Source organism: Mus caroli, unplaced genomic scaffold, assembly GCF_978045245.1.
Source record: "Mus caroli unplaced genomic scaffold, Mus_caroli_1 scaffold_11, whole genome shotgun sequence".
NCBI lineage: Eukaryota > Metazoa > Chordata > Mammalia > Rodentia > Muridae > Mus > Mus caroli.
In genome coordinates, this window is record NW_028227266.1 from 113,619,646 (window position 1) to 113,724,933 (window position 105,288).

The 105,288-nt window shown below is 47.0% G+C and overlaps 3 protein-coding genes across 3 annotated transcripts; 2 read left to right on the forward strand and 1 right to left on the reverse strand.

Moving 5' to 3' along the window:
- The first annotated feature begins 3,398 nt into the window (after window positions 1-3,398).
- On the forward strand, window positions 3,399-40,899 carry Dync1li1 (dynein cytoplasmic 1 light intermediate chain 1). The gene is made up of 13 exons (XM_021171631.3): window positions 3,399-3,670; window positions 3,845-3,918; window positions 21,491-21,607; window positions 22,473-22,703; window positions 25,830-25,999; window positions 30,013-30,106; window positions 31,713-31,848; window positions 32,246-32,357; window positions 34,366-34,425; window positions 36,102-36,146; window positions 36,792-36,912; window positions 38,262-38,414; window positions 39,821-40,899. The coding sequence occupies exons 1-13, from the start codon at window positions 3,525-3,527 to the stop codon at window positions 39,931-39,933; spliced, it is 1,572 nt and encodes a 523-aa protein (XP_021027290.1). The 5' UTR covers window positions 3,399-3,524; the 3' UTR covers window positions 39,934-40,899.
- A 6,764-nt stretch (window positions 40,900-47,663) lies between these two features.
- On the forward strand, window positions 47,664-65,440 carry Cmtm6 (CKLF like MARVEL transmembrane domain containing 6). The gene is made up of 4 exons (XM_021172405.2): window positions 47,664-47,865; window positions 53,224-53,400; window positions 56,041-56,139; window positions 62,562-65,440. The coding sequence occupies exons 1-4, from the start codon at window positions 47,728-47,730 to the stop codon at window positions 62,697-62,699; spliced, it is 552 nt and encodes a 183-aa protein (XP_021028064.1). The 5' UTR covers window positions 47,664-47,727; the 3' UTR covers window positions 62,700-65,440.
- Window positions 65,441-73,091: 7,651 nt separating this feature from the next.
- Window positions 73,092-98,328, reverse strand: Cmtm7 (CKLF like MARVEL transmembrane domain containing 7). The gene is made up of 5 exons (XM_021172858.3): window positions 97,999-98,328; window positions 79,689-79,862; window positions 78,336-78,434; window positions 75,143-75,224; window positions 73,092-73,595 (listed from the first exon to the last, which is right to left on the reverse strand). The coding sequence occupies exons 1-5, from the start codon at window positions 98,131-98,133 to the stop codon at window positions 73,582-73,584; spliced, it is 504 nt and encodes a 167-aa protein (XP_021028517.1). The 5' UTR covers window positions 98,134-98,328; the 3' UTR covers window positions 73,092-73,581.
- Window positions 98,329-105,288: the final 6,960 nt, after the last annotated feature.

The following is a 105,288-nucleotide window of genomic DNA, read 5'->3' on the forward strand; positions in this document are numbered from 1 at the left end:
AAATCATTAAATAAGGGTCTGGAGAGATGACACATCAGTTAAGAGTACTGGCTGGTCTTGCTTGTGACTCAAGCATGTTTTCAACACCCACATGCTGGCTTACAACCATGTAACCCCCAGTCCTAGGTGATCCAACGCCTTCTGGCACCAGGCACTCATGTGTTGTAGATACATGCATACTGCAAACATTTATACACATAACATTTAAAAAATAAAATCTGCCGGGCATGGTGGCACATGCCTTTAATCCCAGCACTTGGGAGGCAGAGGCAGGCGGATTTCTGAGTTCGAGGCCAGCCTGGTCTATAGAGTGAGTTCCAGGACAGCCAGGGCTATACAGAGAAACCTGTCTTGAAAAAAAAACAACAATAAACAACAACAACGACGACTCCCCCAAACAAAAACAAGAACCAGATGAAGACAAAAAGTCACACTACATAGAAAGCAACCTGGTGGGGGCTGGAGAGATGATGGCTCAGCGGTTAAAAGCACTGACTGCTCTTCCGAAGGTCCTGAGTTCAAACCCAAGCAACCACATGGTGGTTCACAACCATCTGTAATGAGATCTGATGCCCTCTTCTGGTATGTCTGAAGACAGCTACAGTGTAGTTACATATAAATAAATAAATAAATCTTAAAAAAAAAAAAGTTTAAAAAGTGCATCCTGGTACATGGTAGACATTTATAAGGAATAATTTTAATCAGGTATCTTAATAGAAGAATGCTATATATCAATAGTATAAAAAAGTCACAGGAATTACAACTCCCCCCCCCACTTTTTTTCCCAATTTTTTGTTTGGAAGTGGGGTCACATGTAGCCCAGGCTGCCCTTGAATTGACTGTGTATCTGCAGGTGACCTTGAACTTCCCAACCTCCTGTCTCCACCTCCCAAATGCTGGGCTTATAGGTCTATCCCACCACTCCTGGTGTATTCGGTGCTGGGGATGGAACTCAGGACTTCATGCATTGTGTCCAGACACTCTACCAACTGAGGCAACTCCCCAGCACCATAAGAGTACAACTTTGACCCCAGTTTGAATCTTTAGTTAGCTTATCTGAAGGTCTGACACTATTATAAAAGTAAACACTTTTCAGACATAGCAAATCTGATATGGAAACCACAGCTCCGTGTATAAACGAAACTGAGAAAATGCTCAGAGGAAAGAAGATAAGTGAAGCAATAAACGGAGCAGAAAGTGAACCGTCGCTCAGAGGGGCCGCAGCTCTTGGAGCTTTCCTTCGTAGCTGTAATGTGGGAGGCCATCACGGAAAAGCTAGGGTACATGGGAAATCTCTGGGTCCTTTCCTAATCACAGTGACATTAATCTTAGCTGCAGGAAGTCATTAGGACCACCTTTAGCAGGCGTTGGCCAGATATGGCTGGAAAGGTTAAGACAACCATTCATAAGTAGGTAAGGTGGTGTCCCCTGTAGTGACCCCCTGGAGAGGGCAGTCACTCAAGGGCATCAGCATTCACAGAGTCCGAGCCACCCTTAGCTACTCACATCAGTAAAGTGGGCCGGAGAGGTGGCTCTGTAGGTAAAGGGCTTGCAGTTTGAGGGCCTGAGGGAAGAGGCCTAGAATCCAAGGTAAAAAGCCAGACAAGCAGGGTTTCTACATCAACTGGGAGGTGGATGCTCCAGGGTCAACTTGTGTGGTCCACGCAGTGACAAACTACAAATGGACCAATGCCAAGAGACCCCCACCTCAAACAAGGGGGAAGGTGGGGACTGACACCCAACATTGTTTTCTTGAGAATGAACACACACACAAAAACACTGACACACACACACACAGACACACACATGCATAAATACACACATACACATGCATAAACACAAAGACACATGCATCAACACACAGACACACACAGATTAACAGCACTGCAGATATAGCTCAGCAATTAAGAGCACTTGCTTGGGCTGGAGAGATGGCTCAGCAATTAAGAGAACCAACTGTTCTTCCAGAGGTCCTGAGTTCAATTCCCAGCAACTACATGGTGGCTCACAACCATCTGTAATGGGATCTGATGCTCTCTTCTGGTGTGTCTGAAGACAGTGACAGTGTACTCATATAAATAAGTACGTAAATAAATAAATAAAAGAGCACTTGCTCTTTTCCAGAGGACTTAGATTCAATTCCCAGCACCCACATGGCAGCTCTCAACCCATTCCACGTTCCAGGGAATTGATGCTCCCTTCAGGCCTCTACTGGCACCAGGGCATAGACATTCATGTGGTGCACAGACATACATCCAGGCAAAATATCTGTATACATAAAATAATAAATGTATCTTTAACAGATTTAAAAATAAAAACAGTAATTAACACGCGCTGAACACGTATGATTTTCTGGATTAATGTTCCCTTTATCCCACCTTACTAGGGCCTGAACTCGAGATTAGCTAGTGGACAAACCCTATAAATGCAGTGCCTGTAGCAAATGCAGCGCGGGGTTGTGGATTTTCTCGCTAACATAGTAGCATCATCACTCGGGTCACGTGAACGAGCTATCTTCAAGTAAGGAAAAAAAATGTTCAAAAGTCAGACTATCTTCAGCAATTGTTCTTATGGGGCGCACGACAGCCTTAAAGCCATTGAATCTTTCTGGAAACAGGCCTTAGATTTTCCACTATATTTAGCTAATCAAGTTCTAGTAGAGAATTATCTGGGGTCTGGCTTAGGTTCTCCGTGCTTGTGTATTAACCATGGTGACGGAGAGCCGACTCCTGTAGGGAGTCTTTTCAGATCTCACAGGGATCTGAAACATCAGACATCAGACCTGAGGTGGGCATAGTGATGTGCACCCGATCACCTGCCTCAGCACTTAGGACCCACAGGCAAGATCAGTAAAGAGTCTAGCCTGGGCTACGTGAGATTCCCTTCAGAAAACAAACCAAAACACAAATCCATCAAGACCATTAATTTTCCAAGTGTTGCCAACATGTATGTCTCGCAGTCGCAAAGAATCTGGAAGAACCGGCTCCAGATGTGGGTCCACCTTGAGGTACTCATCGTCCTTTTAGAATGTAAGGAGGAAGGAGCAGAAATCCAGGACCGGGGTAGTTAAGGCTGTTGACCCCCGCTTAGCCCAACTGAAGGGTGGGCAGCGCTGGATATCCACGCCGATCCCAGGTTACCGCCCCACTGAAAGGTGGGAAGCTGCGTCGCGCACTGACATGCCCGGCACGCCCGGCGGGCAACCGGGATGACGGGTGGTGCACTTTGGGCAGCGTTTCAGCTTGGAGACACAGGGAAAACCAGCATTACCACAGTCCAAGCAGAGAATCAGCCCGCGCATGCGCGGCCCGGTCTGCTGCCGCGCATGTGCAGCAGCGCCCTGCTCCTTGGACAACCCCTCCCCAGACCCCGCCCTCAGGCTTGGTCCCCGCCCCCGCAGGCGCGGTCCGCTCCCGAGCCCCGAGCGTCCATATCCGGGTTCCGTCCGCCGCTGCCGCCACCGCCGTCGCCGCCGCCGCCTCGCTCTTCCAGCCCTGTCAGGAGTGGTGTGATTCCCGACCAAGATGGCGGCCGTGGGGCGAGTCGGCTCGTTCGGTTCATCTCCACCCGGGCTAGCCTCGACTTACGCCAGCGGACCCCTAGCCAACGAGCTTGCGTCGGGCAGCGGCGGCCCCGCGGCGGGCGACGATGAGGACGGGCAGAACCTTTGGTAAGGACCGCACCCCTCTCCGGTCCCCCGCGGGTTATCTCGCCAGGGCGGACGCCTCTGGGATCCCCGAGCCCCGCGGGAGCTGGGAGCCGGGCGGGGCCTCCCGGGAGCTGGGCCCGGCGGTTCTCGTCCTCGGTCGGGCCCGGCCTTAGCCTGCGCCTTGCTCCCCGTTAGGTCCTGCATCCTCAGCGAGGTCTCCACGCGCTCGCGCTCCAAGCTCCCGACCGGGAAGAACGTGCTGCTGCTGGGTAAGTGATCTCCGATGTGGCCCGGGTGCACGGTCACATCCGTTCGCCCACTGCCTTTGTGCGGACACTCGGGCCGGGCTGCGCCCCGCCTCCCGGCTTGCTGCTGACAGCTGGGGGGGGACAAGGGGTCCCTGGTCCTTCCAGCCTGGACCCTCCGGTCTTTTCTCCTCCCTGGGATGTGGGGTGGCTCTGTCATCTCCTCTGGGAGAGACAGAATGAACATAACACCCGAGGCACTCCCAGTGGTCTGGGATTCTACCTAGAAAAACGGGGACAGTTTTTGACAGAGATTGGTAGCATGAGAGGGCTCTTGGTGAGAGCCCCAGCGCAAATGCATGCCATCAATATTTAATAGCAGACTCTTTTGTGTAATTGACAGGAGCCAGAGACTGGGTCGTGAGGAGTGTTATTTGAATCAGCGTTCTCCCGTTCTCCCAGTGCTGGGTGCTCGGGTTGCACTTGCCTTTTTAACTGTCACCTAATAACTCTGAAATTTGTAAAGGGCAGTAGAACAACGTTCTCATTTAGTTCCCTCAGCCGAATGGCTGGAATAAGGGAGACATGCCTCCCCTTTCTCTTAGTTTTTTTTTTTTTTTTAAACCTACTGGCTGCAAAGTGGGGATAAAGGACCCAGGGACAATAAACAATCCCACTTCACAGTTTTGCAGGTCCTTCCAGCTCCGGGAGGAATTCCAACCCCCACCTTTTCTTTTTACATGCAGGATATTGGAGTGTATAATAGGGTGACAGTAATAGTTTACAACTTGGAAGTGGGTGTTTCGAGACTTCAGACTCTTTGATTTTAGCCAAAAGGCTGAGAAACTGGGCTTGAAGTGTTTTAGTTACCTGAGATTCTCCACAGGTGACAATGAATGAGTCGGTAGGAAGAAATGACTCATTTTCTATGACCCCACCACCACCAGTTACATACACACACACACACACACACACACACACACCACAACACATGCCTGTGCTTTGGGAAGCTGTGGTCAAGCTCGTTGAAAAGTTAGCATTGTGTCTTTTCCTGTGATTGAAAGCACCACGTGCAGATAGCCAGGACTGAGTACAAACATGTACAAACCACTCGATCTGACGCAAGTCTGCTGGTGTCCACAAACCTCGGTCCATTCATCTTTCAAAGGAGGGTTATGGAGAAACAGTGCCCACCTCCTGGAACTGTGGGAGGGCCAAATGGCTCACTGTAAAGCCAGGCCGCAGAGAATCCTGTGAGGGACCTGAGTGAATGAGAAAGCATTCCTGGGATGTCTTTAACAAGTGAATTGCCCCCCCCCCCCCCCCCCCCCCCCCCGTTGAGTTGTGACTCTGCCTGCTGCTCCCATTGCCCTGTGCCCACTAAGCCTGTCTCCTTCCTTAAAAACAAGAAAGGATTACTGCCCAAATACGTGGTATTGATGGGGCAGAAATAAAACAGAGCCGCAAAGCAACAAAACAAAAACCAGTTCCGGGGACTGTTTGTAATTACTACTGTAGACAGGTTATTAATGTAGACAGATTGTGTACCGATAAAGTGAACTTAAGACTGAATGACCCCCTTGGAGTAGATTATGTTTTCATTACTCTGTTAAATAGATTTCTTTACAAATTTCAGCAGTAAAAATTGGCAGTCTTTTACCTTTCTGGTGTTTTCTAGATCTTCTAATACTGGGTCAGTCTACAAGACTTGGTGTACAGAGGCCCCGTACTCCTAGGCTAGATTTTCTTCCGATGAACTTAATAGTTTAGAAAGCTCCATCTGGTGTCATTATATAAGCTTCAAGTGTCATGTTTTTCCTTCAGTACTATTAAGGTTTCCTTGAGCCCTCTTTAGGTCTGGAAAAGGCTAATCATTGATTTAAAAAAAAATACTGTTTATGCAAATGCAGTTACTTCCCCAAACTTCCTTTAAAGAATGCTTGGAGGTGTTTAATTGTCAGGTGTTGTGGCAGTGTTCAGTCTGTGGAGGTAGAAGGAGGAGGGAACACACAGTGGGCATTACAGCTGTCTTTGTTAGGAGTTTATCAGGCCAGGGAGATGCTTGGCTCTAGTATGTCACTCAGGAATGATAGTAGGGTTTTGGAGTCTATATTCAAGGTTTTATTTATTTGTTTTATGTATATGATGAGTACACTGTAGCTGCCTTCAGACACACACCAGAAGAGGGCATCATATCCCATTACAGGTGGTTGTGAGCTACCAAGTGGTTGCTGGGAATTGAACTCAGGACCTCCAGAAGAGCAGTCAGTGTTCTTAACCACTGAGCCATCTCTCCAACCCTGGAGTCTATATTCAAAGAAAAGAAAACAAGTCTGAGCCCATTAACAAGGCTTTGAATTTCAGACATAGCCTAGTGAGAGAGAGAGAGAGATACAGGCCTTTGTCTGAATCCCTTCCATATCCACCCTGCATATCACATATCAGTCACAATTTAACCCTTAGCTTGCCTCACCTGTCCTCCAAGTAGGATAAAAACACCCAGGCTTGGTGGGGGTGGGGTTATAGACACATGAATGCAGTGCCCACAGAGGCCACGGCTCTCAGATTCCCCTGGAGCTGGGTTTACAGGCAGTTGTAAACTATCTACAAGGGTGACAGTGCCATATACAAAACTCTTACTACTCGATGCTTATTTTTGAATCAAAATATCAGTAATTATTTAAAGGAAAAGAATCTGGTCTTTTTTTTCTTTTTGGAATAAGTCTTTTTATTCTTTTTCTTTCTTTCCTTTCTTTTCTTTTCTTTTCTTTTTTTTCTTTTTTTTTTTTTTTTTCCAGACATGGTTTCTCTTTAGCTGTGGCTATCCTGGAACTCACTTTGTAGACCAGACTGGCCTAGAACTCAGAAATCCGCCTGCCTCTGCCTCCTGAGTGCTGGGATTAAAGGCATGCGCCACCGGCTAAGTCTTTTTATTCTTAAAACTCACAAAGTTATTGAAATTTAATACAAACTAGATCGTCTTTATTTTTTTAAGAAAATGGTTAAGGGTAACTTAAATACTGGAAAATGCATTAATGTCAAGTATTCTGTGAATTTTGCGTGAGTATCAACCCATGTAAGCACACCATGACTGAGACAGATACTCATGGGGCCAGTGGGCTCCTGACCGGCCTTGAAAGCTCCATTCCCTGTCCGAGTTAATCTCTATTTAGTCAGGCTTCTGGGTGAGACTGGAAGGTGAGGAAAAGTCTGAGCAGGCAAGCTCCATAGCTGACAGAATCCTGGCCTAATCCACTGCCCAGGAGGGTAAAGCGTGAGGAGCACACTGAGGCGCTGCATAGGGAGACCTTGGCTTTCCAGAGAAGCTCCTGATCTGGTGATGCATCCCAGCATTTGGGAGATTTAGGCAGGAGGATCAGGAATGCAAAGGCATTCCCAGTTAGGTACGAAGGCAACAACAACAACAACAAACAAGAGGAAGGGCGGATGGTTAAGAGTACTGGCTGCTCTTGCAGAGGGCCCAGGTTCAGTTCCCAGGACCACTTGCTAACTCACAACCATTTGTAACTCCAGTTCTGGGGATCTTCTGGCCTTGTCAGGTGTACAAATGGGGCACATACACACGTGCAAGCTAAACATTCATAAACATAAAGAAAAAAGCTCCTAAAAAAAAAAAACAGGAAAAGAAGAAAATTCAAGTGCTTATCGGGCTTTGGGATAGAACTATCCTTGACACTTGTCCTAAGCGTCATTTAATCTACCCAGGCCTGGCTCAGAGTGAAGTCCAGGAAGACTGTGACAACACTCAGTCATTTTACCTACATCTGTATCTTTCTCCTTTCTTAGTGGGGAGTGGGGATTGAACCTGGAGCCTCATACAGAATAAGTCGGCATGCTTAACACTGAGGTACATCCTGAGGCCCTGAGGAACAGGGATTAAAGATCACCAGGGTCCCACAGTTGTAGGAAACATGTTTTCTGGTGTCACTGATTATGAGACTATGATGCTATCATGTTAGAATGGTACAAAGAAGAGTGGTCTCATGTAGTACTGAGTTGAGGATTAGCATAAAGTTATGGATTTATTATATGTTACTGCTTTTATTTTTATTTTATTTTTTAAAGATTCATTTATTTATTTTATGTATGTGAGTGCACTGTAGTTGTTCTTCAGACACACCAGAAGAAGGCATCTGATTCTATTACAGATGGTTGTGAGCCACCATGTGGTTGCTGGGATTTGAACTCAGGACCTCCGGAAGAACAGTCAGTGCTCTTAACTGCCGAGCCATCTCTCCAGCCCTATATATTACTACTAAAGAGACCAATAATGAAGATCAGATGACATGTTGGTACCTTGAAATAGGGTCAGAAAAGTTTTCTGTAGAGGATCAGATACTAAGTAATGTATGCTTTGTGAGTCATGTAGTATTTTGCAACTCTTTAGTTCTGCTCCTTAGTCTCCAAACAGCCACAGATAATTCATGAATGAATGCAACTTAGCAGTGTTTCTCTCTCTCTCTCTCTCTTTTTTTTCCGAGACAGGGTTTCTCTGTGTAGCCCTGGATGTCCTGGAACTCACTCTGTAGACCAGGCTGGCCTCGAACTCAGAAATCTGCCTGCCTCTGCCTCCCAAGTGCTGGGATTAAAGGCGTGCGCCACCACGCCCAGCTAGCAGTGTTTCAATAAAACTTCATTCACAGAAACAGGCAACAGGCTAGCTTTGGTCTATGACCGGGAATTGCTGGATTTTCCCTTTCTGTGACCCCTTTGCCGTTAGCTTTAACCTTAGGCAAAGATGACAGTTAATGGAGGTTTCATTGGATGGTTTACAGTATTTGACACCGTGGAAGCTCAGTGAATACATGTTACATGAATGATGAATTGACTCTCTATAGTTGGATAGAGATTTAAGAATTAAGGGGAGTAGACCCATTTCCCCCAGTGCCACTGTCAGGAACAGAAAGCAGAGCTCCGAGGGTGACAGATACAGGCTGCTAGAACGGTTCATCAGGTAAAAGCACTGAAAGTTCAGAGTAGCCAGGCACGGTGGGCCGGTGGGCGGGCAGGCAGGTGGGCGGCAGGCACGGACTTCCCTGAAGGAGGTAGAGTAAGAAGCTTAGGAGTTCAGAGTCATCCTCATTCCATAGCGAGTTAGAGTTCAGCCTGGGCTACATGTGACCTGTCTCCAAAAAACCCTTAAAAACAGAAAGAACAGGAAATGCCAAACAGAAGAGTCCTGCATTAGGGAAAAAAAGGTAGATAGATAGCGCATGGGCCTTGTTAGCATTGGGTGAGCTGAGCAAGCCCGTTGTCGCCGTGAGGTCAGGACAGTGCCTCAGCAGGTCACCTCTTCATTTCCTCACTGGGCTTTAGAATTATGCTGTGCAGAGTCATGCACGGAAAACTGGGCTACGCTTCCCTTTTCCTTCTTGCCCTCTGTAAGCTTGTGAGGGCCTCCTGGGAGTCCGCAGAGCCGCAGAGTCAGATGAAGTCAGTGTGAGGCCAGCCTGCCAGCCATGCTGTGCCTGGGAGACTGGGAGAGAACACCTGCTTAGGAAGGTGGAGACACCACAGACAGGACGGAGTCCACCTAGGCCAGGCAGCTGTGAGGAGACTCAGGGTCTGGACACCACCTCCTGACCTATAACTGGAGATAATTTCATACTTCCTGGAATTAAAAGAACTGAAGACATTATGTCTAAAATGCTTTAAAGTCACTTAAAAGCAGTACATGCACGCTAGAGAAAGAAAAATAAAATATTAAAAAAAAAATGAAGCCAGCGCTCAAGTGTGTTGTGTATACCTTTAATCCCAGCACTTGGGGGCAGAGGCAGGCGGATCTCTGTGAGTTTGAGGCCAGCCTGGTCTACACAGTGAGTTCTAGAATAGGCAGAGCAACATAGTGAGACTCTATTTCAAAACAGACAACTGCCATAACTCTATTACCTAAGATTATTGCTATTTCCTGGCCTCTTTAAAACCTTTCCATTTGTATTTGCATAAGACATATGTGGGCTTGGGGTGTTAAGTCAGTTAGGAGAGTCTTGTCTGGTTTCCAGCACTCAGAGGCTCCAAGAGGGAAGTCAGGTGTTCAAGGTCATCTTCAGCTACATAGAGTTGGATTCCAACCTGGGCTCTGTGAGACTTTGTCTCAGAATGAAAGCAAGGGGCTAGAGAGATGGCTCAGTGAGCACTTAGGACTGGCTGCTCTTCCATAGGGTCCTGGTTCAAGTCCAGGCACCCACATTTGTCTTACAACCATTTGCAACTCCAGACCTCTGGGATTCTGCACCCTCTCTGTCATCTGTGGATATTGCACTGACATACATTCAGGCAAAACGGCAATTCATATAAAATAATTAAAGATTTAAAAATAAAAATGAAAATAAGGCTGATCATTTATAGCTTTACATCATAAAAAATAAAACTTTTACATTTTATAGTCAAATTCGTTTACTTCATGTACTGTGCTTTACTTCATTTAACAAGGGTTTATCCATGTCAGTAGTCGTGGGTTTATATATTTTTAATATTTTTATTGCTGAATTCAAAGGCACATGCCTTTAATCCAGCACTCTGGAGAGAGAGGCAGGTGGATCTCTGTGAGTTTGAGGTCAGCCTGGTCTACATAATGAGCTTCAGACCAGCCAGGGCAGCATAGTGAGGTCTTATTACAAAAGAAACGAACAAGCTGGGCATGGTGGTGCACGCCTTTAATCCCAGCACTCGGGAGGCAGAGGAAGGCGGATTTCTGAGTTCGAGGCCAGTCTGGTCTACAAAGTGAGTTCCAGGACAGCCAGGGCTACACAAAGAAACCCTGTTTCGAAAAAAAACCAAAAAAAAAAAAAAAAAGCAAATAAAACACCCCAAATATATATATATGTGTGTGTGTGTGTGGGTGTATGAATGATTATATAAATGTATATTTACTAAATACATAGGTATTTTATATAGTTACTTATTTATATTCATTATTCATATGTAGTACTTAAATATATACCTAAATATATATTATTCTCTGCATGGTATGGAATGAGGATAACTTGGTTGATCTAGTTTTCTCCTTTTTGTTTGAAAATTGACAACTTTCTTATTATTCTCAAAAGACATTACATCATAATGAGATTTTTGTCTTACGTATTTGTGATCTGAGCATTCCGTAGGCTGGGGTGTTTAGTTTGAGAGCAGCCTGTGGTATTAGAGAGTTCTGTGTGTGGTTGGGCTATGTAGCAACAGGTTCTCTCACAACGGCAAAAGCAGTGAATACATAACCTAAGACATAGGGACGCGGTCAGAAGTAGATGATGGCACTTTAGGCCTTTTCTAGCCCGACTAGAAAGAGGTGTTTGTTCCAGCTAATAGTCATTAAATAAAGTCCTCATGTTGATGTATGCTAACTTATTTACACGCCTTTATGACAGCCAAAAGTCTAGCAGAATACTGTGCATGAACGTGTAAAGTCAAAGTTGATCTCCGATAAAGCTGAAACGAATGGAAATTCTACATGAGTACACATGGGAAACCCTTTCACCTTTATGTGGGATCCAGAGATCAAACTCTGATTGTTGGGCTTGCTTGGCAAGCATTTTACATCCTGAGTCTTGCCAGCCCAGCTCTATCTTTTCTAATTGAATAATAACATATTTGGCTGTATCATAATTATAGTTGATTACAGGTCATTATTGTTACATCTTATATTCCATGTATCCAGTATTATCCTTGGGATCAGTTCCTAAGAGTGGAATTCTTAGGTAGAACATACCCTAGTTGCTGATAAAGAGTTCAGTGAGACTTTGCCCTCCAGAACAGAGGAGCGTTGGCAGCCGTTGGGATCAGCATTTACTGGCATTAGTGTTTATTGAATTAAACCAATTTTTAATTCCTTTTTAATCAGCCTGTGAGACTTGGAATTATAACTGAGAGTAAAGTTCTCGTGTAATGGGGATTGCTGAGTAAAGGGAGCTGTCTTGTGTGTGTTGTGTCAGTTCCTTGTGCTGAGCTTCTCCCAGGTGATGAGAAGGCTCTGCTGTTTTGCAGACTGGGGCTTCACAGTTTGATGAGAATTCAAATTAGCTTTGTCTTCTTGCTCTGCAGATACTCCTGGATGTTTCTGAACATTTAGTCTGAACAGGCGTGTAAGAAGGTTTGCTCATGGCACTGAGTTCTGTTCCCATTCTAACCATCCAAGGAGGGAGATGCCCACTGAGAGATGGGCGCAGATCAAAAGGCCCCATCTCTCTGGATTTTCTGCACAACCAGTAGAAGACAAAAGGGAAGATCTGAGGCTCTTGAGCCTGGGTGTGGTGTGGCACACTAGTACTTGGGATGCAGAGGCAGGTGGATCTCTGTGAGTTCAAGGTCAGCCTGGTTACATAGGGAGTTTCAGGACAGTCAGGACTCCATAGAGAGACCCCGTTTCAAAAACAAAACAAAATAAAAACCCCTCGTGGCTTTTGTCACTAGAACATGCTGGTTCATCTTATATCATGCAGGGTCAAGGTGACAGGTTGGGGATTCTTTCTTGACAGTTTATCCTGATGTATACCCTGATTGATGGGGCTGTGGAGATGCCAGCCAAAGCTCTGCAAGAGAAGGTGTGTGGCTCCAGACCTATGCTAAGCAGGAGTACAGTGTCTCAGCAAAAGAGAAGACGGAGAAAAAAGAATGCACAGTGCTGTTTAATTTGACACGTTGTCATGAGGGATGGGGGAGCTGATCCGGCACACGGTCATGGTGTGGCTTTGTGTTCAGGAGCACTGGCGGGGTTTCAGTTGCTTTGAGTTTCAGACAGTACTACCCTCTTTGTATCCTGTTAACTTATGTGAGGCCTGGGAACAGTGCTTTGGTATCCATGGTAGCAGTTATAGCACCCGCTGAGTGTGACTTCTCACTTTCATATGCTTCATGATGCTCTTCTAAAGTACTGCGGGTGGTCTTACAGAGGAGTTTCATTTCTAACATGTCACACATCCAGTGAATGATAATAGTAACAGAATTTTAGTCCACCATTGTGGAGATGGGATCTGATCTCATCTTACCTGATGTGTCATACAGCTGCTGATGGTATGTTACAGCTAGAGATGATCTGAATGTTCGAATTCTTCATCTGTAAATTAACATTACAAAGTATATTGGCAGGGTGGTGATAGTGCACGCCTTTCATCCCAGCAATCAGGAGGCAGAGGCAGGTGGATCTCAGTGAGTTTGAGGCCAGCCTGGTCTGTAGAGTGAATTCCAGGACAACCAGGGCTACACAGAGAAACCCTGTTTAAAAAAACAAAAACAAAAACAACAGAACAAAACAAGACAAAAAAGCCATCAAAGTATCTTAATATGGGCTGGTGAGACAGCTTAGTAACTGAAGTCTCCTGTTGCCAAGGTTGATGTCCCGAGTTAGATCCCTGGCATCCACATGGTGGAAGGAGAGAACTAAGCCCTCAAGTTGTTCTCTGACACCACATATACACCATGGCAAAGGTCTCCCTCACCCTCACCTCATACAATATACACATAGACATATATAGATTATATGTGTTATATCCTGTATATATTATATATACTATATATGCATATATACATGTGTGTGTGAATATATATATATATATATATATATATACACACATTACATCCCTTTGTTGAATTAGAGATTTTTTTTTTTAAAGATTTATTTATTATATATCTAACTACACTGTAGCTGTCTTCAGATGCACCAGAAGAGGGCGTCAGATCTCATTACGGATGGTTGTGAGCCACTATGTGGTTGCGGGGATTTGAACTCAGAACCTTCTGAAAAGCAGTCAGTGCTCTTAACCGCTGAGCCATCTCTCCAGCCCCGAATTAGAGATCTTCTTTCAGGGATCACCAGCATATATTTGTCCTTATACACATCTGATGATTTTGTAGATATTCAGAGATTTTATGATCATTTTGGTTTTTAAATTTGAGCTAAGGAATGAGATTTGATAGCTGTGGTTGCTGTAGAGAAAACGAAAGCTCTGTGAAGCGCTTGGTCTTGTGAGTGGCTTATTTGAGCAGAGAACTGACAGATGACTTAGAATACAGGCATTACTGTTGTCTGCACCAGCGATCAACAAGCCTTGCTCATTCACTGGTCAGACCTGGGCTCTTCCCATGGCCAGGGCTCTTGAAAGAACCTTGGCTGGGCAAAGCAGTTTCCAGCTGACATTCAGGGATTGTCCCATAGTGATTTTGAATGACCAACAAGTTAAGAATGACTTTTGTTATGGAGCTGCAGGGGAGGGGCAGTGAGGTAGCTCAGTGTGGAAAAGTGCTTGCTACAAGTCAGATGGCCTGAAATGGGCTTCAGGACCTGCACAGTGGAAGCAACGGAACAGCAAGGGCCAGTAATCCTCTGACCTCTGCGTATGCTCCATGGCACATTTATGCTGTGCAAACATGCACACATACACAAACACAGAAGCACACAAAATAAATGTCATTTTTTTTTTAAATGTTAGAGGCCATAAAAGACTGTGAGAGACCCATGTGGCCTGTCGCTTAAATGAGGTTTCTAGCTATTAACCATGGAACGCTTTCTAGCATCTGTATGTGGACATGAAAATAACTATTATAATAGTATTCATCCAGGCTATCTCTTTCCTCTCCCTGTGCCTCACGTTTGGAGGGAGTCTCCATATGTAGTCCAGGCTAGTCTCAGACCAATGCTCCTCCTGCTTCTGTCTTCAGAGGGAGCACGTCCAGCCTCAGTCTGCTTTTGGAACACTTTACGCCTCCCCGGACCAAGGACAAGCCCAGTGTAGAGTGCTTGCCTACTCAGGGGCTGTGAGGTCATGTGATCAGTTCCCAGTGCTAGAAGAAAAAAGTGAAAGTATGTTCTCTTTAAGAAAATCTATTGGGCTGGAGAGATGGCCCAGCAGTTAAGAGCACTGACTGCTCTTCCAGAGGTCCTGAGTTCAATTCCCAGCAACCACATGGTGGCTCACAACCATCTGTAATAGGATCTGATGCCCTCTTGTGGAGTGTGAAGGCAGGGACAATGTACTCACGTACATAAAATAAATAAATATTTAAAAAGAAAAAGAAAATCTATTTTCTGCAGAGAAAATTCTTAGATTTTTTTTTTTTTAATTCTTAGGCGTTTGTACAGGGAAAAAAAACGAGTCCTGAAGAGACTGGTTAAGTTTGAGGCCAGTTCCAGGTCAGCCAGGGCTATGCAGAGAAAACCCCGTCTGCAAACAAACAAACAAGCAAAGCAAAAACAAAACAAAAAAGAAAGAAAATCTAGTTTACAAAGATGGAAATTTAGATAAACTTATTTTAATATCACTTACAGGGTTCTTGGCTTGATGGAATTTCACCTCTATTTACTTAATAGGTCCTTTGCTATGTAGATCAGGCTGGCCCCACACTAAGAGATCCTTCTGTCTCTCTTGGGATAAAAGGGGAGTGCTGCCATGCCTGGCGTATTGCCTCAAGTTCTGTAAGCCTGAGTCACTAGCAGTTTTCACAGGTGTGGTAGAGGCCCAGGGCAAGCCATTGCAATGAGGCATATTGTGAAGAGGGTGCGTGGCTGGCGGTGAGCATCTGACGTGAGTGCTGGTGAGGAGGGGTCTTCAGTGCCCGAGGCATGAGGAAGTAGCCAGTTCTGCCAGAGAAGAGTGGGTGATTTCTAGTCTGGAATTTCCTCAAAAGCAAATCCTCCGTGTTCTGCTTCTGGCCAGAGAACCTGCCTACAGGAGCTTTTGTTTTGTTTGTTGTTTGAGACAAGGGATCCTAGGCTAGCTTGGAACTCACTGTTAGTCCCCAAACTTGAGGTCTCCTGCCTCACCAGGTCCTTTCTCGGTACTGGGGTGGTGGTGTGCTCCATGATCCATTGTGCTGTACTCCTTGGGCCATTAGGATTTAACTACAGGGCTTGAGAAATGGCCTAGTGGGTGCAGGAGCTTGACACCCAGTCTGTTAACCTACATTTGAACCCTGGGACCACATGGTAGGAGAGAAGCAAGTCCTACAAGCTGTCCTCTGACCTCCACATGCACACTTTTACATATATGCATGGGGGATGGGAAGGGGAGGGAGAAAGACAGACAGACAGACAGACAGAAAGTAAATTATTGTAAAAGTAATTTTTAAAAAGATTTTAAACTGGGCATGGTGGAACACACCATTAAACCCAGTACTCAGGAGGCAGAGGCAGGTGGATCTCTGAGTTTGAAGCCAGCCTGGTCTACAGAGTTAATTCCAGGACAACCAGGGCTACACAGAGAAACCCTGTTTCAAAAAAACAAAAACAACAAAACAAAACAAATAAGCCATCAAAGTATTTTTTTTTTTTTTTTTTTTTTTTTGGTTTTTCGAGGCAGGGTTTCTCTGTGTAGCCCTGGCTGTCCTGAAACTCACTTTGTAGACCAGGCTGGCCTTGAACTCAGAAATCCGCCTGTCTCTGCCTCCCAAGTGCTGGGATTAAAGACATGCGCCACCACTGCCCGTTCTTTTCTTTTCTTTTCTTTTCTTTTCTTTTCTTTTCTTTTCTTTTCTTTTCTTTTCGTGTCTGGAATTCAAACCCAGTGCCTTGTGCATGCTAGGCAAGTTCTCTGCCACTGAACTATATATCTCCAAACCTGTGCCTCATCGTGAAAAGTTTCTATATTTTATGTGTGTGCATGTGTGATGAATGCCTTTGAAGGTCCCAAGAGGATCCTGGGATGCTGGATCTCTGGAGCTGGAGTTAGAGGTGGAGTTAGTGAGGCACCCAACAGGCATTCTGGGAGCTGAAGTCCAGTCTGCAAGAGCAGGCATTGTTAGCAGCTCTCCAGCCCCATTCCCCAGTTTTATAGAGCCATTTACCTACTTTAAGCATAGTGTTGTAGGAAACGGAGACATGTGTCAACATTCCTGTCAAGTTTTACTTTTTGCTTTAGCTTCTTAGCACTTTGGTTTTCAGACCAGTTAATCATAAATCTGTTTTTTGAGACAGGTCTTACTTTGTGGCCTTGGCTGGCCTTGAACTCATAGTGAGTGAGTTCTCCAGAGTGCTGGGATTAAAGTTGTGCTGACATTGTCACATCTGGGCTAAACTATTCTTTAAAATAGGAAAGGGAATTTATGAAACTCAAAAGAATTCTGGGCTAACACTGAGTTGGTGGCACCATTCAGTGGTCACTCTGTAAAAGCCTAGAGATGAATAGATATTTTTGTCACACTTCTTAGCAGTAGGGCAATGAACAAAACAGACAGATATGTGGCCTCTGCAGTTCCCAGGTAGAGACCCAAGTACAGAAGCTGTGTGCTAGTGAGCTCTGTGGAGAGTCAGCAGGCGGTGAGGAGGCTAGGGGGCACATTTTATTTACAATAGTATCTGGGTTAGGATTTTAGAGGTGGTTCTAGGGCAGAACATGGTGCCTGATGTGTGCTGGGTAAGTGCTTTATCACAGAGCAGCAGCCTCAGCCTCTTTTTTTTTTTTTTTCCCGAGACAGGGTTTCTCTGTATAGACCTGGCTATCCTGGAGCTCACTTTGTTTACCAGGCTGGCCTCGAACTCCGAAAGACGCCTGCCTCTGCCTCCCAAGTGCTGGGATCAAAGGCGTGCACCACCACTGCTCAGCTTCCCAGACTTGAATTTAAGAGTCTGGCTTCTGGCTTCTGCCACACAGTCTTTCTAAAATATCTAAACTGCTGGTGGTTCTCCATTGTCATAAGGACAGTTTAACTTTCTTAACCTGGCATGCTGGCCTCAGGCTTGTCCCCTTGGTCAGTCTACTCTCCATATAGCCCAAGCTAGTCTCAAACTTGGGATCTTACCTCACTTCCCAGAGTGGTGTTGGGACTGTAGGCTGTGCCGCCATGACAAGTGTTTGTTTGTCCTTGTTAGAAGGAAGCTTCTTGTGCCTGGGTTTTGCACTTACTTTCTCTTCCTGAAATGATTAACTCCTGGTGGTTAATTAATCCTGCAAGGTTTGGCTGAAGTGTTGCCTTTGGTGGAAAGCTGTCTGACTTGTGGAATACTAGAATCCTCTCTCCTGAGTTGGACAGTGATTGTGGCAGGTGGGTTTTGTATTTCTAGTGTATGGTTTGTATGCAGGTGCAGCTCTCTTAAGCACTTCTATAGTTCTAACAGGGTGACTAAAATGATTTTTTTTTTTTTTTTGAGACAGGGTTTCTCTGTGTAGACCTGGCTGTCCTAGAACTCACTCTGTAGACCAGGCTGGCCTCAAACTCAGAAATCCACCTGCCTCTGCCTCCCAAATGCTGGGATTAAATGCGTGTGCCTCCACCGCCCAGTGACTAAAATGATTTTTAATGTGAGAATCTGCTCCAGCCTCCTGGGGTGATGGTAGAAATTCTCCTCCTTATAGTTCTTAAGCAATTACAAAGATATAAGTTAATGCTATATTAAGCTACAACAGTTTTGACATATCCGACTTTGCAACGCTTAGCTTTATTTCCAGCTTAAGCATGATGGGTTATCCTGGGAATTACTGTTATTATCATAGATATTATTGTTTTCAACCTAATCTGTTGTTTTGATGGCTAGTTTAATAGTATACATAAAAGTAGTGCAGAATACTTATTTAATTGCCACATTCATTTTCTTAATTAGGTGAAATTATACATGCTTGCTGTGCACAACATACTGTGTGGGGCATATGCACCTTGGGCAATAGCTTGTCATGTCATATGTTTTGGTCTTATAATAAGAAGCCTCGGGCTGGTGAGATGGCTCAGTGGGTAAGAGCACCCGACTGCTCTTCCGAAGGTCCAGAGTTCAAATCCCAGCAACCACATGATGGCTCACAACCATCCATAACGAGATCTGACTCCCTCTTCTGGAGTGTCTGAAGACAGCTACAGTGTACTTATATATAATACATAAATAAATAAATCTAAAAAAAAAAAAAAAAAAGAAGCCTCAGCGTGCTCTGGACAGTGCCCCCCTACCCCCACCCCATGCTGCTGTGTGCTCTAGGCAGCCCCCTCATAGTCCCCTCATGACATGGTGTTTCCTGCAGTGCAGGAGAGCTCTCATACCGCCTTTCCATCTACCTGAGACTGTGACCTTTGTGCCTTTGCCTCAGCAGCTCCCCAGATCCTGGGAACGCGCACCTCACACTCTGTCTGTGAGCTCAGCTTCCAGCTCTGTGTAGAAGGAGGGCATTTGTGGTATTTGTCTTCTGTGCCTGGCTTATCTCACTTAACATTGTGTCCTCTGAGTTCAGCCCTGTTTTCACAAATGCCAGAATTTCTTCCATGACTTTATAGTAATCTTCTGTGTATCTATCCTTTTTATTTTTTTTTTGAGACAGGGTCTCACGTAGCCTAAGCTGGTTTCCAACTCATCATCTTTCTGCCTTCCAAGTCCTGAATGGCTCTGTACTTCCATGCTTAGTCTTACTGAACTTTCTTTATTCATTAATCTGATTCTGATTCTTGGATTGGGTTTCATATCTTGTCATTGTGGATAGATAATGCTGCAGTGAACAACAGAGTGCAAATGCCTTTCATTGTACTGATCCCATTGAATATGTACATATGCATGCATGTATGAATGAATGAATGAATGTCAAACTTCTGACGCATACTGATGGTTATTACTGCTCATAATGGAGTATTGGAAATGATTTGTAGGCTGGAGAGAGGGCTCAGCACTTCAATTCCCAGCAACCACATGGTGGCTCACAACCATTTGTATTAGGAGCCAATGCTCTCTTCTGGTGTGTCTGAAGACAGTACTCACATATATAAAATAAATAAATCTTAAAAAAAAAAAAGATTTAAAAAAAGAAATGATTTGTGAAAATAACTAGCCTCCCACTATGAAATATGGTAGTGAATGCTGTGAGGTACCTTCTATTTTGGGACTTGGAGGTTTGAGGTTTATAGTATATATAGCCTGACGTGAATTAGCTATGTAGCCCAGGTTAGCCTCAAGCTCTCAATCCATTACCTCATTCTACTAAGTGCTGGGATTGCAGGTGTGCACCACTACTTCCGGTACGTGATGGTTAGTTTTCCCCTCAGCTTGGTGAACCTGGAGTCATCTAATGAAGAGGGAGCTTTAACTGAAAAGACACCTTTCATCTCCAGGGCTCTAGGCAGGGCCATTTCCACTGGCACTAAGCCTGCATTTTGTGCACAGACATATGTGCAGGCAAAGTTCTTACACACAAACACATAAAATAAAAATATGATGAAGAAAAATATTGAGACGAGGTCTCCTGTAGTCTATGCTGGTTTCAGACTTAATTTGTAGCTGAGGCTGACTTTGAACTTCTGAACCTTCTGCCCCTACTTACTAAGTACCGGATTGCAGACATGCTTCTCCATACCAAGTTTATGTTGTGCTGGAAAGGAACTCAGGCCTTTGTGCATGTCAGGCAAGACTGCCAACTAAGTTACATCCCAGTTCTTAGACTTTTCTTCTCTGCCAAGTTTAAATCATACACTTCACTAACATTAATATTTTTAAGGCTATTTCTTACTTTTGTCTATTCCATAGTCATTCTCTTCTTTTTTTTTTTAAAAAAGATTTATATATATATATATATATATATATATATATATTTAATGAGTATACTGTAGCTGTCTTCAGACATACAAGAAGAGAGCATCAGATCCCATTACAGATGGTTGTGAGCCACCATGTGGTTGCTGGGAATTGAACTCAGGACCTCTGGAAGAGCAGTCATTGCTCTTAACCGCTGAGCCATCTCTCTAGCCCCCTTCTCTTCTTTTTTCTTGCCCAACTTACTGTCCCTCCTCTGCTCTCCCAGCCCCGTGTCTCATGGTCGGTGATGGTTCTGCTGAGGACCCAGTTCCCTGTCCTGATCAGTCCAGTGAGCCATGTACTCTCTGCAGTGTGGGCGTGACTCAGACCAGGCCACTGGGAGTTGTTCCTAGGTCAGGAGTGGTGGCATTCACGTAGTCCCAGCCGGGGACAGATTTTAAGTTAGAGACCAACCTGAGCTACATAGTGAGACCTTTTCTCAAAAAGACAAGATGGAGAGTACTGGAGAAGCAGATTAGTGGTTTAGAAAACCTCTGTTCTTGCTGAGAATCTGTGTTTGGTTCCCAGTACCCATGTTGGGTGGCTCACAGCAATGTGTAACTCCATGTCCAGAGAAGTCAGATTCTCTGGCCTCCACAGACACCTGAACTCATGAGCACCACCCTCAATTCATTCACCTAATTTTAAAGTAATTATTTTTTAAAAACTCAAAAGGAGGTTGGTGGCTCTGTTATCATCCTTGCCCACTGAAATTGCGGTATACTTTGTAAGCTTGCCTGTACTCTGGTCTTTAAACAAACAAAAGTTTCTCTATATAACTGAAAATCTTCAGACTGAAGGCTTAGAGGGAGCCCTTCACACTTTACAGACTAATCTAGGCTGCTGTAAATGTGGCACTTCCCAAAGCTGTGGCATCTGACTTTGTCACTCTGTCCCATGGAAGACATCATTTAGAGCAGGATGGACAAGCTTTAACCAGGTAGCAGCAGCACTGGGAGAAGGAAGTCTGCTATGGAGTCTGTGTCCCCAGGGTGCAGCTGCCTGGCAGTCTTCTGTGGATTACCTTGCCTTCACATGGTGCTATGATGTGTCCCTGGTCCACACTACAATTAAAACTGCCCTTTTTTAAACAATGTATGTATGTAGGTGAAGACGGAGCTGGGAAGACAAGCCTCATAAGAAGAATTCAGGGCATAGAGGAGTACAAGAAGGGAAGAGGACTGGAGTACCTGTACTTAAATGTGCACGACGAAGACAGGGATGGTGAGTGTGGCCTCCTCAGTCAACTCGGAGGGACTCTGCTGCTCCCCACCACAGTTGGGTTTTGTCCAGTTTGTCATCGCTCAGCAGGAGTTCTAGAATGTCACTTGGGTCAGTGACTAGTTAGGTATAGACAAGCTTCTGTTGGTGTGAAGTGGAGTTTCAGATAGTATAGTTTTAAGCTGTTAGTGTGTTTGTACATGTGGCATGTTAGCCTTCCGGCCAGCCTTAAGAAACAGCCTCAGTTTTGAGTTCCCTTTCCTCAGTGTGGTGATTGTTTTGCCCACCCTTCCTCCACCCTTTCCTCATCTCCTTCTGTAATTGTAATTGTCCCTGTAGTGGCTCTCACTTGCACAGCCCTGTTTTCATCCATAGGACACTGTCCTTTCTGAGTATGTACAGCTCTGTCTGTTTTGTTTTGGTTTGTTTTTGTTTTTTGTTTTTTGTTTTTTTGTGGTTTTTCGAGACAGGGTTTCTCTGTTAGCCCTGGCTGTCCTGGAACTCACTTTGTAGACCAGGCTGGCCTTGAACTCAGAAATCCACCTGCCTCTGCCTCCCGAGTGCTGGGATTAAAGGCGTGTGCCACCACTGCCCAGCTTTTTTTTTGGTACAGCTCTGTCTGTTGATGGTAAAATATAAACATAATATTTACTGTTTTGACCTTGATTAAGGAGTAGGAAAAAGGAAGGAGGCTCTCATCCTGTAGCTGCCTGTTACATCATGTCAACCCTTTCTGAACGGTCACATTTGACCCAAAGAGTAAACCTTCATCAATGCCAACAGACATCTCCTGTGTATAAGTAAATGACTTAATAGTGCTGTTAAAAGAAACTGTGGCTTCTTTTGTTTTGTTTTGTTTTTTTTGTAGATCAAACAAGATGTAATGTATGGATCTTAGATGGAGATCTATACCACAAAGGGCTACTCAAGTTCTCTCTGGATGCCCTTTCTCTGAGGGACACTCTGGTCATGTTGGTTGTTGATATGTCAAAGCCTTGGACTGCTTTGGATTCCTTACAGAAATGGGCAAGTGTGGTGAGAGAACATGTCGACAAGCTGAAAATCCCCCCTGAAGAGATGAAGGAAATGGAGCAGAAGTGTGAGTGGCCAGAAAATGCTAATGTGGGCTCCCATTGAAATATCTTAGCAGGCTATAAAAACCAGACATGCTAATGTGGGCTTCCATTGAGATATCTTAGCTGACTATAAAAGACATTCCAATTGTTTTCTCTACAAACAAGATTCAGTGAAGGAAATACAATATGATTACCATTTGAAATTTAATTTGAATGATTTGTAGAGTTTTATTATTTAATATACATAATGGTAAATTCTTTGGTAGAAGTATGTTTTACTCTTGTCAAATGACTATGGGTCTTCATTTTGAAAGGTCATTTTTACTTGCAAAAATGTGAGCCTGTCTTCAGGTCATCACTTCTAGCATTTTTGTGACTGTTAGCTTATTAACTTTGTTAATATGAAATGTGCATGAAAAGATGTTAACATAATAAAAAGATGTTAAGTTGGTATTTACAGAGTTCATTAGAGTGTGGGTGACTTTGCCTGTGCAGTCATTTCCTCTCTTCCCCTCAGTCCATACTTGTGCTAGAACCATTGCTGTATGCTCTGCTTCACACTCTTATGTGTTTTGCACATGAATTGTTATTTTATGTATATGTCTCTTTGTTTGTTTTTGGAACAATGTCTCCCTCTGTACCTTAGGCCGGGCTGAATTCTTTCCCCCTCCCTCCATGAGATTATAGATGTGCCACCACAGCTGACTGTTAATCTATAGTTTCCTGTCACTGATGATCACTGTCTGTGGAGTGGTTTTTCTCCCCAGTACCCCCAGTCTATGCTTGTATTAGAATCATGTGTGATTCGAGTTCACACTCTTGTGTCTGTTATGTATGAGTTTGTATGGAGGTGCCCATATAGATCCCATTGATTGATTGATTGATTGATTTTGTTTTTTCAAGACAGTTTTTCTGTGTGGCCTTGGTTGTCCTGGAACTCACTCTGTAGACCAGACTGGCCTCGAACTCATAGTGATCCACCTGTCTCTGCCTCCTGAGTGCTGGGATCAAAGGCATATACCCACCACCTGGTGACCTCTTTATTTTAAATGTTGTGTGTATATTGTAAGAAGTGTTCACATGTGAGTGTAGGAGCTTACAGAATCCAGAAGAGAACTTTGGATCCCTGGAGCTAGAATTACACTGTAGAGAGAAAGAATCTCTTATAAGCACCATGTGTCAATAAAAAAACCTATGGGCAATGAGCTGAGTCAGGAAATACGAGGTGGGTCACTAGCAGGAAGAGAAAGAATTCTGGGAAATAGTGAGAGGCGAGAGAAATTTGCCCTTGAATGAGATGAGACGGAAGTAAACCAGCAGGTAACTGAACTCAGGACAGAACAGAGAACACTCAGGAAGATGTGACAAGACAGACACGTGGTACCTGAGCACAGATAACAAGCCACATGGCAGAAAGTAGATTACAATAAATGGGTTATTTTAAATTATGATCTAGTCAGAGAAGAACCTAGCTATATGGCCAAGATACTCATAAATACATTTCACTCTCAGTCGTATTTCTGGGAGCATGTAGCTGTAAGGAAGAAAGACCAAACTTCTACATTATACCATTGTAGCTGCCCATGGTACTGAGAACCAAAATTCTGCCAAGAGCCTAGCCATCTTTCCAGCCTATCTATCCGCCTTGTGTTTTGAGACGGGGTCTCTCACTGAACCTGGAGCTCACATAGTTCAGCTGTAGCTGGCCGGTGAGCTACAGACATCTGGTTTTCTCTGCATTAGCAGTGCTTGGATTACAGTACTTACTACTGGGCCTAGCTTTTATGTGAGTGGTGGAGATAATGAACTCAGGTTCTTGTGCTTGCCAACAAGTGCTTTTCCAAGTTAGCTATCTCCCCAGCTCCTGGCAGAAACTCCTAACCAGCAAGGAGTTGTGGACAGACCTGATTAGGATCTGCATTCACGCAGAGCATGCTAGCTCACCTCTAGTCCCAATACTCAGGAGGCTAAGTGAGGTGAATTCCAGGCCAGCCTGAACTACATAGGGAGACCCTCTCACAAGAGAAAGAAGTCACCAGCAGGGCTGGTGAGATGGCTCAGTGGGTAAGAGCACCTGACTGCTCTTCCGAAGGTCCAGAGTTCAAATCCCAGCAACCACATGGTGGCTCACAACCATCCGCAACGAGATCTGGCGCCCTCTTCTGGAGTGTCTTGAAGACAGCTACAGTATACTTACATATAATAAATAAAAAATCTTAAGAAAAAAAAAATAAAAAAAAAGAAGTCACCAGCAGAGAGTGTGGTGGCTTTTGCCTATAATCTCAGCTCTCTGTAGACTGAAGCAGGAGGATTTAAGGACAGTCTGAATTACTCCTGTCTCAGGTTATGCTAGGAATACAGGTGTAGTCTCCCATGCTTAGTTAGCACTATGTTTTATTTATTTTACTTATGTCTATGGATGTTTTGCATGCATGTCTGTCGTCTATGTACTATGCATATTTAATGCCCAGGGAGACCAGAGAGAGCATCAGGTTCCCTGGAACTAGAGTTACAGATGATTGTTAGACACCATGTGGGTGCGGGGAACTGAACCCAGGTCCTCTGGAAACCCTTAAGTTGTGGATTCTTTTTCTTCCATGTTTAGTTTTATGTAATTCCTTCCTTTAAAGAAGACAGAGGGCCAAAGCTGCGTGTGTGTGTGTGTGTGTATGCAGTACATACATGTGAAGAGTGTATACAGGATACACACTTGATACAATAAATCATAGTTTTTACTTGTGTGTGTGGATTCAGGTGCAACTACATGTGGAGGTTAGAGAATATTTGCAGGAGTTGGTTCTCTCCTTCTGTTTTGTGGGTCTCAGGTATGAAACTCGGTCATCAGGCTTGACAGCAGGGACCTTTACCACTGAGCCATCTCTGGCCGCCAAGGTCCTATATAACTAACTAACCCTATTCAGAACCCCACTGTGTAGAGCCATCTGTGTGGAAACATCTATACAGTCAGTGATGTGTGCCCTGTCATTGTATACTTTTCTTTTGTATATGTAGCATTTCTAAAGTCATTTTTTGTTTCTTTTCCTATGTAAGATGGTTTCTAAGCCCAGAAAAAATAAATTTAAATTGTGGCAGAAATAAAGAAGGCTCACATGGTTCCATTTCTAAACTATGTTTCCTTTGACCCCCAGTGATTAGAGACTTCCAAGAGTACGTGGAGCCAGGAGAAGACTTCCCAGCTTCCCCTCAGAGAAGAACCACTGGTGCGCAGGAGGACAGAGATGACAGTGTTGTCCTGCCCCTGGGTGCAGACACACTCACACACAACCTGGGCCTACCAGTGCTCGTCGTCTGCACGAAGGTTAGTTTGCTTTCTGACCTTGCAACTAACTGTCTTTTATGTTTGGGTGTTAGTTTTCCTAGATGTCTGTTTTCTTTTGAGAGAGGGTCTCGTGTCCATGAGATTCACTTTGTTCATGCCCTGGTCTCTGGATGATAGAACCACAAGCATGCACTACCACCCTGATGAAGTGTTTGGGGTCTGAAACAGTTTCTTTGAAAGAAAACAGTATTTCAAATACATTGTTCATGGTTGAACTTCATCTTCAGAATTTCAGTTAGACCTCACTATACCACTAGTTCCTTAGAAATCATTACAGGCCGGGCGTGGTGGCGCACGCCTTTAATCTCAGCACTCAGGAGGCAGAGGCAGGCGGATTTCTGAGTTCGAGGCCAGCCTGGTCTACAGAGTGAGTTCCAGGACAGCCAGGGCTACACAGAGAAACCCTATCTCGAAAAACCAAAAAAAGAAAAAAAAATCGTTATAGGTAAAATGATAGCATATTTATTATTTTAGTTTGTTAATTTTTTTATGTATATGGTGTTTTGCTTGCCTGTATGTCTGTGCTCCGTGTGCATCAGTGCTCTCAGAGGCCAGAGCGGTGTCAGGTCTCCTGGTACTGGAGTTTTAGATGATTGTGAGCCGCCATGTGCCTTCCCCGGGATCTTCTGGAAGAGCAGCCAGTGCTCTTCCCTGCTGCACCATCACCCAGCCCACAAAGGCTAACCAGGAACTTGCTTCCTCTGTCTCCAGTGCTGCAATTAAATGTGTGTGTCACCACTGTGTGCAACTTAAAATGAAATGCTTTCAGCATTACCTTTTATTATACTAGTTTCTTTTTCTTTTTTAATTGTTTTTGTTTTTGTCTTTTGAGGCAGGGTTTCTCTTGTTTCTCCCTGAATCCCTCTGCCTCCTCAGTGCTGGGACTAAAGGCGGTCACCATCACCGCCACCAGCTTATTATACTTTTTATTTTAAAGCTAGAAATTTTCTTCTTATTTATTTATTTAATGGACCTGTGAGCTGTATCTGCATATATGTCTGCCTGCCAGAAGGGGGCATCAGATCCCAGTAGAGACGGTTGTGAGCCACCATGTGGTTGTTGAGATTGAATTTAGTACTCTGGAACAGTGGCAGGCAGTGCTCGTAACTGTTGAGCTCTCTCTCCTTGTACCAGTTTCTTCAGGTTATAAGAGAGAAGAGTATTTTCAAACTGAGCAGTAGTGGCCTTTAATCCCAGCAATCGGAAGGCAGAAGCAGGTGGATTACTGAGTTCAAGGCCAGCCTGGTCTACAAAGTGAGTTTCAGGTCAGCCAGGGATACACAGAGAAACCCTGTCTCAAAAAAACAACAACAAAAAAAAACCCCCACAAAAACAAAAACCAAAAAAAAAAAAACCCCCAAAAAACAAAAAACGAGCATTTTCGGATGAATGCAGCCATTTCCTACTCCTACAGACCAGGATAGGGCTGAGCCTAGAGCGTTGCATATGCTAGGCAAGCATTTTAGGTAACACTATGTTCATAGTCCACGGCTTACTTTTAAACTCCTTGTATCACCTGTTATGTAATATTGATATCAACTTGTTATTTGTGTATTTATTAAAAGGTGCTGACAGGATCACTTTTTTCAAAATTCTGCTGGCTTACGGACATGGTAGTGCACAGCCGAATCCCAGCTCTCAGGAATCAGGAAGCTCACGAGCTCCAGACCAGCCTGTGTTACATAGCCAGACCTTACCTCATACCTATAAAATACGCAGAAATTTCTCTTAGCTCAGCTCTTTTACTGAATATATTTTATAATGAAAAGATAATTCTTTTAAGGCCTGACTTACCTGCCAAAGCCCATTTTCTTTCCCCTTGGTACTAAGTAATGTGTTTTTAGTCCACCGTGGAATAGCTGAGAAAGTTTCAGGACAGTAACTGTTCTATTCCATTCCCCTGAGACTCAGGGCCTTGGGTATGCTACGTTCTGCCTGGAGCTGCACTCCTAGAACTAATATAACCCTAAAGGCCTAAAATTATTCCTGGTTTTTTTTTTTTTTTTTTTTTGGTTTTCGAGACAGGGTTTCTCTGTATAGCCCTGGCTGTCCTGGAACTCACTTTGTAGACCAGGCTGGCCTCAAACTCAGAAATTCACCTGCCTCTGCCTCCCGAGTACTGGGATTAAAGGTGTGCGCCACCACACCCAGCTTATTCCTGGTTTTTATACTGTGGAAAAGGTGCATACAATGAAATGAAGGGTCAAAAGTTTTTCATCTTTAGGATAAAAATGATAAAATGAAAAATCTAAAGGCATGGCTTAAGTTTTAAATTTTACAAATTATCAGTAACTAAGGAGTGGAGTGGAAGTTTTTAAACAGGTGAAAACTTTATCTTCTTTTCCAGGGGTGGGATGTAACATGAGATCTTTTTTGTAGAATGTTACATACCTAGGGTCTGTGTGCTCTTCCACAGCTGCTTATCAGCAAGCTTGCCAGGGTTTTAAAGCCACAACTTGGTTTATAAAAAACAATTCTGAGCCAGGCGTGATGGCACATGCCTTTAATCCCAGCACTTGGGAGGCAGAGGCAGGCAGATTTCTGATTCGAGGCCAGCCTGGTCTACAGAGTGAGTTTCAGGACAGAGAAACCCCGTCTCGAAAAACCAAAAACAAACAAACAAACAAACCCAAACCCAATTCTGTATTTAAAGAAAAAGCGTTAAGTTTAAGAGGACCCAAGTCTTTAACAAACGAATCATAGATTAATAAAATTTGATGGTATATGCTTTTAAACCCAGTATGCAGAAGACAGAGGCAGGATGTGGGTTCAAGGCCAGCCTGGTCTACACAGTGAGTTCTAAAACAGCCAGGGCCCCTCAGAGAAACCCCGTCCATGGGGTCGGGGGGGGGGGAGAGTTAACTGAAATTACTATCTGGACCTAACATGCCCAAAACAGTCTCCCTAAATCCCATTCAGTCTTCAAAGGTGGTGATGGTGATGGTGACGGTGACGGTGATCACATTTATTTTGCATGTGTGTGAGCTTTTCTATAGTAACTGTGGAAGTCTGAGGACAGTTTGTGGGCAGCGGGCCTCTCCCTCCACTCTTTAGGACCTGGGATAGAATACAAATGTCAGGCTTCTTGGCAGGTGCCAGCCACTGAGCCACTTCACCACTGTCATTCTTTAAACTGATGTCGTTGTCAAACTGCCATCCCTTTGAGGACACACACTCTTGGGGCTCTAATACTTTTTGTTTTGTTTCCTTTTCCTTCACATTCTCTACTTTTTTCTTATACACTAAAGCACACCTGATGGTGTTTTAAGATCTTATGAGATACAGTGCCTACCAAGCCCAGCTCAGTTACCCCTTTCTCTGGAGTGAGAGGACGCTGGGAATTAAACCCAGGAGCTGACACATACTTTACCGCTGAGCTACATCCTCAGCTACGTCCTTTATTGAGGTTAAGACTCTAGTAAACTGCCATACCTTACCAAATAGTCCCAGTCAGTCAGCAGTACAATGAGGTGTCTTTGATCATTTGAGATATTGCTCAGTGCTTTATAAAATGAGCGAGCAGATGCTCGTGCTTATATAGGAAGACTGTTCTATACTGTGTGTGTAACAAATCTGTATATGACGTTTGACCCCAGACTAATGTTGCATAGAATAATTAACAGTGTAAGTGCTCATCTTTATATTCTACATCTTGAGCTTGGAAGGGCTGCAGTGAAGATTACATGGATGTCATCGTGTTGGAACACTGCATTGTCCTCAGTGTGTCTCTGCAGCAGGGCAGGGCTGCTCCTACCCACGTGGGGGAAGGGAGAATCCCACCATGTTCTGTAGAGCTGGCATGGGTTAGAAGGCCAGCACTGTCAAGGATGTCTGTTGATGTTGCAGGTCCTGCTTGTCTTGTCATACTCGGGACTTGTTATGTACTGCTGTCAACAGCTGAAGTGTTTGCTTGTTTACATCGTCCTATTGGACTGCAGTGTTTAAATTCAAGCTGCTGTTAATGCCATCCAATGGCTGCTTTATCTCCACAGTGTGATGCCATTAGTGTATTGGAGAAAGAGCATGACTACAGAGATGAGCACTTCGATTTTATCCAGTCTCACATCCGCAAGTTCTGTTTACAGTGTATCCTTTAACAGAGCGCCCTACCAAGCAAAACAGTTACGATGGATTTACAGGAATTCTGTGATCCTGATTCTACCTCTCCCGTTTGCCAGGTCACTCACGCGTGGCGTTCTAGGTTTGTTCTGTTCTCTCTCTGCTCTTTTGGAAACATGAGAGATGGAGATGGGGGTAAAGGGAGAAGACAGATTTATTCAAGTGCAGTTCTGAAGAGATTTTCTCTCTCAAATCTTCACTTTGGGAGAAGGACTCAGGGGTACACAGGGCTTATGGCACATAGGCGTCCAGGGAGAGAATGAGCAAGAAACTCCCAGACTGAGTGGAGGCTGGCTTGTTTTCTCTGGAGTTTTGGTGTGTGGGTGTTTTCTTTTGAGACAGACTGTGTAGCTTAGTCTAGCCTAGAACCTCCTGTTTCAGCCTCCCCAAGGATTGGGATTCTAGGCTGCACCTCTACACTGAGCTCTGGGTAGGACCTTTTCAGAGTGGACATCTCCCTTTTGAAAACCATCGGGGTTAGCATCTACTTTTTTTTTTTAAAACAGACACATTGCTTCAAGTCAGTTCATATGAGCTGAAGAGAAGAGAGGCATTACAGAAGTCTCTTTTTGTTTATAGTAGCACACTAAGGGATGGGTCACTAAACACTTGGGGAGCAGATTGGGAGGAGGGGTACAAGTAACGGCTCTTGCCTGCTCTGTTACAGTATGAGGGCAAGGATTTAAATATTAATATTAATTTGCCATGTTTAAAGAATCATGCTTAAGAAAAAGGATTATCGGGGCTGGTGAGATGGCTCAGCAGGTAAGAGCACCTGACTGCTCTTCCAAAGGTCCTTAGTTCAAATCCCAGCAACCACATGGTGGCTCACAACCATCCGTAACAAGATCTGACTCCCTCTTCTGGTGTGTCTGAAGACAGCTACAGTGTACTTACATATAATCAATAAATAAATCTTTAAAAAAAAAAAAAAAAGAAAAAGGATTATCAGGTTGTGATGGTGTGAATGAACCTGTCCCACAGGCTCACGTGTTTGAACTCTTGGTTCCCAGTTGGCCGTGCTGCAGCATGAGGGTTAGATGGCATGGCCATGTTGGAGGGCATGTGTCACTCACTGGAGATGGCCTTTTGCAGGGTACAACCTGTAAGCTAAACACTTAGAGATTGACACAGGAGGCCCCTTTTAAATTACTATTTCATTTTTCAAGACAGGGTTTCTCTGTGTATCCCTGGCTGTTCTGAAACTCACTCTGTAGACCAGGCTGGCCTTGAACTCAGAAATCCGCCTGCCTCTGCCTCCCAAGTGCTGGGACTAAAGGCGTGCGCCACCCCTGCCTGGCTGAGAGTCTTTTTTGGAGACAGGATCACATGTACCACAGCCTAGCCTCACACTTTGTCTAGCTGAAGTTGATGTTGAACTTGTGATCCTCCTGCTTCTCCCTGCTGAGTGCTGGGCAATTCAGAACTTCTGGCTAACTGTGTCATCACATCACACACCCTGGACGCTTCCTCCTAAGCACCGTGCATACACACACACACACATGTCACGCTGAAAATGTGGGCTCTGGTGCCTTTATGAGTTTCATACTGTTTTCCTTAATGAGATGGTTAGATGGCGCAGCGCTGATTTACACTTCAGTAAAAGAAAACAAGAACATAGACTTAGTTTATAAATACATCGTCCAGAAGCTGTACGGGTTCCCGTACAAGATCCCTGCGGTGGTGGTGGAGAAGGACGCAGTGTTTATGTGAGTGTGCTCAAAGTGCAGTTCATCCTGCACTATTGCTCAGTGTCTGCCTTCACCCTTGAGATGGCACTGGACACCTGGGTCACGTTACGGTAAATTATGACCCAATATGGAATGTGGGCTTGGTTTTACATTCTTTTGGGAGGGGGGCTGGTAGAGAGCTTCCCCAGCTAACATGCTGCTCTCTGGGGCTGTGGCTCAGTGGTAGGACACCCCACAGCATGCACAGAGCCACAGCATGCACGAAGCCACAGCATGCACAGAGCCACAGCATGCACGAAGCCGTAAGCGCTGTACCTAGTGCTCTGCTCCCTCAGCTCCCAAAACAACGATCTATGGGTTAAATGAAAAAGTGATGCTGGAAATGTCTGATAGTTTTATGTGCATTTCTCTCCAGTCCAGCAGGGTGGGATAATGATAAGAAAATAGGAATATTACATGAAAATTTTCAGACTTTGAAAGTAGAAGATAATTTTGAAGACATCATAACCAAACCTCCTGTCCGAAAGGTAAGTCTTAAAATGGCCTTAATATCTAGACTTAAGGTAAGAGGAGGGCAGTCTGTGATGTTAAGGGCACAGGGACAAGATGTTCTCATTGCTGTCGGAAGAGTTGCTCAGTGGCTCACACACACACCTGTCCCAGCAAACATCAGTCACCAGCCTTGGGCCTTGCACATCCATCTTTGCAGACACTAGCACTGACTCCATTTCTAACACACTTTGGAAACCACAGTGTGGCATGAGTGAGCATGGAGATCCTGAGCAGTTAGAGAGGATGGAAGCTGTGGACTTGAGAGACTCCAGCTTTTCCCCGAGCAAGGAAGCATCACCACGAGAGTTTTCTCCTCTCACATTGAGCCTTATTGTGGATCTTGACCGTAGTCGCTGGTCACCTGTGTTGGCTCGTAGCCATCTAAAGCATTCTCATTTCGCTTTAGTCTTGACTAAGGTTTTATGACTGTTAAATAAGGTTCTTATGTGTGTATCATGACTTTGTATTAAGCTGTATATACATGATGTTCAGTAGATAAATGCAGATACAGCTGTTTCTGAAAGTGACGTGAGTATTTACGTGTAATCCTTCTCAGAGACTTAGGCCAGCATTTTCAGAAAGAATAATCCTGATGTAGTAGATATGGTGAGCCTTGTTGAACTGAAGTGTTTGTACTGTAGGCGTCTGTCTTCTGGGTGTGGGTTGTTGGTGGCGAGGAAAGCTAGCTCAGTGACAACTCAGTCAGCATGCTAGTTTTGTTTAGATAGCTAGTAAAAGAAAAACATACTTCAAAAAGAGGAAACCATACAAAAATGTTGCCCTCCCCTTTTACTTGTGTAGGCTTGTGTGTTGGTGTTGTGTATGTACACAGGAGCACAGTGGCCCACAGAGCTCAGGAGAGGGCACTGGATCCTCTGGAGCTGAGTTACAGGGAGTTGTGAGCTCCACAATGCTGGTGTTGGAAACCATACTCAGGTCCTTTGCAAGATCCATGCACATTCTTAACAGCTGAGCCATCTCCGGTCCCCACTCTTCCCAGCCAGATTAAGCTTTATGGTGCCCTTTTCTTTCATTCATTGCACTTAGTACTTTGTTCAGGTACAAAGTGCCAGCTAGGAAGGAGGAGGCTGTGCGTACAGTAATAAGCTGACCCATAGCTGGGCCTGCTGGTACGCACCTATGACCCCAGCCCTTCCGAAGCACAGCTGGGAGGCTCGCCACATGTTTGAGGTCAGACATAATGAGTTCCAAGCCAGCCTGGACTACAGAGTGAGATCCTATCTTAAAACAATAACACAAGCTCTAATACATAGGTCATCCATCAAGTGGTAGTGAATTTTCAGCTGTGGAAATAAGCAGGATGTGGAGGCGGACTAAGAAGACAGGGCCCTAGGGCAGCAGGGCAGCTTCCCCCCCCCCCCCCCGTAGCTCCAGTGAAGGAGCGTCCATAGAAGACAGACGCTGACAAGAGCTGAGAGGGGGGCTGGCAGGGAGGTGAGGGGCTGAGTTAAGACCCTGGGGGCTTTCTCTAGGCTGCAGTGAGATGGGCACTGTTTGTGGAATTGGAACAGAGGATGGATGTAAAGTGACTTAACCTTTGAGAGGCTCACAGCCCCTCTAGGGGAAGTGAACCGCTCATCTGTGTGGTGCTTGCCGTTTCTTCTTACGAAGCTGGTAGAAGAGCATTTTGTTTTTATTTCAGGGGAACCAGGGACACGTGGCATTCACCCACTGAGATATTCCTAACTCATTTAGAACACTCCATTGCTGGATACCAAATCAAATAGGTGTGGCTGAAAGTCCTGTGGCTCTAGGGTTGAGTGTTCAATAGAGTGATCATGAGTAGCTTTCAAAACGTAAAGCTACTAAAACCACGCAGCCACACTAGGGTATCGCTTACGTCTGTAGCGGTGAAGTTCTAGTTCTTGAACTGTCCTTCGTTAGTGTAAGCCATACCTTCAGGGATTGGGGGTGTTAGAATTGTGTTCAGTGCACTCATGGCATCCATCTCACTCCTTTCAGTTTGTGCATGAGAAGGAGATCATGGCAGAAGATGACCAAGTGTTTCTGATGAAGCTACAGGTAGGACGCTACATTACAGGTAGTCTTAGTGGAATTCAGTGTGCAAAGATGCTTTCATTTGCCTTCAAGCCCTATGATACTTACATAACTATCCTATACTTACATTTTATTACATATGCATCTGTTTGGTGTGTTTGAGGTGAGAGTGAAATGTGCATGTAAGCCATAGCTCCTGTATTGTCCTCAGGCCACCAGGAGAGATGACAAAGGTCTCTACCCCTTTAACCATCATGCCACAGGTGGCTTTTAATTGTTAAACAATTGAATCAGTTATATTTTAGATTTAGTTTATGTGTATGAATGTTTAACCATGTGTGTGCCTGGTGCCCAGAATGGTCAGAAGGGAGCTGTAGGTTCTCCCAGAACTGAGTTTGGATGACTGTGAGCTCTGTGTGGGTGCTGGGGATTGAACACAGGTCCTCTGGAGGAGCAAGCAGTGCTCCTAACTGCTGAGCCTTCTCTCCAGTCCCTAATTTATTTACTTTGTTGACACGAAGTCTCACTGTGTAGCCCCGGCTGGCCTGGAACTCACAGGGATCTACCTGGAGTTGAAAGTGTTCAGAACCATGCTTGGTCCATGGTGACTTTTTTTAAATTATATAGTATTCAAGTGCCCTCTGTTGTTGTGTTTTCCACTTTTTTAAAGATTTACTTATTTATTTTATTTATATGAGTACACTGTAGCTATCAGACACACTAGAACAGGGCAATCAGATACCATTACAGATGGTTGTGAGCCACAGTGTGATTGCTGGGAGTCAGAACCTCTAGAAGAACAGTCAGTGCTCTTACCCACTGAGCCATCTCGTCCCCAGGGAGACTTTTTAAGCTGATACATATGTAAAAGTTAAGCTGTGGTTGGGTACTGGTGGTGTGTGCCTTAAATCTGAATACTTGAGAGGCAGAGGCGGGCGGACGGGTCTCTTCAATTCAAGATCAGCCTGGTCTACAGAGTGAGGTTCAGGACAATCAGGGCTATACAGAGAATAGTATTAATTCAATTTTAAAATTAAGTACTCATTTCAATTTTTTTTAGATTCATTTTATTTTATGTGTATGAATGTTCACCTGTGCCAGGCAGTGGTGGCGCACGCCTTTAATCCCAGCAGTTGGGAGGTAGAGTCAGGTGGATTTCTGAGTTCCAGGTCAGCCTGTTCTACAAAGTGAGTTCCAGGACAGCCAGGGCTACACAGAGAAACCCTGTCTCGAAAAAACAAAAACAAAAAAGTAAAAAAAGAAAAAAAGAATGTTCGCCTGAATACATGTATGCCTGGTACCCAAGGGGGTCAGAAGAGGACTGTAAGATCTCCTAGAACTGGAGTTTGGATGGTTGTGGAGTACCTACCATGTGGGTGCTGGGAATCGAACCCAGGTCCTCTGGAAGAGCAAGCAGTGCTCCTGACTGCTGTCTTGGAAAAAAAAAAAATGTTTTGTTTTGTTTTTGTTTTTTAGAGGCAGGGTTTCTCTGTATAGCTCTGGCTGTCCTGGAACTCACTTTGTAAACCAGGCTGGCTTCGAACTCAAGAAATCCACCTGCCTCTGCCTCCCGAGTGCTGGGATTAAAGGCGTGCGCCACCATGCCTGGCGAAAAAAAAAATGTTAAGCTGTATATATTTTCTTTAAAAAGACAGTAATGCAGACTATGAATGTCTAAACTATAATTTTTTTTCCCCCAGTCTCTTTTAGCAAAGCAACCTCCAACTGCAGCTGGAAGGCCTGTGGTCAGTATTATATAGATGTTGACAAAACTATTAATGTTCAATATATGCTGTTGTAGTTCTTCTCTTAATTACACACATGCACACGCGCGCATACACACACACACACACACACACAGAGGCATGCTTCAGTATAAACTTCCTTCAGTTGATCTTCTGGAATTGTGAGATGTTTGAGAGAATCCGTCCTCCTTTTTAGAACATTGAAATCATGTAAAGCTCTCCTCCTCAGTGTTTATAGCAGTTACTGCATAAGCCGAATGTATGTGTGTGTACTTTCACAAACCCTCAGGACGGTCTTAGAAAGATTGCTGTTGCATAGTAGTGCCATCCTGTCGCTGGGTCATGAGGACTTGGGAGGGCATGACCTCCTGAATTCGGACAGCCGGACCAGCTCTGACTCCCCAGCTTGTGCCCAGAGCTCCCCTCATCACCCAGTGTGCCACTGCTTTCCCACCAGTGCAGTAACTGGTGTCTGAGTGGGCTGGGCCTGTGTGTTCTCTAGTGTGAGGGCAGGAGTATCAGCACTCGTCAGTGAGTTGAGTGGTGGTGGAAAGCCAATTTTGGGGTGGGGGGGTGGTGTCAAAGTATTTGAATGCTATGAAGGTTTTAAGGTGTAGTATGTTTGCTTTTCCCATTTTTACCTAGGATGCATCACCAAGAGTCCCTGGAGGCTCCCCTCGAACACCAAACAGATCTGTGTCATCCAATGTTGCCAGTGTGTCCCCCATCCCTGCTGGATCCAAAAAAATTGATCCAAACATGAAAGGTAGAGCTCTTTCCTTTGGGGAAATTGGGGCTGTGTATTATAATGAACACACTCGTCTGGAATCCATTTAAATGGTTTCCTTTTCTGCTCATACTCTGTAAGCTTTGTTTTATAGATGGGAGCTCACAATCAGGCCGTAAACAGCACAGCATCTTCTCACTACACTGCAGCTCATGCCGAGAGCTCTCAGCATCTCCTGTGGGAACCACTGGGGAAAGTCATTGTGGTAGTCAGTGTAGGTTAGTGAATGGTTTAGCTGGGAAAGGTACTTGCCATCAAGCTGACAACCTGAGGTCAATCCCTAGACCATGGTAGAAGGAGAGAACCATTCCTGTAGGTTGTCCTTTAACCTACACACACACACACACATACACAGAGAGAGAGAGAGAGAGAGAGAGAGAGAGAGAGAGAGAGAGAGAGAGAGAAAGTAAGAGAGAGAATAAATGTAAAAGGAATACTATGAAGCTCTTTGAAAGGGGAGAGGTAGATTAGCATCTGATGTAAAATACTTTTGGTCCATGACTGCTGAGATGGCGTGAGAATAATGGCTACTTTTCCACAGAATCCTAGTCCAGTTCCCAGTGCCCACATGGCAGCTCACAGCTGTCTGTAACTCCGTTGGAGAGGACCTGCCACCCTCACACTGACATGCAAGCAGAGCAAAGTGCACATAAGCATAAAGAAATTTCCAAAAACAAAAAGGCACACTGGCTGCTCAACCATCTCTAACTCCATTTCCAGGGCATCTGAGGCATTTTGATCTCTGCAGGCTCCTACACATATGTGGTGTACACACACACACACACACACACACACACACACACACACACTAGCGTAAATAAGATAAAAAATACTTTTGGCCGGGCGTGGTGGCGCACGCCTTTAATCCCAGCACTCGGGAGGCAGAGGCAGGCGGATTTCTGAGTTCGAGGCCAGCCTGGTCTACAAAGTGAGTGCCAGGACAGCCAGGGCTACACAGAGAAACCCTGTCTCGAAAAACCAAAAAAAAAAAAACAAACTTTTGTCCCTTTAAACTCCCACTGTGGAACTGATGAGATGGCTTTTGGAGTAAAGTGCTTATTGCAGGAGCTCAGCAGCCTGAGTGCAGTCCCAGACACAGGTGGGAAGAGAACCAAGACCACGGAGTGTCTGCTGGCCTCCACACGTGCAGGGTGGTGCCACCGCACTCCCACCGCACACTCACACACGTCATATACATATACGACACTGATAAAGAGAATAGAAAACCGTCTTTGTGAATGCTTTGTGTAGGAGTTGATGAAAGTGTGAGTAGCTTACAATAACTTATGGAAAAATGTTCCAAAAGGCTTTGTTTGTTTGTTTTGTAGCTGGAGCAACCAGCGAAGGGGTCCTGGCGAATTTCTTCAACAGTCTGTTGAGTAAGAAGACTGGCTCTCCTGGAGGCCCCGGGGTCGGCGGCAGTCCTGGAGGAGGGGCTACGGGTGCAAGCCCCAGTTTGCCACCATCCGCCAAAAAGTCAGGTAGAACTGCCTGAGCTGGGCGTGCTGTCTGCATGTAGCCTCACCGAGTGTGGTGGAGTCACACGTGCTTTAGACTCAGAAGTCAGACTTTGCACGCCATCCAATCTCCGGCCCACTAATCTGCCACTGTCTGGGGCTGCCAGGCTGGGCATTCGTGTGTGTGTCTTGTTTTCTGTTTCGGAGGCTCCTTCATGTGCCTTCAGGCTGTACATGGCTCAGTAACACACCAGTGTGTGGATAAGCCACATTTCACTCGGCTTTTCTGTGGGGTGTGTGTGTGTGTGTGTGTGTGTGAGAGAGAGAGAGAGACTTTTTTTTTCTTTTTTGATTTCTCTCTGTGCTGCCCTGACTGTTGTGGACCTAGCTCTGTATTCCAGGCTAGCTTTGAACTCATGGGCATGTACCACTGCCTACCTTATATCTTTTTTTTTTTTTTTAATTAGTTAGGGTAATATTTAAGGTTAGAGTTCCTGGGTCATATTCTATATTAAATTTGTGTGGGGAGGTCAGAAGACAATAGTTTGATTTCAGTTTTTTTCTTCTTCTGTGTGGGTCTCAGGGATCAAATTCAGGTCATCAGACCTGGTGGCGAGTGCCTTTGCCTGCTGAGCTGTCACACTAGCCCCTATATTTAAAGATTGGAGAATGGCCAGAGTTTCAGGGCGTTGGGCCATGTTGCTCCTTGTCAGGTTAGGAGGGCTCTGGGTCTCCTGTCCTTCTCACCTCCCCCTCCAGGTCCCCAAGTCTGCTGTTTGCTGTTGATTGCTCACTGCCATATGCCCTAAAATAGAAACAAAACCCACATATGAGGTTCAGTAATAGGTACCCTGCACTGCCCTCAGTTCAAAACAAGGACCTGGTTTTTATTTTTAAAGATTTATTTATTTTATGTATGTGAGTACACTGTAGCTGTCTTTGGACACACCAGAAGAAGGCATCAGATTGCATTACAGATCATTGTGAGCCACCATGTGGTTGCTGGGGATTGAACTCAGGACCTGTGGAAGAGCAGTCGGTGCTCTTAACAGATGCATCTTTCCAGCGTCCAAGGACCTGTATTTTTAAGGATGTGTATATGATTTAGTAGGTGCATAAGGTTTTTTTTGTTGTTGTTGTTGGGTTTTATTGTTTCTTTTGTTTTGTTTTTGAGATAGGGCCTTAAACTCTGGATGAAGCCACGGTTAGCTGTGATCTTAATGTCAGTCCACCTCTCTCTGCCTCCTGGGGGCCGGGGATTATGGGCGTGGGCCACTCTGCATGGTAGCCTACTCTACCTTGAGGTCAGCAGTCCTCTGCCTTATCCACCATGGGCAGCCCAGTAGGAGTGTACAGTCAGTGAGAGCGTTGGCCAGGGCTCTGGAGAGGACTATCTAACTTTTGTTCTTTCTTCTTGAAATGCACTGTAGGCCAGAAACCTGTGCTTTCAGATGTTCACGCAGAGCTAGACAGAATCACACGGAAACCTGCTTCTGTTTCTCCTACAACACCTACATCTCCTACGGAAGGGGAAGCCTCCTGAAGATACCAAACAAAGCCATTTGTTCATTCTTCTGGGTAATGACAGCTTGCCTCTGCCCTTCCCTTCCAAGTTGGAACTATGATGGGGCCGGAAGCTTTTACAAACAGACGAAGTTTATGTCTTTTTTTTTTTTTTTTTTTTTTTTTTTGGTGGCTGCCCATTTTTAAAAGAGGAACTACACAGAAGAAAGACAGGGGTTTTTCTTTGTTTTTGTTTTGTTTTTCGAGACAGGATTTCTCTGTATAGCCCTGGCTGTCCTGGAACTCACTTTGTAGACCAGGCTGGCCTCGAACTCAGAAATCCACCTGCCTCTGCCTCCCGAGTGCTGGGATTAAAGGTGTGCACCACCACGCCCGACTAAGAAAGACAGTTTTACATTATGTAGAATAACTGTTTGCATTGTCATTCTGCAAAAGGAAGAAATTTTGATTTTTGAAAAAAAAATCTCAAACTGTTTAAGACTGCAGTAGGACTAGGTGACCCTGCTTCCCAGGCTGTATAAGCCAACAGAACACTTAGGGAAGGGCAGAAAAATTGTAATTTTGGCAGTTGATTGACTCAGAAGTCTAAGACTATTCCAATCATTTTTAAAGATACCATGTTTTTCTGAAGAAGACTGGTCAGTTGTCAGATTTCACACACCAACCAATAGATGTGTAGTGGCACCTGAGGTGTGCTGAGAAACTCCCATAGTCTCACACTCCGTGATCGCATGTGCCACCATCAAATGGACCAGAACCATTGGCCAAGATGCTATGCTCCTTTAATCAAGAAGAAAGAAAGCACACCACCCCAGGGTGAGAGATGCTGAGGTTATGAACACGGAAGGGGGAACCGGCTTTGCAGTTGTCTATACATATATATATATATATATGTGTGTGTATATATATGGCTCTGCCTTAATATACTCCTTTTTTGTTCATGACTTTCAACTGTAATCAGTTAATAAAGTATTTATTCTCTGCATTCAGGGTCAAATAACGTGTTGCCTTTTCTTATATTCCAGTTTGACTTGTCAGCAAAGGAGTGGAATTTGTTAGTAATTTAAAATGTTTGACTTAATAGGACTACTAAGCATTCTGTCACAGGCAGATGAGCAGGTGAAATTCACTCACAGGTTTCCTTAATTTGGGAGTTCTTGATTATCCCTTCTCCTGCCCGTGGCATGGAGGATTGGTTGGTTGGTTTGGTTTGTTGGTTTGTTGAGACAGGATGCCATATCTCTCGTGCCAACCTTTAGTTCACTGGGTAATGTTTCCCCCCACCCCTTCGGGGGTTTTCTGCTTTTGTTTGTTTGTTTTTGAGATAGTCTCATGTAGCCAAGGCTGGCCTTGAACTCCTGATCCTTCTGCCTCTATTTCCAGCACTGGGATTATGGATGTGGACCAGTGTGCCTGGTTTTCTGTGGTGCTAAAGACTGAACTCAGGGCTTTGTGCCTGTTAAACAAGCACCCTATCCACTGAGCTGACTCCCAGCCAGGACAGTTTCTTTTTTTTTTTTTTCCCCGAGACAGGGTTTCTCTGTATAGCCCTGGCTGTCCTGGAATTCACTTTGTAGACCAGGCTGGCCTCGAACTCAGAAATCCGCCTGCCTCTGCCTCCCGAGTGCTGGGATTAAAGGCGTGCGCCACCACGCCCGGCTCCAGGACAGTTACTTATAACAACATTCCCTATAAATAGAAATAGAATCTTAAACCCCAAACCCTTCTGCTTTGTGTGTGTGTTTATATCTCGGCATGCACATATTGGAACATGTGTGTGTTTAGAGGTCAGAAGACAGCTTGTACAGTTGGTTCTGTCCTTCCACCTTGTGGGACATGGGATGAGACTCGGTTGTCAGGGTGACACCAAGTGCCTTTACCCAATGCGCTGTTTTACCAGCCCTGTAGACTCTTATTTAATGGATGTAGCTGGGATTTTGTAGTTTTATGGGGTTTTTTGGTATGATTTTTTTTTTTATTCTTTGAGAGTATATGTATACATTCATACAATATATTTAGATCCATTTCTAGTTCCTCTAGACCTCCCCCAACACATCCTTTTCCCAGAATCGTGTCTCTTAAAGGTTTTATAGCCCACCAAGTTCAGTTAATGCTGTGTGTATGCAGTGGGTTTGGGGCTACCTACAAGTGGTCACATCCCTCAAAGAACAGTGACTTTCCTTCCAAAGCAATAAAATGGGCCCGTTCCTCAGCTTGGGGTGGGGCTGCGAGCCCTTGGCCCAGGTATGGTGGGACACTGACGGATGGCCTTGTGCAGGTAAGTAATCACCGCCACTGTGCATTGAAGTGTGGCCACCATGTCCCGTCCAGAAGACACCCTTTCAGAGTGCTGCTGGGTGTCTGCATTGTCTCTGCCCCTCTTAGGTGATGTTCCCTGAGCTTGAGAGGTGTTGATATTGAAATTCACCTTACAACTCCCCCCCTCCACACACACACTAATTGAGCCTGTTAGACACTTCAGATGGATTTGCCTTTATTGTTATGATCTAAATCTGGAATATCCCTATAGACTCATGCCTTGAATACTTGTTCTCCCTGGTGGTGGTGGTGGTGGTATTGAACCTTACAACTTAGAAGGTGGTTCCTGGTTGAAGGACATAGGTCCTCTCCCCTAGCTCTTTCTTACCTCCTGTATCATGAGTTGAGCCTTTCCACCCCACCATGGCATTACCTGCCATGATATTCTGCCTCACAAGCTTGGGGCTGGAGAGATGGCTCAGCAGCGGTTAAGAGCGCTGACTGCTCTTCCGAAGATCCTGAGTTCAAATCCCAGCAACCACATGGTGACTCACAACCACCCATAATGAGATCTGACGCCCTCTTCTGGTGTGTTGAAGTCAGCTACAGTGAACCACCCATAATGAGATCTGTCGCCCTCTTCTGGTGTGTCTGAAGTCAGCTACAGTGAATTTATGTATAATAATAAATCAATCTTAAAAAAAAAAAAAAGTCCTCATGCTATGGTGCCAATGAAATAGCTCACCTGGTAAAAGTGTTTGCCTCTGGGCTAGAGATGGGTCAGAGGTTAAGAGCACTGGCTGCTCTTCCAAAGGTTCCCAGTTCAATTCCAGCAACCACATGGTCACTCACAACCATCTGTAATGGGATCCAATGTCCTCTTCTGTCACACAAGCATACATGCGAATAGAGCACTCGCGTGCATAAATGTTAAATCTTAAAAGAAAGAGAAAAGAGAAGCATGCTGACTTGCAAAGCTGCATGGCCGCTCTGTAGGCAAGGGCACTAGGTTGTGAGAATTCTGGAAAGGAAGAAAAATACATTATCTCATAATTTCTGTGTGTAACAGCCCTGGAACTAGCTCTGTAGACCAGGCTGGCCTCAGCCTTTCCAGTGTTAGGCCTGCAGGTATGAAACGCCATATCTGTCTGGCTTTTATATTGGAAACACTTTGCAAATATTTGAATGTAAAACCTCATTCACCATTCCTGAGAGTAGCTATGCATGTATGATAGCATTCACAGAGAGGTCAGAGTTGTCATTACTCCAAGTGTCGGTCTTCACCTGCCACAGTGTTTGAGATAGGATTGTCTTGGCCCCTGCCTTAGCTGGCCCCTGAGTTTATGGCTTGCCTGTCTCTACCTCCTGTCTTCCCATAGCAGTAGGCTGGGAATTCAGGTACACACACCACTCTGTCTTTCCAGCTTTTATGTAGGGTTGGGATCAGAGCTCAGCGGATCAGGTTTATATAGCAAGCACCTTCCTTCCTTTGCAGACCTGTCTGTCTCCCTGGCCCTTGTTTTCACTTTTTAACTTTTATCAATTGTTTAATTTTTTTTTTTTTCCTCAAGACACTCTTTCTCTGTATAGCCATGGCTGTCTCGGAACTCATTCTGTAGACCAGGCAGACCTCTAACTCAGAGATCCAAACTCCACTAACTGGACCCCACCCTCTTCCATCCCCATGTAGCTAAAACCTTCTCCGCTCTAAGTGGTCAAATTGTTTTGCACTAAAGTGCTCACAGGAGGTCCCTCAGCATTTTCTTTCTCTAATAGCTGGACATCACTCTGTGCCTTTGCTCTTTGTCGCCCTCTCCTGGTGAAATGGAACATACAGACTGGGAATGTAATTTGAGCTTTGCTAGATTCTCTGCCTTCATGGCTGCTCCATTTAGAGGGGTGGGGGTGGGGGGAGGTGAGGAGGTGGGGGAGAGGGGTGGGCAGAGGGAGACGGGTTGGGGCCTCAGACTCCCTTGCCTTTTCCAACACTGTTTCTTGTATTTTTGGCTGTTCTTTGGCTTATCTCCCACTCTGATATTTAAACCCTGGGGGCATCTTCATACATTCAACACGAATACCGTGATAGAGGCAGCTTTCCCCACCACCCATTTATGAAGAGGCCCTTCCATCTGCAGGTGTGTGTTCTCCGCTGTACTGTCCGTCAGTTCAAGGGCCCTGTAAACCCACCGTGAATTTAAAATAGCAAACTTCTAATTAAAATTTATTTAGTCTTATCAGTGCATATGAGCGTGGGTGTGTGCATGCTGACTGTGTATGGAGGACAGAGGACAACTTTCAGGAGTCACTTCTCACCATGAGTTAACAAAAATCCAACTCAGGTCTACTAACTTGTGAGGCAAACACCTTTGCTAGCTGAGCTGTCTTGCTGGTCTAAATTAATTAATTATTAATTTATTTATTTTGGAGACAGAGTCTTATGTAGTCCAGACTGTCTTCAAACTCACTTTCTATGTAGTCAAAGCTAATCTTGAACTTCTGGTCTTCCTGCCTCTACCTCCATGCTCCTGAGATTAAAGGTGTCTGCCATCACAGCAGGTTTTATGCCTGGTTGGGACTCCATGCACATCTAAGCCAGGCAAGCACTTTGGCAACTGTCTTAGTAAGGGTTTTACTGCTGTGAACAGACACCACGACCAAGACAGCATTTATGAGGACAATATTTAATTGGGGCTGGTTTATAGGTTCTGAGGTTCAGTCCATTATCATCAATGTGGGAGCGTGGCAGCATCCAGGCAGGCATGGTGCAAGCAGAGCCTGAAGAATCTGAAGAATGCTAGCAGAATACGAGCTTCCAGGCAGCTAGGATGAGGGTCTTAAAAGCCCACACCCACAGTGACACACCTACTCCAACAAGGTCACACTTCCCCCAACAAGGCCACACCCAGTTTAATAGGGCCACACCTTCTAATAGTGCCACTCCTTGGGCCGAGCATACACAAACCATCACAGCAACTGACCTACATCTCCAGCTCTGTCTTAGTATTTTAGGTCAGCATACAAAGCATGGTTTCCATCCTGGCATTTCACACATGTCTCATCTCATCATACTTGGGCCTCATTCATGCCCCACCCCTTCAGCTGGTCCCCAATCTTCCCTCTTTTTTTTTTTTTTTTTTTTTGCAATTCTGTTTGCAATTCTGTTTACCTGTGCTCCACTGCCTCCAGTCTCATCTCCCTCTCATGAATTCCTTTCTAGTTTCATGATATACAAACACCCCATGTAAACACACAAACACACACACACTAAGTTAATTTATCCTGGGACTGGAGAGATGGCTCAGTACTTAAGGGTAGTTGATGCTCTTGCAGAGGGCCCAGGTTTGATTGTAGGCAGCTTACAACGACCTATAACACCCGTTCCAGAGACTCCAATGCCCTCTTCTGACCTCTGTGGGCAGCAGAGATTTACCTGGTATACAAATATACATGCAGGCAAACATAAATTTAACATTAAAAAATTTATTTTTTTTCCTTTGTATATTTGTGCAGGGGTGTGTGTATGAGAGAGAGAGAGACAGAGAGAGAGAGACAGAGACAGAGACAGACAGAGATCAGAGACAGACACACACAGACAGTGCATATATGTATATATCAGGAGAGTCTATAGAAGGACATTGGATCCCCTGGAACTGGAGTTACAGGTGGTTGTAAGCCACCCTATGTGGTTGCTGGGAACCAGACTTAGATTCTGTTAAAGAGCAGAAATTGCTTTTAACCACTGAGTCATCTCTCCAGCCCCATAAGTATAATTTTAAAATCTAGGACCTGCATCTGAGACAGACCATATGGCCTTTGTCTTTTGAATTTGCCTTATTTCCCTTCACAGTAATACTCTGTTGTATTCATTTTCCTACAGATGTCATGGTTTCACAAAACAAGAACAACAAACTTGAGTAAAATTCCACTAAATGTTCTGCATTTCTTTTGCCCACTCATCTGTTGGCATGGTCAGTATGTTCATGTCATAGATCAATATCTGACATTCTGATTAATCTTTTTGTTAATTGCCCTTTGAAATTTTCATTAATCTGCTTACTGTCCCGCCAGAAAGGATTTTCTGTCTCTGGTTGGCACGGGGCAGTAAACTTAATATCCAGATCTGGTTCTCAGTTGTACTGTAAACCTCCAATGATACTGAAAAATAAGAACAGGGAAGACAGCTTAGCTGGTAAAGTGCTGGCTGCCACTGGTGATGTGAGTTCGATTCCTAGAACCCATATATAAAGACCCATGTGGCCTGTGCTTGTAAAGGCAGAGCTGGCAAGGCGGGACTCCGATCTCTGGGTCTTCTTAGTCTTCTTAGCCTTTTAGCCTATCTGGTAAGCTAGGTTCAGTGAGACACACTACCTACCCTAAAACAGAGTAGATGGTGCCTGAGGAACATACTCAAGGTTGACTTCTGCCCTCCACACTTGCACCCGCGCGAGCCTGCACCTTCATACACGGGTGCACCCCTCCCGCCCATGAAAAGATGACTATCTGAAAGATGGAAGAGAGTGAGACGTGAGAAATAAGTCAAATCTCTGTGGGAGGAGCATGGGGGGGTGCAGCTCAACGGGGGACCGGGACGGGGACGGGGGCGGGCGCAGGGGAGGAGGGCGGTTAGCATACAGAAGGACCTCAATGTGATCTCTGGCACTTTTTAAAAAAACAAAACAGGCTGAGGGATGAGGAGCACGTGCCTGTAATCTCAGCACTTCAGAGACAGAGGCAGGAGGATTGTCACTAGTTGCAGACTAGTGCTGGCTATGTAAATAGTTCTAGGCTAGTCTGGGCATGTGAAACCTTGGTTTTAATTTTTTTATTTTTAAAATCAGACCGAAACGAAACTAAAAGACACAGATCAAGTCAGGGTGGAGAGGTGACTCAGTAGGTAAAGGCGCCAGTTACTAAGCCTGAAAATGAATTCAATCCTCAGGAAGAACTGACTCAGAATAGTTTTCTGACCTCAGCACAACGCTCCTCCTTAGATAGATAGATGGATGGACGGATGGATAGATAGATAGATAGATAGATAGATTAAAATACAGATAAAATAGATAGATTAATAGTCAAAGTGTAATTAAAAAAAAAAACAAAAAGCAAAAAAGCTGAAGTCCACAGAAATCATGAAACTGTCAAGAGTTAGCCGGGCAGTGGTGGCGCAACGCCTTTAATCCCAGCTCTTGGGAGGCAGAGGCAGGCGGATTTCTGAGTTCGAGGCCAGCCTGGTCTACAGAGTGAGTTCCAGGATAGCTAGGGCTACACAGAGTAAACCCTGTCTCGAAAAACCAAAAAAATAAAATAAAATAAAATAAAAACCCCAAAAATAAACTGTTAACCAGAGAGCAGGAAAGGCAGAGGGGCGCGACACACCATGGAGGCGTGGCAAAGGGGGCGTGGCAAAGGAAGAGAAATTCTAGGGGCGGGAGCTCAGCAAGCGAGGGGGCGTGGCGAGGGCGGAGTTGACCGGAAGCGTGGGCGGAGTCCCAGGAAGTGACGCCCCCTACCGCTCGGCGGACACTTTAGCTGGGTGAGCGAGTGTTTGCCGGCGATGGAGAACGGAGCGGTGTACAGTCCCACCACCGAGGCGGCCCCCGGCGCTGGCAGGGGTGCGCGCAGCGGCCTGGCCGCCTACTTCGTCCTGGGCAGGCTCCCTTGGTATCGGCGCATCCTCAAGGGCTTGCAGCTGGTGAGCCTACGGCGGCGGCCGGGACCTGTGGGCTGAGGGCTGGGGTGGATGCCTCGAGGCTGCCGCTCGCTCGGCTTCCTCGTTCGGGAAGCAGCCGTTTCCACACCCCAGTTCCTTCCCGGGAAGGAGGCGTTGCCGTCCACCGCCTACCCGTGACCGGGCCTCAGCCTCTTAAACCCTTTTTCCCTTCTCTCAGCTAAAATTCTTTCATTATCGCCCTGAATGCTTGTGTTTCAGACAACGAAGTGCTTTCTGTTTATCTTTTCTGGCTTTTGCGATTTTCCGGGTGCTGGCCCATTAGGGCAGTATAACATGTCGGACAGTTTGTGTATGTGTTTAGCTTGCACAGTGAGTTTGATGCAGAGAGAGTCGAAAGGGCATCTTTCTGCTTCATGTGTGCGGGTGAGAGAACCTGAGCCTGCTTCTCTTTATTTTCCGCCTAGGCGTGAAACTATAGTCATCTTTGGTATTTAAATTATGATACTCCTGCTGTGTCTCAGCTGCCAGTGGGTATTAAGGTTTTTCAAGAAGACACTTTTCGGAAAACCAAATTGTTTAGGATGTTTATGGGTTTTGTTTAGTTTTGTGAGCCATTTATGCTAAAAGCGGCCCACTGCTTTCCTTGGGAAGATTTAAAATTCTCAAAACGCCGCTAATCAGAACTTATATTCTTGGAACTCAGTTGACCTACTTTCCTGAAGTAGAAAGCTAGCAGTTAGAAAACTGGCGCTGCTTTTAGGTGCCAGCTTGGGCACGAGGAGGAAATCATTGGAGACAAGTGATAAGTAGATCTGGTCTTGTGTAACCCCCTACATCCTCCTATGATGTCTGCAATGGACACCTTTAGGTTCCGCAGGCACCTGGGTTCCCGTCTTTGCGCATTTGCAGAACCTGTTCCTTTAACCCAGATGGGTGTGGTTTTGCCCCCACCCTTCCATCTCCTTCTTTTCCTTCTCCCTCTCTCCCCTTGCTCCTCTCTTCCTCCCCCTCTCCTTTCCATTCCTTCTCTTCCACTCTTTTTTTCACAGGGTCTCAAGTCTCATGTAGTCCAGTTAATTTCAGACTCACTAATATAGAGGATGACCTTTGAACTCCTGATACTCCCGTCTCCACAGTGCTGGGATTACAGGTGTGCTCCACCATGCGGTCTATGTGGTGTGGAGAATTGAACCCAGGGCCTTGTGCGTGCGAGGCAAGTGCTCTGCCAACTGTGCTATAGCAGCAGCTCCAGATTGTGTCTCTTTTGCGCTTCTCTGCAGTAAACACATGTGTCTAATGGAACCTTTTGGACAGAGAAATTTCTGTATGACCGAAGCATTCCTGCTGCTCCAAGGAAGTCATCTCTATCTGTCTTCTGCATGGGTGTGCAGAACAAAATCTCATATTTTTAGTTGCTTTTATTTCTTTTTTCTAATAAGAAATGCTAAAGCCAGAGTAAAAATTCTCATTATTATAGTTCAGCAGGCCTTAGCTCTGTATCTTCAGACTAGGACACAACCAGAAGAGAAGTTTCGCTGGTGTTTTGCAGTTGAGCCATAGAGATCAGTTTGCCTTGAAAAGGTCTTTAGCTGCTCTGTGTGAAATTCATTTGTTATGGGGAACTTGCAATGCTAAAGCAAGCTTCCTTTAAATACTTTTCTCTCTGTACACCCCACCTCCACCCCCAGGCTGGCTGTCTTGGAACTCACTCTGTAGGTTAGGCTGGCTTCAAACTCAGAATTCTGCCTGCCTCTGCCTCCCGAGTGCTAGGATTAAAGGCTAGTACTACCACCACTGCCCACTTTTTCATTTTTATAGTTGCCTTTTTGTTCCTGCTTTTCCGGTTTTAATACAGTCTTACTTATTAACAATAAAAATATACTACAGGGTTACTAAAAAAAAGTCCCAAGAAAGCTATAGATGAGGTCTGTTTGGCCAGGCTGAGGGCTGTAGGCAAGACTTCCTGTCCTTCTCGAGTCTTTAGTTGATTTAAAGCCTAATAGAATTGCAGAGTTCTGATAAGAAAACAAGGGTGTGGAGACACCAGAATCAGAAGCAGAGGCATAGTGTGTTAACAAGGAGCCTTCAAGCCGTGGGGAGTGCATTCGAATGTTTGTATGTGACTCGTTATTCTGGGCCCATAAATCTTAGCAGGTTTTCTAAGACTGCAAAGAGAAAAGAAGCCTATTGTGAAACTGTAGACCTGGGAGAGTGGTGGTGGTGGGGCTGGGTCACCTCTAGGTTCTTTCCACCCTTAGATCTCCCAGGCTGCTTGGGACTTGCTCTTACCAAGCTAAATATCAAGGGGCACGTGGTGAACCTGCAAACCCCGGGAGATTCCAATACAAGTGTAAAACTAGTCTTGGAGCAGTGCTGCGGTACCTGTCATGTCTGACCTGCCTCTTGTCAAAGGCTTGTCCCACATCTAAAGACGAGGCACACTGTCTCTTATCTTTCCAGAACGGAGCAGTAAATACGTTGAAACAGTGTTGTAAGGAATCGTAAATTTTATGCAACTAGACTTTTGGTTTATTGTGTCTGTAGATTCACCCTTATGTTTCTATTTTATTTTTTTAAATACTTGATGATGGGATTTACATGGGTTTTATTGTTTAAATGAACCAGTCTATGATTTAACTTAGATTTCTTATGTGTGGTTGTGTTCATGCCGCGTGTGGATGGACGCCTCAGCTGCCGATTTTTCCCCCTTTGTGCAGTTATCTGGAGATGATCCGACTGGACACTTTGTACTTGGGCTTCTTTTGGCTGTTGAAGGACATCTGCATTGTTTCTGGTTTGGGGCTGTATGAGTAAAGTCATCTTGAAATTCCTTTTGCTCAAGTGGGTCTTCATTTCTCTGGAGTACCCGACAGTGCTTAGCTTTTGAAGACGCTCCTAATTTTCCTAGTATTGGTCTGTTGACATTTGTAATCAAAGTGTGGGCGAATGTACTGTGCACTGTGAAATACAACTCTTGATTTTCATTTTTCTTTTCTTCCCCAAGCTACTCTGTTTCTTGTTTGTTTGTTTGTTTTCCAGGGCTGGGAGTTGAATCAGAGGCTCCGGAATGCCAATGCCTGGCATGTATCCTACCACTAATCTACATTCCTAGCTCTTAGTGTTGTGTTGTAGCCCAGGCTGGCCTGGGCCGCTAGCGGATCCTACTGCCTCTGCTTCCTGGGTGCTGGCTTTCTCGGTGTGCAGCCCACTCTAGTCTGCTTTGTTGTTGTTGATGCTGTTTTTTTGTTTGTTTGTAGCTACTCTGTGCCTGGCTTTCTCCTCTGTCCTCACTGGAGTGAGGTAGAATTTCCCTTTGGCCTTTGACTGTGGACCATCAGTCCTTTTGACGGTCCAGGGACTCCGGAGACTCCCCATGCCTTCATGAGAGCAGTTCGTGAACAGTCTTTTTCCACTCCCTAAAGAGTTAAACTCCTAAAGAGTTAAGCACCAGCTCCTCCCTGTACAGAGGTGCTCCCTGCTTGTCTCTGGTCCTCCCAGCAGAGGGTCTCTGCTAGGATGGTGAAATGTGCTGAGTGCGCTTGTCTGGAACTTCCCTTCTTCCTGTGAGCACATCCACTGCACCCTTGACTCTGCTCACACCTGACACTGCTTTTCTAGTCTACTGCCTTCTGTCCCCACCACAGCCCCCTTCCTCGAGTGCCGCAGACCCTCTGGGTCCCTTTGTCTGCGTGGAACGAGTCTCTGGGGCATGTGGGCAACGCATTGGCGAGTGACAGACCAACACGCGAGATTGTGTAGAATCTGAATGTATTCTCACAAAGTGAACACCAGTCTTATATAGTGCAGAAAATACAAGGGGTCTGAAGTCACAGCAGGCAAGGTCATTGAAGTTACCTGATACAAAACAAAGGAATGACTACAAAGGGACTTACAGGAACCAGGTAGATGTTTACAGTAAAGATAAAGCAGTCCTGCCTAGGGTCAGCTTAGTGACAGGCAAGGATTTCACACTCTAGTGTTATACCTTTGAACCTTGTGAAGGCTAGCACCAGGGGGTACTGCTCTTAGCAGGCCTCATGAATAATGCAACATCACAACCCCCCTAATTCCTAGGCCTTGCTAAATTCTTATATGAGTGTAACTTTTAAGTAACTGGAGAATCTCCATTTGTCAGGAGAATTCACCAACTTGCTTCTAATATGCAATGCAGCCTGTACTGAAGATTTCTATCTCAGTGGGATTCCCTGGCTCTTTTATGGTATTCCCTTGTTAGGGTGAGATTTGCTACTGTCCTTAGTAAATACTTTGCAGACTATCTCTGAGCTGCTGGCTCCATCTTTTGTAATGCTTAATTAGTTACTTCTTTACTGCATTCCTGCAGGATTCCAACCTTCTGGGACCTTGGAACACTGGGGAGACTTAACTATATCAGAATTTAATCTTAAAAGGCACTTATAATAAAATACTAAAAGAGAGCTCGTAGTTCCATACACCAGACTAACTCGGGAATAGGGTATCAGTATATGGGTAAATGAGAACGCCAAAGCTCCAGGTGAGTTTCTGTGAAACTCTTTTCCTCGTTGAGTGTTTACAGACTTTTCAGCCTGTCAAGCAGACCCGACCGGAGTGCGTGGCACTCGAGTACAGAGTTATCTAACGCTCTGCCAGACTGGAGTTTTCTTGCAGTGTCACCAATATCATGGTCACTGTCGCATAGTGCAGTCTAATGCAGGCGCTCCTTGACCAGTGCTCCTGACCTCTGAGTAGTGAGCAGTAGCACACTTGCCGCCTTCTTCAGATGGGCTCGCTTGCTCTGCCTCATGCCCCTTCGGCTGCTGTTTCTCATTGCTGGCTTCTCCCCTTGCAAGCTGCCCTCTCTCAGGATGCTCTTGACCTCTTGCTTGGCTGCCACCCAGAGTCTGTGTGTGCAGTCACACTTCCTGACTCTAGATTAGTCTGACCATGTGCCTCCAGCTACACCCTGGCTGACTTTCCCACTGACTCCATTACAGCAGCTAAAAAAACTTGCCGTGCGTAATGGCACTCAGCTTTCTCTCCTGGAAGTCCTTCCTGTGGGCTGTTGGAACACTCTCATTTCTGAGTCTCAGCGTTGACACACAGTAGTTAACTGGGTGTATCCCTTCAAGGCAAGCTGACTCTTAAGTTCTATGTACCAAGCTCTCTCACTAATCTGGTTTGCCCCAGTCTCTACTTTACGAATATTTTAGCAAACAGATAGTGGATTTAATTTTGTTTTAGAAGGGGGTTGTCTCACAGCCTTGGCAGAGGCTGTGTGGGAACTCTTGATCCTCCTGCTTCAGCCTCCCAAGTGTCTGGGTTTATAGGCCCAGCCTGCATGTAGGTTTTGGATGTCATGGGTCATCTCACTCACTGAGGTCAAATGGTTTCCATCTGTAGCTGCTGTCTCTCCTGGCCTTCATCTGTGAAGAGGTTGTGTCCGAGTGTGGGTTGTGTGGAGGCCTCTACTTCTTTGAATTTGTGAGCTGTAGCGCCTTCCTCCTGAGCCTCCTCCTGCTGATCGTGTACTGCACCCTAGTGCACGACAGAGTGGACACTGGGAAAGTCAAGTCATCGGTAAGTGGGGAAAACACGGTCCCTGTGTCGGGCTCGCCTGGTTTTATTGTGAGAGTGGTAATGCTTTCAGAGCGCAGCGCTTGAAAACACTGTCTGTGTCCTAGCTCTCTGCCCCCTAGTAACTGGGCTCCATGTCAAAGATGGAGAGAAGAAATGTACTCAGGGGACAAGGAAGCCACCAGTGATCTGATAGTTAGTGGTGGCCTCACCTAATTCACTGTAGACATTGTGTAGTGTTTGCCTTACAACCAGCCTAGGATGGCCTTGAACTTGCCATCTCCTGTCCTGAGGGCTGGCAATATAGGCATGGGCCACTGTGCCCCCTAAATATTTTGTTTTAGAAGTGTGATTTTGTCACTTTTCATTTTTTACATTTTAGAGTGTCACTCATTGGCTTTACAGTTAGGAATTGAGTGACTGCTCTCCACCAGACATTGCACTGTGTGTGGGAGCCCTAGGGATACCACGACACTACAGGGTCTTTAAACAAAGCAACATGTGGTTCTGTCTGTGTTTTCTTTTCCTTTTTTTTTTTTTTTTTGGACAGGGTTTCTCTGTGTATCCTTGGCTGTCCTGGAACTCATTCGGTAGACCAGACTGGCCTCAAACTCACAGAAATCCTCCTGCCTCTGCCTCCCGTGTGATGGGATTAAAGATGTGTACCACCGAGCCTGGCACTTTGATTTAATTATATAAAAAGATAAAAGTTGTGTTTAGGTGAATACAGAATGCCTTTGTTGGATCACTGTTAGTGTTCCCCAGGCTGGGGTTGTGGCCCAACAGGGAAAGCCCTGAGTGAAGGACAGGAATGTGGGTCCGCTGCACCCACATATGGCGACTTGCCTGTTATCCCAGTGTTCTGGAGACAGAGACAGGACTAACCAAGTCAGGGAGCCCTGTGTTCCGTGAGAGAGCATCTGGAAAGATGCTGACATCTCTCTGCCTCAGACATGCACGCACATACAGACCTACAAACACACACCTGATGTAGTTGTCATCTGCCTCTGTCTGCTAACCTAGGCTTAGAGATTTGCTGCTGAATAAGATCAGCCTTTCTAGTTCTTTCTGAACTCTGTTGGCAGGTTTAACTCAGCTCTTCTGGCTCTGACACCTCAGCAAGCTGATTCAAGTCTGGCTTCTTCTGGTTTCTGAATTGCTCTGCTTGGCCTTTGTGGCAATCTGTTCTAATCTTCTGGCTCCTTCTCATTCTCTGGCTCATTCTGTCTTCACCTGTGTCCACCTTGTTCTTTCTCTGCAACTTGTAGTAAAACTCTCTCTCTCTCTCTCTCTCTCTCTCTCTCTCTCACTCTCAGCTGCTCCATCTTAAGCAGCTTCCCTTTCTTCTCTCTTCTTGTAAGAGTTGGGCATAGCCTATTCTGTCAAGACATTCTCTGATTCATCACTTTGTCTGCCACTCAGACATCACTTTCCAACATGGGTGCTTCCTTCTACAAACTGATTTTCCCTTCATAGTTTGGGATTCAAGGTGTGAGCTAACTAGCTAGAATAACAATGTTGCTGGATTAAAATCCCTCTGCAATATACATGTAAACAAACAAACAAACCCACCCATACCCAACTGGGGTACAGTTCAGCTGGGAAAACTCTTGCTTGGCTTGTACTGAAGCCCTGGGCCTTAGGAGTTGGTGTGCTTTTACATACCTGAAATCTCAGAAGTCAGGGGCTACAGAGAATTTACCCCGCAGAGCTGCCCTCTGGCCTTCACACACATGCAGTGGTGCTTACGTCCTCATACCAACAATGAGAAACAAACAAGCCACATAACTAGGAAGTTACATAGCTGGGATTTGAACTGTGGTAGTCTGACTTTACAAGCTATGTTGATCAAACATTGCATCTTTTAAAAATATTTTGTGTATATGTTTGTTTGCATGTTTTTGTATATATTCTGTGCATTCTGGTACCCTTGGTGGCTAGAAGAGGGTGTCAAATCCCCTGAAACTGGAGTTACAGATGATTGTGAACCACCCTGTGGTTGCTGGGAATTGAACCCTGGTCCTGTGGAAGAGCAGCGAGTGCTCTAACTGTTGAGAATCTCTCTCTAGCCCTGGTTCAGAGAAGGTAGTCCCAGTACTTGGAAGGTAGAAGCAGGACTATCAGAAGTTCCTGGCCAGCCTGGGCTGGTGAGAACCTGTGAGAAAGAAATACAAACCCGCCAAACAACGGTCAGCTCAGGGATTGTGTTCGCCAAGCATTCCTGAGGCCATGGGTTCACGTCCCAGGAGCAGGAAGCACAAAGATGGAAACAAACAAGCAAACAAACAAGCAAACAGAACCTACTCAGAAGCAAATCCCGGCTGGATGTGGTGTCGCTTGTCTGTAATCCCAGCGGGAATTCGGGAGGCAGAGGCGGGCCGTTGGGTCTCCCTGAGTTCCAGGCCAGCCCAGGCTAGGTACATGGTGAGACCCTGTCTCAAAAAGAAAAATCTGTGACATACTATTACATGCAGCCTAAACTAGACAGTGTTGTTTGAATGCAGGCTTATTGACCAGGTACCATAGCATGTTTTAAGCTTGGATTGCACCAAGAAAATGTAAGTCATTCAGGGTTTTTGAAATTAAAAATGTTACGTTTTGTCTGCTGCTCTGAGCTTGTGTGCTCTTGTTCCCTGTGTGTAGGATTTTTACATCACCCTGGGAACTGGGTGTGTGTTCCTGCTGGCATCTATCATTTTTGTCTCCACCCATTCTGGGACCTCAGCTGAAATTGCTGCAATTGTAAGTACTTTGCTTTTTTAGCCTTATTTTTGTTTCCTTAGAAGCAGAGAATTTAGAAAGTTCTTCATAGGTTATATATCAGAGTAATAATTATTACTTAAATTTGTTTATATTGATGATATATGTGTTGTGAGCGGTGTGCACTTGTGTGCTGTGATCTGTGTGGATAAGAGATGCTCTTTGGTGTTGGTCCTGCCTGGGAAGGACCTTATTTGAGGTAGTCTCACTGCCGTGTAACCCGGCCAGCTGCTCACCAGCTCCTACCCTCCTTGTTGAGATAGGCTCTCCCTGTGCAGCCCTGGTTGGCCCTGGCACTCACCAGGACAGTGCTGGAGTTAGAAGGATGAGTCACCTTACCTGGCCGCACTGGCTTCTTGGAACCGCCTGTTTCTACTTCCCATTTCCTGTAGGTGTTCTGGGGTTACAGATGCTTTTGACGCTCTGCCTGAATTATCCGTGGGTTCCGGGTGTGAGCTCAGCCTTCAGCTTGTGAGCCAATCACATTTCCCCACTGAGCCCATCATCTCCCCAGCCCACTGAGCCCATCTCATTTCCCCAGCCCACTGAGCCCATCTCGTCTCCCCAGCCCACTGAGCCCATCTCATCTCCCCAGCCCACTGAGCCCATCATCTCCCCAGCCCACTGAGCCCATCTCATCTCCCCAGCCCACTGAGCCCATCTCATCTCCCCAGCCCACTGAGCCCATCTCATCTCCCCAGCCCACTGAGCCCATCTCATCTCCCCAGCCCACTGAGCCCATCTCATCTCCCCAGCCCACTGAGCCCATCTCATCTCCCCAGCCCACTGAGCCCATCTCATCTCCCCAGCCCACTGAGCCCATCTCATCTCCCCAGCCCACTGAGCCCATCATCTCCCCAGCCCACTGAGCTCATCATCTCCCCAGCCCACTGAGCCCATCATCTCCCCAGCCCACTGAGCCCATCATCTCCCCAGCCCACTGAGCCCATCTCATCTCCCCAGCCCACTGAGCCCATCCTCTCCCCAGCCCACTGAGCCCATCCTCTCCCCAGCCCAAGGGTAGTTTTTCTTCTCCTTTCAATACAAAGGTAGACCTAAAAGTAAACAAACACTAGTCTTTAGAGCCTAGGAACCTGCCTGGAGTTTGGCCGAGTTTTATTACCAAAGTTTTCTTTATGCTGCATATAAGCAGGTGTTTGCTAATGCAAGTAGCAAGCTGGCCTTTGTCACCTTTGTCATTGTCCAAATGCCTCTGAGAAACTCCACAGGCAACTCCTGACAGAGTTTGAGTGAGTCACGGAAGCCTGCCTGCAGGGCACTCTACCTTTGGTTCCTTATTTCACCTTTCCTCTTATTTCTTTTTCTTATCTTTCTTTTCTTTTTTCTTCCTCTTCTCCCCACCTCCCCCTTCTTCTGTTCCTTTGTTGCAATAGCTCATGCATGCTAGGCAAGCACTGTACACCTGAGCTACAGCCCCAGGGTTAGTTCTTAGATTTTGGGATAGAGTTTTGCTCTGTAGTGTAGGCTAACCCTGAACTTGATATTTGTTGTAAGCTGGTCTCAAACTCAGGAGTCTCTTGCCTCAGTGTCCTGGGTGCCGTGACTCCAGATGTGACTTCAGATGTGTACTGCTACTGCAGTCTTGGGTGATCTTTTAACAAGCTCCTCCTATCCTTAGTGCCTGATCACAGGTTTGTGCTGGCAGGGATCGCTCTCAAGGAAGTGAGCCCATTTTCAGGTTTGTAACCTCTACATGAAATACATGAAATCAATCCATCCATCCAACCAACCAACCAACCTTCCTCCCTGCCTCCCTCTCTCTCTCTCTATCTCTCTCTCTCTCTCTTTCTTTCTTTCTTTCTTTTTTTGAGACAGGGTTTCTCTCTGTAGCCCTGGCTATCCTGAAACTCACTATGTAGCCCAGGCTGGCCTCAAACTCAGAGATCTACCTCCCTCCACCCTCTGAGTGCTGGGATTAAAGATGTGTGCTACCATGCCCAGCACAGTCAAGCATTTTTTTTTTTTAAGATTTATTTATTTATTATATGTAAGTACTTTGTAGCTGTCTTCAAACATCCAACAGAGGGCATCAGATCTCATTACGGATGGTTGTGAGCCACCATGTGGTTGCTGGGAATTGAACTCAGGACCTTTGGAAGAGCAGTGAGTGCTCTTAACCACTGAGCAATCTCTCCAGCCCATCAATTGTTCTAAAAATTAGTTCTAGGACAGTTCATCTCAGGTGGAGGAGTCTGACTAGTTCTCTCCCATTTCTTCTTCACTCCCCTGTCGACCTCCCACCCCCACCCCACTAGAAAGAGAAAGCCAGGCTTGCCTGTCCCAGACCTTGCTGCTGTGTGTCCCAGACCTTGCTGCTGTGTGTGTGGAGTATAAATCCAAACCTTTGAGACAACAAAGGGACAGCTGAGTGAAGAGGGTTTTTTTTTTTTTCCCTTTGGCATTTTTTTGTTTGTTTTAAATATTTAAAAAATTCCGAGTCTGTGTGTGGTTTTGTGTGTATGTGTGTTTGTCTGCTATTGCCTTAGCCCTAAAACTACATTTTATTATAGAGCCTTACTGTATGGTTTATTTGCTCAAAGGGGAAAAGACGGCTCGGCGTTTAAAGCCTTTGCTGCTCCTGTAGAAGACCCAGGTTCAGTGCCCAGTGTCCACATGGCAGCTCAGAGTTATCCATAATATTAGTTCCAGGGCATCCAACTTCTTATAGCACCAGGCACCCAGATGCATGCAGACAAAACACTCAGACTCAGGAAGAAAAAGAAACAAAATCTTTAAAAAGATAGCATTGAAGCGTTGCAGACGGTGCTGTGCCAGTCTGATTTGTAGGGGACAAGCAGATGCAGTTGAGCCCAGAACAGACCCCACGGGGACGACCGGGTTTACTAATGAGTGTGTACTTTAGGCTGGCTGTGCTGGCATGGCCAGGTGAGCTCAGTGTGCTGTGGGTGGGATGAAGTCCTGTGTTCTTTAGGGTGGAGCAGAGGAAAGGAAGAAGCCAGAGATTGCAAGAGGCGGCCACAGTCGTGGGGGTGCAGGCCAGGTGTGGCGTGCCTTCAGTTCTAGCATTTGGAAGATTGAGTTTGAGACCAGTTACCTGGGAGGCCACCAACCCCCCACCCCCTACACACACACACACACACACACACACACACACACACACACAGAGTACAAAGTCATGGAGGGCTGGGCTGAGGTTTCGAGAGACTTGGAGTTGCTTTCTTCCTGTTTTGGCCTTCACTTCCTCAAGGGGTTTCCTAGTGAGGAAGCCAACTTTGAAGCATGGTCTTTTGTTTCTTGACAGAATTCTCCGAATGTCTGGGTCCTGTGTTAGAATAGCACAATGAGGAAGTGACATAAGGAAGAGGAAGTAGGTATTGGCATCAAGTCCCAGTGTCACCACAGCATGACAAGTGACTGGAGAGTGTATTTAAGTTAGCCAAGTAGTGTTTAAAAATGGAGGTTGGTTCTGATCTGAAGAGCTTCGCTGTCTTCAGCTAACCTAGTTAGTTACACATCGTGTTTCCCTCATCTGCGGGTCAGTGAAACCATCGCTACTAGCCATGTATTTAATACCATCTGGTGGGATTTAATTTTCTATCTACTGACTCATTATTGACACCCCCCAGACTCCTGCATACACATTAGGTATAGGCAGGGGCTGAGACAGTAGGGACTTGGAGACTTGACTTTGAATCCACCGAAGAGTCAGGGAACAGGGGATTGCCTTCCACTGCTGAGTTCAGGGTGGGCTGCTCTGACGGAGGAATGTGGGACTTATAGGAACTTAGATGTGTAAGACAGCACCTGAAGGCCCGTTTGTCAGGGTTGCACTAGGGCAGCAGGTCCAAGATCCAACTTCCCAGCCTTTTCTGAAAAGACATAGTGTTGCAGGACATGATGGGGGGAGGGGGGTGTAGGAGATTGAGATGTTGCCCTGGTGTCAGTCCTGCTACTGTTAAGGACAGAGGCTAGGGTTGAGACATTCTGATAGAGTAGGCAGTCCTGCTACTGTTACGGACAGGGACTAGGGTTGAGACATTCTGATAGAGGAGGATCTGTTGATGTCTGTGGATCATAGGACAATAGGGGCAGGAACCTTCTTAATGGGTGGGTGGATTTCTCATCTTCAGGCAGCCATTAAAAGACACACAGGTATGGCTTTGACTATTCCCGACAGTCTGATGATCAGCTACCCTCTAGCTAGTTGGGGATAAGAGGAAGGTGTTTAGTCCAGGAGGCTGGGGGAGACTGTAGAACTGTCCTGCTTGCAACCATCGAGATGTTGAGAGTGAGGGATCTAGATGTCCTACCCTGATGCCCCCTGAAAGGCTTGTCTGGTAAGCAGAGGGGGACATGGGCCACCACCCAAGTATTGTGGCGATGGACCTTACAGTGGGGACTCGAATTGTAAGTTTACAAAATTAGGACATGTTTTGGATGTATATATCCTGTTAAGTCTGAGGCCTCCTGTCTGAATAGCAGTGTTGGAACCAGAATGAGTCTCTTCAGGTGGACACGGGGAAGGAAGACGAGAGCATCTCTTCAGTGGGTACTGACAGGCACGAACACAGAGAGAGAGTAAAGAAGGGTGGGTGCATGCTGTGCGCAGGCCGAAGTTACAAGGATAAAGAGAACACAGCTGCATCCAGGAAAGTACACAAAGTCCCCTTGTAATCAGTACACAGCTGGAATGAATGGCAAGGGCACCATCTTGGTGCTTTGTCACCAGGGCTCAGGAAAAGGGGTTTGGGGGAATTCTTTCCCGGGTTACAGAGGCAGGTAGGGCTGTGGGAGGAAATGGCTCCTCTGGTGGTTACTTTAATAGCAGCTTGAGGTCCCTAGGAGGTCAGAGGGCTAGCTGTGGGTAACAGACTCACTCCTCAAGCATAGAGCCTCTGGTTTTAATATAGGATGGATTGTTTTTGTGGCCTGTGAACCTGCTTTAACCTGGAAGACTGAATTCAAGAGCTAAGACCCAATAATTCAACAGTAGTTGGGGTGAGAAGGGCTAAGAAGTCCCTGAGCGTGGAGGCCAGAGGGGCTTAGTGGTGAGGACTTTTAAGTAGACTTCATTCCCCAAGTGCATGGGCATAGATGTTGAGTCAGAGGAAGGCTTTGGTGGAGGGTTGTTAGCAGTGTGCCTTAGGAGATGTGAGGTTCATGAGAGAGTATAATGTCATCACCCAGGGCTGTCTGGGGAAGGGAAAGCTACCTATGCAAGGAACATTCCACACAAGGAGTTTGAGAGGACTTAGCCATGTGGAGCTCGGGGTGCTGAACACGATCAGTAGGAAGAAAGCCAGTCCAGTTCATTTTCCTTTGTGCACTGCTTCTGGATAAGGCCGCTCATCTCTCCCCTCTCCATGATGCTGGAGGCCTCTCCAGCATGTGACTGTCAGGTCCTGTGGAGAGCTTTGCAGGCTCCCTGTCTGACTTCAGATGTGTGGGCAGGGCCATTGCTGTTTGTATGGAGGCGGGAAGGCCAAATCTGGGCAGTACTTTGATAAGATAAATCCATGACTGCATCAGCTGCTTGAGTGTGTGTGGGAGCGCTGCTGCCTGTTCAGAGGGATCAGGTCCAGTGTGTGTGTGTGTGTGTGCATGTATATACTCTGTAGCTGTCTTTAGACATACCAAAAGAGAGCATCATAATGGGATCATTGCAGATGGTTATGAGCCACTGTGTGGTTGCTGGGAATTGAACTCAGGACCTCTTAACCACTGAGCCATCTCTCCAGCCCCAGACAGGTTCTTTAATAAGCCCAGCAGGGACTAGTCTCCAAACCCCAACCAGAAGTCAGTTGGGAATGAAGGGAATTCCTTTCATAAGTTTCCAGAGGAGATGATGCATGGCCATCCTGCAGCGAGTCCATGGCTTGGAGTCAGGCAGAGGAGATGCAGCCAGGGACTTCTAGTAGCTATGGTTCTAGAGGAGTAGGGAGGCTAGATCTCTCGTACACCTGACACTGGTGCTGGTCGGCAACTCTGCTTCTGGCCCTAGCACTGCCCAGCAGCAGAACTGGCATCTGTGCCCTGTGGGACGCACAGAGGCAGCTGTTATTCTGGGAACTTTGCTTTGTCATTTCCTCTTAGGATAGCTTTTAAGTTCTGTTAAAGAGTGTTAAGTGTGGGGTTGGAGGGAAGGCTCAGCAAGTGAGACCCGTGTTGCTCTTCCAGAGGACCCACATCAGGGGGCTCTGTCCACTTCCAGGGATCCTGTAGTCTCTTTAGACCTCCAAAAGAACCCATACACCCGTGCCATTCGCTTCCACAGACTAAGTAAAACTAAAGCAAATCTTTTTTTTAAAAGTAGTTATAAGGTGTAATTGATCGGCTCTCTTTCCTGGATGTGAACTCTCAGGCTGAATAGGACACAAGTTGAAACACACACTTGCTCAGATCTCTCCCCCTCTCTTCCTTAGGTGTTTGGCTTCTTGGCAAGCTCCATGTTCCTACTGGACTTCGTTGTCATGCTGTGTGAGAAGCTGCGGGAGAACCCGCTGAGAAAGCCCGAGAACAACGCAAAGGTGGAAGCCCTCACCGAACCACTGAATGCTTAAAGACACAGAACCGGGGTGTGGACCCAAAGAGAGGCTCCCTCTGTGTGACCTGTGTCGTGTGTGCACCTTTTGGAGAGAAGGGAAGGGACAGGAAAGCAGCTTTACAGCGCTGGGCTGGGCGGCAGCCCCAGCAGGAAGCTCAAAGGGTTTTTAATAACGCTTGGAACCTGTCGCAAGTGGAGGAGGATTGTTTGTTTGTTTGTTTGTTTGGTTTGTTTTTAGAGATGAGGACTGCTGTCCTTTGAATTGCATGTCTGTCATTTTGCTATAGGACGCCCCTCACCACGCTTACCTTCCAGACTGTGCCTTTTCTGTCCTCTCAGGAACCGGTTAACTTGTGTTGTGTTGCTGGGGATTTCGTGTGTGTTTGAGATGCTGGTGTGGGCTTCTTCCCTTAATGCCATGATCCTTTACTGTATCTTACTCAGCCTTACACTTAATGTGCTGACCTCTTAAAGCAATTATTCTTCACTCCTTCTGAGCCATGCATCGCCTAACAGAAAACGTGTGGGCTGCTGCTGTGTATGTGTGTGAAAGCAACCGTATAGCAGCCTTGTGGAGGCTTTTACATTGCACTGTGATTGCTGAGATTAAGTTTAGAAGAAAATGAAGTTTGTTATGTAACACTGGAAAAGTGAGGGAGCTGATAGTCTATCTAAAGACCAGAGAGAGAAGAGACTGTCCCGCACCGCGGGTGTAATCACACAGCTAGGCCTTTGCAACTCGGCAGAGATGTGAAGGCTTGGTGCTGTGTTCACCCGTGCAAACAGGGTTGATGACGTCAAACTAGAGACTTGTGGGTCTCCCTCCGGGCAGATGGTTTCTGCTCAAGCGAACACAGCTCCGCAGGCCTCTCTGCAGAGCCTAGGCTGGGGTCTCTCGCCCACCAGATTCTCCTTCCTGACTTTCTCCAGAATGGTCCCGTGCCCTGTGCTGTGTGCCATCTGTGCAGGCCAGTGCTCGCTCTTCCTCTCTGTTCTCTTCCCATTGTCAGCCATCTCCAGGCCATCCAGAGGTGTGTCCCTTCTCACCAGGAGTCTGAGGCAGGGGTGTCAGGTCCGAGTTCCCTCCCACAGGCCTCTGCTTGGCTTTCTTTCTCTCCAGGGGAGAGGTCTTGAAGATGTGAACCCCGGAAGCCCTGCTAGTGAGTACTGCTGGTGGTGTGGGGAGGCCTCAGGCTTCCTGAGACTCTGGAAGGATCGCTTGCTGCTGGAGGGCTGGCTTAGAGCCACTGGGCGTCCTTCCGACCCGGGGGACCCTTCTTCCCTTCTTGCCTTCTTCCTAGAGCTTGAACGAGACCCAGCACGTCCAGGCCTTCTGTGCACTGGCGAAGGTTTCCCAGGCTGGGCTTTCTCTTTGAAGTGGTGCGATGGATCGTGTTTCCGGGGATTCACTGTAAAGTCCCCCTCCTTTCCAGTGTCTTGTGTGCCCTTGTGTGTGGAAGAAGATGGTTTCAGTTTCCTGAGTGAGTCTGTGGCAGTTCTTGGAAGTGGATGAATCTGGGCACACAGCTTCTGCTCTGTCCCTGCCTCACTGCCTGATCTGCTGGCCTCAAGGTTTACATACTGGTGATGTCACCATGGCTGCTTTGGAGATCGTGAAACTGATCATGAACATTGCCATTCCAGAGAGGGGACAGGAGGCTCTTGAAACCACGAATAGAGAAGTTCAAAAGTAACCAGTTTATTGCAGACAATTTGAGAGTTTTATATCAAGCTGTGCTGTAGTTAGTGTAAATATCATTTAGACCTATTGAGAATTAACAGCAGATCTGGGCGACTTTAGTGTTACCAACTATTAGTCTGCTGACTGTTACTATAACAAAATACCTGAGACAATCAACTTAAAAAGAGGAAGGGTTGGGGAAAAGGTTAATCTTGGCTTGCAGTTTTGTAGGCTTTGGCCCTTGGTCAGACCTGCTGTTTTAGACAGCAGCGCATCACTTGGGGAGTTTGTGGTAGATCTGGAAGCAAGGAAAGAAGGGCGGTGGCTGGAGGTCCTGAGGTCTCTTAAGGGCACACCCTCTCTGACCTAAGACCTCATGAGGCCCCGCCTCTAAAGGTTTCTGACCTCAATAGTGCCATTCTGGAGAACTAGTTTCTAACTCGCAGGCCCTTGGGGACATTGCATCTCAGTAGTAGGTGCCTCTCTGCCTGTGTCTGGCTTGTTCATGATTGGCAGACACTCTGCCTGGCTCCGCACAGCAGCGGCTCAGCATCAGCATCCAGCTGCTTGCTGTGTGTTAATTGTCTCACAGCTGAGGGCTCTGCCTTGGCTACTTCAGGCTTTCCTGTTAGGAAGATAATTTGGTCACTTGTGTCTGTGACCACTCTTAGAACTTTCTCTTTTGGGGGAACCTGTGACTGGTTGGCTTCTGCACTCTATGGAGGGAGATGGGGTTAAAGACTGTGGCAACACACACCCTCCAGAAGAGCTGGGACCAGAGACTGTCAGCACAGAAAGGACAATGTCTTTTTAGTAGCTGGGCAGACTTGAGTTGCTGTAATTTATACAAATTGTTTAGAATGGTTTTTAAGACTAAGAAGGGAAATATACTTATTGCACAAGACTTTTATAATTACTATACTTAAATTATGCTCAATGTGGGGACTGAGAAGTGTATTTCTACATTGCTTATATCTGATCACTTTTGTATTTGTTGATTTAAAGCCTGTGGGTCTTTTTTTATCACTCTTAATATCAACTTTTATAATCTTTTAAAATAAATCCTCTTAATTCCAGTGTTTGTGCCTTCACAGTTGTTCACTACAGACTTATTTAGATGAGGCCCTCACTTGAGGGGCTAGCTGTCCCCATGTCTGTATGTGTCCAATACACGGGCTGTCTTCTGGAGAGGTGGGATTCGGACTTAAACATCACGTTTGTCGGCTGTGGCAGCACAGGAGTCTCCAGTGCCATCACTTAGGGCTGAAGCAGGGAGGTCACCAGCTTAAAGCCAACCTGGTTTATATAGCAGGAAAATACTCTTTTTTTTTTTTTTTAAAGATTTATTTATTGATTATATGTAAGTACACTGTAGCTGTCTTCAGACACTCCAGAAGAGGGCGCCAGATCTCGTTACGGATGGTTATGAGCCACCATGTGGTTGCTGGGATTTGAACTCTGGACCTTCGGAAGAGCAGTCGGGTGCTCTTACCCACTGAGCCATCTTACCAGCCCAGGAAAATACTCTTAAGAGCTAGCTGTGGTGGAGGCAGATCTGTGTAAGTTTAAGGCCAGCCTGGGCTACAGAGTGAGTTCCAGGTCAGCCAAATCAATAAATGAAAACAAAAATCCTTTTTAGGAAATCCCATGGCATGAGTTATAGAAGAATACTAGACACCGGGTGGTTTTAAATCCCTCCCCGCCTTTTCTTTCCTCTTCCTTTCCCCTCTCTCTCCTTTCCCTTCTGTTCTGACACAGGGTCTCCCGTAGCCAAGGCTGGCTCCAAACTCACTCTGTCGATGAGGATGACATTGACCTCCAGGTCCATCTGTACTTGCTTCCCAAATTCTGGGGTCGCAGCTGCGTGTCTCCTCCACCTAAATCATTGTAAGAATCAAGTTTTGGACTCTGGTTAACACCCTAGACGTGGCTGCCATGCTGTGGACAGATAGAGACATCTGATAGAGCTAGGGCGTTGTGCTGAAGCAGAACTATTTGTGGAGTTTGTAAAATTCCTGCCTCCAGTCCCTAGAGAATAACAGGACCTTTATAGTTAGTCCTCAGGAATTCACTGGGATTTGTACATTCTTCACAGTTTTTGTTTTGTTTGTTTTTTGTTGATAAAAAACATTGTATCAATATGCAGCCAGCTGCAAAGAGCAGAAGACCTAATGCAGGGAATGCCAACAGTAAAGCATTCCTGGTAGGTCTGGAAAGGGCACCTGGCGGGCGGCCTGTGAGGCTGGGGCAGGGGGATGGCTTCTGCCCACCCGTTTTCTGCTGAGACTTCTGTCCACAGAGTTGAGACTTTACAGTCACGGGACTGTCCAGAGGTGAGGAAGGGTGGTTGATTCTCCAGAGTTTCCCATGAGCCCTTAGTGGGTTTGACTCGTTTTGCAGGTGAGTTCAAGGTTGCGCTTGCTGACTGTGACTAGAGTAACATAATCTAGACCCCTGTCCCCACGCCACACACGCACACAACAGTGTGAAAATACCTGGATTTAAAGCTGCCCTCTACCTATCAAAGTTGGTTTTGCTAACAGAGGAATGGGATCATCATGTGAGACTAAAGACAATGTTGGGGATGCACTGATTAAAACCAAACCTCTACGCCAGGCCATGGTGACAGACACCATTGATCCCAGTATTTGGGAGGCAGAAGCAGGTGGATCTCTGTGAGTTCAAGGCCAGCCTGGCTAGACAGCAAAGCCAGGGCTATACAGAGAAACTGCCTTGAACTGCCCCCACCAAAAGGCCCAACCAGCCCCCAGTTTATAAAGCACTTATTATGGTCTGGGAAATGGTCCAGACAATGCTTGCAAAGACTTGAGTTTAAACCCCAGAACCTACCTAGAGCCAGGTGTGGTTGCATATGTTGCAATGGGGAGGCAGAGATAGGTGGCTCCCTGGGGTTTTCTGACCAGCCAGTGTGGCCTGCCTGGTGAGCTCCAGGCTGATGAGATCTGGCTCTCAGGAAACTCTGGTTTATTCTGGTCTACACACCCATGTGCTTATGCATGTTCACACACTTGGCCGCTCTGAGATGTCTTTTTTTTTTTCTTTTAGGCTAAATTATAGTTCTATAAGTAATATGCATCATAGAAACTTTAAAAAATAAAGGCAGCTGTAAAAGGCAGCAAGGATTCTTATTACCCCAATTTATCTATCTATCTATCTATCTATCTATCTATCTATCTATCTATCTATCTATCTATCTATTTATTTATTGAGACAGGGTTTCTCTGTATAGCCCTGGCTGTCCTGGAATTCACTTTGTATACCAGGCTGGCCTCGAACTCAGAAATCTGCCTGCCTCTGCCTCCCAAGTCCTGGGATTAAAGGCATGCGCCACCACTGCCCGGCACCCCAACTTATTTTTAATGTTCCTATATGTCTGTGTATGTGCATGTTACAGTGCCTATTAGAGGTCAGACTTGTGGGAGGCAGGGCTCTTTGTCCACCATGAGGGAGACCCCGGATCCAACTCAGCAAATGCCTTTTTTTGCTGAACATATTCACCAGCCTTTTAAACAAATTTTTGTGGGGGGGCTGGAGAGATGGCTCAGTGGTTAGGAGTATTGTCTGCTCTTCCAGAGGTCCTGAGTTCAATTCCCAGCAACCACATGGTGGCTCACAACCATCTATAATAGGTTCTGATGCCCTCTTCTGGCATGCAGGTGTACATGCAGATAGAGCGCTCATGTATAAAATAAAATGTTTATACAGTCCTCAACATTTTTATATTTGTATTTTTTGTTGTTTCTTCCTCCTCCCTCTCTCAGCAGGGAACTTCTGATCTTTCTGCTTCCACCTCCCAGTGTTGGAATCACAGACATGTTATATAACCTACATGGTGGCTCACAACTGTCTGTCACTCCAGTTCCAGGGGAGTTGACACCCTAACCTGGCCTCTGCAGGTACCATGTGTGCATGTTTGCACACACGCATGCAAGCAAAACACTTAAACACATAAAATAAAAATAATAAATGTTTTAAAAATAAGGAGATGCCCCAGCACAGTGGTGTACACTTATAATCCCAGACTGAGAGGCTGAGACAGGAGGATCATTATGAGTTCCAGGGCAGCCTGGGGTACATAGGTACAGAGTAAGATCCTATTTTTTTTTCTTTTTTGAGACAGAGTTTGTCCCTATATTCCTGGCTGTCCTGGAACTCACTTTGTAGACCAAGCTGGCATTGAACTCACAGAGATCCCCCTTCCTCTGTCTCCTGACTCCCGAGTGTTGGGATTAAAGGACTGTGCCTTTATCTCCACCGAGACCCTGTCTTTAATTTAAAATAAATTAAGGATGTGGGAGAGAAGGTGTGGTTTGAGGCCAGTAGGGTGACAGGCAAATAAAGCCACAAGGCTACACAGGGATGTCCCCTGCTGACATATGAACTCCCATGTGCTCTAGAGTGGAACTAACATAAGAAAAGCAACTGTGTGGTGATCGGTGGTTCCGGAAGTGATGGTGGAAAGAGAAAGATGGGCGCAAGAGACGATAAGCATCATGTGATGGCTAATCTTGGTTGTCAACTCGGCCATATCTGCAATCTACGAAAACCAAAGTATCTGGGCAAGCCTGTGTCCCCTGCAAGCCACTCTAATAAATCCTGTGTGCGTGCGTGCGTGAGAGAGAGCTATGTCTCTTGAGAAATTACGGGGAAAGCTAATCTGAAGGTAGGAGGGGGACGGCCAGGAGTGGGCCAGTGGTTATCGTGTGTCCTGAATTGAAGACTATGACTAATCTGTGCGTCCACACAAGTGTGCATCTCTGCTCTACGTCAGAACCTCAGCCTCTGCTCTGGCCGGGCAGGAGTGGCAGTGCGTTCCTCTGGTCACCAGGGGGCGCGCGCTGCACGAATGGGCGCAAGTCGGTGGCCTCCACCTAAGGGTGGAGTTTCGTTTCTGCAACTAGGAAGCAGAGCGCGGCTGGGAGGAGAGGCTGCTGCAGGCATGCACAGCTGCGGCAGGGGAGGGAGGCTTCCGCCTGATGAGGCTGCAGAGGAAACAGCTGGCAGCTCTGTGGGCCTCAGCAGGACTTCCCCGCTTTACCGCCAGGACACGCGTGGGGTCACTTTCCAGTGGGCGAGCCGGCCGGGTGTGCCCCCAGACAGGGCTTGTTTGGTTTCAGCTTCGTTATAGGTTTCGTTGGCAACGTTTCCAGATTGGGAGATGCTTAGCTAGAAGGCCCAGATTTCCAATTTTCTGGGTCACTGGGGCAGCTGGCAGCAGTGAGCAGCTGGCAGGTGGCAGCCCTGGGCCAGCTGCCACCTCCGAAGTGAAGCGCCCAGAAGGCAGGATCTGTCGCAGTTTAGAGAACCCTGACTAATCCGGACAGCGCTCCTGCTCAGATGGTAGCCAATCGGTTGCGTGCGCACGTGTGTGTGTAACTTTATATAGAGGGTATTTTTTATTTTTGCACTTTTTCTAGATACATAAGAAGACAGTAAAATCTTAGGAACCTACCGACTGTCCTCACCTTCCCAGGAGGTAATGAGTATTTTCTGAGGGAAAGCCTCTTGGAGCTGGTCACCCAGGCCATCCACTTGGTACTCATTGTGAGGTTAGAAGCATCTTTCATACCGTTTTCTTACAAACTTTTAAAAAAATGTTCAACTATTATTACTATTAATTATATTTATACACACACACATATAGTCTCTCTTCTCTCTATGTTACAGTTCTGGCTGTTCTGGAATTCACTATTTTGAGATCATGGTGGCTTAAACTTGTTTTTTTGTTTAATCCCTGCACTTGGGAGGCAGAGGCAAGTGGATCGTAGAATTTAAGGCTAGCCTGGTCTACAGAGCTAGTTCCAAAACAGCCAAGGCTACAGAGAAACCCTGTCTCAAAAAGACCAAAACCAAAACAACAAAAGATATCTTAAAATGATTTTTACATTTTTATTTATTTTTTTTCTTTTTTGAGACAAGGTCTCCCTACGTGTAGCTATGCTAGCTTCAGACTTAGCATCTTCCTGCCTCAGCCTCCAGAATGCAGGAGTTACACACACTTACCTTTTTGTTTTTGGTAAAGGTTGGTCTATCCTGGCCTGCCCTTGGTTGAATTCCCAATCCTCCTGTCTCCACTTCTGCCTTGTTATTATGAACGGACCACCACAGGCTTCTTCACTGAGGGCATGTTTTGCATGCTGGATGAGCACTCTGTTAAGTGAATTAAATTTATTTTTTAATAGCAAAAAAATAAAAAATCTTTTCAGGCTGGAGAGAGGGCTCAGCGGTTAAGAGCACTGACTGCTCTTCCAGAGGTCCTGAGTTCAATTCCCAGCAACCACAAAGTAGCTCACAACCATCTGCAATATAGATCTGATGCCCTCTTCTGGTGTGTCTGAAGACAGCTACAGCGTACTCATATACATAAAATAAATAAATAAATCTAAAAAAAAAGGGAAAAATCTTTTCAATTCAGTTCATTCATGAAAATCTATTCTATAGAACAGGGAATCGGCAAATATCCACAACTAATAACACAAATGACATTTACTTATTGTAAGGCTGATTGATAAAAACAGAGGGATCTGTGGTTTATACTTACAATCCCAGCATCTGGAACAGGGAGGCAGGAAGATCAGGGGTTTAAGGGCATCCTTGGGTATGTATGGAGTTCAAGGCCAGCCTGGGCTATAGAGACTTCATCTCTTACTAGAAAAAGAGGAAGAGCCTAGGCTCTTCCTGAGAGGAGGCCCTTGTGCAGAGAGGTGGCTGTAGCCGTGTCCTCTTCTGTTCCTCTGCAGGCAAGGTTTCCACAGCCAGGTCTCACTGTGGTACAGGGAGGCCACACGGAGTCAGCAGCCCTCACAGCCTGGACAGGGAGAGATGCCCACAGCGAGGGTTTCACCATTGCTATTTGCCACTGGTGGCTGGTCTGTGTGACTGTAAGGTGATAATATCACACTTCTCTCTCATTGAGACTTAATCATTTTACGTGTGCGAGTGTTTTCCTGCAGCCTGTACATTCATGCAGTGTCTGCTGAGACCCGAGGAGGGCATTGGAGTCCCCTGGAAGAAATGAGTTACAGTTGGTTGTGAGCCACCATGTGTGTGCTGGGAATGGAGCCAAGTCTCCTGCAGGATCAGTAGACATGATCTGTCTCTCCTGGCTAACACATACTTCATACAACCACTTCCTGTGTATGGCCCTGTTAACACATACTTTATACATGGACTGCCTGTGTGCGGCCCTGTTAACACATACTTCATACATGCACTGCATTAGTCCCACAATTCCTCCTTAGGTTAACAGGACATGAGTTAGCCACATCCAGAAGAGGGAGGTGGTGGTGTTGCACGGGGGCCTGAAGACCCTGAATGTGTAGGAGTTTGTCCCTTGTGTTAGCAGACACTTTGGGCCCCTGGAACAAGCAGGTTCTAAGTCGGCTTCCCACCTTTGGTCAACGCTGAGGAGGGAACCTGGTGAACTCTGCTGTCCTGGCCAGGGTCAGGAGACGGCCAACCTGCACCCCAGTCACTCTCTTGTCCTTCTGGCTTCCTTTTTGGGTCTTGCAGGCCACACTAGTAGTATGTCCAAGCTTGGTGGCTTCCCTAGGGCCTCGAAGCCAGCCGGTTTCCAGAACCTCTCGGAGCCCCACAGAACTCACACTTGTAGCAGAGCTTGCCATCGACCAGGACCCAGGCAGGCCCAGGGACTGTGCTGGCTACAGTGGGGGATAGAGGCGGCCCAGTTATGGCCCCCTCTTCTCAACCCTGGGGCTGCTGGCCACAACACAGATGGCCACTACAATGTACTGAGTCTACTCTGCCACTACTGTTTCACCTCAGCTTCCCTGCCACATGCAATGAATGCCTCCCATTGCTTTGAGAACCTAACTCTCTCTCTCTCTCTCTCCCCACCCCAACCCCTGCCCCTTCTAGGGTTTCTTTGTGTAGCCATGGCTGTCCTAGAACTCACTCTGTAGACCAGGCTGGCCTCAAACACACAGATCTGCTTGCCTCTGCCTCTGAGTGCTGAGATCAAAGGCGCGCACCACCATGTCTGGCTTCACCAGGTTCTTATGAGGAGTGAGTTCACAGAATCCCAGTGTGCTCCTGAAAATCACCCCAGATCCCACGTCCTAACTGGAAGGGAATTTAAGGCCCAGGATATAAAAAGCAGAGCTGGATATGGTGGCACAGCTAGGATCCCAGGGAGGGACGTGGAGGTTAAAGGATCAGGAGTTCAGAGGTCACTTTTGCCTACAAAGCAAGTTCAAGGGCTGGGCGTGGTGGCACATGCCTTTAATCCCAGCACTCGGGAGGCAGAGGCAGGCAGATTTCTGAGTTTGAGGCCAGCCTGGTCTACAGAGTGAGTTCCAGGACAGCCAGGGCCACACAGAGAAACCAAAAAAAAAAAAAAAAAAAGCAAGTTCAAGGCCAACCCAAAACTGTAAGATGGGAAGTGTGTGTGTGTGTGTGACTGGGGATGTAGCTTAGTAGCTTAGTTAGTAGGGTGGTTGCCTAATATGTATGGAGGAGCCCTGGTTTCCATCCCCAGCACCACACAAAACTGGGTGTCCTAGCACACACCTCTAATCTTAGTACTTGGGAGGTAGAGGCAAGAGGATCAAGAGTTCTAGGTCAACCTCAGGTACATAATTTAGTTTGAAGCCAGTCTAGGAGATGGGCATTTAGCAAGGAGTCCACACTCAAGCTGGCATAGAAAGGCCTAGTGTTAGAGACATCTCGTGCAATAAGGAAGCCTGCTGCAATTGACATTTTATTAAAAACTATGCACCTCCCCACCCCCACCCACACCCACAGTGACAAAGGCAGAGATAGGGGCAGGAGACAGGATGGCCACATAGTGTTTCTTCTGACTCTTCACTTAGAGACGCTTCAAGACCAGATTGACAGGCCAGATAAATTAGCGTCTGCGGCCTCTGTGAGGACTCTAGGTGGTCTCGGTCCTGAGGGTATGAAGAAAGGCGTGTCTATGCAGGCAGATCCACAAGTCTCTCTACTGTGCTCAGAGCAGTCCTTGGTACCTGAGTGGTGCTAACAGCCCAGAATGGAGGGATGTTCTCTGCAGCAGACTGTGGAAGGAGGCTGTAGATGCCCAGGAGCCCAGTATCCTGGCAAAGCAGGGAAGGCACAGGCCTTGTCGCCTGAAGAGTCCACAGCCATGCCCAGGGTCCTCCTGGGGCAAGTGTACATCCTACAGATCCTTTGGAGGGGACCAGAGGCTGTGGCCTCATCAGGCAGATGCATCTTGGGAGAGAAATGGAGAGTTAGGTTACCTTTCTGGGAATTGAACCCCCTCAGAAGCCATGGGCTCCAAATTGTGTGTGTGTGTGTGTGTGTGTGTGTGCCTGTGGTTTTGTTTGACAGGATTGTAAAGTATATACTCTGATTGTCTTGACCTGAAGGTCTGCCCACTTTAGCCTCCCACAGTTGCGATCACAAGCATGCACCACAAACCTCGTGTTTTTACAGATTTTAATGAACACAGCATGCATGCATCATTGTGGTGGTGCATACTTGTAAACCTAGAATTTGAGAAGCGGAGGCAAAAGGACTGCCACAAACTCAAAGGCAGTCTGGGCTACACAGGTAGACACTGGCTAACCCACACCCCTCCCCTCAAGAAAACTTAAGGGTAAAAAGCTTCAAGGATGTGTATCAGGGTTCACGATAATTATAATGTGTGAGTATTCATTAGAGAAACATTTAGTAACAAAGCACTCAGCAGAGCCAAAACTCTAAAACTGAGTAGGATCCCACCCCTGAAAAATAAGAGAAAGATAACGTCTGACACATTAGACACTGGAGGGAGAAAAAGGCAGGTATGGGTCTGTGTTTTGAGGCATGGTTTCACCTTGTAGCCTGCTATGTAGACCAGGCTAGCCTCAAACTCACAGAGATCCACCTGCCTCCGCTTTGCTTCCCAAGTGCTGGGATTAGAGGTGCGTGCCACCATACCCTTCCCTGGTTTTCTTTTCTTTTTAAATTTTTTTTAAAAAAGGTTTATTTAATGTATAATATGAGTATAGTGTAGTTGTCTTCAGACACACCAGAAGAGGGCACCAGATTCCATTACAGATGGTTATGAGCCATCATGTGGTTGCTGGGAATTGAACTGAGATCTCTGGAAGAGCAGTCAGTGCTCTTAACCACTGAGCCATCTCTCCAGACCCCGCCCCCCCTCCCCCCAACCCCCGGTTTCTTTATGTCAGCCTATTTGCATGTTTTGTTTTCTTTTCCAGAGAGGAAGTCCTGGGAAGAAGATCCCCAGCACAGTTTCTGAGTGCTGGACTTGCTGCCAAATGGGTAAACCTCAGGCGCCTGCAGCGGGAAGTCTGCAGCTTCCAACTTACTCCAGCCCTCATCATGAGACTTTGCTTAAGAAAAAAAAGCAAAACCACGAAAACTGCCTGCGTTTTTGTAAGAGTTCTGAGTTTTATTATTGTCACAGAAAGCTTATTTCAAGAAATGCTTGTGTGTGTGTGTGTGTATATATATATATATATATATACACACACACACACAAGCATTTATATATATATATATATATATATACCTCCCAGCACGTGGGAGGCAGCGGGGGAAGGAGCAAGAGTCCAAAGTCACGCTTGGTTATACACAGAGTATCCCAGGGCATTTCCCTGGGCATTTAGAGATGGGTAGGAGGGCAGGCCTTAGGTCCTGCCCTTCCTCCTTCTGTCCCCTGCCCTCTCGCTCCACTCCAGGCCCATGCTGCTGAGCCAGGCACAAGCCCTCCACCTCACGGGCCCTGCATTCTCATGATCCAAACTTACCTGAAGACTGGGTTATACAGGTGATCTTGTAGGACAGCCACAAGCTCGCTAGGCAGAGGAAGCTGGCCAGGAACCCAAAGATCTGCAGCGGGAAGAAAAGGAAGCTCACAGCCACAGGGCCATCTCTTAGATTTTCTTCTCTGTTCCAGGAAGGAGGCCGGGGAGCCATGTGACCTAGCCACCTAGTCCCCTAGTTGCAGAGGGGAAGTTGAGAGAGAGGCAGCCTCTGGTGGGCATGGTCAGGCCCAGCAGCCAGGTCTCTGGGTCTCTGGCATTGTCCTTATCAATTTAGGTGACTCCAAGGCTTGGGTTTATATTTACAACATAGCTGGGGCCAAGCCACTGGGTCTCCATGATCCAGGACCAATAAAAATGTGAAAGTTGGTACTGTACATTCTAATTTGAACCTAAGAATTGTAACATTCAAAAGACTGATTATAAGGTTAGCATCGTTGGGTCTCATTGATAATGTTCTTCTCGCCTCTGTCAGCTTTATAGCCATGTAAGAGCCAAGAACTGAGGCCTCGGAGTTCAGCTTTGTCTGTGTGTATTTAAATGGTCACAGTAAAAATAAGTTGAGGCTATGGTCCTCCCTTCCCAGGGTCCATCCAGTGACAGGCTTGAAGAGCCTTGACCTTGACCTGACAGGCTTCTCAGAGACGGTTGAGAGAGAGTAATCTTGCCTCCCGTGTATTGGGAACCATGAGACTGGTGGCCCAGTACCCTCCTTGTAACACAGTCTAGTGTTGGTTGAGTAATTACATAACCTGCCAGGTTTCTAAGCCTTCAGGAACCCGACTCCGTGAATTTAGAACTCCCCCAAGGCAAGGATGTGCCCTATCCTGACCCGCCCTGCCCAGCCCCTCCAGTTTCACAGCTAAACCAGGAGAGGGACTGGAAGCCACCTCCTCTGCTTAAGACCCCAGCACAACAGGGCCATGTACAGGGCCTGCCCCTGCGCAGTGGGCTTCAGGACTCATGCTCTGCTAGATTGCTAGTATTGACACTGGACAGGTGTGATCTAGGAGCAGCCAGACTAAAGGGTAGATTTCCAGTAAAGTTGGGTAGTCTTTTCAAGCCCAGCTCCTGGTTTATAGGGTCTCGGCTGTCCCCAGCAACCCATACCCCAAAGCCTTTCCTTGGTTCTCTTTATACAGATTGTCTGAGCCACATAATTAGCTGATCAGAACCAGGCCTTGCCTCCCATTGTCTGTTCTACACCATTAGCACAATACTACAGCCCAGTCCCCAACTGTCTCTACTGCATAATTGAACAGCTTATTATTACATCCATACAGAATGCTAGTCTGGACCACAGTGCCTTGTTTGTTTGCTAATTGTCACATGGACCCTGTCATGAACAGGGACCTCATTTTTCTGTTATTTTCCTGGCTTCCCTGTGGTGTGATAAATGTTAGCCACTGGGGCTCAGGATCTTGGGCCGGCACAGTTTATGTGTGACCTGATTATGAAACCCAATGGGAATCTCTTTGTGTGTGCCCTGAACACAGTGTGTGTGTGGGGGGGGGGGGCAGAGGGGTGTGTGTGTGTGTGTGTGTGTGTGTGTGTAAGTGCTCATTCCTGGACCCTCCTCCCATCATGCAGCATTCACTCACTGTTGACAGGCAGGTGCCAACCTGTAGGTGTCAGTCACCTGTCTCCTCAGAGGTCGCATGGAGCACGAGGGGCACTGTGGAAGGTGCACTGGGCCAGCATTCTTTACAGGCTTGGCCACACCTCTGCAGGGATACTGGGTCCCCACACTGTGGCCCTTCAGAGCAGTCAGTCTGTCTAAGGGAAATTCCAGGGGCAAACCCCTGACAGGCCACGGTCTGGAGAATTCTGGTGATATTTGTAAGTGAAACTGACACAGTCCTTGAAACTAATTTTAAAAGTCTTAGCTCAGGGGGTAGAATGCTTGCTTGGCGTGCACCACCATGTCCTGGGTTCTATCCCCAGCACCTCACAAACCAGATGTGGTGCTGTGCGCCTGAGATCCTAGCACTGGCGAGCTGCAGTCAGGGCAATCGCAAGTTGAAGGTCATCTTTGGCTACTTACTAAGTTGGAGGCCAACCCCGAACCACAAGACACCAGGCCTTAAAACAAACACAAAAAAACTTCTGGCCCGCGTGTCTATAGCAAATCAGTAATGGACTAACAGCCACTCAGATATGAAGTTACCAAAATCATCATCAGAACAGAGTCTGTCTGAGGGGAGTTCCAGGGGCATATATCATAAGTCACAAGACTCTATGGACCTTTTAATAATGTTTCAACGATGTGACCATATATGTACCTGTGTATTCATACTTGGAATGTATGCATGGATACCCACATGCTAGCTAGCTGTACATGGTTACTGGTGGGACCCTGGGATCATTTTTACCTCTGAAAGGGTTATAGGTGCCCTGTCTGGGTCTGAATGCTGTTAAAACTAAAAATGGAGCCTGGGTGAAGCTCAGTTGGTGGAGGGCCTGCCCACTGTGGAATCAGCTCTCCACTGCATTAAACTGAGCATGGATGGAGCACACCTATTGTCTCAGGACGGGGAGGTAGAGGCTGGAGGAACAGAAGTTCAAGGTTATCTTCAGCTACATAAAGCATTTGAGGTCAGCCTAGGCTACATAAAGTTCTGTCTTTTTTTTTTTTTTTTTTTTTTAAGGAACTTGAGCAGAGCGGTGCATTCCTACAAGCCAAACACTCAGGAGGACGCAGATGCACGGGGTTCTCTATAAGTGTAAGGCCAGCCTGGGCTATGTAGTACATTCTAGGCCAGCCTAGGCTACCCAGCAAGACCCCAGAGAAAAGAAAAGGACTCATGATAGACATCACTGGTTGATCTCTAGAAGCAAAAGAGATCCCCAGTACTTCTCTGCAGTGGAAAGCCAGCCATGAGTAGATACTCAGAGTAGGCATGGGGATGGAGACTCTTCCACCCGGATTTAAGCACTGGCTATGAGGGATACAGGTCCGGACTACCATAGCTGTTTAGGTTTGTCAAGAACCCTTAAGTCTGCTTTCCTGGACTCTCTAACATGAGCCCAAGGGTTGGGCTCTTTGGAGAGAGTAGCTGGCTGGATTGAGGTAGGTATGAGTTTTAAGAAGAGAGGCTCCCAAATCAACCCCTTTCCTGGCTTCCCTCAGGAAGCCAGGGCCATCTGAAACCCGAATTGGTCGCTAAAAACATCTTACCGCTCCGGCTACCAGGCCACTCTGGTTGTAACTCTTGGAGGCTATCACTATGGAGGCGATGAGGAGAAGCAGCGTGCCGATTAAATAGTGCAGCAGTTCCTGGAGGCCGGGTGAGAAAAGAGAAGGTGTGGGTGGAGCTTGCACTGTGTGGGTGGAGCTCGCTCCATGTGGGTGGAGCTCGCTCTGCTCTTCTGCAGCACGCCGCCTTGGTGTGGAGAGGAGAGGCAGAGACAGCTCTCCCTCGGAACTCTTGGGACGACCTGTGTGTGTCTCACAGGCAAGCAGTGTAGAAAGCTGGGCCAGGAGGAGCCACATCAGAGAACAGGATTCTGGGAAAGCAAATGGAAGGAGACAGAGACAGGCTTCTCGGATGAGCAGAGCTATTCCCTAAGAACTGCCTGGTTCTTAGATCAGTTTGTAGAGTTTTCCCTCTGGTCCTGTGTTTAATCCAGTATAAACCAAAACAGAACGGAACAAACTACAGCAGAATGCCCTGAAAAGCTAAAAGCTGAAACCACCAAGTCTAACACCTTTAAAAAAATAAAAGCACTCAACAGATTAATCTTTCAATCTGATGAGGGCTCTCTATAAAAACATACCCAGCCTCATATTCAGGAGGGAAGATACAATGCTTCCCTTCAGTGCTCACAGAAAAAGCCGTGACACCTGCTCCTGCCACTTCTATCCAACATCCGACCACTCTGTTTGGCTAATTCTGTATAAGGCAAGGCAATCAGATGGAAGGCATGTAGACTAGTCAGGAAGAAGTGAGCTGTTGGTATTTGCAGATGGTATGATTTGGTACATAGTGGATCCTAAGGAATCCACTACATCTCTGTTAGAATCGACAGAGAGCCTTTATGCTCAGGTAGAGATCACAGTACAAATTAAGTGCATTTGCCAGGTGTGATAGCACACACGATCTCTCTGAGTTCAAGGCCAGCCTGGTTTACACAGTAAGACACTGCCTTCGAAACAGAGCCCTTCTGATTTATCTTCTCAGCCTCTGCCAGTGTGTTTCAGCCACTGAGTGTCACCATTCAACTCTCCCAACCGTGTACCCAGTGGCATAATCATCACCATCTTCACCAGCTCCGTCCTGCAAGGTTTGCCCTCCAACGCTCCACACACAACAGATAAATGCTGAGAGGAGCCCCGGGCCTCTGACCCTGGGAAGGGAGCTTGAGAAACCCCCGGGAAGCAGGCAGAGATGTCTGTGGAAGCACCAGAGAGCCGGTCGGGGGCGAAGCAGCTGAACCGAAGGCTGGAGATGTGGAATGGGCAGCCAAGAACAAACAAGTGGCCACGTCCCAATTCCTGCATTCCGACAGTGGGGCCGAGCCTCCCTCTTACCGACAGGGGCCAGCTGATGCAGGTGAGCACACGGTAGAAGCGGAAGAGGTGCACCAGGTAAAAGATGAGGATCATTATCAGGTCGCACATGGTGACGACTTCGAAGAAGCTGTGGGCGCCATAGTCGATCGGAACGGAGCTTCGCACACAGATGAAGGCAATCAGCAGGGTGACCTGTGGCAGATATGGAGATGTTGGCACATGTCTGCCTGGGCACCCAGGAGGAGGGGGCAAACGGGAAACCAGCTGAGCTGTCCCTGCGATGTGCTGCAACAATCCAAGTTATTCCCACGCTAATTGGCTGGAGGGTTTGAAGGTACCTGCAGGGGGCGCCAGGGCTGCATGTTAGCTAAAAATAATAGTTGGCTGCTTCCGACTGCAAAGGGAGTAACTCATCCATTGTCCTTACCAGTGAGTGCACACTGAGTTATTATTGACTGGCATGTGGCATACATGACCCAGCTGAAGCACTGAAGAACTCTGCCAGGTGACAAAAGTCATCCTTTGTTTCATATAGGGAAACTGAGGTATGCAGAGTTAATTAGTCCATCTTGTAGGCAGTAACATACATATTTAAATCAGTGTCCATGCACGTGTGCATGTGTGTGTGTGTATGTATGTGCATGTGTGCATGTGTGTATATGTGTGTGTATGTATACATGTATATGTATGTGTGCATGCATGTGTGTATGTGTATGTGTGCATGTGTGTATATATGTGTGTATATGTATACATGTATATACATGCATGTGTGTATACTCATGTGTGGAGGTCAGAGGTAGACATTTCATATCCGTTAAGCCAGGATTTCCCACTGAACTTAAAGCTCCCGATTCGAGACTGGCAGGCAGTAAGTCCCAGGGGCTACATGTACATGCCGGCTTTTTTACACGGCTTCCAGGGATCCAAACTCAGGCCCTCCTGCTTGCCTGGCAAGCACTGGACTGAATGAGCCATCTCCTCAGCCCTTGCCCTGCTGTGTGTGCCCTTCTTCAGGAAAAGCCTGCTCTGAGAGAATCGAACTTTCTCAGGAGTCAGTGTGGACCAACTCCCTGGCCCAGGAATAGGCACTTTTAAGGGATTTGGTTTTATTCTTTTTTTTTTTTTTCTAGACAGGGTTTCTCTGTGTAGCCCTGGTTGTTTTGGAACTCACTTTGTAGACCAGGCTGGCCTTGAACTCAGAAATCTGCCTGCCTCTGCCTCCCAAGTGCTGGGACTAAAGGCGTGCACTACCACTGGCCTGGCAAGGGATTTGTTTTTAATTATGTGTGGGCTGGTACTTGAAGAAGCCAAGAGCATCAGATCCCCTGGAGCTGGAGTTGGTGATGATTGTGGGCCAGCCACCTGACATGGGGCTGAGAACCAGACTTGAGTTGTCTGATAGAGAGTAATCAGTGCTCTTAACTGCAGAGCCATCTCTCCAGCCCTGGAGCAGGTACGTTTAAAACAGGTTCTGGTCTCTGTGGTGGTGCACGCCTTTAATCTTTTTTGTTTGTTTGTTTTGTTTTGTTTTTTGTTGTTTTTGGTTTTTCTAGACAGGGTTTGCCTTTAATCTTTTAACTCAGGAGACAGACAGATCTCTACGAGTTCAAGGCTGACTGGGTCTACACAGCAAACTCCAAGCCAGCCAGAGCTATATAGTGACATCCTGTCTCATAAATAAATAAATAAATAAATTAATTAATTAATAAAACAATTGCGCGCGCGCACACACACACACACCCATGCTTGGCATGTTTTAAAAGTAACGCATGAGTTGTTCTGGGTTTTATGTTTTGACTCTTTGCTTGAAAAGCCGAGCTCTGGGGCTGGAGAGATGGCTCAGTGGTTAAGAGCACTGACTGCTCTTCCGAAGGTCCTGAGTTCAAATCCCAGCAACCACATGGTGGCTCACAACCATCCGTAATGAGATCTGACGCCCTCTTCTGGTGCATCTGAAGACAGCTACAGTGTACTTATTTACAATAATAAATAAATCTTTAAAAAAAAGAAAGAGAAGAAAAGCCGAGCTCTTTCAAAGGACAATGATGGGTACATGCCAGGAGACACCTGCACCCACCTTAAAATGTCTCTTGGCCAGAGCCACCACTGGGCTGGGCTTAGCTGAACTGAAAACCTTAGCTACAGAAAACCTTGTCCTGAGGGTGACATGACAGCCCTGTGTAGGGGACCATTGGAACAGCTTGGTAAATCCCCTCCTCTAAGCCACAGCCCTGGGTGGGTGAGAGTCCTGAGCCACCTGCTGCCTGGAGGCCAGGCCTATAGAGCTGAGCTCTGCTGCAGGCCAATGACAGCCACTGGTGACAGCCACTGGTGACATTCAGGAGCAGGAGGAAGACATGTCAGCCTCCAGCATCCTCCAGACTTCCGTGGATGCTTCCACTGGAGACGTGGGATTTAGTACCAAGTACTCTGTACCTTGCACTTCATGACCTTAAATGTGACCTCTCCTTGAGCTAGTGAGATGGTTCAGTGGGTAAAGGTGACTGCTGCCAAGCCTGACAACCTGAGCTCAGTCCCTTGGACCCACATGGTAGAAAGAGAGAACGTCTGGCCTCCACATGCATGCACATGCATGTATAACATGTGCACACAACATACATACATACATACATACTGAGTAAGTAAAGAGCCACAAGGAAAGGCTGGTGGTCCTGGGTTTGCTCTAACTGCAGTTCACCTCACTTTTCTGTTTTTCCCTTGAGACGAAGAAGGTCTCATGTAGCCCAGGCTGACCTCACCAAGTAGCCAAGGATGACCTTGAACTGATCCTCCTGCCTTCACTTCCAGTGCTCTGGGATTGCAGGCTGGCACCACCATGCCTGTTTTATGCAGTGCTAGGGATTGAACCCAGAACTTGTTGCGTGCCAGCTAAACACTCTAGAGGCTGAGCTATATCCTGCTCTGGGATAGTGCAAAGCCATTCTGATTACCCCGCTAAAGGCCGCCCAGATCAGGGGACATCAGCCAGCCCTGATTCATAGGAGCACAGGCTCATGACATGCAGGGCTGTCCCGAGAGCCCTGTCCAGCCAGCAGTAAGTACTTACTGGGTGTCATTCGGATTTATAACTATTTGTTACACAGCAGAGCTGACTGATATGTCGATTTTCAGAACTAGCTTAACTTCAAGGCCAGTCTACCCTTGCCTTGAGGGTGGGAACAAGAACACATTTATTTAATAGTTACTCATTGAGTACGCATGATATCCCCAGTTCCAATCTTTTTTTTTGGGGGGGGGGAGGTTGGAGACAGGGTTTCTCTGTGTAGCCCTGGCTGTCCTGAAACTCACTCTGTAGACCAGGCTGGCCTCAAACTCAGAAATCTGCCTGCCTCTGCCTCCCGAGAGCTGGGATTAAAGACGTGCGCCACCACGCCTGGCTCACCCCCAGTTCCAATCTTTGTCATCCATGACATAAGATTACGCTGGAGCTAAGCATGGTGGCCTGTGCCCTTAATCTCAGCATAGGTAGAGGCAAAAGGATTGCTTTATGTTCAAGGCCAGTCAGTGCTACAGAGTGAGCCAAAACTAAAGCCAAACCAACCAACCAACCAATCAAACAAACGAAAACCACGTAGGAGCTGGGGTGTAGTTTGGTTGGCAGAGTGCATGCTAATTCTCACAAGACCCTAGGTTCAATCCTCAACACTTCCTAAAACCAGGCATGGTGGTATAAGCCTAGTTCCAGCCAGCCCTGGGGAGGTGGAGGGGCGAGATCAAGGTTACTGAGTTCGAGACCAGCCGGAGACTCCATCTCAAAAACATCAGCTGATGAGCTGCACTTGCGTGCAGGCCTATGATGGACGTCTACTCCAGAACCTGTGGAAGAAGTGGGAAAAGAGAACAGACCCCACTTGCTTGTCTACTGACCTCCCAAACGTGAACTGTGGGACACGTGCACACACACACACACACACACACACACGATAATGATAACATTTCAAAAACCACACACCAAAAAGGCCACACTGGTTTCCATTTTGCCAGGGAGCTTGCTCAGGAAGCGTGGTGGACAAATTGCACGCAGCGGAGTGGCTGGTGCTGCGGCAGTATGGTGGGACAATAAATCCTCAGAGATTCTGAGAGGCTAGTCAGTCCCTGTAAGACGCCTGGCATCCAGCCTTGGGCAAGTGCCAGAAGTGTGTGCCCGCTGAGCCCCACAATGAGGCTGCAGGCTGCCTTGATTAAAAACTGAAGCAGCCTGGAGCCAAGCCTGTGCTAGCCTGAGGAGAGGAAATTGTCCGGGATGAAAAATGACCAAGCAGGTACACCGGAACTGTGACAGGCCAGTGGCCCGGAGAACAGACGGAAAGCCACTATTGTTACATGTGTGGTCACCCACCGTGGAGACCAGAAGAGGAGCCTGAAACTGGGGGCAGGGGCTGGAGGCTGGCAAGAGGTTTTAAAGGCTGGAGGCTCTGACTGCCAAGCCTGAGGACCCGAGTCTGATTGCCGGGTCCCACATAGAATCCTTCCTATAACAGTGTGTGTGTGTGTGTGTGTGTGTGTGTGTGAGAGAGAGAGAGAGAGAGAGAGAGACACCCAGGTGTGGGGAGGGCAGCAAGGGCCCCCCTCAAGGCCTTCAGGTGTTTTCAGGGACTCTGCTGTGCACAGTGATGGAGAAAGCTCCTTGAGTACACAAACTCAATTCCATGTGACAGGCCACAACAGCACCTCCCCGCCCCCACCCCCTCAGATTCCTCTGAGCTTTTACAACAGTTTCAAATTGAGTCCAGATCCTCCCCCAAACCAAGCACCAATGACTTTGACTCAGGCCTCCCCACCTCAATCCGGCAGACAGCCTGGTTCATCGGAGGGGCAGCTTCTGTCCTCTCTGCCCTTAGCTTATACAGGCCTGCTCAGGAGCAGGAAGCCTATAAGGATCCCTTACAGGAAAGCAAGATGGGTCTGGGATCTGAGTACTGTGCCCAGGCACAGTGGAAGGTGGCCCTCTTGGCCCTTGTCTGGGTTCTTCTCACTGGAGAGTTCTGTGCAAACAAAGGCCTCCCTTCAGTGAGATCCCCACTCCCTTGGTCTCTACTTTATTAAAAATAACCTGGGAAGGCTGACCCTGGCTAGCCCACATGCTCCCTTCACCGGCCTGCAGGGTCACTCTGAGGCTGCCTGGTCGCTGTCAAAGCCTCTGGGGAAAAAGACAAAGAAGGCTTTTCAGTCTCCACAGGCAGCCTTGCCCCTGGCCTGGGAGCCCTGGGAGGAAGCGGGGTGGTCAGTCCTCAGTAACGCTTGCACTCATCCACCTAGAAGTGCACATCTCAGGTGAACCGGACACAAGCCAACAGTCTTCAGGGTGACCGCTGGCGGAGAGCTCCGTCCGTCCGTAAAAGGGCCAGTCGAGGTGGCCATGAACCTTGCTACCAGGAGCAAAGGGTTCCTTCTAAGCCCCGCCCCATCCCCTCCACCCCCACAAGGCAGGACCGAGAAACAGGTTAAAAACTAAAAAAAGTTTTTTTTGTTTTTTTTGTTTTTTTTTTAAATCATAGCCCAGAAAGGGAAAAGGACTGATTGTTCATATGCAAACTGTTCATATGTTCTCAGAAGGAATGGCGGTATGCTACGGAGCTCCTGTCCCTGTACATCAGACCTGCAACACAGAAGAAATGGGAACACAGGACGTCTCGGGAATGCACCATGGCTGGTTTAATAGTTTCAAATGATTTCAATGGACACACCAGAGACACAGACACAAGGAGCAGGCAGCCTAAGTTCCGGTCAACCGATGCAGAAAAAACCGACGGCAAAAACTTTAATATCCAGCTATGATAAGTGACAAAGCAAAGAAACCTCCGCGTAAGCTAGGATCTGAGGGACTAATCTAACTTGGTAACTGTGGTACAACCCACAGCTACCTGTGCGCTCGGTGGTGAGAAACTGTAGGCTTGCCCCTCAGGACAGGGGAGGGTATCATCGTAACAAGGAAAAGATGTCCTCTCTCACCGCCCAGAACCGACTGTCTGAAGCTGTAATAAGGTAAGAAACAGGAGTGAGGTGGGAAAGACTGAAAAGGCAAGCACAGCGTTCTATTATAAACAACACGCTCACGTCTGCAGAGAATCCAGTGGAACTCAAAAAGAAGGTTCTGGCCAGGCGCGGTGGCGCATGCCTTTAATCCCAGCACTTGGAGACAGAGGCAGGCAAATTTCTGAGTTCGAGGCCAGCCTGGTCTACAGAGTGAGTACCAGGACAGCCAGGGCTATACAGAGAAACCCTGTCTCAAAAAAAAAAAGGTTTTGTTTTGGGATGAATCCAATAGTTCAGGTGGCAGAGCTACTCACAAGAGTCACTGTATTCCTTCCTATATGTGAGCAACAAAAATTGAATTTGCACATTAAAAACAAGGACCACTTCTTTTTTTCTTTTTTTTTTTTTCGAGACAGGGTTTTTCTGTGTAGCCTTGGCTGTCCTCGAACTCAGAAATCTACCTGCCTCTGCCTCCCGAGTGCTGGGATTAAAGGCGTGTGCCACCGAGCCTGGCTAGGACCACTTCTAACAGCAGCAACTAGAGAGATATTTGATGAAAATATCACTGCATTGTCTGTAAGTGATTCTCCCCAGAACGGATAAATCCAGTTCATTAGAATCTGAGTTGAGACCCAGCAATCCAGCATTTTAGCGGGGGGGGGGGGGGGGGGGGGGGAGGTGAGGTGTGGGGCGGAGGTAGATATTGACAAACTGACTCTAAAATTTCTATGGGAAGGTAATGTAGGAATAATCTGGGTTCTGCAGATGAACACTATCCGGTTTGAAGGCTGACTGCAAAGTCAGTGGTAACTAAGGGAGTGTGAACTGGGCTGAAGCAGAGACACGTGTGTGGTCATGTGAAGAGAAGAGACTCCCCGGGACACAGTCAACTGATGTTTGATTGGACAGAAGTATACGGTGAGAGGCTGGGGAGATGGCTCAGTCAGAGAAGTGCGTGCTACACAGCTGCCAGGACCTGAGATCCGTCCGCAGCATCCGTGCATACCTCTGATCCCAGTGCTGACGAGGTGGCATCCCAGCCAGTCAGTCTAGCAGAATTAGTGAGATCCAGGCACACTCAAAAAACCCCTGCCCCAGAAAATAATACGGTGGGGCCACCTGTGACGGTGGCACACCTTTAACCCCAACCCTGGGAGGCAGACACAGACAGATCTCTGTGAGTTTGAGGCCAGCCTGGTCTACATAGTTTCAGGCTACCTAGTGAGACCCTGTCTTAAACTAACTGGGTGGAGAGAGATGGGAGGCGTTTATACTGACCTCTTCTGTAAGTAACACTACAACAAAAGGGAATTTAATGACAAAAAGACTGGACAGAGAATGTAGGTCAGTTGGCACAAAGCCCCAGGTCCTTGTTCCGCCTTCATTGCCACATAAACCAAGTGGGATGGTGCACACCTCTAATTCAAAAAGCTTCTAGATTGAGGAAGAGACCTGACCACTCTTATTCAGTCATGAGACCACGTGTGAGCATGTGACCCTGGGGCCCCAGAGCAGAAGGACGTTAGTGGGTTGTGGTGAAGCCTGAGTAAGACAAGGCTCTCAAGTAACATTGTCAGTGCTTTGACTTCCTGTGAGTGACGGGACTATCTGTCACTCACTCTCAACTGGTTCAAAGAGAAGGCTAGCCCTGTGGCCCATCTCTAGAGGCAGGCTAGGAGTATAGATGCATGCTCCTGGGTCCTGGGGATTAGAGCTCCTGTCTCCAGGCAAGTGCCCTTATTCACTGAGTCATCTCCCCAGGCCTGTAGCTCATCTTTTTTTTTTTTTTTTTTTTTGTAATTAATTTATTTATGTTATGAATGTGAGTACACTGGAGCTGTTTTCAGACACACCAGAAGAGGCCATCAGATCCCATTACTGATGGTTGTAAGCCACCATGTAGTTGCTGGGAATTGAACTCAGGACCTCTGGAAACTGCTCTCTGGTGTTCTCTTTCTTCTTGGGTTCTCAGCAGCCATCTCAAGGTGCAGCTTTCTTGGCAAAGACCATAATGTGCTCCAAGAGGGCTGAGAGAGAACAGCCATTCAGAGGGGCTAAGAGGCTGGCCATAGCTGCTGGCAGGCTTATTCTGGGAACGAGGGAAGCCCACCCAGGAGAGCACATTAGATGTCAACGGCGGCGTATAGTGTTGACGCTGTTCCGAATCTGGCCGCACTGCAAGCCTTTACTGGGCTGCGTGAGTCTCTTGTGGCTTCTCTAACACATGATCCCTAGTAGATGTCGATTCCCTTGTAGTTCTGGAAGCCAGCAATCAGAAATCTGTATCCCTGGGCAGAAATGAAGATGGAGGAACCTTATTCTCTGTGGACTCCAGCCCAACATTCTTTTCCTCCTTCAGCTCTTGTGACACCATGGCTCCCAGCTATGCTAACACACACCCGTACACACACACGAACACACACACACACACACATCCTCTTCTATTTCTTTTTCCCTTACACTGAGTTTAAGTAGGGTTACTTCCTGAAGCACAGGCAACTTACCAGGGGCTACACCACTGAGGAAAATCTCTCCTTTCCCCCTTTCAGAAATAAAATCTGATGGCTCATTTTCAGCCGCGGTCCTGCTACAAATGAACGGCAAACACTAGGTCTTGCTAATGATGACGAGTCCAGCTATTCCTTCCCACCAAACTCTGCTAAATTATCCCACCCCATCTGAACTAGAAGTTTAGAGTGGAAAATTACAGCTAGGCTTGCCTGCTGACGTGTGAGAAGCCACTGCATGTCTCAGAACAGCTGTCACCACGGAGGGTGGCCTTGTGGGACCTCATCAGGACCCGTGTGCTGTCTTAATTACCTCCCTAATTTTTAAAATTTATTTTATTCATATGAGTGCTTTCCTTGCATGCACATCTGGGCACCACACCATACCTGGTGCCTGAGGAGGTAGCAGGCCTCCGTGTGGGTGCTGGGAATTGAACTTGGCTCCTTTGCAAGAACAACAGGTGCTCTTTATCACCGAGACAGCCCTTCAGCCCAGTTCCTTTTATACCCAGGCAAAAGCAACTTATAAAAGAAAGCATTTTGCTGAGGGTGTGCTTGCAGTCTCAGAGGGTGAGTCTATGACCGTCATGGCTGGAAGCATGACAGCAGACAGGCAGGCATGATACTGAAACAGTAGCTGAGACCCTACATAGTGAGACAGCAACCACAAGGCACAGAGCGAGCCAACTGGAATGGTGTGGGCTTCTGAAACCTCAAAGCCCACCCTTAGTGACACACCTCCTCCAACAAGGCCACACCCCCTAATCCTTCCCCAACAGTTCCATCAACTGGGCACCAAGCCTTCAAATACATGAATCTACACGGGCCATTCTCATTCAGACCACCACATGTGTCTTGCCCCAGATTTCTTTTCTCTGCCCAAAGTGTCATGCAGTGAACAGGACACCCTGACCAAGAAGCCTTGGAAAAACAGTGTCATCCCTAGGGATGGTGGGACAAGGTACAGAGGGAGCAGGATTGGATTGTCAGCCCCAGGCCAGCTGCGGCAACACAGTGAGGAAAAACACACTTTTCCTCAAAAGCAAAACCAGCACTGCGCTACAGACATGCCATGTGCCAACTGCAACAGCGGGAGGAACGGGGGGTCAGTCCCCACTCTGGCAGTCATATCCTGTACTCCAGGACACATTTGTTCTGTCCTAAGGATGTCACAAGGAGTTAAAGATGATGTCGTGAAGGGGCTGGAGAGGTGACTCAGTTGGCACAGTGCTCGCTGCATAAGCCTGAGGGGCAGAGTTTGATCCTTAGCACCCGTATAAAGAAGCCGGGAGTGGCCGTCCATACTTCCCAGGGTTGGGGAGATGCGGACAGGTTCCTGGGACACACTTGGCAAGTGAACTCCAGGTTCAGATAGAGAACCTGTCTTAAAAGGTGAACGGTGGCCGGGCAGGGGTGGCACATGCACTCGGGAGGCAGAGGCAGAAGGATATCTGAGTTCGAGGCCAGCCTGGTCTACAGAGAGAGTTCTAGGACAGTCAGGGCTACACAGAGAAACCCTGTCTCCTAAATAAATAATAAATAAATAAGTAAAATGTGGACACTGACTAAGGACACCTGAGGTTCTTATATGCATATGCATACATATACACCTTGTTGGTACACACACACACACACAGATTCAGTTATTGCTATTACTCTAGCATTGTTGAAACAGGAAAAGGCTGTTGAAATAATTTTCTTCCCCATCGATTTTATTTTTCACTCAGTAAATATTGATCCCCATCCCTCCTGCTCTTATTTTAAATTGGAGTTGGGAAACACACACACACACCAAAAAACCAACACAGCTCTTTCAGAGGACAACAGAATGTAACATGGGAAGTCCTGAGGGCATCTGCAGCTGCAGCTTTGGGTCCAGAGGAACACTAGGGAAGACAGCAGACAAGCCAAGATCGCAGACAGGGACATGCAGCAGGTGTGTGTAGCCACAGAGCATCAGATTCAGCCAGATGTGTCCAACTTGTAGCCAGGGGCCACCTGTGCCCCAGGATAGCTATGAACATGGCTTGACACAGACTATCTACTTAAAACATCGTTTAGACTGATGTGTGTGTGTGTGTATGTGTGTGTATGTGTGTGTGTGTGTGAGAGAGAGAGAGTGTGAGAGAGAGAGAGAGAGAGAGAGAGAGACTCAGTTGTGCGTTTTTCTGGTGTGAACTTACTGTGTGGTAGTGTCTGCCACAGTGTGAAGACTGGACACACTGGCAGAGCCTCTGTGGGAAAGAGACAGACAGGAGGCAGCTCTAGTGGCTTCCACAGAACACAGCAGGGAATGCACCTCCCTGCTCAAATGCCTTGGGTTCCTTCTATCCACCAGGGCATCTCTCTCGCAGCTAGGGATGCTGCTATGAGCTCATCCCTCCATACCCTCTGTGCTGGCTGCACTCAGCACCTCTCACCTCCGGGATGGCAGGAGGTACTTACAAATGATGCCCCATTCCCCTATCCTAGGCCATCCACCAGTGCCAGGAAGTCCACCTTCACTCAGGATGCACTTACATAAGACTGTGTCTCCTTGAGGTACCCCAAGGCTGTGTCTGTCACGTTGTGCAGGCCTGGGGGAGCCTGATCACCATACACAAAAGCTGCAGGCTTGGTGAGAAAAAGTGCCTTGGTGGGCCCTGGTCAGGTTTGAGTGCAGGGGCAGAATTCAATAGGTTTTGTTTTGGTTTTTAACATGGGGAAAGTCATAATTATCTCAATGCTTGTTTATCCAAAGAGAAAGGGAAAGAGGAAACCTAAACAGCCGGGGAGATAGAGAGATAGCTCAGTGGTTAAGAACACCCACTGCTCTTCCAGAGGACTTAGGTTCAGAGCCAAGCATCCACAAGCTCACAGCTGCCCGTAGCCTGTAACTCCAGTTTCAGGGGATCTGAGGTCTCGTGGTGGTGCACTTAACTCATGCAGGCACTCACGCGTACACAAACATAAAAAACAAAACAAAACAAAAAAAAATCTAAAAAGACTCACACAGTCAGGGGCTGGGGAAGACTGCTCCCGTTCAGTTGGTAAGGCAAAGAGTGCCCACAGAGTCTTATGCTTGTAATCTCGAATTCTGGAGGTGGAGGAAGGAGGGTCAAAAGGTCAAGCTTATATTTAGGTACATAGCAAGCTTGAGGCTTGATACAAGAAACCCTGTCTCAAAAAAAAAAAAAAAAAAAAAAAAAAGCTTAGGTTTGGGATTCTGACTTGGCCCAAATCCAAGTGTCTCAGTCATGGCTGCCAGGCCAAGGATGGATGATGTAGCTCCTGGCCTTGCTACTCATCCGTAAACAAGGGCATGGGACATAACCTCCTGAGGCAGTGAGAGTTTAGCAAGGAAACAGGAGGAAGCACCCAGCTCACCAGCCCAGCATCAGTTACCGGCTGCATTTCTACAGTGAAGTGGTGAAAAGCTTTCGTTTGTGTTGCTTCTTCCTAAGCAAGATGGGGGTCCCAGCTAGCTGCTCAGGGAGGTGGGAATGAAAGCCCTGAGGTCCTGCTGCAGGTTCTCATCTCCCCTGCTTCCTGTCTTCCCATCCATCTCCGTGGGAAGAAAGGACTTCTCCCGAGTCTCATGGCTGTCCTTCCAGAGCCCCAGAAAACACTTACCCTCAGGCCTCAGCCTTGCTAACTGCCAGCTTGAGCTGGGGATGTGCTGTCTGGTGGAGGCTGGGCCTCAGCACCTACAGATACCCCACAAGGAGTGGAGTAGGGTGAACAGGCAGGATCTGTCACTTCTGGGAGTCCCTCAGGCTCCCAGCTGGGTCCAGGCTCTGTAGAGCCCAGAATGCCTTTGCTGGCCTGTGAGAGATGCAGGGACTGTAGCCAGCCAGTGAGCAGCCAGGCTGGTGACAGGGCAAAGTGGCTGCTGGCAGGTCAGACGGGGCAGCCAGGGTGGAGGTTGGCCAGAGGCACAGGCGGTAGGCAGATGGCAGGGAGGAAACAGGCAGGAAACCAGGGCAGGGAGAGACAGAGAGAGAGAATCTGAAGGGTTACTCTGTTCTTGGGTGCCGCTCCCAGCACGGCAGGAGGGAGCGGGACGTCTCTGGGACCCACTACATTGTTTAAAAACAAAACAAAATCTGTGGGCGTGTTGGCACCTAAGAGGTCCAACCGCTGGCACCATAGGGACCCCACACCTTTCCCCCTATTCAGCCCTGTGGCCTGGTGCACCCTCCTTTTCTAGGAGGTGTTATTTCACCTCTGGTTGTGGTTCCCAGCACAGCATCAGCTAGCTCTTCCAGGGGACATGACATCTCCTACTTGTGGGGCTCTGCCTTCTAGAACTTTCCACAGTCATCGTCAACATTAATTAAATACAGAAACATTTCAAAGCATGACCGACTAGCCAGTCGCTGTTCCTTTTTCCAGAATGCCAGGCACCAAATTCATGATTAAAATTATGGTTACTATTCTACTTGGCACCTTGAAATCTGTGGACAAGCCATTAATGTGTAGGCACTGAAAAATCTCCAGGCCAGAAGTACAGATCAGGTTTGGATGTGTGTGTGCACATGCACATGTGAGTTCATGGGGATACACACACACACACACACACACACAAAATAAATAATATTTTAAAAGTGAACTTGAAGGGGAGGCAGTGGAGGCTGTAACATGAATCACGGTGCCTCCATGCCTGGCTGCAAACCACACTGCAGCTGGGCCTGCTGGGGCATCCTGTGATCTCAGCACTCTGATGGTAGAAGCAAGAGGATCGTGAGTTCAAGGCCATCCTCAGCTATATCGTGAGTTTGAGGTTAGTCTAGGTCTAGGTGCTTGAGAGGCTGCCTTGGGGCCAAGGGGCGGAGTTGGTAGAGGACTTGCCCCTCACTCCATCACGGACTTGATTTAAACCTCCATCGATCATGTAAAAAGCCAGGCACAGTGACAAGCACGCGTAACCCCAGCACTGGGGAGGTGGGCCAGCCCTCTAGTTTAATCGGCAAGCTATCGGTCCCAGTGTGGGACCCTGGCTCAGAAAACAAGGTTGGACAGCTAAGGACAGGTTCCTAATGACACTGGAGGCTGACTTCTGGTCTACACACACACACACACACACACACACACACACACACACTCCTGCACACATAAACACCCGGGAACAAACATACGCAGCCAAACAGTCCACAGATTTAAAAGCCACACAGCAAGTTACATTCAGTAAGCCAGAAAGAAGCCAGCACCTTCTAGTTTTGTTGTAAAACACCAAAACTATATGTATCTTCTACAAAATCCCAAGAAGTTTCTCTTACTGCTAATGTTAGAGGAGAGAGAATAGGGGAGTACTTTCTTCTTTGTGCTTTGGATGGCCTGCACAATGAACAAATCACTTTTACTAGGAAGAATAAAACACACGCAACAGACAGATGTGAGATGCCAGATGTGGGTGCTGGGAATTGAACTGGAGACCTCGGGAGGAGCAGCCAGTGCTCTTAACTACCAAGCCATCTCTCCAAGCCTTAACTACCAAGCCTCTCTCTTGTTATCAATTTTTAAAATTTGCTTTAGCCTTCAGCAGAAAGCTTCCTGTCCTCAGGTCAGGAGTGGGTTAGGAGGGGGCAGAACCTCGGCAACGCGTTTCTTTGCTGCCTTTTGGTCTCTGTATCTCTGGAGGTGGAAAACGAGGTCTCACACTTGGAGAAGGTCTGAGTAGACCTTTAACTATTACAACAAAAGATTCGAGGGATGTTACCCTATATTTATTTATTTTTCTTTTTTTCCAGACAGTCTATGTAGCCTTGGCTGGCCTGGAGCTTGCTATGTAGACCAGGCTGGCCTTGAACTCTGAGATCCACAAGTTGGAAGCACTGAAGTTCAAGGTATGTAAGCCCCAGGCCTTCCTCCTTTAGGCAGGGTCTGCTTTAGTCCAGTCTGGTCTTGGACTCTGTGCAGTCATGCATGACCTTGAACCTCTGATCCTCCTGCCTCCACCTCCTGAGCAGCGAGGATTCCAGGTCTGCACACCACTCACTCCTAGTTCACAGAACCACAAAGCTAACCATTTGTTCCCTTTCGGCTCTGGCTGGCCCCATGGAGGACACCCAGTTGATGCCAGAAGACTGGCCCATCAGCCTGCACTCTGTGAGGCTCGGCAGGCTGTGGGTGTCCCTGAAATGCAGCCCTGCTTCCCATACCTGGAGGCTGTCCAAAGTGTTCTTTGCTCCCCCAAAACTGCCTCTGTAAGGTTTTTCTCTTTTTTAAATGGCTGAGTCTTAACTCCCATCTCAAGTGTGAAGTCCAGCGGCTCTTAGTAGCCTCTCAACGGTTGTCTAACCATCAACCGCAACTTTTAACCGTTTCAGTCACCACCCCAAACCTCACACCCACCAACAGCCACTTCCAACTTCCTTCCGCCAGTGCCCCGGCGCAGCCCTGAGCAGTCGCTGATTTTCGTCCGTGTCTATGAATTTGCCTATTTTCAATAATACTTCATCAGGCCAGAATCATAGAACATGATCTTTTGATGAGTGGCTTTCCCCTCCCTCTTAGCACTGTGTTTCCAAAGCTCACATACAGTACCATAACTCAGTATCCTTCCCCATTTTTTTCTGTATAATAACTCATCAAATGTGGCACTTTTTGTTTCTGTTATTAATTCATGCAGCGTTTGGTGGGTTGTCTGTGGTTTCTAGTTTCTGGGTATTGTGAACAATGAAAATGAATATATCTGTGTACGTATATTTTCCCTTCTCCCGGGCTAGCAGAAGTGCTGGTCCTGTAGCTCCTATTTTATGTGCCTGAGTGTGTGTGTGTGGTGTGTGTGTATGTGTGTATGTATATGTGTGGGGTGTGTGTGTGTATGTATGGTGTGTGTATATGTGTGTTGTGTGTGTGTTGTATGTGCGTATGTATAGTGTGTGTATATGTGTGTGTGTGTGTTTGTGTGTGTAGGGGCGCAGACTCAGGTCTCCATGCTTATGTGATATAACTCCTAAGCTAGTGCAGGCTGTCCCTACAATGGCTGCATCATTTCCCCGCTTCCATCTTCAGAGAGCATCCCAGAGTTCCAGCCTCTTTACTCCTTTTGCCCCCAAGCCACTTGTCATCTGTCCCTTTGATTATCATCACTGTCATGTGTGTGACCTTGCCTCACCACAGTTTAGATTTCTCTGGATCATTAGCAAGTTCAGACTCTGCCAGAATTGTGTGTTCTGGGGATGCAAGGAGCAGATACCTGTGAAAACCAGACTTGGGCTGCTGCCACTGGCAGTGTGGCTTTAGGTGCTCATACTGCCTTAAGGCAGTTTCCTTACTAGTCAAAGACACAGCTCTCTCCATCCCTTAAAAACATTTAGTGAGATGATGCAGTCAAGGTGTGGAGTATGCAGTTCCCTGTGCATTGTTAAGAGCAATACATGGCTTTAAAAAAAAAAAAAAAAAAAAAAAAAGGAGAGGCAGCACAGGCCTTCAATCCCAGCATGCAGGAGGCAGAGGCAGGCAGACCTCTTAGTTCAAGGCCAAGCCTGGTCTACAGAGGTGTTTCAGAACAGTCAGACAGAGAAACCCTGTTTGGATAAAAAAAAAAAAACCAAACAAATGAACAAAAAGACACCTCAAAGTCAAGAACAGCAACCTGACTTTTGACTACTGAGGAAGATGGAGTGTGAGGACACAGCTGCAGGAATCCGGCCTGGAGAAGAGGCGCGCCAAGGTTCCCATGTAGCCCAGGCTGGCCTGGAATTAAGTAGATGAGAATAACTGTGAACCGGAGTCTCCTACCTCTACCACCTGCGTTCTGAGATTAAAGGCAGGATCCACTACCATACCCAATATATAGGTTGCACAACTGAGCATGGGGCTCTTCTGATCCAGCACTCTAGCAATGGAGCTACAGCCATTAGCAATGAAGCAAAGCCATTGCTTTGGCCTTGGCCGTTCTTAGTTTTAAATTATGTATGTATATCTGTGTGTGAGTAGGTGCATGTGAGTGCAGGTGCCAGAGGGAGTCAAAGGCATCAGATCTCCCTGGAGTTATAGAGTCACCAGAAGTGGGTGCTGGGAATTGAACTTGGGACCTCAGGAATAGCAGTACAAAGTCTTAACCACTGAGCCATCTTTCCAACCCCAACCTTTCCGGTTCTTAAGGTAATATGTTGAAAATTCTCTTGGTCAGAACAAGCTAAAAACACTTCACAGAACCAGAGGTCTGTATGTCACTGAGCTATGGGCAAATTGGGATTGTGACCCCTGAAGGGCGCTCACAGCGCATCTGCTTCTGATCACCCTCAACAGATAAGCAGAGGATTCTGACAGTCAGATCCCAGTCAGAGTTGCGGGGCAGAGCAGGAGCCAGCCAGGGCCAAGCAGGCAGCCTCACTCCCAGGACTTGGTCATCTTTCTACGGGGTTTTAACTGGAGCATGCAGAGAGGCGGCGGGCCCATGAAGTCATGATTAAAATCCATGCTCACTGATTTTGGACAAGCTCTATATCACTGTCATCCAAAGCACACAATATCCCTGTTCCTCAGACTCACGGACCAGCATTAATGCTTCTCATCGCCATTAATTTTGTGTACCCAAGTCACAGCCCAGCAAGGGCATTCATTCCCTTCCCATCGGCTTCCCTTATGGATCAAGGCAGAGGCCTGATCCAAATCTCTGCCGCGGACCTCATCTCCGCATGGGCGTAAGACTATAAAGTCTCTCTGACTCCAACCATCCTTTAATGATCAAAGAGGTGGCCTCTCGGGCTTTTATTTGGCTGATCAAAGCCCGTAACCTGGGTCCCACACACCATCCACTCAAATCCAAGACTGCTTAGCACCAGACCTTTTTTGTTCCGTATTAAAACTGCCTGTGTCCCAATCTTGGTCCATTTAGGCACCCTTCTCAGGAGAGGCGGGAACGTCTTCCTTTCGGCAGGGAATGCCAGCCACCTTTCTACACTCTAGGCATCCAAAATAACGGTTATGGAAGGCACAAAGCTCTGGCCCTGTACCAGCCCCTGGGGGGTGGGGGGCTGCTCCAGCTTCGCTGGCAGGTCCCAGCTTCCGGGTCTGTGACCTTGCACTGGGGTCCCTACATCTCTCCGCAGCTTTCTACAAACCACCACTCCCCTCTCCACCCATGATAAGTAGGGAACTCAAACGGCCCAGCCCAGTTTCAAAACACGCCACACAAACAGAAAAGGTATTGTAGACAAGACATTTGCAAAGAGGTTGAAAAACAAAAACAGGAGGGAAAAAGAAGGGTGGGTAGAGAGCGAACAGGATCAGGCCTGGCAACTTCTGGTCGGGCCAGAAGCTTTTGTGCAGCTCTGGTCACACTAACAGCCGGCTGCTCGCCCTGCCCTGCCTGGCTCCAAGCGAGCACCAGAAGCCCCCTAGCCACAGGCCTGCCTAGTTAACCTAGTTAACTAGTTCTGCCTTCTGAGGCGCCTCGGAAGGCTGACAGGGCGCAGGGGACCTGGCGATGGTCTGGAAGGCGGCGCTTCTCCCGATCCCCAGCAGAGATTCGAAAGTCAAACCGAGCCCTCTTGACGCCGAGCCCTCCCCTCTCCGGCGGGAGCCCGTGCGCGGCCTGGGGATGGCTGGGGATAGCAGGAGACTCTCCCTCCCCCAGCCCGGGTGCGAGACGTGCGGCCTGGAGAAGAGGAAGGAAGACGAGGAGGAACTCGCACCCCGGGTTTCGGTGGGGAAGCGAGCTGGGCCCCGTAGGGAGGCAGCTGGAGAAGCGAGGGGGCCAGGGATCCTGTCGGCTGTTCCCGGAACTTTCTAGGGGGACATTGGGGGCATCAAAGGGGCGCGCGGTGCTCCCAAGGTCCGGGCCAGGTGCAGCCCCGTGTACGGGTCCCCAGGCTCCACTCCACTCTTCTTACCATCTGCGCCACTTTGAACAGGGCGCCATGGGTGAGCGGGTACACCCTGTCCAGCAGTCCCTCCGAGGGCTGGCCTGGCCCCAGCGCGCCGCCGCTGCTGCACGTGGTCCGGACGAGCCCCGATCCATGCGACATCGCGCGACCCAGCCCGGGCTGGCCGCCTCCGAGGCCCCGGGACCTCTGGCCGGTGAAGCTGGGACGGGACGGGGCGGAGCCTCAGGGGCGGAGCGCACGGCTCCCTCTTCCCAGCTGCGGCCGGACCCGGAGAGGACTCGGGAGCAGAAGCCCCGCAAGCCCCTGCCCTCCAGACACGCGGAAGTTGGACTGGCGTGGGCAGGAAACCGGACGCCTGGGGCCCTGGCCTCTCCCAGGAGCGCACCGCCCAGGTCACAGCTGGTGATGAGCCTCCAGGGATTTTTTGTGTGGGTGCGGCTGCTACTAGGTACTGACACGAGTAGGGGGAAATGCCCTGAGCATACCGTGCTGCGCTGTTCATTTTTGCTTCTGTGTGTGTGCACGGGGCACACACCTGTGCCACCATCACCTATAGCAATAAAAACAGGTCCATCACCTCAGGACCTCCCCTCCCACCATTCTGCTTTCTTTCTTATTTGTTTGTTGTTGTTGGGGTTTTTTTTCTTGCCTTTTTTCTTTCTTTCTAAAAACATACTCTCTTTTGCCAGAGTTGGGTAGCACTTATTTTTAATTCCAGCACTAGGGAGGCAGAGGCAGGAGAATCTCTGTGAGCTCGAGGTTAACCTAGTCTACATAGTGAGCTCCAGGACAGCCAGGACTACACAGAGAGATCCTGCCTCAAAAACAAACAAACAATCCAGACTCTCACTGTGTACCGCTGGCTAACCTGGAACTCCTGTATAAACCCAGCTAGCCTCAAACTCGCAGGTATTCTCCTGCCTCTGCTTCCCGGGTGCTGGAATGATACCGTACCCAACCGAGGTGACTCTAGGCACTGTCAAGTCGACAGTTAAAGCTAATCAGGACACCACTCTGAGCATCGTAGTACATCTTCTTACGTGTGTGTGTATGTGTGAGTGTATGAGTGTGTGTATGTGTGTGTGTATGCTTGTGTAAGTGTGTGTGTATGCGTGTGTGAGTGTGTATGTGTGTGTGTACAGAGGCCAGTGGAGGATGTCTAGTGTCCTGCTCCGTCACTCTGTCTGCCTTACTCTTCCGTGAAGAGAGAGAGACTCATCTTTCTCAGGACTGAGAAAATGTCTGATAAAAGCAGCCTAAGAAAAGAGGAGAGATTCTTTTGTCTCATGATGGAATGTTTTCTTTTCTTTTTCTGGTCTGTTATTGGACCTGGGGTGAATAGAAGTTTGTTTGTCTCAGTGTTAGAAGTCAAACAACACCAGGTTAGTCCTAATTCATGCTCCCTGCCCACATACAGGGTTTCTCTGTATATTCCTGGCTGTCCTGGAACTCACTCTGGAATCCAGGCTGGCCTCAAACTCAGAGATCTGTCTGCCTCTGCCTCCCCAGTGCTGGGGTTAAAAGCATGCGCCACCACTGCCTAAGACTGTTTTTTTTTTTTTTTTAAATAGATTCTTTGATTTTTTTTTCTACTTAATGAATTTATTTTATGTGTATGGGTGTTCTGCCCACATCTATCTCTGTGCGCCATGTGTGTGCCGGGTGCCTGCAGAAGCCAGAAGAAATTACAAAACTGGAGTTACAGACAGTTTTAAGTTGCCATGTGCAGGCTGGGAATTGAACTTGGGTCCTCTGGAAGAGCAGCTGGTGCTCTTAATCAATGAGCCATCTCTCCAGTCCAAGGAAGACTTTTTTTGTTTTGATAGTCAACAAGATTGAAGCCTCATTAAAAGTTAAAATGGCCAGAGATCAGACTATACATTTTGCCAATATGCTCAGCCAAAATGGTTACCCCCTATAACGCCAAAACCCCCACAGTCTCCTCTTCTCTCATGTATTCTAAGTACTTACCTTTGCATAGGTCCCAGCTTAAGGCATCAACCATATCATATGAATCAAACCTTCCCTGCCCATGACAGCGTCCTGCTTACAGGGCACTTTTTGTGTACCTTTGAGACACGGTCTCACTAAGTATCCCTGGCTGTCCTGGAACTCGGGAGGAAGACCAACCTGGCCTTGAGCTCACGGAGATCCACATGCCTCTGCCTCCGAGTGCTGGGATTAAAGGTGTGCGCCATCTGTATGTTGTTTATTTTAAAGTTGTCAGACGCACGGCTGTGCAGGCAAGCTTGGCTGTGAGCAATTTTCTACTCTAAACTTCTAGTTTGGGCAGGAGAGGGTGGGCAGGTAACTGAGCGGAGTTTGATTGGAGGTGACAGCTAGACCAGCAGGCATTAGCAGGAGCCTGATTTTTTAAAATTATTTATTTATAAATTATTATTATTATTTTGTAGCAGGACCTAAGCTGGCTCCAGGCATCTTTGAAAATGAACAGTTAGATTTCATTCCTAACAGGGCTCGTCAAGAAGGCTAGACTGGGCAGCAAGTCTCAGGGATTCTCCTGTCTCTGCCCCTGCAGTGCAGGGGTTGCAGGCCCTGCTGCCTCACCCAGCTTTCTGCGTGGGTGCAAGGATCAGAACTCAGGTCCTCAGGTTTGTGCAGGAAGCACTTTAACTCGATGAGCCGTCACCTCAGCATGAGTCCTTTCTAGGTTAGCCCTTCCTGCGTGCACACGTGTGCAGTGGACACGTGTGTGCATCGTGCACACCCACAGGTGCTTACACCCTGGCATTACATGTTATTTTCTTTGACTTTTTCCCACTACATTTAAAAAAAAAGCCCATTTTCCCACAAAATGCCATCTTTCCCATTAAAATTAGACTAATTGCCTTGGGGATAGAGAGACTGGCTTTGAACCCGTTTTTCACCTGAATGGATTTCTAGTGCTTCAAACAGAGATTCATTTTGCATTTAGAATCCTTTTCTGTGCTAATACCCTGAAGGGATTTTTTTCCTTGTGAAGGGAGCAATTTAAAAATCTGAAAATGAATTATTGCAATTGAACATTTCATCTCTCGACTTTCTTACACTTTTCAAATACTAGCCAAATATTTATCATTAGGAGATGGATTGGAAATAGCAATGGCGAGAGTTGAAATGCCCCAAGCATTTTATTGATTTGCCCAGAGTAGGTAAACACATTAAATTAGAAATCTGCCCAGTTCCATCTCAGAGGCCAGGAACGTCTGAGGCAGGCTCTGGCATTCAGCGCAAACTGTGGGAGAGACGATTTTTAGGTAAACATGCAAAGTAACAGGTTTCATCCTGGTATCTTAAAGACTTTTGTATTACTCTTATTGTGTGTGTGTGTGTGTGTGTGTGTGTGTGTGTGTGTGAGCTCAGAGGACAATTTATGGGAGACAGGTCTCTCCTTTCACTATGAGTCTGGGGACCAAACTCTGGTCATCAGGTTTGGTGGCAAGCATTTTGATTGGTAGAGCCATCTTGCCAGCCTACCATGGAATTGTCACAAATAACTGCCAGTGCACTTTGTTTTGCTTGCTTCCTCCCTTCTTTTCCTTTATCTTTTTTTCAAACAGGGCTTACTAGGTAGCTCTGGCTGGTTGGCAGTCCTATATCCTAGCATTAAAACTATGCAGCGCTATGCTTGTTTTTTTTTTTTTTAAACAAGAAAAAAAATCAAATCTAGTTCAAAAACAAAACAAAAAGAACCCCGCCCCTAAGCACAGCTCCCATCTTTTTTTTTTTTTTTTTTTTTTTTTTAAGATTTATTTATTTATTATATGTAAGTACACTGTAGCTGTCTTCAGACACTCCAGAAGAGGGCGCCAGATCTCGTTACGGATGGTTGTGAGCCACCATGTGGTTGCTGGGATTTGAACTCTGGACCTTCGGAAGAGCAGTCGGGTGCTCTTATCCACTGAGCCATCTCACCAGCCCCAGCTCCCATCTTAAAAAGAATTAGAAACGGTTTATTCTGTGAAAGGGTCTGCATCAGCTCAGGAGGCCCAACATCAAATTCTCAGCACAAAGGAGATTCATTTGCTCCAGAAAGACAAAGACTTCAGACGGGATGAAGAGGAAGAAGGGGAAGGGAACGAGGGAGAAGGGAAAGGTATTTGTCCCAGATTGGGGTGGGGTGAGAAAAGGCCTCTGGGTAGAGCTGGACCTCAGTAGTCAGCCTCAAGAGGAGGAAGTAGTCAAATAGGGGAATAGTAGACTAGCTTTAGGAATGTAATCTAAAACCCGGGCAGGGGAATGGGGGAAGGGCAAGGCTTGCCAGACCCACGTTTGCCATGCTCGAGCTGGCTAGAGCTTTTTCATTCCGGAGCCAATTTGAGTGACCATAAATGGCCCTGGAACACAGTTTGGGTTAACCCAAACTCCATGTGTCCTATGGCAGCAGTTCTATAGTTTTACAGAAAAAGGGCCAAACGTCAAGGGACGCTTAGAATGCGTCAGTGGGTGCCTCAGAGAGAGGCAGCTCTCGGCAGGATAGCGAAGAGTTTCTACAGGCCTCCCGTGGCGCTGCCGGATGACATTCTTAGCTTTTGGGTCAGGGAAGCCTGTGATCTGCTAAGTTAGCAGATTCCAGAGATTTCCAGTTTATTACTCAAAGGTTATTAAGTGGCTAACCAGACACGGAGGAATTGCATGGGAGGGGGCCGGGGTGGATAGTCTGAGATAAGGCAATTATCACGGGACCTGCAACATTCCAACGCCCCCTCCCCACTGCAGTCCTGATCTGTCAATCAGGTGTTGCTGGCACAAGCTTCTTCGCAGGAATTCTTGTTGACACCGGCTGTCTGGACTCATTTTGTCATCCAAAAGTGCAAATTTTGAGATGATTCACCAGAAAGGTCTCTTTATTTTATTTTATTTTATTGTTTTTAAGAAAATTTTCTTTTGGTTAAAAATATGTTTATTGTTTTGCTCAGCTGTCAGGGGAGATTATGGGCTGCTGCTGAGAAGCCACAGATAAAGGAAAAGGTAAGGAGCTCTTTGCAGTGGTGTCTGGGATTTCCAGCCAGGGTCGACTGGAGGCTGTGTGGTACTGCTCACCCCACGAGCATCTCCTGAACACACGTAGATCATATCTCCCTCACAGTGAAAAGGGCTTCTCTCGGAAGGTTCTCAGAAACACCTCTTTACACCTCTATTTCCTTGGCCTTTTATGGAGCCTTGACTGCAGTATAAAATACTTAACAAAGTCCAGTGGGTATGTGGGAGGTGTCCTTGCTTTAGTGAATGAGAGGACAGAGAAATAACGCACAAGACTCTTTAATTAATTTATTTTCTTTTTTTTTGATGACCCAGGGACTAAATACAGTGAATTGCCTAAACTTTCTTTTCTTCTCTCTTTTTTTTTTTCTTTTCTTTTTTTTTTTTTTTTTTTTTTCTGGCTTTGTAACCCTGATAGACTAGGAACTCTTAGGTAGACCAGGCTGGCCTTCAACTCAGAGAACCACCTACCTGCCTCTGCCTCTGCCTCTGCCTCTGCCTCTGCCTCTGCCTCTGCCTCTGCCTCTGCCTCTGCCTCTGCCTCTGCCTCTGCCTCTGCCTCTGCCTCTGCCTCTGCCTCTGGGCTTAAAAGCTTGTACCACCATGGCTGGTGTCCAGGTCACCTTTCTGTCGCTGTAAGGAGACACTGTGACCATGGCAGCTCTCCTAAGAGAAAGCATTTAATTGGGGCTGGCTTAGAGTTTCAGAGAGGCAGTCTAGTATCATCCACGGTGGCACCCAGGCAGACATGGCATTGGAGAAGGAGCTGAGAGTTCTGTATCTGGAACCCCAGGCAGCAGGAAGAGAGAGACACTAGGCCTGGCTTGGGCTTTTGAAACCTCAGAGCCCACCCACCAGTGACATACATCCTTAACAGGGACACACCTCCCAATCCCTCCCAAGTAGTGCCACTCCGGAAAGACTAAGAATTCAAAGATACAAGCCTCTAGGAACCATTCTTACTCAGACCACCAGACCTGGCTTCTCTTTAGGAGGACAGGGTCGTGAAGTGGACTCGCTGTCATAGTGGTGAGGAAGGGATTGTGGATGGTGAATATATTCACCTTTGAGACCAGCATTTCTCAACCTTCCTAACGTTGCTGCAACCCTTTAATACAGTTCCTCATTTTGTGGTAACTCCCTTTTCATAGAACTATTTCGTTGATTTTTTTTATAACTGTAATTTTGCTACCATTAAGTAATTGTATGGTTTTCTGATGGTATTAGGCAACCCATATGAAGGGATCATTTGACCTCCAAAGGGGTTTCAACCTATAGGTTGAGAATGGCTGCTTTAGGCCATGTGCACGGTGAATACATTCACCATTGAGATCATCATAGCAAGCAACATTTACTAGGTATACTGCAAGGAGCAGCAGTCTGGACAGTAACATGGGAAGTTTATTCTATTGTTCCAAGTGGCAGGCTGACCCGGGGGTGCCATGGAGAACCAGATAAGCAGGAGGACAAACCCAAGCATACCAGTGAAAGAATCAGTGCCTTGCAGGGACCAGGAGGAGCCCTAGAAGCCAGTGGGACATCATCCTGAAAGAGCGTGCCTTCAGCCCTGCACACGACACCAAGCCCACTAACGTTTCTGTGGTTTATCTTGTTTTTAAAAACCCGAGTTGAAAGGTTACCCCAAGATACTTGCTGTGACAGCAGGAACTGTCCTGCTTAAAAACACTTCCTCTTGGTGCATCTGCCTGGTTCATCTGACTTCTCCCTCCATCTGATAAGAGCTGCAGAAGACATCATCTTTGCAGTCTTTGATAACGATTTGAGACATGTAGACATTTTGGCACACACATCTTTGGGGTCAGCAGGAACACTCTATGTGTGTGTGTGTGTGTGTGTGTGTGTGTGTGTGTGTGTGTGTGTATACTCACAGGCATTCCAGAGAATAGTCTAAGATATAGTTCCTCATTCTTGCAAGACAGGGTCTGACTGGCCTGGAACTCCACAAGTAGGTTGTACTGGCTGACTGGAACCCCCAGGAGTCCACCAGACTTTGCCTCACTAGTGCTGGCAGTATAACTACCAGGGCTGGAGAGAGGGCTCAGCTCACAACCAAAATATAAAAGAACTACCAAGCCTGACTTTTTTGGGGGTGGGGTAGAGTGGTGGAGGTGGGTTGATGTAGCCCCCAGCTGACCTTGAACTCCTGATCCCCCAGCTTCTAGCTGGGGTCACACCTGTGCACCATTATCCTAGGTATTGAACTTGGGGCATCTGAAGTACTCATTTTAAGGGTTTTTAGTTTTGATGTGGGTTCTGAAAATCAAAACCAGGCCCTCCGCTGGCAAGACAACT

Bases quoted from the DNA above. Each gene is read 5' to 3' on its own strand.
- Dync1li1 (XM_021171631.3), top strand. From the start codon at position 3,525: ATGGCGGCCGTGGGGCGAGTCGGCTCGTTCGGTTCATCTCCACCCGGG. The intron at 22,704-25,829 runs GTGAGTGGCCAG...TTTGACCCCCAG, and splicing joins GAAGGAAATGGAGCAGAAGT to TGATTAGAGACTTCCAAGAG. The intron at 26,000-30,012 runs GTTAGTTTGCTT...TTATCTCCACAG, and splicing joins TGCTCGTCGTCTGCACGAAG to TGTGATGCCATTAGTGTATT.
- Cmtm6 (XM_021172405.2), top strand. From the start codon at position 47,728: ATGGAGAACGGAGCGGTGTACAGTCCCACCACCGAGGCGGCCCCCGGC. The intron at 53,401-56,040 runs GTAAGTGGGGAA...CCCTGTGTGTAG, and splicing joins CTGGGAAAGTCAAGTCATCG to GATTTTTACATCACCCTGGG. The intron at 56,140-62,561 runs GTAAGTACTTTG...TCTCTTCCTTAG, and splicing joins CAGCTGAAATTGCTGCAATT to GTGTTTGGCTTCTTGGCAAG.
- Cmtm7 (XM_021172858.3), bottom strand. From the start codon at position 98,133: ATGTCGCATGGATCGGGGCTCGTCCGGACCACGTGCAGCAGCGGCGGC. The intron at 78,435-79,688 runs GTAAGAGGGAGG...CCCGGCCTCCAG, and splicing joins GCATCAGCTGGCCCCTGTCG to GAACTGCTGCACTATTTAAT. The intron at 75,225-78,335 runs GTAAGATGTTTT...TTCCCGCTGCAG, and splicing joins GTGGCCTGGTAGCCGGAGCG to ATCTTTGGGTTCCTGGCCAG.